Source organism: Pogona vitticeps, chromosome 5, assembly GCF_051106095.1.
Source record: "Pogona vitticeps strain Pit_001003342236 chromosome 5, PviZW2.1, whole genome shotgun sequence".
Lineage (NCBI taxonomy): Eukaryota > Metazoa > Chordata > Lepidosauria > Squamata > Agamidae > Pogona > Pogona vitticeps.
Window position 1 is genome coordinate 3,188,727 of NC_135787.1, and position 102,963 is coordinate 3,291,689.

The following is a 102,963-nucleotide window of genomic DNA, read 5'->3' on the forward strand; positions in this document are numbered from 1 at the left end:
TCCACTCTAGTTCTCCTCCTGGCTCTATCCTCTGGACTCCTGGGATTTGTGTTGTGTTGTGTTGTGTGGTGTGTGTGTGTGTGTGTGTGTGTGTGTGAGAGAGAGAGAGAGAGAGAGCTCTCCAGCAGAGACTTCTAAGCCCCTCCCATGAAACTACACATCACAAGCTTTTTTTGCAATGCAAAGGGGGGGCTGACGGTTAGGACACGGGGGGGGGACTTTTTGACCCTTAGGGATGCCCTTGCCTCTTAAGTGTAGCCATCATCGCCCCAGCAGGAGGAGGTGTGGGACTGGAGATGGGGAAAAGTGCGGGGGGGGGATTGTGTGTCCCCCCCCCTTTTTTAAAAAAAAGTCGTTTTTTCTTCTTTTTTTCCTGGAAAAATTGGGAAAAAATATGAGGAGCATGGAATATGTCCTTTTACAATGAAAAGTACGAGTTCTACGACACAGCATCCAAACTATGCAACAGGAAGACCTAAATGAAAGACTGAGTTCTCTCTAGAGAGGTCCAATTTCTGGACATTTTCATTTTTTTGCAGGGGGGGGAAATCACCCCCCTCGAAAGCGTGCCGTCTCTGTGTCCTGGGATGGATCCCTCCTGAGCGGGGAGCGCGTTGCCTTGACCTGGGGGGGGGCCGTATCCTCCTCCCGCCCTCCAGGGGGCAGCAGAGAGCGAGCGAGCGAGCGAGCGAGAGAAACGGCCGGGATCTTCCCTTTTTCTTTTTCCTCCTTTTGCCCTCACTTAACATGGCGGCAGCTGCTTCTCCCTCCGTCCCTTTGCCTGGGCTGGGCGGTGAGGGCGGAAGTGCCCGGTGAACCAGCAGCCTCCCCCCCCCCAAAAAAAAGAGGCAGGAGGGCGACCAGAAGCCCGTTTTCCCTCGCCAGGATGGACTGCTACACGGCCAACTGGGACCCTCTCGGGGAAGCGGCTTATTATAGGTCAGTGGCCTCTTCTTCCCACCCCCTCCCTCCCTCCCTCCCCATCAGATGCCTTTGGGTAGCTCCCCCCCCGCCAAAAAAAGCCCACCCTCTGCCCTTCCTTGGCCTTTTTTTTGGTGGAAATAAAAATCCCCATTTGCACCAAAGAGGCTGCTGCTCCCCCTAAACCCTCCTTTTCCTACCCCCTGCAAGGTGCTCTGCCCCCCCCACCCCCTTGCATCTGTTCTCAGTTCCTGTGCATTTGCTGTAAAAACAAATATATATATATACAGTATATGCATATTACACCCATGCAATTTGCCCTTTTGGGAAAAAAAATGTATAGGAATATATATATATGTGTTTTTTTCCAAAAGGGCATATTGCAACGGTGGAAGGACCCTCAGGCGCAGTAGCAAAAAATCTTGTGTTTTGGGGGGGGATACATATATAAATCCAATCTTCAATAAAATAAAATAAAAAACAAACAAACAGAAAACCCACAAGATAGAGTCGTGTTTCTAAAAGGGTATATTGCAAGGGTGCAAGGACCCTCAGGCGCAGTATATATAAAGTATAAAAATCTATATATATTTTCCCCCAAAGAACAAGATTTTTTGCTACTGCGCCTGAGGGCCCTTGCACCCTTGCAATATACCCTTTTAGAAACACGACTCTCTCTTGTGGGTTGTTTGTTTGTTTTTTTATTTTATTTTATTGAAGATTGCATTTTCGAGAATCACCCCTTCTAGATTCTGGGAAGTCCTAATTACAGACCGCCCCCCCTGCCCTAGCCCTAGCCCCCTTCCAAAGGGTAACCTTACCAAGCTTTGAGATCACAACACACCCTGTTTTCCCAACAATGGCGGGTCTCAACGTTGGACTGGCAGGTCCGTTCTCCCCGTGGGTACACAGGACGGTTGCTTTGCAGGGCGGAGGGGAGCTTTCAGGGACGGGGCTTGACGGAGGCTGTTGGGTGCCTCGGCTGGAAGAGGCTGCAGCCCATCGAAATGCCCTCCGAGCAAAGCTGGTTAGGGTTCTGGGCACCCCAAGATGCTGTTCGTGTTTTGGTTTTTTGGACAATGGATGTTTAATTTTTTCTGGATTTTCCGGGGTTTCATCCAGACCCCCCGCCCCCAAATCGCACTGGCACTCACCGCCACCTCTGGGGGCACCAGAGAGGATGAGCACTCATTTATTTATTCATATCACTTATATGTCATCTTTCTACACTTAGGGGACCCAGGTCGGCTCACAACAGTTCAAACTGTACTATGATAACAGGCGAAAAAATACCATATAAAACTATATTAAAAGCAATGAAATATGAATCAAGATTTTAATCAATTAAAAAAAAAACCAGCAGAGGTCTTCTGTGGTTCATCGTTCTGCACTGCTCCCTTTCAGTCATGTTTTGGGGGGGAGAAAAGGAAAATGTTTTTCCAGAGAACCTGCTGTTATTTTTCATGTAGAAATCAGCTGGCACCCTTTCTGGGCCAGCAGCCTTGAATTTTGTCCTTCCAAGGTCTCTTGACCTTTTCCCCTGTCTCACTCCTCCTCTCTTCTCCCCCCCCCTTTTCTGCACCTCTTTCAGGAAACTTCACCTCTATAGCATGAGCTGGACCCTGAAGGAGGATCTCGCGGATTGCTTGGTGGCGGCCGCTCCCTATGGCGGACCTATTGGTACGGCGAAGACGACATCAACTGGCCGAGGGAGACGTTGATAGGGTTTCTCTCGACCCTCGTAGCTGGCTTAGGTGACCCAAAGCCAGTGTCATGTAGCCAGCCTTGCTTTGAGTGCATCTACACCACACAGATAAGAAGGATGCCGACCCATTGGAGCAAGTTCAGAGGAGGGAAACAAGATCAGTGGGCTGGAAACCAAGCCCTGGGAGGAAACACAGAAATAACTAGACATGCTTAGCCTTGAGGGGTGATAGGATTTTTGTTGTTTAGTCGTGAAGTCGTGTCCCACTCTTCGTGACCCCACGGACCAGAGCACACCAGGTGATAGGAGAGCACTGTTTAAATCCTTGAAAGGCTGTCCTACAGAGGAGGGGCAGGATCTGTTCTCCATCATCCCAGAATGCAGGACAGGCAACCATGGGCTCAAGTGACAGGAAGCCAGATTTCAGTTGAATATCACACACAAAAAAACTTCCTAACTCTTAGAGCAGTACGACAGTGGAACCCATGACTTCGAGAGGTGTTGAGTGCTCCATCACTGGATGCATTCAAGAGGAGTGTAGACAATCACCTGGCAGATATCCTTTGATCTGGATTCCTGCATAAGCAGGGATCTTGTCCTTCCAGTGAGCACTGGAAGGACAGATCCTGAAGCTGAGGCTCCAATCCTTTGGCCACCTCATGAGAAGAGAAGACTCCCTGGAAAAGACCCTGATGTTGGGAAAAGGTGAAGGCAAGAGGAGAAGGGGACGACAGAGGATGAGAGGGTTGGACAGTGTAATCAAAGTGACCAACATGAATTTGACCCAACTCCGGGAGGCTGTGGAAGACAGGAGGGCCTGGTGTGCTCTGGTCCATGGGGTCACGAAGAGTCGAACACGACTTAACGACTAAACAACAACAACATAAGCAAGGAATTCGACTTGATGGCTTATCGGTCCCCTTCCAACTTCCATTATTCTGTGATTTTAAGTGGTGCGTTATCACTTTATCTGCCATGGCTCCATCCTGTGGAATCATGGGATTTGTAGTTTGGGGAGAGGCTTAGGATTCCCTGATGAAGGGCACACCCTCCTGAACTACAGCACACAACCACATCGAGCAACATCTGTATATCAAAAAGTCTTTTTGCCCTTTTTTTCTGTGTGTTGGGGTAAGGCAAGCTTTCCCTGAGGGACAGTCTGGTTGAGTATTTTACAGTTGTGTTCAAAATTATTCAACCCCCAATGCTGTAAAGGGGTTTAGGGACTATAGTGTACATTTGGAATTGTATTCAGAATGAAATCCTACAAGGACGTTTTAAAGAACCAAATGCAACTAAAATAACATCAATTGTTTATGTAATACAGTAGTAAATGTTTCTTTTGTGGTTTCTTCATTGCCACAATTATTCAACCCCTTAAAGACTACCACTCTGAAGAAGAGAGGTTCATTCAGGTGTTTTCGATCAGGTATTGAAAACGCCTGTGGATGTCACCGAGCACCAATCAAGCATAATAAGCACCAATTAGGCAGCTTTAAAATGACTGTGATACTCAGCTCCTTCTAGACATTTACTGGTGTGGTTACAAACATGGTGAAGTCAAGAGAATGGTCCAGGAAGACAAGAGAAGAGGTGATTTGTCTTCACAGGAAGGGCAATGGCTATAAGAAGATTGCAAAGAAGTTAAACATACCAAGAGACACCATAGGAAGCATCATTCGCAAATTCAAGGCAAAGGGCACTGTTGAAATGCTACCTGGTCGTGGAAGAAAGAAGATGCTGACTTCGACTGCTGTGCGCTACCTAAAGCGTAGAGTGGTGAAAAGTCCCCGTGTGACTGCTGAGGAACTGAAAAAAGATTTGTCAGATGTGGGTATAGAAGTTTCAGCTCAGACAATAAGGCGCACACTGCGTAATGAAGGTCTCCATGCCAGAACCCCCAGGCTGTCTCCCAAGAATAAGAAGAGTCGACTGCAGTATGCCAAAAGTCATGTGGGCAAACCACAAAAGTTGTGGGATAGTGTTCTGTGGACTGATGAAACAAAATTAGAACTGTTTGGGCCCATGGATCAACGCTATGTTTGGAGGAGGAAGAACAAGGCATATGACGAAAAGAACACCTTGCCTACTGTGAAGCATGGCGGAGGGTCAATAATGCTTTGGGGCTGTTTTGCTTCTGCAGGTACAGGGAAGCTTCAGCGTGTACAAGGTACCATGAATTCTCTTCAGTACCAGGAGATATTGGATGAAAATGTGATGCAGTCCGTCACACACCTGAGGCTTGGGAGACGTTGGACCTTTCAACAGGACAATGATCCCAAGCATACCTCCAAGTCCACTAGAGCATGGTTGCAGAGGAAAGGCTGGAACATTTTGGAGTGGCCATCGCAGTCACCAGACTTAAATCTGATTGAGAACCTCTGGTGGGACTTAAAGAAAGCAGTTGCAGTGCGCAAGCCTAAGAATTTGACTGAACTGGAGGCTTTTGCCCATGAAGAATGGGCGAAGATACCCGTAGATCGCTGCAAGACACTTGTGTCAAGCTATGCTTCACGTTTAAAAGCTGTTATAACTGTAAAAGGATGTTGTACTAAGTATTAAGATTGAATGTCACTTGGGGGTTGAATAAAAACTAATAATGATGTGAGCACAGAAAAGACATTTGTGGTTATTTCATTATAAACTTAAGGTTATATTTCTCTGACCTACAAGTGCCTCTTTCATGTAAATGTAAGCAAGATGACTGAATGATCAAAATCAATGTCAAAATGGCCAAAACATTCAATTTCAGTGGGGGTTGAATAATTCTGAACACAACTGTAAATGGTATTTTAAAGAGATTGTTATACTCTATTGCTTTGAATGCATTTTGGTGTTTATTTATTTTATTTATTTAAAGTATTTTTATTCCGCCTTTCTCCTTAAAAGGACCTAAGGCAGCTTACATCATTAAAAAGACCATAAATAAAATCTAAAATCAGTAATGACACAAATGTTAAAAAGAATTAAACAAGCGTTACATTAGAAAAGATAAATAGAATCAATGCTAAAAAGCATGTTTGTTTGCCGTTTTTCAATGTGGTGTTTGTTTGATCCTTTTTAGTATTTATATACGTACTGTTGTTAGTTTTAAACACCGTCTTCTAATGATGTAAGCCACTCTTGGGTGCTTCTTGAGGAGAAAAGCGGGGGGTAGAAATATTTTAAATGCATAAATGAGTACATAGATGATAGAGAATAAGCAGGACAGGAGTTCCGCAGTGTGTATCGTTGTATATAGCAATAAAATGTGGCTGCTTGTAGTTTGGAAAATAAGTAATACTACGCAAAGAGATTTCTCTGTCCCTTCATACAAACCCTGACATTGTTTAGAACAGGGCCATGTCGGTTAAAATGGCCTCAAACTCATATGACTCTCTAATGTAGCTATTCTCGGTCTCTTTCCCCCTCTCTTAGGCTAGCCTTTTTCACAGGGTTGTTTTGAGGATTCAATGTGGGTTGGGAGTTGAGGAAGTCGTGGAAGTGGCCATGAAGCTTCTAGCATATTTTTATTTTGTCTTTATCCTTCTAGCTTTGCTGAAAAACAAGAAAGAGAAATCTCCCAGTTCCCGGCCACCTCTAGAAATCTATACTGCCTCTGGGGTCCTGTTGGCCAGCATTCTGGTGAGTAGGATGGTGCCCTGTGCCAAATGGGTCAGATTTTGGCAGCCAGGACACCTCGTTAACCATTTTCGATTATCTATCCTGATCGGGAGATGCGAGATAAGTCCCCTCCGAAACGAGTCTGCTCTGTGTCTCAAAGAGATTACCGATTCAACAGTGGGGGCAAGAGAGAGAGGCTAGGGAGAGGATCTACTGAGTTTTCAGGAGATTTTGAAAGATGATGATGATGCCAGGTAGTTGTTCCGGGCGAGTGTTCACAAGCGTAGGTGTCAGCAAGAGAGGGGAGTGAGCCTCGTGGTGCAGCAATTAAACTGCAGTTCTTCAATCAAAACTCTGCTCACAACCTAGTTTCAGGAACCGGCTCGAGGGTCACTCAGCCTTCCATCCATCTGAGGTTGGTAAATTGAATAGCTAGCTTGCTGGGGGAGCAGTGCGTAGCCTGCATGATTGAATTGTAAACTGCCCAGAGAGGGCTTTAAGCTCTGTGAGGTGGTATACAAGCAGCACGCTTTGCTTTTAGTTCAAGTTGTCTCTGACTTAAGCAGAGTCTGGAGCTGCTCAGAGTAGTAGAACCGAAGAAGAAACAGTGATGGGCTTGGAGGAACAAAAGTCGCCATTTGGAGCATGTTGAGAAATAATGTCGGAAAAATAGCATGAAGCCGGACAAGGAATTAATGTGAGAGGCTGAAAGGGAATCCAATGGGGAGCACCCCGTTGTATGTATATTTCAGGTGCTTGGGGACCACTCCTAACTTCCTGAACCAGGAATGTGCAGCTGAGTCCCTTTTGTCCTTGTTGGTATTTTCTTACAACTCCCATCAGCCTTAATCAGTGTAGCAAATGATGGGAGTTGTAGTCCAAAAGAACCTACCCACTCTCCGCCCTAATCTAGCTGCTGCCTTTTAAGAAAGAGGCAGGAAAAGTCAGAACAGGTGAAGACTGAGTCCTGTAGGAAATGATTGAAGGAAGGAGAGAAAGCCAACCGCCTTTCCTGACGGACAACCACGGAGCAAGAGCGGAGACCCTTGTTCTCAGCTTTCTTGGAAGCTGGGAGCAAATATCATGGGCTCAAGTTACTAAAGAGTAGAATTCTTTCTTTTTTTCCTTTTTAAATTTTAAATCTTTATTTCAATCCATTCCAAACAGCGTAGCAGAACAATAACTGTTGTGTTGCAATAATAGTCAGTGTCTTGTTCAGAACCTCTTATACCTCCCTAGAGGCACACGGTTGACCTTACCTTTTTATCTGTTCATATAGTCTCTTCCTTGGCTTGTGTTTGCATTTTTACACCTAGTCAATGGCGCTGAGAATGACCAGCAGTCCAACTCTATTGTTTGACTTGGTGCTGATGCGTAGATTTCAGAGGAACATGAGAATTTTAGGCATCCTTCAGTCTTGAGAGAGACTACGGTAACGTGCTCTGTATGGAGGACTCGGAACAGCATCTAGTGGGGCTGAGGAGGCCAATTCGAGAGTGACAGTCCCTTCCACACTGGAGACAAATACAGTCTGTCCCCTGTCCAGCTCCCTGGTTTTGCTGGTTTCGGGTCTGCCTCTTGGCCTCAGCCTGCTGGGCAAGGGTCTCTTCAAATTGGGAGAGGCCATGATGCACCGCCTGCCTCCAGGCTGAATGCTCAGATGTCAGGGTTTCCCATCTGTTGAGGTCCATTCCTAAGGCCTTCAGATCCTGCTTGCAGATGTCTTTGTATCGCAGCTGTGGTCTCCCTCTGGGGCGGCTTCCCTGCACTCATTCTCCATCCAGGAGATCTTTCGGAATCCGTAACTTCTCACAAAGAGCGAGGTTGCCATGGGACGGTGGACCAGCCAGCATCCCCCATAGGCTGAGGTGTTGAGACACGCCCGGAAAGCAAGACCGCATCTCCCTGATGAAAGACGGAATGTGGTGTGACCAAGGCATGTGTCGGTCTTGCTCTCTTATTAACCACAGTGGAAGAACAGCCCGGTGGTCCATCTCGGCTGGACGACCAGCGAGGACCTGCTCTGCGTCCAGGAGGATGGCTCCGTCCTTGTCTACAGCCTCTTCTGTGAGTTCAAGAAGTGCTTCAGCATGGGCAACGTAAGTGTTCCCCAAAAAAGACACACTGTATATCTAACCCCTCTAGTCATATCTGTTGTGAGATCTTTCTGTCACTACAGTAGATAAGACAGGGTGTTTTTTTTCAATATGTGATTTACAAAACTTGCTTCAACATTTGCAAAATGTATGCTACTAATTTCCATCGTTCCGGTGGTTCAGCCATGCATGGTTAATACCGTTCTTTCTAGAGCTTGGAAGAGTTAGGGTTTGGGGAGTACAACTCTCAAAATCCCCCAGGCATGCTGAAAATTGTAGTAAACCCCCCACCCCCCAAAAATCCTAATTTTTCCAAGCATGGGTTCTTCCATCTCCCCATTAACGATGGGTTCTTGGCCGGGTTCTCCCTTTGCCTTTCAGGAGGTGTTGCAGAACCGGGTGCTGGAAGCCAAGGTGTTTCACACAGAGTACGGCACCGGGGTGGCCATCCTCACAGGAGCCCACCGGTTCACCATGGCCACCAACGTGGTTGACCTGAAGCTTCGGCGGCTGCCTGAGGTGCCAGGTAAGCCTGCCCCTTCGCTTCGCGTCATAGGAGGCGCAGGTCGTTACGCTGTGCGTGTGGACTTTGCAGTTAACGGGTAACACTTGCAGAGAGGTGTACGTCTCTCTCGGGGAGTGAGTGGGTGCAACCAGAGTCCCCCCCCCCGCCACCCCCCACCTGGGCATCTCCTGTTGTTGCTCTTGGGAGGCGTGTGAGGTTGATGCCTCTCGATGTGTTGAGCGGGAGGCCTTACACTCCCAAACGGAGTCTCCTTGGGCTGAGGTTTTCAATCCTGCATGGGTCCCTCCGAAGCTGGCTGACCTGCTGGAATCTAGGCACAGCCCTGAGCTTCTTTTGGCAGAGGTTTCTGGCTTTTGATGTCTCTCTTCTATCACCTCCAAAACCTACCAGGTCTTCAGAAACCCCCCTCCTGTTGGACCGTCCTGTGCCAAGACAGAGTGACCATCGTTCTTCTTGCTGTCGGCCAAGACTTGTATCTTCTGGACAACACGACCTGCTCTCCAGTGGTGTGTGATATATCTTGGGGTGGGGTGCGATCCATTAATGCTGATGAGAGACCTCCATCCTACACACAGTGGAGAATTGATCCCGCTCCTCCATAGCTTCAAAAAGTTTGGATTTATTTATTTATTTATTTTTGCATTCCATTTGTTGAGCCCTGAAGCCGGTGGCCATATCAAAGCTTTGAAAGGCTTCCAGCTTCCACGGCTTTGACGCAATGAAATAGATTGCTCCTGAGTTGGAGAAGCCACGGGAGATGAGGGGGAAGTCTTTAATTCCTCCGCTGGTGATGTCATCATCCTTTCACAGGCATAATTTACATGAGGATTCCAGCCAGCATCTAACCCACAAAGGCCAAATGGGTTTTGACTGGCGCTTTTTTAATTAACCAGTTTTGTGCACATGGCTGCCTAGAAGGGTGGTGTGGTTTCCTGTATTGAAGGTTTATAGAGTCCTCCCTGCATTACAAGATCTCAGGGCAGTTTTCAGAACCATATGAAACAATTTTAAAATTTATCAGAGATCCTCTGGTTGTGGATTTGCCTGCTTTGTCAGGGTGTTGGACTCAGTGAACCTTGGGGGGGGGTCCTTTCCAGACCCGCGGTTCTGTCATTCTGTGGTTCAGTTCTGAATGTTCACCAAAATCCTGTTTGGTAGCCTTTGCTGGCAGATTGCCGATCCATCGATTGTCTTTTGAAAATCTCTCTCTCTCTCTCTCTCACACACACACAGACACACAGACACACAGACACACACACACACACACACACACACACACAATATGTGTGTGTGTGCGTGTGTGCGTGTGTGTTATGTTTTTATGTTGTAAGCTGCCTAGAGTGGTCAAAATGACCAGATAGGCGGGGTATAAATTAAATAAATAAATAAACAAACAAATGTGGGAGCACAGAGTTCCAGGTGGGTCATTCGAAGGGCTTCGTCTCTCTCCTGTGCTTGCAGACTTTGCCCGGGCTGAGTCCACAAGCCGGCTCCTACCTGCGGATGGCTGTCTCTTTCAATTACCGCTACCTGGCGCTCTTCACCGATACAGGCTATATCTGGACTGGGAAGTCCCACTTAAAGGTGAGCTGCTGGAACTCAGGCTGAGCCACAGCCAAATTTCCCCGGGAGTGGAGGGATTGGTTAGAATTCATTTTCTGCATGAGACCTGGGGTTCTCGGCCCCCTGAAAGTGAGGAGACATTGCAGAAGTCGTGGCAGGCCTTGTCTGGGAAACTTTGCCCGAATCGCTTTGGGAAAGAGACAGCCAGCTCTTTAGCCTATGGAGTCTGGGAACATCTGGAAGGCGGCAGGTGGCTATGAAAGAAATCCTGCCTGCTGGCAAACCGAACGACAGGGTGAATCTGATGGCAAGCCCCACGGCACCACTTTCTTCCCCTCATTTTTTGAGGGAAGGATGTTCTGCACAAAGGCAGTCCAGGTCCTTGCACTTTCTTTTAATTATATAGAACAAACAGATTTGCTTCTTTTCCCCTCCACTTGCTTCTCGGCTCCCTTCTTCCTTTTGCTAATCAGGAGGCAGAGTAAAAAAATATGCCGAGCACTGATCAACGCCCTCTCCTCCTGCTGCTCCCTCTGCAGTGCTTGAGTAACTTTTGCAACCTTGATGTCTAGAAACTTGTTCTGTTGGTTTTAAGTGGAAGTGGGGAATCTCGTACCCAATAGTGTTTTCCGCCACAGATGCATGGGCGCTGGTAGGAAGGTGGAGGGTCTTGGAGTAGTAGGTAGATCCTTCTTGTAACTTGCCTGGCAGCTCCTTTGCTGCCTTCCACGATTCCTCCTCCCCGTCACCTGACTCCTAGTCATTTAAGTGGACTGCTGGGATTGGGACCCAGTTAAACTTTTGCCATGCAGAGCTGTGGTCCTCTGGGACCGTCTGTGTGCAAAAAGATGCCCCCTTCCTCCTTACGAGGAGCCCCACGGTCAAGGGGCCTCTTGGGGTGACCGTCTGATCTGTCGTCCTCTGCAAACACCCACCCCCACCCCACCCCCCATTCATGGTTGTCGTTCTGCCTCCTTGCAGGAAAAACTGGGCGAGTTCATGAGTGAATTTCGAGCTCCACCCAAGCAGATGGCTTGGTGAGTGTGTGCTTTCCGTGGCTTCCTTCTGTGGGGTTCTCTCCTCTAGGGAGGGGGCCGAGTGCCTTCGTAGGGAACAGGAGGGTGGGTGGTCATTTTAGCAGGCAGGCGGGTTGCATGTCTTGCATTAGGTCGGCCTTGGGTTTCTATTTGCCTTTGGCAGAAAATCTGAAAAGGGTGTGGTTCTGTCGAATGAAGACCAGAGACCTGGAGGCTTTGGGACTGATCAGCTGTTGCAAACAGGAGGTGTGGGGGGGGGAAATGTGTCACTACTGCCCCTGCTCACCCCAGTGTCTGGTGTTAAACATGACATACAGCTATTGGGAGAAAGAGCAGAACTTCAGGATGAATGTTCCCTTCTGCTCCCCACATTTAATCTTTCTATCCATCCATCCATCCATCCATCCATCCATTGACTAACCCATCAATCCATCCATCCATCCATTGACTAATCCATCCATCCATCCATCCATCCATCCATCCATCCATCCATCCATCCATCCATCCATCCATCCATCCATCCATCCATCCATCCATCCATCCATCCATCCATCCATCCATTGACTAACCCATCCGTCCGTCCGTCCGTCCATCCATCCATCCATCCATCCATCCATCCATCCATCCATCCATCCATCCATCCATCCATCCATCCATTGACTAACCCATCCGTCCGTCCATCCATCCATCCATCCATCCATCCATCCATCCATCCATCCATCCATCCATCCATCCATCCATCCATCCATCCATCCATCCATCCATCCATCCATCCATCCATCCATCCATCCATCCATTGACTAACCCATCAATCCATCCATCCATCCATTGACTAATCCATCCATCCATCCATCCATCCATCCATCCATTGACTAACCCATCCGTCCGTCCGTCCGTCCGTCCGTCCGTCCATCCATCCATCCATCCATCCATCCATCCATCCATCCATCCATCCATCCATCGACTAACTCATCCATCCATCCATCCATCCATCCATCCATCCATCCATCCATCCATCCATCCATCCATCCATCCATCCATCCATCCATCCATCCATCCATCCATCCATCCATTCTCTTGAAAGATCCAAGGTAACTTACAGTGTTTTTTAAAAAATAAAAGTTATTTCTTCAAAATAACACCTTATTGCAATTTTTATACCAAGCATGTCCACTGATTACTATTTGCAAGGGAGGACTTGGAAGTTATTTTTTGTCTCCCCCCCAAAAGCACACCTTTTCCAAGTTCTTGTGTGCTGGGGGAGGGGAGACCTGACATCTTAAATCATGGATCAAAATGGAGCTTTGATTCCCCCCTGCCACTGGACTTCCTTCTGTAACCATGCACAGTAGCGATGAGTCTGGGGGAAATGACCTTGCTGCAGAGTTCTGTTGGAGGATAGGTGGTTGGGGGTCACTCTGAACCGACATGTTCGTGTTGTATGGTGCAGAGTAGCCCCCCCCCCTAGCACTAATTGAATTGCAGCATGATGCATGAGCTGGAAGACCATGCACACTGCGTGGATACAGAGAATGGCTGCTGTACGGGGGGCAGGTCCCCATAGGCAAGGGGTGCCAGCTGGCATCTGCTTTGGATGGAGGATACGAGCACCTCTGAATTGCAGGAGTCTCTTGTGTGACAGGTGTACCCGGTCCAGAAGCAAGCAGCGCGCTGTGGTGATGGCGTGGGATCGGCGCCTCCTTGTGGCTGGGAATACCGACCAGTGCATCCAGTATCCTTGAAAGTAATCCTTGAGGGTGAGATGAACTGGTGGAACAAGAGCCATGCGTGTGTCACAGTTTGGAACAGTTCCTCTCTGGACTACAGTGCCCAACATCCCCCAGCCAGCATGGCTACAGAATGCTGATCCAGACAGACCCATCTGTCTGAGCCAGCGAGCCTTCTGCAATATTCTCCTGGGGGGGCGCTGGTTTTGTAGCTCCACCCTGTGTTATTTTGGAGCTCCTTAATGCCAACTGCAGGTACTCTCTGGATGAGGACTCGTACCTGGTGCCAGAGCTTGACGGTGTGAGGATTTTCTCCCGGTCCACCCACGAATTCCTTCATGAGATCCCAGGTGAGTTTGGCTCCCAGGCCACTGAGGACTAGAAACTTGCTTCCTCCCATTTTAAAGCTGGAGGCTTTCTGGAAAACCACCCCAGGCCGGACTCCCTAGTTCTTTTCCTTCCGTTGCAGAGGCCAGCCAGGAGATTTTCAGGATCGCCTCCATGGCCCCAGGGGCGTTGCTGCTGGAGGCACAGAAGGAGTACGAGGTAAGGCGGGCCTCGTCGCTAGAGGGGCCGGGAAGGAAGAACAGCGGGTGGGTGGGGGTCTTCCTCTCTCTGGCATTGGGCTTCGCAACTGTGGAGTGAAACGGGGGGGGGGGGAGTATAGCCAGAATGGGCTGCCGACGGCCCCCTCTCGCTTTTGAAGACAAGGGTTTTTTTTGCAAGTCAACCATTCCTAGGGTTGTGAGAAGAAACGACTCAATGCCACATAAAACAATATGTTTCTCTTTGCTTGTGAACTGCCTGGGGTGGCGTCCCACGAAGGGATATGTGTGTTTCAACAGAAGAAGCACAGTTTCAAGGGGGGGTTAGCCACGAAGGGTGCAAGACCCCACTCCATTTTCTAACCCGCATCCTTAGCTACACCCACACTTTTCTTCCAAATCCTGTGGGAAGGGGGAGCCTTGGGGGTGGCGGCTGCGGCACTTAGAACGCCTTTAGGAGAAGCATGTGTCATGAATGGCCAGCTGATTGTGTGTTAAGGAGGGATGGGCGACTGATTGAGCTGCACAGGGAAAGTTCTGAAGCTCACTTTACACAGTCATCGTTCCAGCTCTGTCGGAAGAGAGCGCCTTAAGCTGCTTTGGCAGGATCGAGAATCTTCAGGGTGCTTCTGGTGATTTTGGGGGGCTTTTGCATTAGACTCTGTTTCATTTCCTCTTGCTTTCTCTCCAGAAAGAGAGCCAGAAAGCCGACGAATACCTGCGGGAGATCAAGGACCAGAAGCTGCTTCCGGAAGCGGTCCAGCAGTGCATCGAAGCAGCCAGCTACGAGCAGGAGCCAGAGATTCAGAAGTCCCTTCTCCGGGTAAGGAACAGAGGCTGGTCTCTGCCCCCTCCCCAACACAGATGTAACAGAAAGGCCACAGTGGTGGAGAGAAGGGGGGGACCTTGTCCCGGGCTGGAGCGACCGAAACAAGGGCTCTCTGAGATAAAGTATGTCATCTGGAGCCATTCTTGCATCCACGTGCAAGGATTGGGTGGTTTGAGGACAGGAAATCACATCACACCTCAAGCAACCCTATTTAGCCTTACTCTCTTTGAAGGGATAACAATAATAAAGCCCCCCTGTGTGTCCCCTCCTGTCTCACCCTTCATGGGGAAAAGAGAAAGGCTTCCATTTTTTAAAAAAATTATCTGTACCTGGCATGGCGCTGTGTTGGCCGGCTGATCCACCCATTCAGTGCTGGACTAGAAGAAAATTAAAATTAAAATCTCATTCTTTTCTCTTCCCAGCCGCCAATCGTGGTTGGGAAGCAGGAGCAACGTTTAAATTTATTGATGAGTGGTTTACGCAAAGTAGATCAACAAATTGCTTGGGAATCGATACCAGCAACCGCACATGCTCAAACCGAACTGAAACGGAGCCGTCTTGCCTGCACTCAAAAAACCCAACAACATAGGGACCGGGGTGGGAAAGGGGGCGAATAGGCAAGGGTTAGCGTCAGGCTCGTTCGCGGTTGCCTGCGTGCCGTGCAGTCACTGGAAAAAGGAACAAAGCAGCTTTTTTCTCAAAGCAAACCAAACGGTGGGACAAAGTCTTGCCTGATCCGACATTTACCCTCCTCCCGAGTCATCTTGCCTGCCCAGAGTCGGGACAAACCCACTGGGGGGCTGGGTTTTCTGCACCTATGGCGCTCCATGTGACCTGGCCTGGCCTCATTGAATGGCTGTCTCTGAAATTCGAAAGACACAGAGGGTGTGGGCTGTGCCTAGTCCTATCGAAAATAAAGAACTGTTGTGAATACCCAGGAACCAGGTGCTGGGAAGGCCCGGTTTCTCTGCGCCAGTCGGTGACCTGGGTGCATCTCCGTCCAGTCCTTGACGCCTGCAGGGAACTCAGAAATATCTGAAGAGTTGGCCTGGTCTTGTTTTCCTGCCGATCTTCCCTTCTTAAGGACGAGATGTATATGGTCGTTAACTCGATCGGTTTGCCTCTCCTCTCCTCTCCCCTGCTGTAGGCTGCCTCTTTTGGAAAATGCTTCATTGACAAGTTCCCACCAGAGAGCTTCGTGCAGGCCTGCCGGGACCTGCGAGTGCTCAACGCCGTTCGGGATTACCAGATTGGGATCCCGCTCAGCTTTGACCAGTATCCTTTTTGTGTGCACACTTAAGACACAGCTGTAGTGCAAAACATAAATAAATAAATTGGCAGGTGAATCCGCCTTACCCCCACCTCCCTCTCGCTCCTCATCTTTAGGCAATTCTCTGAGCATCCACTCATTAATAATTGATAGATGCTTCGTGCTGCGATTTATGGAATCATAGAATAATTGAATTGGAAGGGGTCGATAAAGCCAACTGGTCTAACCTTCTGCTCAAGACAGGAATCCAAATCAAAATGGATTTGACAGAGGGCTGTCCAATTTTCTCCCGAATCCTGGAGCGCTCACCACCTCCCAAAGAAATTGATTCCATTGTCGTACTGCTCTAACAGTTAAGACGTTTTTCCTGATAGTCAGCCTAAATCTGGTTTCCTGTCACTTGAGCCCATTATGACATGTCTTGCACTCTGGGGTGATGGAGGACAGATCCCGCCCCTCCTCTGTAGGACAATCTTTTAAGTATTTGAAAAGTGCTCTCCTGTCTCTCCTCTGTCTTCTTTTCTCAAGGCAAAATAATGCCCAGTTCATTCAGCCTTTCCTCCTCGTGTTTAGTATCCAGTCTGCAGAGCATCCTTGTTCCCTTCTGAACTGTGATTGCACTTACAGTGGTGCCTCGCTTAACGACATTAATTCATTCCAGCGAAATCACTGTAGAACGAAAATGTTGTAAAGTGAAATTAAAAAATCCATTGAAACGCATTAAAACCCGGTTAATGCATTCCAATGGGGTGAAAACTCATCGTCCAGCGAATATTCTCCATAGGGGTGGCCATTTTCGGTGCCTGTAGAGCAAGGAATCCATCCCTAAGCACAGCGGGGAGCCATTTTGAGCAGCTGGCGGCCATTTTGAAAACCCGACGATCAGCTGTTTTGATCATCGGAATGCGAAGAAACGGTTCCCGAAGCAGGGAACCGATCTTCGCAAAGCGAAAAAAAAAACATTTAAAACATCATTTTGTGGTCGCAATTGCAATTGCAAAAACATTGTCGTGAAGCGGATATGTCATACGGGGTAATCGTTAAGCAGGGCACGACTGTACTCCAGTGTAAATCCCCAATAGCATTCTGGCTGTTTTTTCATGGGAAGATGTCTCACACCCTCCACAGAGGGGCAGTTTTGCTACTTTTCAAGCCTCCGATGACCCTGTTTTTACATCAAGGAGGAGCTTTCTGTCAAACCTCCTGGACCCACCAGGGGGTCTGCTTGCTGGGATCCAGGATGTTTCCTTTGGGTCTCTGAGGCCTGCCCTCCCCTCCTGAAGCGCATCTCCTTAACCACCGCTGCAGGTACAGGCAGCTCACCATTGAGGTTCTACTGGACAGGTAAGGAAGGCCTCCTCCTCCACCACCCCTTGACAGCTGAGCTGCATCTCTTGAGCTGCTTTGTGAAGAGACCTGGTGTCAAGAACAAGGAGCGGCTAAAGTGGATCACGGCAGCCCTAAGTTGTTGAGGCCCAACAGACTAAAGTTGGGGAGTTGTTTGTGCGGTTCCAGGCTGCTTAAGATACTGGGAAAGTAAGGCAGAACTATGGAGCTGTGCTTGTAGAGGATGATGTGATGATGATGCGCGAAGGGGTTCCAAGGTGCTGAACCTCTTTCCTCCCAAGGCCCAAACTGAATTCCAAAGAAGTTTTGGAATTCCTGCCAGAGATACGCTGCTCTTCCAGATGGAGCCTCTGTTTGGGGCTGTAGTATTAGTATTAGTTTTATTTATATGCCACATTTCTCCCAACCTAAAGTGGCTCACAACATTAAAAATCACACCATTTAAAACCACAAGTCAGTGAGATGTTAAAAGATGAACGATCTATGTTTTTAAATGCAATTAAAAGATTAAAACATGAAAACAGAGAAAAAGATTAAAATTAAAATTAGGTTAGCTGTCGGTAGGACTGATCTCAACTACAGGTCCAATGTCAGTCATGCTGAGATTTGACTGCTTTTTTGGCTTTTATGCCTCAGACTGGTTCTGCGGAGGCTCTATCCCGTGGCCATCAAGATCTGCGAATATCTGCGTCTCTCCGAATTGCAGGGGATTAGCCGGATCCTGGCTCACTGGGCCTGTTACAAGGTAAGAGTCAACGGCATGCATTCTTTGCTGGCAGAAGTCTTGAATGCTCCTCCTTTCTGCCCAGGCGTGGAGCCCTGTGCAAGCTCTATTTAGCTTCCATTGCTCATTTTATTTACTTTTTATTTAAAAAGAGGCTAAGCTGCATTTGGTCATGCCGTCAGAATTCTCTGAGAAAGATAGGAATACTAGAAACAAATTGGAAGCAGTAGGAGAAGAGGAAGACTGAACATGAGATGGATTGACTCTATTAAAGAAGCCAATGCCTTTAGTTTGCAAGACCCAAGCTGGGCTGTGGCATTCCGGCACTATCGCCCAATACAGTAACTTTTCCAATCTGTGCTCATGGTAACACCGTTCACCCTGTCCGAATTTGTGTAAAACAAATTGGACAGCTAAAAGAATATTTGACAGCAACACCACCGGTTTACCAAAAAAAAAAGTCATTTGAAACATGTAGAGTCACAGAATGTTATAGCTGAAAGGGATCCAAGGGTCATCTAGTCCAACCCCACCATTGTAAAAAAAAATCCCAGGTGTTCTTGAACTGCAACTCCCAGAAGCCCTTGGTAGAACAGCTAGGGGCGAAGGCTTCTGGGAGTTGCAGTCCAAGAATGTCCAGGGGGGACCCAAGTTTGAGAACCACTGAGTTAGAGCATCCCGTCCCCATTCTCTGTTTAAAAACCTCCCACCAGAGAGCCTTCCTCACTTTCCAGGAAATCCTTCGTATTGCAGGACAGATCCTGCCATCGGGAAGCCCTTCCCTCCATTTAGTCATCCACGCCTTCTTAGAACTGGAAGCCACAGGCTCAGATCCTGTGCTCGGAACCTCTTCCCAGTCCTGGAAACCTAGGGCCACGTCTTCCTCAACCGAGCCAGAGTTTCATCCGAGGGAAGGCCACGAGGGAGAAGGCTCTGTCCCTCTTAGCCACCAGCCTTCCTGGTTTCAGCTGTGGGTACTGATGCAGGGGAAGGACTCTGGAGGCAAGATTAACCTATAGGCAGATCTGGCTGATGAAGGTTATTTGGGTAAACGGATCCTAAAGCCTTCAAGGCTTTAGAAGTCGTCCCCTGGAATCCAAGCCCTCAGCGTCGTGGTGCGACTCAGAGGTCACGTGTTCAGGCAAATAGGCAGGCAGCCCTTCTTTGCACTAACTGAACGTTCTCATGAGAGCGGAGGCCACCCGGTGCAGAGTGGCTAAGAAATGGGGGCATGAATTGGGAAGCCCTTACTCAGATTTCAGTTGTGCCAGGGAACCATCAGGTCAGTGGCTGTCTCTCCCCCTTGGCTTTCTTTCTGCCTTACGAAGGTGAGGCTGAGCCGTTGTAACAAAGCAAAGCACAACAAGCATAGTGTGCTGCTTATATACCACCCTTTAGTGCTTAAAACACTCTGGCCGGTTCACAATGTTGCCCTCCTCCCAGCAAGATGGCTACTCAGTTTGCTGACCTTAGAACGATGGATCCTTGACCCAACCCAAACGTTCTTTCAGTATATATATACGTTGTAGAAGGCCAAGCTGCTCGGGAGAGAGAGACTTTGTTTTTGTTAAGCCGTGTCCGACTCTTCGTGACCCCATGGACCGGAGCACGCCAGCCCCTCCTGTCTTCCTCGGCCTCCTGGAGTTGGGTCAAATTCATATTGGTTACTTTGATGACTCTGTCCAACCATCTTGTCCCCTGTTGTCCCCTTCTCTTGCCTTCACAATTTCCCAACATCAGGGTCTTTTCCAAGGAATCTTCTCTTCCCATGAGATGGCCAAAGTATTGGAGCCTCGGCTTCAGGATCTGTCCTTCCAGTGAGCACTCCAGGTTGATTTCCTTCAGAATGGATAGGTTTGTTCTCCTTGCAGTCCAGGGGACTCTCAAGAGCCTCCTCCAGCACCACAATTCAAAGGCATCAATTCTTCGGTGGTCTGCTTTCTTTATGGTCCAGCTCTCACTTCTATACATCGCTACTGGAAAAACCATAGCTTTGACTATGTGGACCTTTGTTGGCAGAGTGATGTCTCTGCTTTTTAAGATGCTGTCGAGGTTTGTCATTGCTTTCCTCCCAAGAAGCAGGTGTCTTTTAATTTTGTGGCTGCTGTCACCCTCTGCAGTGGTCATGGAGCCCAAGAAAGTCAAATCTGTCACTGCATATCTTTCCCTTCTATTTGCCAGGAAGTGATGGGACCAGTGGCTATGATCTTAGTCTTTTTGATGTTGAGGGAGTCTTTAGAGACTGTGAAGTCAGGGCCCGTCAGTTCTGCCATTCACAGCAGAGAGAAGAGTGAGGAAGGCAGAGCTAAGCACCGTCTTTCCAACCTCCTCCTGAATTTGCTTTTCTTGTTCTCTAATACGTTCAGTATTGAGCCCAATTAGCCTATTTCTGCAGTTCTAAGATGATGATAGGCTTTGAATCCTTTCCAGGTGCAACAGAAAGACAAGTCGGATGAAGAAGTGGCGCAAGCCATCAACCAGAAACTGGGCGACACCCCGGGCATCTCGTACTCGGAAATTGCAGCCCGGGCATACGAGTGTGGCCGGACGGAGCTGGCCATTAAGGTAGAAATCAAGCATGGATGGGATTGAGGTGCATCTGTTCTGGATTCTTGCATAAGGTCCCACTTGGATGGATGGGGAACAGAGGAGGGACGGGAGGGAGGGAGGGAGGGAGGGAGGACACTTGCATGCCCTTCCATCCCTGTGAGTGAGAATTGCTCTGGGCCCTTGACAAATTCTTGCTGAGGTAATCAGCCTGCCTCTGACCTCTGCTGCTCCCAAGAAGACGAGAAGAGTCACAGGAATGGATGCTCCTTATTCTTTAAAAAATGTTGCATTTAGAAAACAAGCATGAAAGGGGGAAATCGTCTATCCCTGACAAGCTAGCTTTCGGGGGGGGGGGGCTGGAATTCTTTTCTTTCTTAGAGGTACATTCCATGGACCAATTTGAGCCTGCCTCCTCAGCCCTTCTGGTGTGATGTGGGCCACGCTTGTCTCGAGTGCAGCCGGGTCTTGGAGGTGTGCCTGAAAGTGAAGCGAAGTGCCCTCCCTCCCCAGTTAACCACTCTGGGTGTGGTGACGTGGGCCCCTCCGGAAATCCAGGCCCTGGAACGAGGGCCCTTTGCTCTCCCTTTGTTGTCAGGGTGAAAGCCAGGGCAGTCTGGCGATATGGCCCTCTCAAGGGTATTGCTTTGCCCACCACGAGAAAAGCTGGGCATTTTGCAGTCCTTCTGCCTCGGGAGGGTGGCTGGGGCTCTCCAGTCCAGGGCCGGCGAGCAGCCTTGCCCTTCCCTCCTTGACCATGAGGTCACGCAGGACTGCTTCCCTCATTCTGCCTGAGGGACAGTTCGTAGGGCTGTGCCCCTTCACACGCATCCCCTGGCTCCCTCGTAGCACTCGGCGTGGATGCTGATGGGGCAGCGCTGCAGGTCCTGGAATATGGGGCAGGCCCACTTCTCGTTACTCAGGCGGAAGGAAGCCTCGCGTGGCATCCCCCGCAGGCCGTAAAGGTGGGCAGGAAGGAATGCACTGTTTCAACAAGGGGCGAGCTGCTCGCCCCGTTTTCTGTCCCACTGGAAAAAAACCCCAAGCGACACCCACCCGTGGCTTGAAAAGCAAAGCAAAACAGAAAACAGTGAAATGTAGCTTCATTTTAACTCTCCTTCTCCTTTTTTTCTTTTTCGTTTTTTTTTGGGGGGGGCAGCTTCTGGAGTACGAGCCCCGATCCGGGAAGCAGGTCCCCTTGCTGCTGAAGATGAGGAGGAGCCAGCTGGCGCTCAGCAAAGCCATTGAGAGCGGAGACACCGATTTGGGTAAAGGGGAGACCGGCGCAGGGGCGCGGCTGGGGCTGGCAGAGGGGTAGGGAGGGGGGCGCTGGAGGGGGGCGCTCTTCTGTCTCACCAAGGGGTTTATCTATTCATTTCTTTATTTAAAATACTTCTGCCTCACTTTATTCCTTAAAACAGATCCAAGGTGACTGAACATCATGGAAAACACAGTATTGAAAACTGAAAAGGATTCAAATATTTTAAAAAAACATGAAATTCATATTAATTTCACTTCCACAATTTTAGGTGGAAGCATTATTAAAGCAGATTAAAACAACAGAATAATAATCCTCCTGATTTTAAAGCCCCGTTTAGGCAGCCGGTCCCTTAGCTTGCATTTTCCAGGGTGTATTTCCACTTCGCCCTGAGCGGGAAAGGCCGCGCATGGCTGACCCTCTCTGACGTCTGCCCTTCCTTCCTCCTCCTCCTGTCCAGTGTACACGGTCATCTTGCACCTGAAGAACGAGCTCAACCGTGGGGCCTTCTTCATGACCTTGCAGAACCAGCCAGTGGCTTTGAGCCTTTATCGCCAGGTGAGAATTTGGCCCTCGCAGTGCCATTTCCGCCCCCCCTTGCCTGGGTGTGTGCAGGTGTGCCATATTTGCCTGCGGCCAGTCGCTCAGGGAAAGCCTGCCTGAAGAGAAAGGTATTTTTGCCTGCTTGGGGAAGGACAGCAAAGACAGGGCCAGCCTGGCCTCCAGTGGCAGGGAGTTCCAAAGTCTAAAGGCCCTCCCCTGTGTCCCCCACCAAATACACCTCTGAGGGTGGTGGGACTGAGAGAAAGGCCTCCCCTGATGATCTTAAACATCTTGGCAGGCTCATAAAAGGAGACTCTTGGCAGAACTACAGTTTGGTTTGTTTGGTTTTTTTAAAAAGAAAAATGGAATCCTGGTTTTTAAAAGACAGAAAAATTAAGTATCAATAGAGATTATGACAAGCAGCTGGTCATCCCAGCAACTGATCTGGAGCCCTCATATATCAAAGCAGAGTTGGCTTCCTTCCTGCTCAGCTTCCTTAAACCCTTTGAATGATTTCTCGCTGAGTTTTCTCCTGCCAGCATTGAGAGAGAAAGAGAGAAGCTCCTTTTTCTTTAGCCTGGCCCTCTCCTAACTCTTGGCTCGGCCTTCCTTAGTTCTGCAAGCATCAAGAGCTGGAGACCTTGAAGGACCTCTACAACCAAGACGATGACCACCAGGAGCTTGGCAACTTCCACGTGCGTTCCAGTTACGTCAACGAGAAGGTGGGTGTGCTCGGAGCCCGGCCGGGAAGAGAGGGTGGCCAGCAGGTGGGCCTGCCAACAAAGCTGGTCAGTCTCAGTCTTAAGAGCGAGGGGAGACTCATCAGGGTTGTGTTTCTCCCAGGCTTGCATTGCATTGAAGCTCAGAAAGGAAGAACAACTCAACAAACTAATACATTTTTTTGTTTTGATTTTGAAAACGCCCCCTGTGCAACACATCCACCAAGTTTCTAGTCCTTAGGGCTTCCTGTGAAAAGCAGGACAGTTTGGGCTTGGCGTCTCAGAAACTAGGCAGGCGAGAAAGACGACCCATAGGAACAGCCTGGTTTTTCCAAGGGCGAGATTGAACAGGCGGGATGTTCTGTCTTCCTCAGCGGATCGAAGGGCGAGTGTCCAGCCTACAGAATGCCGTGGACGAATATTACAAGGCCAAGAACGAGTTTGCGGCCAAGGTGAGTGGAAGAAGCACCTCTTCTTTTCTGTGATGCGCCCCTGAGATTTCTGCCCAAATCGACCTGTGAGGGAGAAATGTTGGCCTGCTGAGCGGTCCTTCTCAGGCAAGAGTCCTGGGGAAACCCCATGGAGGGTGTGGGAGATTGAGAGAGAGAGAGAGAGACTCTTCCTTGGAAGGAGATCAGGAACGGAGGTCACGAGATGCACGCAAGATCGCTTGGCCTCCACCTTGGAGTAACTCTTCCCCTGCAACATGCCGGATGTGAGGCAGTGCAGGTCTGTTTTGGGGTCCACTCTAAACTCCTGTGGCGCGACAGGGAAACTCGGCGTATGCTGTCCGTCTCGGGAGAGACACTAAAGAGAACATGGGAGTGACTCAGGGGTTGAGGTCTCTGGGTCCAGAGGACTTCGTGCCAGGCCTGCCTTGTCTGGCGGGATCCCTCTCGGCCTCGTAAACCTGCGCAAGGCATCGTTCCTAGTTAAGAGACCTTCGTGCTTTTTGGGGGACCAGAGTTCGAATGAACCTGGAACGACCTTGTGGCCCTTTCTGATCCGGATAAAGAGAAGGGATTGGGATTGTTCCGCCCTCCCTCGAGCCCTGTTCCTGCCCGTTGGATTCTCCCCACCACCACCAGAACCACCGCGGTGGGTCTCCCGGCACAGCTTTGTTCTGCCCTTCTCAGGAAGGAGGAGGGTTGCAAGGGCTCCAGCAGAAACCCTCCCAGCTCAGCCCCGGGGCCTGGGCCCCCCTCTTCTGCTGCACTTTTCTTGACACCCTCCTGTCCTCCACGTGAGCAACAGAGCTTGGAACGGTTGCTCTTTTTTGGGACTACAGCTCCCAGGATTCCCCAACCCGCACAGCCAGCCTGGTGGCGAGGAAGTCATGGCTCCAAGCTGCAACTTGCAAACATTCAGGATGGGCCGAAAGATGGGCGGAAGGTCCCTTCTCTTCTCCTCCCACCCCCACCCAAAATAAAGGGCCCTCTCTCTGCTTGGGGCCACTGGGTCCCCACCTGCAGTTTTCTCCCTCTTTTTTCCTTGCCAGGCCACGGAAGACCAGATCAAGCTGCTCCGGATCCAGCGCCGCCTGCAGGACGACGTGGACAAGCCCTACCTGGACTGCTGCCTCCACGACACCGTCTACAGCCTCATCCTGGACGGCAACCACAAGCGAGCGGAGCAGCTGTACCGGGACTTCAAAATCCCCGACAAGCGGTGAGAAGGGAGCGCCGGGCGGGCCAGCGGGTTCCCTGCCCCGTGTTCCCTGCCCCGGCCTGGTAGACGGGACCCGGCCGAAAGGGCAGGGCGCCCTATAGGACAGCCCCCCGAGTGCCCACGGGCATACATGGCTTCCCCGGGGTGTGGGGATGTGGGTTTGCAGTTTGCCGGTCCGCGGGGGTGCAGGCGGGCCTTGGGTTCTGCCTGGTTTCGAAGGCATCTTCTCCAGGGAGATCCTTAAAAGCCGAAGTTTGATCACGGCAGGGAAGAAACCAAGCCACCCATGTGATGACAAGAAGGTTTCTTGGTCTTAAAGGGTGCTTGGGAGGGCAGAAGCAGGGAGCACCCCCCAATATGTCATGGTGGGGTTCCTTCCGAGCATCTCATGCCACTCCCAAAGGGGCCCAGTGTGCCCGGGCTGAGTGAAGGCCTTGCCCAGTGGCTCCAGGAGACCGTCTCGAACCCAGGCACAGAAGCAGAAGCAAAGGTGGCGTGGGAGGGTCTCCCCCCCCCCCCGCAGAGGCTCCCACATCTCGGTCCGGCAGGTCCTGCTCTGTGACGCTGCTCCTTTCCTTCTTGGGCAGGTTCTGGTGGCTCAAGATCAACGCCCTGGCGGAGCAAGGAGACTGGGAAGAGATGGAGAAGTTTTCCAAGTCCAAAAAGCCACCCATTGGATACCTGGTGAGAAGGGAGGGGGGCTTCATGGCCTGGCCTGGAACGAGGCAGGCCGGTCTGTTTTATTCCTCTTCCATTGCAAACATGCTCTGTTTTTCTTTTTCTCTCTCTCCCTGTCTCTTTTGCAAAGACCATAGGCATGTGTTTAGATCTGTCTCTCTCTTTCTCATACCTAACTCTCCAAGCTGATCCCATACAGAGGTAAGAGGTATTAAAGAAAATAATAATACAGTGGTGCCTTGCTAGACAGTTACCCCGCATGACAGTTTTTTCGCTAGACATTGACTTTTTGCGATCGCTATAGCAATTCGCAAAACAGTGATTCCTATGGGGGATTTTCGCTAGACAACGATTTTGACAGCTTCCTCCGTGCTCGCAAAACGGGTGTTTTCAGGACCTAAGCTTCACAAGACAGCGATTTAAACAGCTGATCCGCTGTTTGCAAAGCAGCTTTCCTATGGCCGATCTTCGCTAGTCAACGATGATTCTTCCCCATTGGAACGCATTAAACAGGTTTCAATGCATTCCAATGGGGAAATGCTTTTCGCTAGACAATGATTTCGCTAAACAGCGATTTCAGTGGAACAGATTATCATCGTCTAGCGAGGCACCACTGTAATTAAAAAATCAGCAGTAACAGGTGTCTCGGGAGAGATCCGTTCTATCAGGCCAAATCTGGACCAAAATTTGATGTCAGTAGCCTTTCAATCTGTCTTAACTCATACTTAAGTCCTTAAAATTATGACAGAAATTGTGTAAATTGTTGTTGTTTAGTCGTTAAGTCGTGTCCGACTCTTCGTGACCCCATGGACCAGAGCACCCCAGGCCCTCCTGTCTTCCACTGTCTCCTGGAGTTGGGTCAAATTCCTGTTGGTCACTTCAGTGACACTGTCCAGCCATCTCATCCTCTGTCGTCCCCTTCTCCTCTTGCCCTCTCGCTTTCCCAACATCAGAGTCTTTTCCAGGGAGTCTTCTCTTCTCATGAGGTGGCCAAAGTCTTGGAGCCTCAGCTTCAGGATCTGTCCTTCCAGTGAGCACTCGGGGTTGATTTCCTTCAAAATGGTATAAATACCCCTTCAGATTTCTAGAATTAAGGGCTTAAATTGAGGATCTGAGGCACCCACTGGCTTATGTGATAGGATTGCCCAATGGTTAGTTCATTTTTTAGGGTTTCCTAAGTCAAAAGCTCTGATACTTTGAAAAAGGCTGTAGTAAAAGATCCTAAACTATGAGGGTGGGGACTCTGATTTATACACAGACTCTGTTGGATTCCGTCATCCATCAGCTCCTTATGCCTAAAGTTGGAAAAACGGTCATGACTACTCACACTCTGGATGTTATTAAAAGATCTGGTTTACAACCATTATGGAAAAACTGTCTTACAATTCTTAATGGTCAAGGAAAAAGTCAACCTGGATAGATCTTTTTTTCTTTTATTTAAGATGGAATCCAGTTTTATAATAGGTGGATGATTAAAATGAAGACGGTTCCAGAAAATTATAGAGGAGTGGTTGCATTAATAATAAGGAATAATCAGTTTATATGTTCAGGGTATGTTCTGGACTTTATCAGTAAGACAGTAGGAGGATGCAAGTCAGAATTGAGTTCCAATTGAGTATTTATAATAATTATAATAATCCTTGAACTGCAGAGGGCTCTCTGATCATCCAGTCCAGCACCAACGGAGAATCGAACTCCCAACCTCTGGCTTCACAGCCAGAGACCTAAACCACTGAGCTACCCAGCAGTTTAGTTGCATTGTCACCCACCACATCTTGGGTGGCTCCAAGAGGCTTGCTTCCGCGGCTGCCCTTGTGAAGATGTCTCTGTGTGCTGTTCTTCTCTCCTGCAGCCCTTTGTGGAGATCTGCATGAAGCACCACAACCGCCACGAGGCCAAGAAGTTTGCCTCCCGCGTTGCCCCCGAGCAGAGGGTGAAAGCTTTCCTCCTGGTGGGGTACGTTCTCACGCCGGCTGCTTTGCCCTGTTCTGTGGGGTTGGGTTGGCTCTCGCAGGAGCTGGCTTTCACTAACCTATGGAAAGCCAGTGGTTTCGGGTGCTGCTCTTGGGTGTTGCTTTATTTTTATTCTTCTTCCTTCCGGTCCTCCCGTTTTGCCAACAGGGACATGAGCCAAGCCGCGGACGCTGCCATCGAACGCAAGAACGAGGGCGAGATGAATCTGGTCCTCTCCAAATGCACCGAACCCACGCTGGCTGCCAAGATCAACCAGGCCAAGGCTCAGCTTGGGAAGAAGTGAGCCGCCTGCACTGCTCCCTCTCTCTGCTCCTGCCTGCAGGGTGCCCGGGGGTGGGCGCTGAATCCCAGGTTCTGAGGAAGGCCCGTCAGTCCAGCGGAGAAGTGCTGCGAAGGTGGTGGTCTGCGGTGGAAGGAGGAGCGCCCGGTCTCTTTTTTGGCACTGCTGGAATTAACTTTGTCTCCTCAGGACTGCTTCCCCTCCCCTTCATTTGGATCCCTTGTTTGTGGGTTTGCACTGACTATGGGAGGGCAGCTATCCCAAATGAAAGAGGAGTCACCCATTCTCTCTGCGGCTCCTTCCTTCCTTCCTTTGAACGCTAGCCATGCTACATACTGTGTTTCCCCGAAAACAAGACAGGGACTATTAATTTTTGCTCCAAAAAAAATGCATTAAGGCTTATTTTCAGGGGATGTTTTAATTTTTTTTTCATGCACAACCATCTACATTTATTCAAATACAGTCCTGTCCTCTTCTTCTGGTTGCTGCACAAGGGTGGCTGGCGGGGTTTCACTTAACACAGGCTTATTTTTTTGGGTAGGGCTTCTATGACGAGCATCCTGAAAAAACCATACTAGGGCTTATTTTCAGGTGAGATCTTATTTTCAGGAAAACAGGGTCATTTATAGCAGCCTGATGCCCCTTGACCAGCCATTTTATTCTGTTGAATCCTGAGGTTTTTATTTTAGTGAGAGTTCGTGAAATTTGCTGCCAGCAAGCTCTGGCGCCCTTCCCTGGTAGAAGCCATGGGCCAGGAAGTCTCCATGCCTGCCACCGATCCTCGGATCCCAGGATTCACAAGATGGAGCCGGGGAGAATAAAAGTGGGATCAGACCGACAGAAGCGATGTTGTCCAGACGAACCTCTGGCTGCTCCTTCTCTCTTCCTCCCCTCCCGAGACGGAGGACGTTGGACGGATGACCCATGAGACGCCCCTTGGCCCTGTGCTGCATCCCCTCTCCGCCGTCCCCCGGTGCATCGACAGTATTCAGTCTTCTTCTCTTACCCTTTCTGTAGGGTATGTCAATGTCCTCTCCACAATTTCTTTTTGGCCTCGCCCGTCCCCACCCTGTAACCACTAGCAGGGTGGCTTTTCTGGGGTGTGTGTGTGTTTGTCTCTCCACTGGGGGAAGGCAGTTGAACCGTGGTCAGGGGTGGCCGAAAGGATGCTCAGGCGGGGGACGTGGGTTGAGGAGGAAGAAATGGGCTGTCCTCAGTTATAAAAACCGGATGGGTCAGAGGTGCCACCTGCATCTTGAGTCGGACCCTCCTGGCTTTTGGGGTCTGTTTGTCTCTCCTACCTGTCACTTGCCTGTGTAGTTTTTTAAAATGGAAAGTCTTTTGTGAAAGGCAGTTTGAAAACCGCTCGCCTCCTTGCGAACATCATCCAAGTCCTCTTTTCTTGATATTCTGGTCCCTTTTCTTGTTTTGCGTAGTAAGGACTGCCGTTGTTTCATATGGTTCCTTGCTTAGAACGTGGCCAACCCCACTTTCTCTCCAGGTAGTTCGGGGGGAGGGGGGTGTGACAAACCCAGACCTACTGGGACCTGTCACACAGTTACACTAAGCTGCCACCAACCATTCCCTATGATAAGTCACACAGACCAGGGATGGATTTTTAAACAATAAAAAGAATAAGGTTTATTTTAAATACAAACAGGGTAAATAAACAATCAGGTGAATAAAATAAAGTAACGTGGCTTATTCTCACACACACAAGCATACAGTTTGGTTCACCTAGAACCTTTAACTTAAAGCACAGACCCTGAACCCATCAGTTCTGGCTAACCCACAGACACCTGAACCTATCAGGTTGGTACTCTGACACACAGAAGTACCCTGTCTGACACACAGACTCCCACAACAGCTCCTTCTTCCCCAGCTGCTGCTTCGTCCCAACCCAGTGTCTCACAGTCTGTCTCAGCATCTACCTTCACCACACAGGCATCACATATTTATACAGTACAGCCCCTCCTCCTGATGTCCCGCCTTCCACTCCCCATAGGATGGAACTTTCCCTCCAAACCCATGACAGACAGGTAACATCAGTGCTGTTATGTAACACCTCCCCTCTTTATAAGTTGTTTTGTAGGGGGAAAGCTAAGGTGCTTTTTCCCAAAAAAACAACCTGTATAAAACACACAACACCAATTATACCTACCATATTATACTTACTTACATTCTAAGTTAAACATTTCAAATAGGCATTTAAACATTTACCATATACATTACATCAATTTACCTTTATTAATACAAACCAATTTAAAACCAGGTACATTTTAACTTTTTGTTTTCATTATATACATATAGTCCATGTTCTTTCGCCGTCTTCAGTCTTCAGGTCTTCTTGATAAGGCGTCAGCAACACAGTTCACTGACCCTCTGACCACCTTCACTTCAAAGTCATAGTCCTGTAGGTTTAAAGCCCACCTCATAAGTTTGCTATTGTGGGTTTTCATGGTCTTTAACCATTGCAAAGGTGAATGGTCAGTACACAGAATAAAATGTCTTCCCCAGATGTAAGGCTTGGCCTTCTGGATCGCGTAGACTATGGCCAAACACTCCTTCTCCACGGTTGCCAAATGTCTCTCACCTTTTTGAAGTTTCCTACTCAGGTAGGACACTGGATGCTGGTCACCATTCTCATCCTCCTGGCACAGAACTGCTCCTACCCCGCTGTTAGACGCATCGGTGTAGATGATGAACTCCCGGTCGAAGTCTGGAGCACGCAGGACTGGATAGTTGATTAACGCCTCCTTCAACCTCTGGAACGCCGCCTCACAGTCGCTGGTCCACGGGATGCGGTCATCAGCCGTCTTCCTCGTCAGATCGGTCAGCGGAGCCGCAATCTCGCTAAACCTCGGGATGAACTTTCTGTAGTAGCCCACCAACCCAAGAAATGATTTGACTTTTTTCTTGGTGTTGGGTCTAGGCCAATCCCGAACTGCTTCTATTTTGGCCTCCAGGGGTTTTATCATTCCTCCCCCTACCATGTGACCCAAGTATTTTATTTCTGGGCTACCCAGCTGACACTTGCTGGCCTTTACTGTTAGCCCTGCTGCACTTAACCTCTGCAGCACTAACTCCAGGTGTATCAGGTGATCTTCCCAGGTATTACTGAAGATCCCTATGTCATCAATGTAGGCCACTGTAAAGTCACTGAGCCCTGCCAAGGTCTGGTCCATCAGCCTTTGGAATGTGGCTGGTGCATTTCTGAGACCAAAGCTCAGGACTCGAAACTCATAGAGACCAAAAGGGCTGCAAAAGGCAGTCTTTTCTTGATCCCTGGGATCAATTCTTAATTGCCAATATCCCTTTACCAGGTCCAATGATGAGATGAACCGACAACCCCCTATGGTTTCAATCAGGTTGTCTAGCCTGGGCATTGGGTAGGCATCAGGAGTGGTTACACGGTTTAATTTCCTGTAATCGACACAAAACCTAATGCTCCCATCAGGCTTGTCCACAAGGACTATCGGAGAGGACCAAGGACTAGAAGAGGGGACGATTATGTTCTCCCTCAGCATCTCGTCCAGCTCCTTCCGCACCTTGTCCCTATAGGGTCCCGTTACTCGGTATGGGGATACTGCCTGCGGGGGTGCATCCCCGGTGTGGATCCGATGCATCACTCCCTTCACTATCCCCGGCTTGTTGGAAAACACCTGTTGATATTTACTAAGCAGCATTTTTAGTTCTTGCTGCTGGTCTTGGGTGAGTGCAGGACTGATCTTTACCTCCTCTGGGTTGTATTTTACTTCCCCTCTACCCTCCCAGAAGGGTAATTCAGCTTCCTCACTCTCAGCTGCTTTTATCGCGAATAAAACCCTCTGTTCCCCTCTGTAGTAGGGTTTTAGGGCATTCACATGAACCACCCTCCTTGCTTGGTTCTCCTCCTGCTCTATTAGGTAGTTCAGGTCTGACATCTTGGAAATGACCCTATATGGTCCTGCCCATTTGAGCTGCAGTTTATTCTCTCTGCAGGGCCTAAGCCAAAGCACTTCCTCCCCTGGGTCAAAGTGCCTCTCTCTAGCTTTGTGGTCATACCATGTTTTCTGTCTGACCTTCTGAGCTTGCAGGTTTTCTGCTGCCAGCTCTAGATTTCTCCTTAGGTCATTCATCAAGGTGTCTATGTAAGTTACAACGTCTTGTGGGTCATCCTGGGTGATCTGCTCCCAATTTTGTTTGATCAAATCAAGGGGCCCTTTCACCCGTCTCCCAAATAGAAGTTCAAATGGACTAAACCCGGTACTGGCTTGTGGCACTGATCGATAAGCAAACAAAAGGGATTGCAGCTTCTGGTCCCAATTGTTTGGATTCTCTGCCAAGTAAGCCCTAATCATGCGCATTAGAGTCCCATTGAACTTCTCAGTTAACCCATTGCTTTCAGGATGATAAGCAGTGGTTTCCTTGTGCTTAATTCCACAGATCTGCCATAAGCGTTTCATGAGCTTTGATGTGAACGATGCGCCCAAATCTGTGATTATCTCTGAGGCAAATCCCATCCTGGACATATACCCCACCAAAGCATCGGCCACTGTGTTAGTTTCAATGTTAGTCAGGGGTATGGCTTCAGGATACCTTGTGGCATGGTCCACAATTGTTAGGATGAACCTGTTCCCCCTCTTTGTGGCCTTGGGCAAAGGTCCCACAATATCCACCCCTATGCATTTAAACGGAGTGTCAATCACAGGCAAAGGGCACAACTTTGCTTTGGTCCTATCGCGGTTATTCCCCTGCCTTTGACACACATCACATTGTTTACAGAACTCCCTGATCTGCTTCCCTATGTCAGGCCAGTAGAAATTCTGTGTGATTCTCTGCTGTGTCTTGTTGACCCCTAAGTGTGCAGCAAACATGTCAGAGTGCCCCCTTTGTAAGATCATGGGGCGATACTTTTCAGGTACCACCAGCTGACTTCTGATCCCATCTCCCCCTTTTGAGATATTCCTCAGGGTTTCTCTATATAAAATCCCCTTTTTCTCCAGAAATCTCACTGGGGTTTCAGGTGTTAGCTGGGCGTCAGTCACCTGTTCAAAACACTTTTGGAGAGTGGCGTCTGCCTTTTGCTCCTGTCCAAATCTGCTGTCTGTGGTTAAGGTTTCCACCACAGCTTCTGAACTCCCCCCACCTGCTTCCGTCTCTGGCTCATCATTACCCCCCTGAACTGTCCCTGTGGTGGCTTGTGAGCGTGTAATCACTAGCACCCGTTTCACATGTTCAGCCAGGTCATTTCCCACGAGCACGGCTGCTGGCAGAGTCGATGAAATCGCTATCCGCCAATCTCCCCTCCAGCCTTGAAAGTTGACAGGTACCTCTGCTACTGGCAGAGAGATTATCTGCCCCTCAATCCCTGCCACCTTCATGCTCTCATTTGGGATTATAAACTCCCTAGGGATAATATCTGGATGGCACAGGGTTACCTGGGAACAAGTGTCCCGCAGCCCCCTATACTGACGGTCAAGTATTCCTACGTCCACCCCGGCTGTCTCAAACAACTGAGAATCTGTTTTTACCAGCAAGCAGCGCTTTACCTCCCCAAGAGGACCATTTTCCTCAGCCTGATCAGCAGAGGTAGCTGTTCCAGACTGAGTAGTCATGGCAACAGGCTCCCTCTGTGACAATGAGCTTTGCTCTTTCTGGACACAGAACACAGCTTTTGGCTTGGTCCCACTAGAATTCTGAGGCACCATTCCTTTTAGCTGCTTTAATTTCTCACACTCTGAGATTAGATGACCCTTTCCCTGACAGAAATAGCATTTTCTGGTATATTTTGATTCTCTCTCATCTTGTTTTGGTTTTCCCTCCAAAATCTGAGGTCTTGGTTTCATGTCTGAGGGCTTCCCTTCACCATGGGCCCCTCCCCCTTGCTGGCTTTTCCCTGGTCCCTGAGAGTACTTGCTGTAGGTTTCTTTGGGTTTACCTACAGATTTCCCCTCACCCAAGGGCTTTCTTATTTGGGAGATAAAATCTGCGATCTCTGCGGCTGCTGCCACAGATTTCGGTTTCCTTTCCCTCACCTGGAATTTCAATTCCCCCTGCAGGACTGAATAGAACTGTTCCAGGGCTATCAAGTCTTTAAGCTGCTCATAGGTCTCTATTCCCTCCTGCGATAGCCATTTCTCAAGCAGCCTCACCAATTGGGCCCCCACTTGGGTAAAAGTCTGTTCTGGCTTCTTGGTAAGGGACCTGAATCTTTGTCTCAGCTGCTCTGCATTTATCCCATGTCTTGCAAACACCAGTTTTTTAAACTCTGCAAAATCTTTCATCAATTCCTCAGGCATCTCGGCATAAACCTCAGCCAGGCTACCACTGATTAAAGACCGCATGATGGTCATCTTCTCAGTTTCCCTCACTGAGAAGTCCACAAACGCTCTTTCCACTAAGGAAAAGAACACCTCAGGACAATCTCCCTTGTGGTACACAGGGAATTTCTTCAGGTCAGCCTTAGACAGTTGGCCTCCCTCAGAATCCCTATTATTATTATTGTTCTGGTTCATCATTTCCAGTTTTCTTAACTCATACGCCATCCTTTCTTTTTCCAGAGCAATTTTCTCTCTCTCCATTCTTTCTTCCCTCTCCATTCTCTCTCTCTCTCGCTCTAATTCAAATGCCATTTTCTCTCTCTCTAATCTTTCCTCCATTTCCCTCACCCTCAGTTCATGCTGTTGGGCTAGGATCAATTTTCTAAGTTCTGGGTTCTGCTCTCCTGTGCTGTCACCTTGCACTGAGCCAAATTCATCCTCAGAACCTTGGTCAATCTGGGGGTCTTTCACTTCACTCATGTCTGCTACTTGGCTTCGAGTCAAGGGCATACCCCCCCTCAGAACAGGCTGCTTTAAAAAGTCAAGCCTCAAAATAAAACGACCACTTTTTTTTTTCTTCTTGCCTCAGAACCCAGCTCTCCCTAGAGACTGCTGCTGTTCTTCAGCACTACTTGCAACAGTATCGAGTCAGAGCCTACCCCCCTCTGCTGGGCCTCTCAGCTGGCAAGCTAGCTCGCTGTTGCTACGCAGTTTTGCCTCAGCGTTTTCCCGCCAAAACTAGGCTGCCTCAGAGCACCTTAATCTAAGTCTCCCCAGTTGGCACGTTCTTCTACTAGCGCACCTCCCCGTGAGGTACACCTAGAAGATTACCTACGCGCCTCAAACTGTCCCTGACTAGACCCCCCTTGCTCTGGGCACACCTGCCAAGGCTTCGCTGGACCGCTGGACAACTGGACTAGTCGTATCCCACACGCTGGACACCAATCAATGTGACAAACCCAGACCTACTGGGATATGTCACACAGTTACACTAAGCTGCCACCAACCATTCCCTATAATAAGTCACACAGACCAGGGATGGATTTTTAAACAACAAAAAGAATAAAGTTTATTTTAAATACACACAGGGAAAAATAAGCAATCAGGTGAATAAAATAAAGTAACGTGGCTTATTTTCACACACACCAGCATACAGTTTGGTTCACCTAGAACCTTTAACTTAAAGCACAGACCCTGAACCCATCAGTTCTGGCTAACCAACAGACCCCTGAACCTATCAGGGTGGTACTCTGACCCACAGTAGTACCCTGTCAGACACACAGACTCCCACAACAGCTTCTTCTTCCCCAGCTGCTGCTTCGTCCCAACCCAGTGTCTCACAGTCTGTCTCAGCATCTACCTTCACCACACAGGCATCACATATTTATACAGTACAGCCCCTCCTCCTGATGTCCCGCCTTCCACTCCCCATAGGATGGAACTTTCCCTCCAAACCCATGACAGACAGGTAACATCAGTGCTGTTATGTAACAGGGGGTTCTGTTGCTCTCCTCACCACGTTTATCGCACAACAACCCTGTTGGGTAGGTCAGCCTCAGAGAGAGAGAGAAAGAGAGAGAGAGAGAGCACCGGCTCCCAACTCCCAAGATCTCCTCAAGACTCAGGACCAACTTGCCCGCCCCAGGTGGCCGTGGTGGTGGTGGGTAACAATTCCCATGAGCCAGCGCTGCAAGGGGTGATGGGCTATGGGTGTTTTCAGGCCAAAACCATCTGAAGGGTTTTGTCATTGCCCACCCACCCCTGCTCTAACCACCACACTGTGCAGCCCGGAGGGTTTCATAGCAGGAAAACTGGGATGCGGGGAGGACTCGAGACCTAAGATTCCTCGAGGGTGGTTCCTCTGCCTTTTTCTGCAGTCAAATAAAATGAAGATTCCTCCTGTTGTGCTTTTTTCTTTCCCAAAGGGTAGCCAGTATGCTCTGAAGCATGGGAAGATCCCCTGTTTTACACAGGGCGGTTCAAGAGTCAGGCCAAAAGCTGATTTGGGATGCCTCACGATGATGGTGGTGGAGGCGGAACAAGGAGTTGTATGAAGGGGTGTCCCGCACCCTGTTTGGTGCAGCAACTCGGACTTTACTCTTGGTCCAGAACAGAGGCATGGAAATTAAAAAAAGAATAATCTGTTTTTCATTGCAGAGGGCCTCTCTTTCTCTTTTCCAGCATTTTCTTCCCCTTCTGGTGCTGCAGGCATAGAAAATCCCGCAAGCTGCTTCTTGTCTGCCTTGACTGGCCGGGGCTCTTAGGCAGAGAAGTGTTTTCTATCCCTTGCCGTCTTTTCATTGCTAAAGGATCTTTTTTTTAAAATCCCTGAGCCTTGAGAGTCACTGATCTTTCACAGGCACCCCTACACCATTCAACTCCAGGTGCGTGTGCGCACCCACCCACCCACCCACCCCTTTTGATGATTTGCAAATCTTGGCAAGGAAGGATTTCTCGTCCAGTTTGGGAGGGCTGCCACACTGAACCATGGCCACCCTCCCCCTGAAGAGGAATGTGCCCCATGAGTCTTAACGAGTTCACTTCATGCCCACCTGTGCATGCCATGGGTGCAAATTCTATGGGCGGCTTCCTGCACAGAATAAACCCCTTTCCCTTGCTTACATTCCCAGTCAACATGAGGTGGGGGGGGGAGGAACCTCAATCTTCTAGACGTGGCAAAGAAATCAAGACAGGAACTGAAATGAAGCTTTCTGAGTGCAGAATTCCTCGTCAAGCATGCTGGTACAAAATGGGGAAAACATTTTTTTTTAATTGGGCCTGGGACATTGACATGTATGCATGTCTTTTTAACGGCATGGTGGAGCGTGGAATCGCAGTGCAAAGGTGTGTTAAAGTCTCATTTAAGAGCAGCTGGGAGGCACAGTTAGTGCTGTAAAAACAAGGGAGAATCGTGTGGCGCCTGAAGCTAAGACTGGCAAGTCTTAGCTGGCATCCGCTTCCATCCTTTGTGTCCTGACTTTGATTTCAGAGGTGTACAGTTCCCAAGACACAGTTCTATACTGTGCAAAGCAGGGTTGATGGTGTTTCCCTTCACAGACATCCCACCAGCCTGTCAGGTGTGGTGGCCACACAGGTCATCTTTTAGGGTGGACAGTTTGAAAGGTGATCAGGTGCGGTGGTACAGTAACTCTCCTTTAGAAAAAGGACGATTCCTTTTTGAAGGGCTGGGTTTGGTCCAAGCCTGATTTAAAAAGAAAGAACCACAAGAAGGCAGGAGACCAAAGTTGAACAGGCATAGTGTTTGTTCCACTTAGCTGTTGGAACAGTACGACAATGGAACCAGTGACCTTGGAGGGGGGTCCTCCAACGCTGGAGGAAATCAAGGGAAAACTGGACAGCTCTCTGCCAGATGGGCTTTGATTTGGATCCCTGCTTTGAGCAGGGGGGTTGGACTAGATGGCCTTTGAGCCCTCTTCTCTCTCCATCATGCTATCATTCATCTAGTGCGGTGGTCCCCAGCCTTGGGCCTCCAGATGTTTTTGGACTTCAACTCCCAGAAATCCTGGCCAGCAGGTGGTGGTGAAGGCTTCTGGGAGTTGTAGTCCAAGAATACCCAATGTTGGGGACCACGGATCTAGTGCATGGCGTACCCATCATCCCCAATCCGCGGGAAGATGCACAGGCCAGCCTATTCAAGCCAAAGGGGTGTAGAAATTTCCACCGTCCAGCTGCTCCGTCACGACAGCCCCCGCAACCATCTCCTCGGGCTAGGAAAAGTTGCAAACAGGCAGACCCCCTGGATCAGTCAATATCAATGGTGGGGGGGGGGGCGGGCAGGCGTTTTGCAAAGCCCAGCGTTCTCGGGTGCCCGTTCCAGACCCGGCCACTCCGTTCCGCCGGTGCGAGGGTGGCGTCCCCCGCTCGTCGGGCGCAGGAAAGGCGGACTGGCCGGGGGGGGGGGGAGGAGGCGATCCCATTCCGGGCCGTCCAGAAGGGCCCGATCCTTGGCCCCCCTGCAGCGCTCTCCTTGCCACGATGCCGGCGCGCCTCTCCAGCCGGAACGGGCAGCTTCAGCTCCGCAGGGTCCTTTTTGGGGCCCCCTCCCGGCAATAGGCGGATTTATGCAAACGAGTTGGGATGCCTTCCCCGGGCGCCAGGCTGTGCCGGCGAGGCGCCGCCTTGGGTACGAGGGCGCCGGGCGCTCGCCACGAGCCGGGACCGCGCGCTGCGCCGCCTCGCCTCGCCTCGCCCTGCGGGACCCTCCCCGCGCCTCGCCGGCCGGCCAGCCAGTCAAGCCAGCCGGGCGGCGCCTGCCTGCCTGCCTGCCTGCCTGCCTGCCTGCCGGCTCCTCCTCCTTCTCCTCCTCCCTTCTCCGCCTTCTCCGCCTCCTCCTCCTCCTCTCCCGGTGTGGCGGGTCGGGCGAAGATGGCGGCTCCGGCGGGGGACCCGTTCGCCTTCTGCCCGGGCGCGCCCGGCGGTGGCCCCGCGGCCGCCCTGGAGGTGCGCCACATCAGCAGCGCCAAGGTGAGCCCCGGCGGCGGGGACGGGAGGGGGGGGAGGAAAGATCCGGAGCCGGAGGGAGGATCGGGCCCGGCGGGGCCCGGCCCCAGCCGGGGGGGAACGCGCGGAGGGCTCTCCCAGCGCGCCCGATCGCGGGGGGGGGGAATGCTTTCGGGGGGGGCTCCTCCTGGCGCGCCCGCTTTGCGCAAAAGCGCCCGCGGGGAAGGAAAGGGGCTTGGCGAGGCGCGCGCGGGGGGGGGGAGGCATCCTTTCCCGGGGGGTGGGGGGAGGAGGAGGGGGGGAGAGAAGCCTTTTGGGTGGGGCGAGGCTGGCTCATCTCTGCCCCCCTCTCCGTCCCTCCCCCCCAGGCAGGACCCTTTTGGGGAGACCCCCGGGTGGGGCGCGGGGAGCGCGCGTGGGGTGCAGAAGGGGAAGAAGGGAGGGCGGCGATCTTGCCCCTGCCGGTGGGGCTGGGGGCCCGGAGGGGGGGGGGTCGCCTGCTAAAACGACGGTCCTTTTCAAGCGGACAAGGAGGCCACGCCGTGGGGGGGGCGCATGGACCCCCCCCCCGTTTCAATGGAGAGCGGAGAGCGCCTCTCCCTCCCTGCGCTCTCCCGGGATCCCCGGTAGAACTCGCCCCGGGCGATCAGACCGCGCCGCGCTTTCGGATTCCGCCCGACGCGCCGCCGAAAGGGGTTTCTCGACCAGCTGCTCTTCTCTCTCGCCCTTTAAAGGGGAAGGGGCTTTTCGCCACCCGGAAGATCCAGAAAGGGGAGACGATTTTTGTGGAGAAGCCGGTGGTGTCCGCTCAGTTCCTCTGGAACACCCTGTACAAATATAAAGGTGAGGAGACCCGTGTTCCCAAGCAGGCTGGCTTCTTTATGGCCGCCTTCTTCTTTCATTTGTTTTGGCGCTTCTGGGGATCCCCACGTCGGAGTAAACCTGTCCCAGATCCAGCCCACCTGCCTGAAATCCCAAGCCTGGAGCTGAGAAGTGGGGCGGGTGGGTGGGGGGACCCCTCCAGCGAAGGTGGCCTCTCCTGCATTCCGGCCACCAGCTTTGGCCACTGGAAGCGGTGGTCAGAAGAAGTGATGTTTGTGTGGCCACGGATTCGCCCCTTGGATAAAATTAGGTAAACCTCCCAGGCGTCTTCCCGTGGTATGTCAGAACTAATTTATTCACTTTTTTTCTGAGAGGGGTACCTGTGCCAGGCGGTTTCGTCAAAAGCCGAAGCCCAGTGGCCCCTTTAAAAGTAAAACCAAAGAAAACTGGGGACATCTCCTCCATCCGGTTTAAAAAGAGGGGCAAAAGGCAGCCTTGGATTGCAGTCTTCCCGTGCCAGGTGTGGATGATGGGGGTTGTAGTCAGATGTCTCTTGTGGGCACTTTCCTATGTTTCTGGGTAAGACTTATTGGGGGGGGGACAGTCCTCTTGAGGTCACGGTTTCCGTTGTCATACTGCTCTAACAGTTAGGAAGTTTTTCCTTTATATTCAGCTGAAATGTGGCTTCCTGTCACTTGAGCCCATGGTTGCCTGTCCCGCGCTCTGGGATAATCAAGAACAGATCCTGGCCCTCCTCGGTAGGAGAGCCTTTCAAGTCTTTGAAAAGTGCTCTCCTCTCTCCCCTCAGTTTCCTTTTCTCTGGGCTATGCCTGCCCTGTTCTTCCAGTCTTTCCTCCTTGAAGGGCTTGGTCTCCAGCAGCCCCCTGCCCATCCTTGTTTCTTCTTGCCCTGTGTGAGGGCAAGGGGTTTATGTGGTACGCTCAGGACGAGCACGAGAATGGGGTGGTTTGATGCCGATGGAGCAAAAATGTGCTGCCATGGCAGGGGCCCAAATGGTGGGGAAGGGTGGCGGCTTCGTGTCATGGGTTTTTTTAAGGATTAGAAGCCGTGGATGGGTTGCTTGTGTCTTTTAACCAGTCAGCCTGCCTTTTAGGGCCTACGGTGTGCGTGTCCGTTTTATGTACTTTGTTTCTCAAAAGCACCCATTTTGTCAAGAGAGATTGTACACAAATACCTCCCTGTTGGTATTTGGGGTGGGGGAGAGATACCCTTCCTGTCTCACTCTCTTCTGCAGGCGAGGAATCTCGTGTGGCTTGAAAGCGTCCCTGAAGCCGCGCGGCCCATTTTTGCTGGCGGGCCATGGTTTTTTTTCAGGAGGGGGATCCTCCCCAAGATCACCCACACCCCGGTTTAAGCTTTCCTCAGGGTGTCTTTAAAACCAATCTCCCGATTGAACTGGGTGCCCATCGTGGACCTCCTGGCAGGGATCCTGCACTCCAGTTGGGCCATCGTGGGAAGACAGTAGATAGTTGGGGGTGTTTCGTATTCAAAAAAAATAAGGACTGAGGTTTTTTTAAAAAAAGGGCAGACGGCTCCAGCAGAGATGGCTTTCTCTTCTCCTCCAACCTCTTCCAGCCTGTGATCACTGTTTGCGAGCTTTGGAAACGGCCGAAGAGAACGCCCAACGGCTGCTCGGGAGATTTCAGGCCCTGTCTCATCCGGAGCAGTGCAGCATCCGCAAAGACCTCCATCAGCTTTGCCCCGGCTGCCAGGTAAGGCCTCCTCACATCACCCACACAGGCCAGTCCAGGGACAGAGGGAGCTGCCTCAGTATTGCCAACTCTGGCTGGCAGACGCAACTCTCTCCAGGTGTCTCGGGCGAGCTTCCTTTCTCCCTTTCCCCGTCTGGAAACCCCCTCGTGGTTCCTTCTTAGTGGTCTCCCATCCAAAGCCGAACCGAGCCTAGCCCTGCTTCGCTTTCAAAATCATTTGGGTGCCTTGAGGTCATTGTGCTACTCCTGTTCCTCTGAAGGTGCCCATGGCCACAGAGACGGGCGAAACGTTAGGAAGAGCAGCCTTCGGAACACGGCCAAAGAGCCAGAAAAAAACCACAACAATCATTATGAATTCTTGCCTCCCAGAAGGGGAAAGTTTTTATTATTTGTTTGTTGGCTTGCTTGCTTTATTTGACAGGCTGCTTTTCTCCAGATAAAAGGATTTTTTTTTATTGGGCAGTCCTGTCTACTTATTTATTTTCATTTATTCATTTAAATTATTTATAGGCTGCCTTTCTCCTAAAGGACCCCCCCCCCGGGGGGCTTACAGGAATAAAAGACACAAAGTTTTAAAAAAATAATCAGTACATTCTCAGTACATCATTAATTGTGTAACTCATAATAACAGCAAGATGGAAGCCACAATGAAAGACAGAATAAAATGCTCCCTTTAAAAAAAAAATACCTTTGGTCAAACATTTAAAGGAAAAGTGGCCGGAAGAGACGGGTCTACTCTGAAGTCAAGGCTGCCTGGGTTCCCTGAGGCTTCTCACAGGTGCACCTCAGAGTGACATTTTCCTCTTGGAGGACCTGTGTGAATCGGAAGGTGACGTTCAAGGATTCATACAGAGAGAAAGAAAAACATTTGGGACCTTGTTGATTCGCAGCCTTGCTTCCTTCCCGAAACCAACGGCCCTCTAAATGTGCTGAAAGGTCCATGGCAGAATCTGTACGTTGTGGGCAGAGAAGGTGGCAGGTTCAGGCCCCCAGTTCTCCAGCTAGGGCAGGGGAAAAGTTTCCTGCTCTTAAGTTTTGGGGAACCTGCCGCTGGCCATCCACATTGGCCATCTTGGGGTCTAGAGGGGCCAAGGGTCTGACTCACGAGGAGGAGGCCTCCCCTTTACTCCTTTTGCCCTGCCCAGGGTGGTCCTGTAGGCTAGGGAGGGAGTGACAGGGGCTTCTCACCAACATATCTGGGACTGCCACATCGGGGGGGGGGACACACCTCTCTCTTATTTATTTATTCATTCATTCATTCGATTTCTACCCTGCCTCCCTAGACAGCGTCTATTCGGGGCAGCTTGCTGCCGTTACTCCTGCTTCCTAAAACACAGCCTCTGACTGAGTGGCTTAGGAGTCACAGAGGGTCTCTCTTGTTTGGGGTCAGCTGCTGACTCCGAACACATTTTGTATTCCCCTCGGGGCTGAGAATGATCTCTGTGACTTTATCGGTCGTTTTGTAAGGCGCTGCGGCTGCCGGCCGGTCGGGTGATGGAAAGAATACCTGGTGCTACAGGCTGAGTTTGGGAGGGAGGGAGGGAGGGAGCTGTGCGCCCAGGTCCTCCGTGCGGTTTCAGGGTGTTTCAGGGTTTCAGTACGACAGGCTTGTGAGGTGGGATGGGGAGGGAGGAGTAGAGCAGGTGGAGATCCCAAGTCTGCAGGGCAGCCAGCCAGAGCCCAGACTCACACATGTAGGTCACACAGGGGCAGGTCCGGGGTCTGGGCGGTGGTTCTGATTCTTCCCCAGGGCTGGGCAAAATACAGAAAATGGACAGAGAAAAAAAAACGGAAAGTGAGAAGAGAAAGGGAACTCAGAGGTACTTAGATTCCACCTCCACCACCCCAGCTCTCCAGCTGACTTCAGAGATACCTTACCACTGCGGGAGATGTCAGGCGAGGAAGCCCACCTGTCTTTTGATGGAAAGGGCAGGGCACAGAGGAGAGCTGAGCGCTTCGGAACCAGCCTGTGAGACCGTGCATGGCCCTCTGGATGAACCCTCCAGGGTTTTGCCTCCACGGTATCCTGCTAATGAAGTGTTGGCGTTCTCGCTGCGGCTGTTTTCCTTCTCTGAGGAGTCATAGGGCTCCCAGCGTCCCTGCGCATTGAACTCCCCCACTGATGCTCCCCTGTGCTTCGTTGTTTCCGTAGGTGGCTTACTGCAGTCCGGAGTGCCGGCAGGCCGCCTGGGACCAATACCATCAAGTCTTGTGCCTCGGACCTTCCAGGCAGGACCCCAACCATCCCCTCAACAAACTCCAGGAGGCATGGAGGTGAGCGGATCAGGCCGTGGGGCGAAAAAAACAGAGTCTTTCGGCTCTTGGAACCCGGTTGGAAATCGGAGCTGAAGGGTTCAGCCGGCTGGATCAGGGATGGGCGGGTTTCTTCCTTGTGCGGCTTCCAATTTTCACTTACTGGAACTTCGTCAAGGTCCCTGGAACGTCAACCTGCAGCACCCGAGCTGCTCCGAGCTCTGCAGTTCAGAAGCTGTGCAACATCGGTCTTGAACAAGCTGTGCTGGCTTGCAGGGTGTCCCCAAATTCAAGATGCTGGCTTTGATCTGCAAAGCCCTGAGCAGTTTGGAGTCAGGACAGTTGGGGAAAAAAAAGATGCTTTCTTTATGAACCTGCCTGGAATCTGAGATCTGTCGCTGTGTCTGTCTGTTTGCTTGTTTAATTCCGTTTTTTAAATCCAGTGGCCAGGCCATTCCTATGGGCAGGGTACAATAAGAGTATCAACGACATAAACTAAACTACAATAATAAACCAGAAATAAACATTAAACAAGACAGCAGACAAACCCCAACTTGAATAAAATCTGTACTAGGATATGAGATGGCGGCAGACCAAACTATCAGTCATCATAAAAATGTTTACAGACAAAAAGAATTAATTAAATCAGGGGCAGCAGTATGGAAGTCAAGAATCAGGTCTTTCCTTTTTTTTCCCCCGAAGGCAAGGAGGGATGGGACCTGGAGTAGTTCCACAGGAAGAGAGTTCCATGGTGTGGCAGCCACCACGGAGAAAGCCGTGTTCCTATTAGTGGATTTCCAGACCTGCTTTGGAGTGCCCCCCCCATTGCTCAGGAAATATGGGTGTGATGGGGGCTCCGTTCTAGGGAGAGGCACTTGAGTGTCAAGAATAGCAGCTTCTGAAATGCCTTCAAGGGCAGCCCCACGTAGAGAGCATTCCAGTAGTCTATTTTTGAGACAGCCAGCCCGTGAACCAATGTCACGAGGGATTTCCCACTGAGAGGGGCCACAGATTCTCCATAGAGGGGGCCAAGTCCCAGGAGCACCCCAGGACTATAAACCTGATCCGTTCTATGTGTCCCATTGCCCTGAGAGGTTAAAAGCAGTGAGTACACACATCAGGGTGTTCTCTATAGCAGTGTCAGGGCTGTGAAATGGTTTGCTAAGGACGTCAGGGTGGCTTCATCCTTGTTGAGCTCCCGGCAGGCAAAAGAGACTACACTGTTTCCGGGGTCCTTCCCCCGCCCCCCCCCCTTTTGCTCAAAACTGGTTTCAACAATGGCTCTTAAAGAACAGCCAGAATCCTGTTGGGGGGGTTGTGCTGGCATAATAGCATTAGTCACAGCAGCGGCTTGCCATTAATTAACAAGGTGCGGGACACTGCTTTTGCAGCAAACGGTTGTTTGTGTGCAAGAACTTCAAAGAGCTCAGAAGGAAAGTCGGAGGGCGGGGGGTGCAGATCTAGAATTCCAGAAAGAGGAGAGGATTCGTCCCCCACTCCCAGTTTTCCCCCACATTTTCAAAGGCTAATGTGGCCCGCTGTGGAAAATGCCCCCTTGGATGCTCCTAAATCGCCCACCACTGCCTCGTGGTCCAACATGGCACGCTTTTGGGATGGTTCGTCCTTAGAGATGGGCAGGAACCACGGTTTGGCCAGCACAGGTTTTCTGCGCATGCCACGCACTTCCGTCTCCGTGCGATCATCCGCTCAGACAAGGGACCAGGGCCCGTGGCCCTGCCGGGGGACTGGGCCATCACGTGGAGAAGGCAGGCGAGGGAAGCGTTTTGCTGCTTGTGCGTAGGCGGTGGCGTGGAGGAGGCAGGAGAGCAGCTGCTGCGTGGGCGCCGGGTCGAACCAACAAACCGCGGTTCGCCCAGACGACCATTTGGTTTCAATACGGGCCATGTGAGGAAAAACTGCCTGTCCCTCTTTCCTTCCCAGGAATGTCCACTACCCGCCGGAGACGGCCAGCATCATGCTGATGGCCAGGATGGTTGCGACCGTCAAGCAGGTGTGTTGTGCGCATGGGGCTGTACGTGGCCCAGTCTGGGGTGTCTGTGGATGGGAATCGTTCCGTTTTTCAGGGTGGGTGTGCAGGCACACCCCCATGTACAGACACACCTGTTCCTTTCCCGCTCCCCTCAGAGAAATGGAGGGTCTTTTCCCTCCCTTTATGTTCCCCTTTTCGGTCTTTCTTTCAGGCTAAAGACAAGGACTGGTGGATCAAAGTCTTTGCTCAGTTCTGCAGTAAAACCGCAAACGAGGAAGAGGAAATTGTCCACAAGCTGCTGGGAGAGAAATTTAAGGTCAGAGTGGCCCCCGGGAAAGGAGGCTTTTCAGATATTCCCTGGAGCGTTCCTTCCTTCCTTCCTTCCTTCCTTCCTTCCTTCCTTCCTTCCTTCCTTCCTTCCTTCCTTCCTTCCTTCCTTCCTTCCTTCCTTCCTTCCTTCCTTCCTTCCTTCCTTCCTTCATTCATTCATTCATTCATTCATTCATTCATTCACACCCCACCTTTCTCCTTATAAAAAAACCAAGAAAGCCTACACCATTAAATGACAACCTTTAAAGCTAAGAACAGTGCATTTTGAATGAACGGCTGCAGGAGACGTAGTGATGACTTTCCAGCTTTAAAAAGAGGCTGGAAAAATTCACAGGGGATGCTCCTGTCTGTCTTCAGCATTTCCCTCCCTGGGGAGCCCAAACGGGAGGGGTCCATGGCCCTTGTGGGGGGTCCTGCCAGCAGACGTCCACCAGGTCATCGGATGGGTGGCCGCTGGGATGAGAACAGAATGTTGAACTGCTCAAAAAGACCTTCCCCTCTCCTCCCTTTTCTGGGCTCTTGTGTGTCTACCATTCCTTGGAAAGTCTTGAGGAGTTTTCTGATCAGTTTGTGAAATCATTGAGTTTTTCCCCCCCAATACTCTTGTTGACGTCTGTTGTGGCGTCTTCACTGTTGGAAAAGGAGAAGCCGCTGGAGCTGAACCGTTGGCTCCTCTTGGGCGCCCTTTCCCTCTGCCTGAAATCTGAGCAGGGTCTTGGCACGAACCATCGCTCAACAAACTTTTCTCTTTCTTCTCTTTTTGGGCGCTTACCGTGGGTCTTCTCCAGGGCCAGCTAGAAGCCCTGCGTGCGCTCTTCACGGAAGCCCTTTACGACGACCATCTCGCCTGGGTAAGTCCATCGATTCTGGCCGCCTGCCTCTGATCTGAAGAGGAAAGCTGGCCTCCTTTTCCGGGGACAGGAAGAGACGGCATTTTGGCTGCTCCCTGTTCTGCCACCCAGATGGGGCTGTTGTTCTGTCCCCGAAACTTGAGAGATTCCCGGTTCCAGTTTCCCCCTGTGCCCTGCAATTCAGCGGCTCATCTTGAGCCAGTTAATTTCTTTCCCATGTGGTGGGTTTTAAGGGAACGTGGGCGGGAAAGAGACGGACTTGAACCCGCTGAAGGAAAAGGGAAGTATCCATATCAGCAATATTTGATTTTCCCAAAAGGATTTGAAAGCCAGGTTTAGAGCAGAAATAAAAATCTTTAAGTTATCACATTAAAAGACAATGAACCTGTTTGGGAAGTTAAAACACCGTGGCGTTGCAAACGCTTTTAAAGGCACGCTTGTTCAAATAATCCTCAGAAATGCCACAGCCACTTTTAAAAAGCCCCTTCCTCGGTAGCTGGCCCGTCGCCAAACCTCTGCGTAGATTAAAAAAGGAATCTTTGCCTGCCTGAAGAAAGACAGCAGGGAGCGGGTGAGACCAGCCTCACTTGGGAAGGAATTCCGACCCCCGGGAGCTGTCACCGAAAAGGCCCCGTCTTTTGTCCCCACCTCCATCACGCTTCTGAAAGTTGTCGACCCAAGAAGACGGCCTTTTCGCTCCGATGGCAAAGCTGGGCAGAATCCAGGGAAGAATCCAGCCTTTCAGACCGAGCCGCCCAGAATCACCCTTGTCATGTTCTGGGCGCATGGCCGATTCACAGCTTCTTCACAGTTGTGAACTCTTTTTCCCCACAGTGGTTTTCCCCCGAAGGCTTCCGCTCCCTCTTTGCGCTGGTTGGCACCAATGGCCAAGGGATAGGAACTAGGTAAGCCGTGGGCAGCTCTTGGTTTCTGTCTCTCTTAGGAATCGCGTGCTGCCTCTTCTCTGCTTGCTCGCCTGCATGCATGCTCTGTTCACCCGTGGCGACTATGCACAGGCTTAAATACCAGTCTTGTTGTCGTGCCAGGTAGATGCCGTGAGTTGCTGGAGAGGTGATCTGTCGGGTATTTGTTCTCCTTGACCTCCTGTTCCCTCCTGTTTTGCTCTCCCCAGCTCTTTAAGCCAGTGGGTCCACGCATGCGATGCCTTAGAGCTTCCCCCCCGGGAACGAGAGCAGTTAGACGCCTTCATAGACCAGCTCTATAAGGACATTGAGAAAGGTGGGTGAGCCAGCCAAGGGGAATTTTTCAAGGGTGCCAGCTCTCCCTTGGTAGTAGAATCCTTCATCAACAGATCTTTTTGTATTGCAATGGCTGGGAATCCTCTAGCCACCATGCCCATTAAAAAAGAAAGGGGGGGACTTTTTCAAGTTGTGTTTCTGGGTATCTTAGGAGTCTAGAAGGGGGGCTGAGTTTAAGTGGACAAAGCCATCCAAGAAATCCTTGGTCTGCTTCTGGAGTTTGAGAGGAACCGTCCCGGTCATCCAGCAGGACCACCTAGTTGACCATGTCCAGCAAGCTGCTTTAATGCACCATAAGAAGCAAGACTTGAAAGCCCTTCTTCCCCTTTCTGGAATCTGGCATTAACAGAGAACTGGTGCTCCAGCATAAGGAGGTAGCACTCATTTCAGTGGCTGTTATGAGATGCTGAAAACTTTTCCTCTCCTCTCCCTGTGTAAACTGCCGAATCCCTTCCAAACCTGTTTTCGCTGATTGCTCTTTCTCTTGTGGCAAGGAGTCCCATATGTTCAAATACATTGTGCAAATCCTTCCTCCCCCCCCCAGCCTGAATCTCTGGCAATTGTGATAGGGAACCTTTGGCTCCCCATAGTTTTGGTGTTCAACTCCAGGAAATCTACCAGCTAGCAAGGGGATAAGGGGTCCTCCCCCCCGCTGTATACTGTCCTGGAAGGCACTTATTTTGTGCTATTGGAGTGAAAAAAGGTTTTTCCAGAAGGAAAACGGAAATCCCACCCAGTCCCACCTTGGGAGGCACCGTTCGCTTCTAAAATGAGGCACACATACCTCCCTGCCTTGCCTTAGCAGAAAATGGTTGTGTAAAAATAGAAAGTGTTTTTGTATTTATTGTAAAGCCAGAAGTTGACATCAGTTTGAGAGGTTGATGTACAGTGGTGCCCCGCATGACGACGATAATCCATTCTGTCAAAATTGCTGTACAGCGAAATCGTCGTCATGCGAAAAAATATTCCCATTGGAATGCATTGAAAACCGGTTAATGCATTCCAATGGGGAAAATACTTGCTCGTCCAGCGAAGATCCTCCATAGGGTGGCCATTTTGTGAGCGCCGATCAGCTGTTTTTAATGCCTGTCTTCCAAAACAAGGGTTGGAAAACAGCGGGAAGCCATTTTGCGGAACCGACAATCAGCTGGGAAAATCGTCGCCCAGTGAAAAAACGGTTCCCGAAGCAGGGTCCTAATCATCGTTAAGCGAAAAAGCCCCATAGAAACCATCATTTTGCGATAGTTATAGCGATCACAAAAATGTCATCGTCAAACGATTTCATCATCATGCGGGGTCGTTGTAATGCAGGGCACCACTGTATCTACCATTTAGGAGAAGGGGGGGGAAGAAACCCTATTTTTCTCTGACCCTCATACCAAGTCTTGCTTTTAGAGTTTTCTTGTGATTTAAGACACCAGTGTTTCTCCCCCCCTTTTCTCTCTTTCTCTTATTATTTTTGGTTTAGAGACAGGGGAGTTCCTGAATTGCGAGGGATCCGGCCTCTACCTGCTGCAGAGCTGCTGTAAGTAAGGGTGAAGGAATCACCCACTCCACAAGGGACCCCTTTTGCTCCCAGCCGGGGGAATCATCCTCTGGGACTGTGCTCGTGATTTTCCTCAGGTGTGCAACGCCTCTCCTTTCTCATGGCAGGTAACCACAGCTGCATTCCCAACGCCGAGACGTCGTTCCCGGAGAACAACTTCCTCCTCCACTTGACAGCCTTGGGAGACATCAGGCCAGGAGAGGTGGGGGCCGGAGACACACACAAACACAAACACACAACCTTTAAGGGGGCGGGGCGGCTTGTGAGGAGTGCCAGGCTTTGCCAAACATTAAGACAAATTACAAAGTGCTCCCATTCAAAAAAGGGGTAGCTCTGCTCACCGTTTGGGCACCTCTTCTGCATAATGGCACTTGCATTTATAGTGGGGGTGTGTGTGAAATCGCACGGTAGAGCTGATCCAGAGGAAGAAAGCTGAGACGTGGAGCTCCCTTGGGCGAGGGGTTGGGGGACATGGTTTGTTAGTGGCTGATTTCTTTTTAAATTTCTTTTTAATTTTAATTAATTCATTGGACTAAACCGCCCAGAATGTCTCAGGCACTCTAGCTTCTCAGAGGATTCTGGGAAATGTGATTTAGAAACGCCAACTCTGCCCACCTTTACTGGGAGCCATGCCCTGTGAAGAAGGGTCGAGGCCGCTGGGAATGTTTTTACCCTGGAGAAGAAAAATGGGAGAGGTGGGATGATAGCCATCCTTAAGTATGTGAAGGGCTGTTGCACGGAATATGCAATAAGATGCTGGTTTTCTGCTGCTCCTTGGGGGAAGAGCCCAAGCAGTGGGTTCAGAATCAGGGGGATTTTGATACTCCTTGCACTGCATCCCCCCGCTCCTGATTTTCGGGATTTCCCAAAAAATAGCCAAAAAATTCTAAGCCCACAGAAGTGTTTTGTTTTTTTTAAATCACACACTCATGTCGTTCCAACCATGAGTAACCCAGATGTTCTTAGACTCCAACTCCCAGAAATCATGGCCAGCACAGCGGGTGCTGAAGGCTTCTAGGAACTGCAGTCCGAGAACATCTCGATTAGCTAAGGCTGGGGAGCCACTGTTCCAGAGTAACCTTTGGCTCTCAAGAAGGAAGTGGCTAAATTTCAGGGGTGCCACGAAGGGTTATGGGACTGGTCGTCTCTGTGCCCATTGGGCTCTGTAAAGGATCCTCTTAAAACAACAACAACCCTAAAACAAAACAGAAACCCCAACCTTCTTGAAATGTTCTGGGAATCGTTGCCATAGAGAAATGTTTTCAGATCCCAGTAGAGCCCGGACGCGTAGGTTGCACGGGAGAACCTTTGCACGCCGCCTCTTGCTCGCTGCCTTGTTAAGCCTTCCCGTGGGTCAGCTTGAAGCGCGCCGGCGATGCCATCCTGTGTCATTGCTTGTGTCTGAACAGGAGATCTGCATCAGCTACTTAGACTGTTGCCAACGGGAGAGGAGTCGTCACAGCCGACACAAGGTCCTCCGGTAAGCAGATCGGTCCGGTTTTGAATTCTGGGGCGCGAGCCTATGCGCCCGTGCATGCACCTCCATGCTCTCTTGGGCAGTTCCTGGCTCCTGAAATTCCCCATCCAGCTTGCCCATCGCTGGGCTCTTCTGGAAACAGGAATCCAGGAATAGTTACTCTTTTGCCCTCTACTATATACAGTACACACTTATATACACACACACCACTATGTATAGTCTGTACGTTTATATATGTACATCCATACACACACACCCCATTGTGGTAGTAATGGCCCAAATCCTGTTGCATTTGGACACCGGAGTAACTCAGTTGTAAAAAGTCACACAAGGGACTTGACCGCGCTTGACAGCGATGCAAGCCCGCCGCCACGTCTGTGTCTCCTGGTCTCCCACACGGTGGCCGCCACTTTTCTCCCCTTTACCTGCAGGGAGAACTACCTGTTTGTCTGCTCCTGTCCTAAGTGCCTGGCTCAAGCCAACGATCCGGACGTGACGTCGGAAGAGGAGGAGGAAGAGGAAGAGGCCGAAGGAGAACCGGAGGATGCGGAACTGGAGGACGAGATGACGGACGTTTGACTCCGGGGTCCCGAGGGCAGGCGTGTGGCCTTCCCTGGCGTGGCCTCCTCCGAGGGCCGGGCTGGTTGACCAGATGGGTTCTCGGAGTGCCTGCGGCTTGTGTTGGCAGGAGAAAGGAAGGGCTGACACCTCGCAAGAGGGACCGCTGGAAGAACCGGAGGCTGGGGGCCCTTCGAGACGAGCGTGCCCTCCGGAGTCTTCCCCCCGTCCTTGAGATCTGCGCTCTTCACACGAGCGGCGCCCAAGGAAGACGGAGGGCTTTGGGTTTGCCCCCTGGGATTCCTTCCCCAGATGCAACACACCCCAATGGGGAAAGGATGCGCCTTGGCCAACGTTTCCTTATGCACGCGGTACAGTAAAAGATTTGTAATGCAAACGGGTGATGGCGTCTTTCTCGCTGTTTCTGTGTGTTTGTCACCGGGTGGAAAGACCCTTGCTTGCCGTCAGTAACAGAGGAGCTGGGGAAGTCGAGAGATGATGGCTGGGTGGGGCGGGCGGGCAGAGAGAGCGGGCCAAAGGTGGTAAGGAGCACAGGCAAGCGGATCACAAGCTCTGGCTTGATCAGTCCAGAAACGGGAATCCTGCCGTTTCCCGGTTTGTGGGAAGGGAAGAACCCCAGTTCCTTCAGACATGGCTTCCTTCGAATAACGGGAAAAGGCCATCGAGTTGGCATGCTCGGGGCATGGAATTCCAATCAAAGCAGATCGGATAGATAGCTGTCCCGGTTTCTCTTGAAGACCTCCAGCGTTGGCACGCTCTCCACCTCCCCATGGAGGTCATGGTTTCCATCGCCGTACTGCTCTGACAGTTAATACATTTTTCCTGATACTCAGCCTAAATCTGGCTTCCTGTAGCTTGAACCCCTGATGACGTGTCCTGCACTTGGGGATGATTGAGAACAGATTCTGCCCCTCCTCTGTTTGAGAACCTTTCAAGCCTTGAAGAAGTACCTTCCAGCCTTGCATTCTCTTTCTGTGTGTGGGCTGGAAGGTGGCTGGACTAATCTAAAGAGGTCGGCGTAACAAGGAGCCTTTTTGGGCTTCTAGGCTATCACTTTTCATGGTGGCGGAGGTGTTTTTGCTGATTCGAGTCTGCCTGATTTTATGCATTAGGCACGGAGCCTGGAAAAGTCGGAAGACCTCTAAACACTCAGCCGGAGATTCTGGAAATTACCCTTAAAAAGCAAATTTTCCAACCTGCAACCCAGGGTGATTTAGGAGGTGTATAATTTCTTTCTTCTTTTTCCTCTTAGTTGTTCTGCTTCATGCATTTGGTACAGACAAGGTACCTGCTACATCTTATTACAAAGTGCCACAGGTCTCTTGGATTTCACCCTATCCAGAGGGAAACGCACAGAGTCCCTGGTTTTCCACTGGCAACCGTTTTCCCCTCTGATGGTAGGTTGCGTCTACATTCCCGTTTGCTGGAGGCACTATTTTCCCGCTGCTAGTTGGAAGTGGAATTAAAACAGTGGTTCTGTACGGGGCCGGCCCTAACAGGAGGCATAGCAAGGCAGCTATCGGGTAGCAGATGTCGGGGCCAGTGGAACGCAAGAGGACCGCACGTCCTCAGCAAGTTTTCTGTTTTCGGCTGTTTTTTTTTAAAGTGAACCATATACTATACATATTAAATTGCAATTCATCACATTAGAGGGGACAAAAAAAATAAATGAAATTAGGAAGGATAAGGGTTAGAAGCACGCTCCCAAGAACAACGCTTGCTGATTTTTGTTGGAAAACTATCCTCGTTGGTACCTTCTCTTATTTCCTTTTCTCTTATGACTTTCCCCCCCTTTCTCTCCTGCCTGTGAACTTGCTATTGTCTGCCACCTATGGTTATTATATTCTGTATTTAATTTTTCTTCTTCTTAAGAGTTGCTTTTAGCTGGGGCCAGAAGAACAGGGAGGTGTCTCAGACAGCAGAAACAGTTGGGGTGGCCTCAGCCCATCAAGTAGCACTGTGTTAGCGAGTGGCCACCTTTCCTGTCGCCGAGACCCTTGCAGTGGGGTCGACATCCAGGTAACTGCCGCTGAGCAGAAGTTATCTTCGAAAGCAAACCAAGAGCCTCCGTTTTGCAGTGAATTAAGACAAAGCAAGAAGTGAAAAATAAATCTCTTTGTCATAAAGGTGATGCACAACGAAGACAGCAAGCATACCAGGCAAAACCCAAAGGGAAAAAAAATATTTATTTCATTAGGTTTCTACCCTGCCCATCTTCTAGACCGAAGGTCTACTCTGGGCGGCAAAATTAAAATTGAAAGGCAAAAACGTTGTGTTACATTTCATTGTGTGTTTTCGTGGAGAAGTCTACTTTTTCAGACAAATGAGATAAAATAATTAAGAGATTGCACAGGAAAACATTGGCACTACTGAAGATGTGGACATGACCACAAAAAGCTCACATTAAAATATAACAGCCCTAAAGGTGACACAAGTTTTTTGTCTTTAATTTTTTATTATTACTTTTTTTCCTTTGTGTTTTGACTGACAGGTTTGCATGGACTAGCAGGGCAACCTCTTCTAAAAGCAAACTAGGAGGACAGAAGTAACAAAAGGTTGGCCACTTTGCTGAGAGATAAAAAGGAACATTAGGGCATTCAAGGGACCCATTAAAGGCGGTTTGGGATGCATCCTCTAGTCCAGTGGTTCTTAACCTTGGGTCGCCCAGATGTTCTTGGACTGGAACTCCCAGAAAACCCAGCTAGCACCACCAGTGGTGAAGGCTTCTGGGAGCTGTAGTCCATGAACATCTGGGTGACCCAAGGTTGGGAACCACTGCTCCAGTCCTGCCCAACCAGAAGCATTAAGACAAGGTGAATATGCCAGAGCTGTGAAAGGCCTCCATACTTGTGCTTTCGATCGTTCGGGGCAAAATCCGGTTGCCAGTTTCAAGCAGCACAGACCCACTGAATCAATGGGGTTTGTATAAGCATCAACAACCCTAACAAGTCCCATCGCTCTACCACTTCACCCTTAAAAGTTGCTACGAACCAGGTCTGGCAGAACATGCAACAGTGATACAGAAAATGCTGGAATGCAAGGCGCTCAATGCAGAACAGTTTGGTTCATGGTCAAGAAAAGCTGAAGGAAGTTTAGAAGAAGTACAGAACCATTTGTGGCCATTATATTTAGCAATCTTTAACCACAGCCTGGACCAGCCTCCCCCACGAGCACCCGTTTCCCTGTTTTGAAGCCCTTTGCACCCATAAAGTTAATCATGCCTGGCGTCTTCCTCCTTCAGGAGCACAGACCATGGACATATTTGTTTCCTATTTAAAAGCACGTGGGAAGAACCGTCACCTTGTGGGACCATGTCTTTTCCTTTTTTGTTTTTACAAAATGTCCCCCCCCCCAAATTTTTTTAAAGGTTCCCCTTGACATTGAGTCCAGTCGTGTCCGACTCTAGGGGGCAGTGCTCATCCCCATTTCCAAGCCTTAGAGCCAGCGTTTTGTCCGAAGACAGTTTCCGTGGTCACGTAGCCAGCACAACTAGACACGGAGCACTGTTACCTTCTCACCGAGAAAATAGATGGGTGTCAATTAGAGAAATCCAAAATGTGAATGGAGATGGGTGTGGGAAGAACAGAGAGAGAGAGAGAGAGAGAGGAGCACACAGTGTTGGTTGATGAACGGGGAGATGGTGGACAAATAGGTGGGAGGGGAACGGGGTGTTTGAGACCCTCAGGTGACGTGGTGGCCTGGTTTGCTGCTCTCCATTTCAAAGAATTAAAGCAGATCCCCCCATTTGCTTTGTTTTGAGGATGCAGAGATATTTATAGTTGGTGGGATATTCTTAGAATCTTAGAACTGCGGGACTGGAAGGAAGACCCTCTGGAGGATCAAGTCAAGGAAAGGAGGCCCCCGTGGGGGAATCGAACTCCCAACTTCTGGCTCCGCAGCCAGAGACCCAGACCATAGAACTATCCAGCAGTTCTTGGTCAAGGACATCATAACCAGATTAAGGCAGGGTTCCCTTTCAAAATTCACTGACTTTATTTCGACTCTGTTATTTGCCCCAATTCACAGGACATTAACCACACTCGAGTCCCATTGACAGGAATGGGACATAAACACATCTCCACGCTGCTGCCGATTTCTGAGCTTTTCCTGTGCCTTTGATGCCTGAACTGAAAACCAGAGGTGAACTTTACTCTCAGGCTAAAAATTATAGCAACACGTTTGCCCCTCTTTGCTCCCAGCAGACGATGCAGACGTCCCACTGGTTGAATGCGAGATCTCTGTGGCCATGACACTTTCCAGCTCTGAGTTGGATTTATGTTTCCTAGAAAGCTCCTGGCGCTTTCAGACAGACTCTGGAATATTTTGTCCCGTCGGATGCTACCATTTAGGAAGAAGGTCAAGAAGTCGGAAGGTGTCTAAAGAAAGATGACCAAGATGGTGAAGGGTGTGGAAACCAAGCCACAAGGAAGCTGAGCACGCCTCTAGCCTGGAGAAGCAAAGACGGAGAGGCAACATGGTAGACGTCTTCTAATATTGGAAAGGCTATAAGTACGGAAGAGGAGCATGCTTCTTTTCTGTAGCTCCAGGAGGGGTCAGGCCTGAAGTCATGGGTTCAAATTACAAGAAAGGAGATTCCACCAAAACATTAGGAAGATGATACTAAGCCCTGCTCCACAGTGGAATGGACCACCTTAGCAGGTTGGTGATCCTCTTTTATTGGAGGTTTTTTAAACAGTGGCTAGTGGCCAGAGAGGTCAGTGGTTTAGGTCTCTGGCTGTAGAGCTGGCCGTTAGGATCTCAGTTCCGACTGTGCATCTCAGAAGAGCCAGCCTGTGTAGCCTTGGGCAAGCCGGCCAGTCCCAGAGATACCCCAGAGGAAGGGAACAGGGAAACCAGCTCTGAGCCTTCTCTACCTGGAAAACCCTGAAAAGGGTCACCATGAGTCAAGAACGGACTTGACGGCACATCATGATGAAGATGATTAAACGGAAGCTGGATTACCACTTGTCCGGGGCGCTTCAGCTGCGGGTTGCCAGCGCTGGTGGAGGGACAGAGTTGATTGATAGCCCCTGGAGACCCTTCCAGTTCTACACATTCCCTTTCGGGCCTCCAGGTTGACATAAAAACCCAGCTCTGCTTTTCTCACTTCCATTCCTTACGCTTTTCCCGGGAAAGATGTCCGTGACCCTAGGCAGGCGGGGAAGATGAGGAAGATCTGTTGACAGACTGGACTTCCTCTGCGAGGAATTGCACGTGCGAGGAGTACATGTTAGGGGTTTGTTTTTTTTTGAAGGCTCACATTTAATGAGGGAGAATTCTGCAGAAGGAAGAGATACATGAAAGTAAGCACGACAGTGTTCACCTCTCTAGAACTGAAATGCAAAAAAGATACAGGGAGAGATTACTTAATTTTAACCGTATGCAAAAATCTTCTGAGACAGAGTCTAGAGTGATGATGGCCTGTCCAGTTTTGGACAGATGCTGTCATGCAATCCTCCGGCAGTTGTTGGACTAGATGTCCCACCAAACAAAGGCAGTATAGCCAATGGTAAGGAGTTCTGGGAATTGTAGTCCGACCACTTTCTTACCATCCTTCCCCACAGCATCTGAGTTTTCTAATGCTGTAAGGTGTAGAACTATGTTTCCCAACCAGCGGTGTTGGACTACAGCTTCCATTATCCTCCACCAGTATGGCTGTTAATGGGTGGAGGTAATCTTTTTTAACCTTTGGGAGGCACCTGTCTGAGCGGTGGAGCACACACCACAGGAAACAAAGAAAGACGAGGAGTTTTCAAAACTACATTGTTGAATTCCACCTTAATATTAACAGAAGAGTTTCCCATTGGGTGTTATCACGATAGAAATGAAGCCGAATGAATATCCTGAACGCAACCCGTAAGAAATTTTCATGCTCTTGCGCAGTTTCCAGTTTATCCCTAAAGGTTTGTTCAGGAGAACTTCCCTGTGACCCATATGAAACACAACACACCAGGTCTTATTTTCTTGTCTGTGTCTTGTTTGTTCATGGATTTCAAAGCAATTTTTTAAAAACAAAAAACAAAAACAGGTTTAATAAAACTATCGCTGGGAAGGTCCCCTGCTCAGCTCTGGAAAACGCAGGCTTCCACGGACTTGAGAGTGCCGATTCATGAAACTCACAAAAGCTAGGATTTGCATCGCGATGGGGATTCCTGAGTGTCCTCTGCCGACAGCAAGCTTCTAGTCCTCATCGCTTATGGATGGAGAAAAAAAATCATTTGAAAAAAACCTGGGCATCTTCAGTGGCATTTCAGGATCTTACCGGGTGAGTTTCTGTTGCTGGTGGTGGTTGGATGATTGCAGCAACTACACAGGTAGCAGGGAGTCACACTGACACCCCCCCCCCCGTCTTGTTCTTTATAATTTGTGGTTCAAAGGGACAAGAAGAGAAACGGAACCACAGCGGATGAGTGAGAAGGTGGCTTTTGTGGAAGGAGAGCTTCCAGAAGGGACCAGATTCCCTTCTCAAACACTGAACGCCCCCCACCTCTTATTTCTAAGTTTCTGAAGAAATGCTAGCTTGAACCCCAGAAGCTTCAACCTGCTCCCCCTCCAAGCCGGACGGTGGGCGATGCGCTTTGTGGGCTGGAAACCTTTAGTCTGACCACGGCTTTTGTCCATTTCAAGCAGCCAGTTTGGAAACGGCTTCTCCGTGGCATCCTGGGGAGACAGACCGGTTCTGACCTGGGTAGACGACACAGTTCACGGAGCTGCCTGATGGCAGGCGGCTTCTTTAATTTATGGAAGACAACCCTCCAGACCTACAGCCTCTGAAGACTAGTCTGCACCGAGAACAGTTTGTTTTGTGAGCCCCGGAAGGCCACTGAGGTGCTAATGTTATTCTACGCTGTTCCTCCTCTTCCTCATCCACCTCCATCATCGCTCGGATTCTTGGCTACCAAAAGGTCCACGGAGGCTGCATAAGTTCGTAAGTTGGAATACTGGTGACATTAACGGGTATGGAGATTACAGCCCAGGGAAGCCCATGCTGCTCCAAGGATCGCCGGATCATGTACCTAGAAAGAGGGTTGCAAGACGGAAATCAGGAAATGATTTTAAATATATAGATTTCCCCCCCTCCCCCGAGTAAAAAGATATACGAACAAAAAATGTCTAATCTACTGTATATTTAACTATACCAACCAGAACGGACCTTCTATAAGACATCATGCTTAATCAGGTGCCATTCTAGACAGCGGTAGATGTGCATGAATTCTGCTATAAAAATATTAAAACCCAGAATCTTCAGAGTCTATCAAAACATTTTAAATCGCAGGTGGGCAAAGGACACACACACCCTCTTGAAATGCTGCTAGACTAGAACTCACAGAATCTCTCGCCTCCTGGCTAGGTGGCTAAGGCGGAGGGCGGCAGCCGGTCAACTGCCCCGGAAAGCCACACTTTGTCCCTTTCTGTTCCAAATGTACAAAAGGCTATTTGGTTTAATCTCTTTAACGCTTAAGGTCAAGCAAACCTCTCACTGAAATCCCACCCATGTGGACTCAGTCGGAGTCTCTTTATTATTATGTCTGTGGATTACAAAATAATCTCCTGCCAACCAGCAAGAGTTCTTGCCAACAGTGATATTACAGACACGGAATCTGTTTTACATGAAGAATTCCACTCAGGCCCCAGAGGCAGGTCGTTATTTTATAAGATCACAACTTATAAGTGTCTAGTGCAAGTTTAAGCATTCGCAAATGTTCTCCCAACAAACTTAACAACACCCCTAGAAGGTAGGCCTGTATTTCCCCCCTCCCGCAACCTTCACACTGCAGACGGCCTCCATCTCAGCCACGTGACTGCCTGTGCTCTGGACCCGTTACCCGTCTCTCCCGAGAAGAAAGAGGGCAGGGATGTCCGCCGTCCGCCGAGTGCTATCCTGGATCATCTCGACGTAGGAGCTGTCGTTGTCGTACGCGTTGTCGGCGATAATCACGGCGCGGCCCCCGTGCTCCTGGATGATACGGGTTTTGGACAAAAACGAGCAGCCCCTGTTGGAAACGGGTAGAACACCAAGGCTCATGTCAGTGGGACAGTCTGTGCCCATTCAGAGTGTGGACGGCAGGCTCACCGATCCTTGAACCAGGCGGACGGGCCAAGCAGAGCGGGGTCAGGCCTGTTTGTTTCAGCCACGGCTGATCTCTGAACCTGAGCTTGGAAATGTTACTATTTTAAAACTACAACTCCCAGAATCTGGGACTGGGAGGTGCAGACTGCTATGACTCCCAGCACCCATGTGGACCTAGGTGTTGTGGGAACTGTAGTTTTAAAAACCAGCTCTTCAAATGCTGCTTTGAACAGGGGAGGTGGTGCTCTGTCACTCTCCCCAGGAGCATTCTGGACCCCTTATCACCACTTTGATCTAAACACCCGATGAGGAACCCTTTTCTGCTCCAGAGCCAAGTTTACTTTCAGAAATGTTTGTAGAGGGTCACAGGTCAAGGGGTATGACCCTTACGTATTCTACCTTTCTTGCTTAAAGCCCCTACTGACAATAGCTAGATTTCCCAGCTGCAAAGGAGGCAGAACTTTGAATCAAAGTTACTGGTGATTGTTTTTTTTTTTTACAACTTGCAGCCACAGATCTTCTAGACACACAGCAGTCGTTCCATTTTTTTGTAACCTATGAATCTCAGTTCATCGTCCAAGAAGGGAAGTCGGATGCTAAGACACTTACCCGCGCTCCACTAAGGCAATCTGGCCATCAATGAAGACGCCGTTGTTCAAAGCCCCGCAAGCTTCCGGTGGGTCTGCAGGAACCAGATAGATCTGCTCATACCTCGTGTTCTTGGCCAAGTAAAACAGAAACACACACACACACACAAGAGATAAAGACCATATGCTGAAGACTGCGAAGTTGGAGCCATCCTCTTTTCCCTCTTCTTGTTTGGCACACTGGGGGCGGAGAGGGAATACGTGCCTAGAAAACCTTTCTCCAGCCTGGACTATAGTGCCCATCCTCCCCAGCCGATACTGAGCCCAGTCTGCCAAGATTTCAGTGCCAGCTCTGCAATAGGTGTAGGGGAGAAACTGCCCCTGTTTTCAGTAGGATCTACACAGTGGTGTAGTGGATCTCGGGCTTGGAGGGTCAAAATCCCTGGACTTTCTCAGCAGTGGGGATCTATGACCCCCCCCCATCTGTCACACAAACACGCACAACAGTTTCCTTGTCCCTCTGGGGGTTTAACTGCAATCCGTCTCGTAGCTGGAGAGGAATGGATTTTCCCAGTAAAAATACGGAGGCAGGAATACAGCTCAAACCATAGCCTCAGAGACGTCATCGAGAGATCCACAGCAGCCCCCGTAAAAGAGGATGAGTGCTCTGACACAGAGCCTCCCTCTCGGTGAATTGAAAAGCTGAAACCCAGAGGGAGGAAACTCACTTCCTGACTGTGACTCAGCCACTCTCTTCACCACATCCGTGGCACCGTGCCGACGGGCCCAGCGCAGAGCTACCTCATCAGCACGGAGGAGATTGAAGGGACGGTGAAGCTACCACCCAGGTCCTCAATGCTTCAGAGCATTCGATTTGCAAAGATAATTTGCTGAGCGAGAAGAAGAGGACTCGCGAGATCCAAGGTGAATGTCCCCAACCAGTGGGCATTTTGTAGGGACAAAAAGTCTTCATGCCCATAAAAAGGTTCCGGTTAGAACTGGGCTATTTGTATTCGTACCCCTGGGAATATGAATACAGATACAGAACCAGCCAGTCCACTCACTGTTCGCACCCAGCTCTTCCCTGCCTCCCCATGCGGCCGACCACTCATCAGTGGTCGGCTGCACACGGAGGCGGGGAAGAGCCAACCAGCTGCCTTCCACGTCGGGCATGATGATGGCAACAATCACAGAGCTGAGTGTCACACGGTGAATGGTGAGTGGGCTGGCTGGTTCGGTAGTGAGTGGGCTGGGGATACGTGCCCGGGGGTACGAATACGAATAGCCCCCGTTGAATTCTGATATTTCTGTCTTAGCCCAGAAACAAGCAGGCCAACGTATAAATAAGGACATAAAAAGGACTGTGCTGGGTTCAGGCCAGTGGTCTTTCTAACCTGGTGTATGAGGGGAATTTTGTACTTTTTCAGATTACGATCCCCAGGGATCCCAAGCTGAAAAGGCTAACAAGTATTCTGGTAATGGTGATGCTAGAAGCCGGGCCATACTGGCTTATGGTTAGGGTGTATAGCATGTTTTCCCGAAAATAAGACAAGGTCTTCTATTAATTTTTGCTAAAAAAAACAAACCCCACCCCACATTAGGGCTTATTTTCAGGGGATATTTTGTTTTTTTTCCCCCATGTACAACCATCTACATCTATTCAAACATAGTCCTGTCCTCTTCTTCTGGTCAATGCACAAGGGTGGAGGGCAGGGTTTCACTTAACTGGGGCTTATTTTTGGGCTTATATTATGAGCATCCCGAAAAATCACACTAGGGTTTATTTTCAGGTTAGGGCTTATTTTCAAGAAAACAGGGTAGGTCCCTGACAGCATTCTTTGGCATGGGGGGAAAAAAGACCCCACCCATTTAAAGCGTTTCTACTTACAACGACCATCCATCCTTCCCCCTTTAAGGGTTGGCCCATCTCTGTCTGGCACAAGGCTATGGCATGCAGACTTCATCAAGATGAATTTGGGATGATTCTGCCTTCCCAGATGGGTGCCAAGCGTTAGAAGACAAGGGCCTTTTAAACACCAAATTTCACCGTGCCGACAGGCCCTATAAGTTTCCAAGCTCTCGTCCCTTGCAGCCTTCTGGCTATGCGGAAAGTCCAAGGTCAGGGCAAAAGAGCAGTGATACTTGGCTAGGACCCCCATCCTGAAATGTCAAGCCAAACTTGCCTCCATTTGAGACATTCAGATCCCGGGCTCTGTTCTGCTTCTCTTCGCACAAGCTGGCCCTCCAGGCAAATTTGGTTCCAGCTCCAGCCCCCAATCTGGTACATCCAGGTGGAGCGTGTGACGCATATTTCAGGTGCTGCAGATAGCTGCCAACCATCAACCGCCACCCACCTTCCCGTCAAAAACTACAGTCAAGGTGAAATAATTTCCTCCCCTGGACACGACTGACATTGTTGGAGATTTCTAAAAATCCTCACTCCCCCTCTCAGAATGAAGGAAGCCCTTCAAAAGAACTTTTAACTTTAGTCTAGAGAGGAAGCGCTCAGCAGACCAATAGATTTAGCTCTTGCTTTAACTCCGGTTCTCATACTTACAAACACTCCCCCAAAATCCTTGGCCGGGGTGGCAGTAAAGATGTATTGAATGTCCCTGGGACTCAGCACTTGGAAATAGAGATATTCCTGGATGCGTAAACCTGTGAATCAGGGAGGCAAAGAAAGAGCTCATGAATTCTAGTGGTGGGGTGTTCCAACGGCCTTTCACAGAAAACAGGAAAGGGAAATATTGGATTCAGCAGACAGTTGTAGGAGCTGGATTTGTCAGGGAAAGGCTTTGGGAGGGAGTGGGGGTGAAACCGGCGAGCCGGAGGGCCCCCCCACCTCCTCCAGGTGCAGTGCTACAAATAGCCATGAGATGCTTGAATTGATGGGAAGTGGCAGAAATGAGTTAGACATGCAGAAATTCAAAATCCAGGTCTCCGGCTGAAATCATGCCGGATCCATGGGAGAAATTTCTCCGTGGAAGCACCGTCAACTTCCTGTTCATTCCAGTGGCATTTGTGCTGGAAATGTTCCCTGCCGACGAGGCCCTGAAAGTCAGACCCGCAAAAATCTACCGCCCGAGGCTGACCACCTCATTTGGCCTCTTGAGCAGAGCTGAGCCCCTGACGCTGGATCCCATTACCAGAAGAGAAGAGCATGCAAGCTTTTGAGATCTTCATCTTTTCGTGCTCATAAAGAGCACATTGAAAATATTGATGAAATCGTGATCATTCAAGGCATGCCCTGACTTTGTCCCCCCCCAACTTCATCCGAGGACTGACTGACGGATGGATGGACGGATGGCCCCATCCATGCCAAAGCACTGTTCTGGGCAGTTTGCAATCACTCCCAGATTCATTCTTTGGCTCATCATTGCACCAGAGGAAGAGGGTTTGGAAACACTTGGCCAGGATCCATCCCAACATCTGGCCGCTGCCACGCCTGCAGGAACAGCTGATGTAAAAAAGCTCAGGATTATCCACAGACTTGGGGTTGCAACCCCCACGTGCGCTTCTGGATGGAGCAATTTTGGCAGAAGCCGGTGTGACCACGTGGGAAGTTTATTTCAAGAATTTTACTTTTGCACAGAACTGAGCCCTGAGACCCATTTCAGCCTTTTTAGAAGCCACACCAAGAATTTTTTTTTTGGGGGGGGTGAGCTGTGCCTGCATTTGGCATGAATTGCTAGACAGCCCTGTGGTTCAAGCCGTTGGGGGTTCGATTCCCCACAGGGGCCGAACTCAGTGATCCATAGGGCCCCCTTCTAGCTCTGCAGTTCTAATGACCAGGTGTGTGTGTGTGAGTGTGTGGGGGGGGAATCAGCCTGACCTGTTGTTGTTTTGCTTTTATTACTGACATGCACAAATCCGCAAATCACCTTTTGAACACCTTTGTTGAAGGCACAGGGGCAGCTGGTCTCTCTGACCTGCTCTTTACCTCTACCTTCCCTTACCTGCAAGCCCGTCTGTGACACTCATCACAGCACCCTCTGCTGCATCTTGTCCCCCCCCCCATCACACCGCCCCCAGGGTGATTAAAAAGCATTAGCCATGCCTGACTCAAGAACCAACCCGGCCAGGTCTATTTTTAATAAATAAAACCCCAAGTTAGGCTTAGCAGTTATGCAAGCCCGGGAGAAGGCTCAGAGAGAGAAAAGGGTCCTTCTCTATCCCCAAAACACACACACACACACACACACACACACACACACACACACACACACACACACACACACACACACACACACACACACACACACACACACACACACACACACACACACACACACACACACACACACACACACACACCCCTCTCTCTCTCTTTCCGTCGGATGGACCCAAATCCTACATCCAACGGCAAACAAAATCTATATTAGGACCTGTGTCGCCTGGGATAAGAACCAGCGTTGGAGAAGCTGCGCCACCCGAGGGTGCCATCCGAAGACAGGGCTGGCGAACCGTTTCTAGAAAGCCTCCCACCCACCTGAAAGGTGGCCCTAAGTCAGAATCCATCTGAAGGCGTAAAACAGTTAAAAAATGCCATCACCCTATGGAAGCTTTCGGACTCTACCAAACTCTTCAGCAGGATGGCTGGTAAAAAGAAAAAAGAGAGGTAAAGGATTTCTGAAGTCCACCCCGTCTGATGAAGAATTCTGTCGGACACCAAAGCTTGCGTCGCTCAGGGTCTAATTTCAGAATTTAGCTAAGAAAATCCCTGGGGGGGCTGGGAATGCCTTTACCTGTTGGTTCCCTTTCGGTTCCACCTGTCAGCCTCTTCTGCTGGATGACCTGGAGACTCCCATCTCAGGGAACAAGAGACCGGCCGAGAGCCCACCATTTCTCTGTTGCCAGCTGGCACTTCCAAGCGCCAGCTGGAAGGCATGGAAACCCAGACTTTAAAAAAGCAACCCGAGAGACTCACCTTGAGCCAAAGGGGGAAGGCAAAAGCAGAGGAAGGACTACAGCCACCCAGGCCACCCCGTTCGGCCCATGACTGGAGCGCAGCCACCTTCCACCGGCCAGCTCCCTTTGCAGAGAGAGATGGGCAGAGCAGACCTCCAGGTTTTGCACTGACATTAGCAGAGGAAGCCCGCCTCTTGGCTTGCTGTCCCCCCCCAGGCCTGCTGAAAGCTTCAGAGGATGCCATTGGGAGAGGCTGCCGTCCATCATCCGCATCATCTCACAACGAGGCTTTTTGGTCTACCGACAAGCTTCTAATAGAAAGGAAAGCAGAAAAATAAATTCAAGAAATTAAAGGACCACCTGAGAGTTTGTTTGTTTTTTGGGATTTTTTTTTGCACATGTCTCCTTGGAATTGACGTAGGCATCACTGGGGCAAGATCAGACTAACAGTGCAACAGGGAAAAGGGGGGAAAAAAGAGACAAAAATACAGTCACTCCCCAGGACAAACCCAGGGATTCTATTTCAAAAAACAATTAGCTTCTTTGAATTCACCTGTCACATCCGTAGTTTCTCAAAACAAGTTGTTGTTTTCTGTACCCTCGAGTTGGAACTGATTTATAAGACCACCCTAAGATAAGTGAGATATTTAAGGAGTGGTTTTGCCGGTTCCAAACACATCCCAAGTGAGTTTTCATGGCTGAGTGAGGATTCGAATCCAGGCCTCCTGAAACCCAAGTTTTTTTTTCTTTGCCTGCAGCACCACACTGGATATCCTGACAGTTTATATTGAATGTACTTATTAAATACATTATAGTGAATAGAACAACAATTAAGGAATACACGGATCTGTTTTATTTATCCCGTTTTCTTTTTGTTAGGTTTACATCCCCATCGTATGTTCTAAAAGTCTACTTTTTAAAAATGTTTCAAAGAAGGCTTTTCATCCTGATACGTAATCATGGGGACACTGCTTTAAAAAAAAATTATGTGCCAGAAAGTCTTTGCTCTTAACCTCTGTTCTTAAGTGATTATTAATTCCATTGCAAAGGTGAGGGAGGGACTCCGGCTATGCACAGAGGAACACTCCTCTTTAGCTGCTCACGGGGTGACCTTTGGTCCTTGATTCTCCGTTCGCTTGGCCTACCTCACAGGGCTGTTTGCTGTGAGGATAAAATGAGAGAGCCAGGTGGACCCACCCGGGCCGCCCGGAGTTCAAGGAAAGAAAAGAAGGATATCATGCAGTCAGTAAATAATTTAAAAGGTGCTCTGACTCTCAGCCTCCCCGTCCCCAAAAATAAAATAGAATAAAAGAATTGAAAGAGTGACGTCTCAACTGTCAAACTTTGGGCTCTGCTAAGAATCAATGCATGCCCTCAAGCGCATCCCAACTTACGGCAAACTTTTCCCAGGGTTTTCTAGGTACAAGAGTCCTTGGAAGTGGTTTTCCCCTTCCCTTCTTCTGGGACGTTGCCCTGGGACTATGCTGCAGCTAACCCAAAGCCACCCAGGCTGGCTCTACTCGTAGGAGGCCCCGTGGAGGAATTGAACTCCCAACCTCGGGCTCTGCAGCCAAACGCCTAAGCCACTGGGCTAGCCAGCCAGCTAATAATAAGGTCCCGTCAAGCCTGTTCTGACTTTTGGCAATCCTTTTCAGAGTTTTCTAGGTAGCCAATATTCAGAAGTGGTTTACCATTCTTTTTTTTTTTTTTTTTTTTTTTGGTTCCTTCTTCGGGTGAAAACCTGGGGCTTTGCAACTTGCCCAAGGCCACCCAGGCTGGCTCCTCTGAGATGCTTTATTTATTGTACAGATGATAATAACAATCATGTGCCCATCAAGTCAGTTCGGATCTATGGCTACCCTTTTCCAGGGTTTTCCCAGTAGAGAATATTCAGAAGTGATTATTCTTTCGGGGATGTCCTGGGGCTTTGCAGCTGGCCCAAAGCCACCCAGGCTGGCTCTTCTGGAATGCACCGTGGGGGAATCATACTCCCAACTTTTGGCTCCACAGCCAGAGACCTAAACTGATGAGCTATCCAGCCATCGAGTTTTGCATCACACTATTTAATGCATCAGTTTCCAAATGCAATTTAAAGCAGCTCTCTGTGTGTATGTGGAAGAGGGGATTTTGTTCCATAGCACGGCTTGAAAAAAGTTCCTTTATTATTATTATTATTATTATTATTATTATTATTATTATTATTATTATTATTATTATTATTATTATTATTATTATTATTATTATTACAAGAATCATGTGCTGTCAAGTTAATTCTGGCTAATGGCGGCCCTTTTCAGGGTTTCCCAGCAATGGTTTTACTCCAGCCAGCCACGCAATATATTCCAGGGTCCTCAGCCAGACATTGCCACTGAAAAACCGCAGTCCTTGCTTTCAAAGCTGAAGCCCCACAAGTTTCTAGTCCTCTTCTCCGCCCAGCCAATCCATCAAAGCGACGCGCCCCGCCCCTCCAGCCCGGGGTCCTTGCGCGGCCAATCAGCCGTCTCGCCCGGGCAAGCGAACGCCTCTCCCGTTTCCATGGTAACGAGGCAGAGAAGGGGTGGAGCTTAACCGTGCCTTCCGTAAGAGGCGCCTGTTGGACATAGACTTAATAAGTAGAGGGGCGAGATATCTCTAACTTCCGGGATGTCAAACGGTAACAGATTCAGAGCGGCGATGATTCGCGGGGGTCCGTGTGCGCCTGCGCGCGTCCCTCCCTGCTTCTTTTCTGCAAAAATCAAGTGAGATTCAACGTTTTGCAAAAGTTTGGCTTGCAAATCCTTGACAAGCCAGGCTTCCGCCCGGAGTCAAAGACCAGCTTTTGGGTGGCAAGTGCTTGGGATCAGAGCTTGGGAAAAATGGCCATTGTTAGTGGCATATTTATATGTAGGTATCACTGGACTACAGGGAACAACAGCAGCCACTCTTTGTGGCCTTCATAGATCTCACAAAGGCCTTTGACTTGGTTAGCAGGGACGGCCTTTTTAAAATACTTCCCAAGATTGGATGTCCACCTCGTCTCCTTAACATCATCAGGTCCTTTCATGAGGGAATGAAAGGCACTGTAGTTTTTGACGGCTCAACATCAGATCCCTTTGACATCTGAAGCGGAGTGAAACAGGGCTGTGTCCTCATGCAGACCCTATTCGGGATCTTTTTTGCTGTCATGCTGAAGCATGCTTTTGGAACTGCAACAGAAGGTGTCTATCTCCAGAATGCTCTTTAATCTCTCTAGATTGAGAGCGAAGATCAAAGTCCAGCTGAAATGCATGCGGGACTTCCTCTTCGCAGATGATGCAGCCATTGTTGCCCACTCTGCTGAAGACCTCCAACAACTCATGAATTGTTTCAGCAAGGCCTGCCAAGACTTTGGACTAACAATCAGCCTGAAGAAAACACAAGTCATGGGCCAGGGTGTGGACTCACCTCCCTCTATTACCATCTCCATGCAAGAACTGGAGGTTGTTCATGAATTTGTGTACCTTGGCTCAACGATCTCTGACGCTCTCTTTCTAGATGTTGAGCTGGATAAACGCATTGGCAAAGCAGCTACCATGTTCTCTAGACTCACAAGGAGAGTATGGCTTAATAAGAAGCTGATGACACATACGAAGATCCAGGTCTATAGAGCCTGTGTCCTGAACACACTCCTATACTGCAGTGAGTCCTGGACCGTTTGTGCATGGCAGGAAAGGAAGCTGAACACCTTCCCTATGCGTTGCCTCTGACGCATTTTTGGTATCACTTGGCAGGACAAAATTCCAAATAGAGCAGTCCTAGAACGAGCTGGAATTTTCAGCATGTATACATTAATGAAACAGCGCCGTCTACGTTGGCTTGGGCACGTCGTGAGAATGGCTGATGGTCGGATTCCAAAAGATCTCCTGAAGGCTTTAGGAATGGACCTCAACAGACGGGAAACCCTGACATCTGAGGATTCAGCCAGGAGGCAGGTGGTGCATCATGGACTCTCCCAATTTGAAGAGACACTTGTACAGCAGACTGAGGCCAAGAGGAAGTCACTAAAGCAGCAAAACCAGGGAGCCGGACAGGGGAGATTGTATTTGTCTTCAGTGTGGAAGGGATTGTCACTCTTGAATTGGCCTTCTCAGCCACACTAAACACTGTTTTAAGTCCTCCACACAGAGCACGTCACCATAGTCTTTCGAGACTGAAGGATGCCTAACTGTAACTGGACTACAACTCCCACAATCCCAAGGGGAGCCTAATACAGTACAGCTGATTCTCGGAGTCATCGGCTAAGATGGTAAAAAAATAATAATCCAAATTTTAAAAGTACATTTTCCCGCCTATCCAGATTTTTCCAACCCTCCTACTTTTCTCCCAGCATATTTTTTTAGGTGTTAAAAGTAAGAGTTTTTAGGAAGTGTTTATGGATTAATCAAAGGGAAGACTCGTGTGCCGTCAAAAGGACCGGAGCCATCCTGAAAGGGGAAGCGGGCATCATTTTGGATAAAGACCTTTGGGTAGAATGGGCGGCATATAAGTTAAAAATCAATAAAAGGAAATAAATAAAAGGAAATAAATGCAGCCTGGCTTCCAAGGGTCCCGGTGGAAAAGGGGCACTTTTGTGTATGCATGTGCGTATTTAAGTTCTCTATTAGTTAACTCTGCATTTTGTGTGTGCTTTACATTGTTTCTGAAACATATATAGAAATAAATATTTTTCTTTTAAAAAAAATCAACTAACATGAACCCGCGAGTTGGTAAGCGCCTTTCACTAAAACGAGCACGTCTTCTTTTAATAACGAGATCTGGGGAAGACCACGCCCCCTTGGCGCGGCGAGCTCCTCCCTCCTCCCGGCCCCGCCCCCTCAGGCGCCGGAACCTTCTGGGCCGCGGGCGCGGTGCATTGTGGGGGAAGGCAGCGTTTCCACCCCACGGGCGGCCGCCAAGATGATGGTAAGTCAGGGAAGGCCGGGAGGGAGCCGGGCCGGGCCTGCTCCGCGCATCCGCCGCCATCCGTCCGGGCAGCGGGCCCAGCGCTCTGCGGAAGGGGCCTGCCCGTCCCAGAAGGGCCTCCCCGGCGCGAGGGGGGCGGCCGAGATCGGGGGCCGGCGGGAGGGTAGAAGGCCCAACCGGGATCCTCCCGAGACCATCCAGCCGTTCGGGAGCCGGGGGGGGGGAGCGCGCGGGGCATGCTGGGAGGTGTAGTCCGGCCGCCCTGGAGGGGGGGAGGCTTTGCCTTGCTTCCCCTTTTGGGGGGTCCCCTTCCTGGCCTTTCCCGGGGGCCGAGCGAGTCTCCCCCCCACCGGCTCTCCCTTCCTCCGCAGCCCGGGCGCCTTGGCTTCGCCTTGGGCAGAGCTGGGGGGGAACCCCTCATTTCCCCCTGGAGGGGAGGGGGGCTTTATTGGGGGACCCCCCTACCCCCCCTTTTTCTCTCTGGCATGCCACCTCCAGGAGTCCGGGTGCAGAGCCGGGTGGGGCCCCCCTCCTGGGACGTGAGTGGGCGGGGCTTGCCCCTTCGTGGGACTCGGGTTCGAGTCCTGCCAGGCAGTCCCATGGAGTAGGAGGGGGTGGCAACGGGACACACACACATATCGCTTGGACATCAGTTGGACCTCAGCCGCACCCTCTTGAGGGTTGCCCAGAGTCGGACTCCGCTGGATGGCAAAGAACGGGCAGCAAGGTCCCAAATCCCCCCCCCCAATCCTAATCCCCCTGGATAAGACCTAACCTGAAAATAAACCCTAGTATGGTTTTTTCAGGATGCTGGCCTTAAAAGCCCTACCCCCCCCCCCCCAAAAAAATGAGCCCCACTTAAGCGAAACCCTGCCTTCCACCCTTGTGCAGCAACCAGAAGAGAAGGACAGGACCGTATTGGAATAAATGTAGATGGTTGTACATGAAAACAAAATGAAAACATCCCCTGAAAATAAGCCCTAATGGGTTTTTTGGAACAAAAATTAATTTAAGACCCTGTCTTATTTTCGGGAAAACATGGTAGTTGCGTCCCATCAGGTCAGTTCTGATTTATGGTGATTCTTTGAAGCTTGTCTAGGTAGAGAACACTCAGAATTGGTTTCCCCTTCCCTTCTTCTGGGGGATAAATCTTTGGACAGTACAGCCGGCCCAAGGCTACAGAGGGCTGGCTTTTCTCCCGGGAGGCCCAGAGGGGGAATCGAACCCCCAACCTCTGGCTTAAAAAAATCCAGAAGGCTGGCTGTATAATAGGCCTCTTCCAACATCACTATTCTACGATAATAGGTCTGTGGTGTCTTTAGCTGTTCCATCTGTAAACAGGGACAACTTGGCTTATCCTTGAGAAGGTGAGATCTGTTTGAATTCCAGCCTGTGGCTTCCAGTTCATTGTTTCCCTGTCGTCGCACCCATGACTGTCCGTGTGTGCAGAATATTCTCATGGCTGAGGTTTCTTAACCCAAAGAGCATTCACTGTTGCTTTATGCAGAACTGCCTGTTGTGCAACCAAATGCCGGCATCTTTTGTTGGGGCTGACTGTTTCTTCGGATCTTTGTCTGTCTTGCAGCCCACACCTGTCATCCTCCTGAAGGAAGGGACCGACACTTCCCAGGGGATCCCGCAGCTTATTAGTAACATCACAGCATGCCAGATCATTGCAGAAGCCGTCCGGACCACGCTTGGCCCCCGAGGCATGGACAAACTCATCGTCGATGACAGAGGTGAGCTTGTGACCCTCGTCTGTTACGGGGCTGCAGACCTATTGGGGTTCTGTCGTACAGGTAGCTCTGCACCGTCATGCTCTCCTTGCTGCAGTTTCAATCTGTCCGTGGCAGCGATTGGAGAGCCAGGGTTGGCTCAATATTGCCCTACGGCTGTGGTCCCCAACCTTGGGCTCCAGATGTTCTTGGACTTTAATTCCCAGAAATCCTGGCCAGCAGAAGGCCTCTGGGAGTTGTAGTCCAAGAACATCTGGACGCCCACGGCTGGGGACCACTGCCCTACGGGATAATAAATGTCATTCTTTGGGTTGCTATAGCTGGTTGTCTTGTGTTGATTTTCACAACTGAACACTCTCTTGTTATTTGACCGTGAGGTCCCTGCTGAAGTCACTGAGGCATTAATCAACTGGAAACGGCGTATTGAATAAGGGTACCTATGTGAAAGAGTTTGCTTTTGTAACAAGGAAGCACAAAGTGGAAAAATGAAGGGATTTTGGCAGCTGTCCCCCGGTGTACCTTAGCTGACATCTTTTCTTAATTACAAAGGCTGTGGGGAAGTTAATTTTTGTGAACCTGTTGGCTGTTAAATGTCAGGCACACGAGGCTAGGAGGGCTGGGAGGATGACAGGCTGGATTCAGTGGGTTTTCTGTACTGGTGACTCTTATTTACCTTGTATTTCAGTCATTGGGTGAGATCCCAATTGTTTCACTGTAAAGTTTCCAGTTGCATTAAGTGGCTCCAGGTTTTGGGGAGTAGAGGGCTGTAAGGCCAAGTTAGGCACCCAAACGTGAGCCGTCTTTGGACAGCAGGTTTCTTAATGTTTACGGTTAAGAGCTGAAATCCTCTGCGGAGGCTCACACAGAGGTGCGTCATGTATCTTCCAGAGTGATTTGCTTTTTAATTTAATTTGGCTTCCCGGAGCTGTCGTGGAGGTATTTCTCAATCTTTTACAAGACTCGTTGCAGATTTTAGAGTCCGGGGGGACGATGCCGTCTACCCAGCTTCAAAAAAGATTTGGGGAGGACCGTTTGAAAATGGCCGTGCACTTAATGGTGCTTAGTCCCCTAGCGTCTGGCATTCAGTGCTGTGTTCTAGTGCAGTGTTTCCCAACCTGGGGTCACCCAGGCCAGCACAGCTGGTGGTGAAGGCTTCTGGGAGTTGCAGTCCAAGAAAATCCGGGTGACCCAAGGTTGGGAGCCATTGTTCAATCTATTGGAAACAGGTGGTGGATGGGTACTTCCCACTGATTGTACTGGTCTCGGAGGTCCTCTGAAGCTCAGCAGATAAACTTCCCCTTGCAAAGCCGGTTGTGTTGGATGTAGAGCAAAGTCTTACACTAGCTTCCAAGCCAAAAGGTGGTGGTGGAGGAGAAGCTGGCGTAGCCTGCATCATTAAACAGCAAACTGCCCAGAGAGTGCTTTTAAGTGCCACGGCCCGACCTATAAAGCAGCTGTCTTCGCTTTTCTTACTCTGGCTTTAGAGTCCTGTTTGACCCGTTTGAACCTGGCAGACAAAGCTCATTTAGAAGTTTGACCCCAGACTTTGCCGTTCTTCAATTTTTTCCAGGCAAAGCCACGATTTCCAATGATGGGGCCACTATCCTGAAGCTCCTTGACGTGGTCCATCCTGCTGCAAAGACTCTTGTAGACATTGCCAAGTCCCAGGATGCAGAGGTGGGTATAAAAAGGCTGACGTTTCTCAGATAAGGAGCACAAAAAAAGAGAGATCTTTTTGCTTGGTAAAGACAAGTGTTTCCCACCCCCCTCCATGCGTGGCCTACCAGATGGGTCCAAAATGCTTCTCTCTGCAAAGATAGCAAATTAGCTTTCTCTTAGAGGCAGCTGTTCTGTTCAAAGAAAGACCTGGAGGTGCACACGAAGGAGAACGGCCATAGTGTTTGCCACCATCACTGCCTGGCGACTGGCCTTAAGGGGATGCTGCCACCGCTAGCCAAGTGGTTGCTTTTGTGGACACTTCAGGGGTGAGATCTCCTGGGAAGGTGAAGCCCAGGGCTGTTGCTCCTGCGGCCGTCATGCCGTCTCCTTGTAAGGACGGTTGCTGATCTTGTTGACCCTCCAGTGGCGGATCCTTCCGCAGCAGGATCTGACCGTTCCTTGCCAGTTGATGGGGTGCTGGGTGGAGCTGCCTGAGCAAGAGGGAGCAGATAGGCCTAGAGCGTGAGGGGTGCTTTGCACGAAGGGAGATCTTTCTCTGAGCGGCTGTCTCTTTCGGCAGGTTGGCGATGGCACCACGTCTGTTACCCTCCTGGCTGCCGAGTTCTTAAAGCAGATCAAGCCCTACGTGGAGGAAGGGCTGCACCCCCAAATCATCATCCGTGCCTTCCGTACCGCAACCCAGCTGGTAAGGGTGTCCTTGGCATCAGTCTTTGTCGATAGAGGAGAACCAGGCAAAGACATTGATGGAGAGTCATCACTCAGGCTAGACCTGGGGAATTTGAAACCTGTTTAGTGACCTAGAAGCAGCTGGCTTGTTTCTGTCATCCTAGCAGCTGCTAGATGGCACGTGTTTTGGGGTTTCAAAGTCCTCCCCCCCCAAAAGGGATCATAAGATCCTCTTCAACAGTGGAATTACTAGGCATGTATTCAGTCAGAAATCCTGGCTGTTGTCCTTCACATTAACCTTGTTTGTACATATTATGGAACAGGATATGTGCCTTGGAGGTGGATGTCGGTTTATTCCTTACTTCTGTTTATTATTTGTTTATTTAAATTATTTTTACCCTGCCTTTCTCCCTAAAAGAACCCAAGGCAGCAGTATTGGCAAGGGGCACAGGATTTGTGTATTGTTTTAACCTTAAGACACGGTAGGCCGTTTCTTCTTCCGAAACATGGTTCTCCCAAGTGATACGCAGGAGCACGTAAAAACATGGAACGACCATCCATGAAGTTGGGAGGAATGCTTGTTAAATCGAGTGAAAATACCTCTGCTTAAAAATATTCTCACTTGGTCTCAAAACCAGTAGCGACAGGATAGTCCCTGCTCACCTTTGATGGGTAGGGCAGTTTGGGCAGGATCCCAGAGAACGAACACCCTGCCACCGTGAATCCTCGTTGTCACCCACCTTCCAAAACAGGAAGGCAACATGATCTCCCCAAAGCTGTCTGGAATTAGCAGGAGTTAAGTGCAAAGCGTTCATTGTGGTTCTCCTCCTGTTGGCAGGCTGTGAATAAGATCAAGCAAATTGCAGTTACAGTCAAGAAGACAGACCAAGCGTAAGTTTCTTCCTGTCTATGTGCCGGTTAAGATCAAAGCTGCCCCTTTCCTGTTCGGTTGACGTTGCTGGATTTTATTGATTTTTTTTTTAAAAAAATTGACGGCATGTGTCTGCGCGTATGTGTTTATAGAGGAATACCCTGTTTTGGGAGATGGAGAAACACATTACAGCCTTGTTGGGAGGGTGTGTGAGATTCAGCTGGAGATGGTGATAAACCAGCGTTGAGGCTGCGATGCCCCATGATTGATGCTTGCAAATTGCAAAAAATGGTTTTAAGCGGTGGATTCCTCAACCCAGATGTTCTTGTATACTGTTGTTCTTCTGAAAGGATCAGATCATTCCCAACATGCCCACTTAAAAATTGGGTAAACCTTGTCTTCTACTGTTAGGCTTTCATCCCTCAGCCATGCTACGCCCATGCACCCACGCAGGATGCTCAGGGTAAGCAAGGGGGGAGTGGGGAGGAGGAGGAGGCGGTGGCAGCAGCCACGTAAGGCCCCTTCAGCTGCCTCTGAGTGAATAAGTTAGGATACCTTCCCTTCCGTTGCTCCTTGCACCTCCTGCCTTTCCTTTGTCCGTTGTTTGGATCCTTTGTTGGCTGCAAAGCAGCCACCTCTTGTTGCCTCTGTGCTGCCAGACTAGCAGGCTGTGTGTGTGTGTGTGTGCACGCGCTCACGCGCTTTCAGATCCACGGGACCTTCACTAAGAGAAAGGCTTTGGTGAAGCTTCTGTCTTGCTCGTGTGACTTTAAGAGTAGGTATTTGGGTAAATGGCAAATAAGGTTTAACCGGTGGAGCTGCAGTTTGGTCTTCTTTCCTCTGAGCCAGCCTTCTAGTAATAAAGGTTCTTTTGTCTATTTCATTTCACTTACGTTGTTTTGCTGGTGCTTTTAGACGTCAAATGATAAACGGGAGCGTAGAATAGTGCAGTGGTGACATAAAACGCTGCAGTCTAATTATGTTTCAGCAGAGAGCAGAGTGAAACAGCAGGACGGAGATTTTTCAAGATCTGTGTAGCAACTTAGTGATAAACACCTCAGATCCTTTCAGAGTAGCTTGGCAGAAGCAAAATAAGCCTCTTTTTGACACTGCAAGGACCATAAAGAAAATGAGCCTCATGGTGCAGCGTATTACCGTGGGCGTACTAGCGTTTATGGGCACTAAAAGTGGCATATCTAATGCCTGTGGGATAGCATTATTTCATAATTATGTTTATTGTAGCTTCTAATAGAAAGTAGCCATAAGCAAGGAAGCGGCTCTTGCCTTCCCTTTTGTTAGAGCTAGGGACTGACTAGAAGGTCCGGTAAGGTTTGGAGTGGTGCCAGGGATGGGGGCACAACGTTTATCCTCCTAAATGTACGGTGCGTTGCTCTGTGGGTGTCTGTCTTGGTGCCTGTTCTGGCATGGGCGCTTCTTGAGCTGAAGGGTTGGCTAACGATCCAGGGGAGCTGAAAGTGGAATTAACGATGCCTCCTCCTCACCCACTGTAGGGAGCTGAGGAGTCTCCTGGAGAAATGTGCAAGCACAGCCTTGAGCTCCAAGCTGATCGCTCAGCACAAGGGCTTCTTTGCCCAAATGGTGGTGGACGCCGTCATGATGCTCGATGAGCTGCTGCAGATCAAGATGATCGGGATCAAGAAAGTCCAGGGAGGGGCCCTAGAGGTAAGTCGGTGGCCTCCAGATGATCGGGAATCTCTCCCTCTGAACCGCCTCCTAAATCTGAAAGCCAAGAAAGAGGATGGCAAGAAATTACATCTCATGGGAAGGTGGGAGCTATGCTGGGAAAAGACAGTAACACAGTTTGATGGACTAAAATGGTAGCAGACACTTAATCAGCAAGAGGCACGGTTGAAGTTAGAGAACGTGCTTTTGGCAAATGGTCTTTAGGAGCGTTCTGTTTCGGCAATGGAGAGAAGGAAAGGCTTATTGATAGCCTTCCCTGGCAGGACTTTGGCTGAATTCTCATTTGTTGGAGGGCCGGATGCTTCAAAAAAATATTAATTTTGCTCCAAAAATGCAGTAGGGCTGATTTTCAGGGGATGATTCATTTTGTTTTCATGTAAACCATCTACATTTATTCCAATACAGTCCTGTCCTCTTCTTCTGGTTGCTGCACAAGGGTGGAGGGCGGGGTTTCACTTAAGTGGGGCTTATTTTTGGAGTAAGACTTCTATGACAAGCATCCTGAAAAAAATGCTAGGGCTTATTTTCAGGTTAGATCTTATCATCGGGGAAACAGGGTAGAAATAATTTGGGGGGGGGTCATGGAGCAGATCTTCCGTTTATGGCTCCTGGTAAGAAGGACCCTACTCTTACCCTTTTTTCTTGGTGTCTGTTTTTGCTGTGCTACCTTTACTTAATAGGGTGTATGAACTGGAGCAAGCATTAACAGTGTAACAGAATAAGTGCCCATTTGCCCTTCTATGTCACACAACCTTCGGGTTGGGAAACAGACGAATAAAACGTAGTCTATAACAGTAGTAACATTAAACGTTTCCAACTGATAAAACAGGACCAGTTGCCATGGGTTGTTTAAAAAGAAATCAGTAACAGCGATGCGCCTCACCGTTGCTTTTTCTGTCGAATCGAGTTGCCATGTCATAAAAAGGGGAGGATGTGGAAGCCTGAAGTGCAGATACGCCGTAGAGAATACGGATCAGGCAGAATATAAAGGGACCGGTTACAGGCATCCTGGATTTTGCTGCTTTTCACGAGCCAGGAGCTGTTTTGGATGCAGAAGGGGCCCCTGCCAGTCCTGCCACCCTTACAAGAGCCTCTTTGGTCGAAGCAGGGAAAGAGAGGCGTCGTTCGATAGTGCCTTTTTCGGGCCATGAGGGGAGCCGGCCAAGTGGGATAACCAGGAGGCCCAAACTTACCGAGCACTGCCTTTCCTCAGGACTCCCAGCTGGTGGCAGGAGTGGCCTTCAAGAAAACCTTCTCTTACGCCGGGTTTGAGATGCAGCCAAAGAAGTACGAGTCTCCCAAGATCGCCTTGCTCAACATCGAGCTGGAACTCAAAGCGGAGAAGGACAACGCCGAGATCCGAGTCCACAGTGTGGAGGTACTGCGGGGTGGGTGGGGGTCAGTTCTTTGTTTGGAGCATGTGAAGTTCTAGTTTTGGACCGTAGGACAGTAAAGAAGACTAGAGGGAAATGATAATTTGTTTTAAAAATGTGTAAATGTTTTGCAAAGAGAACAGCGCTGAGAATATCTCCCCCAAATCTGCCTTTGCAGGACTATCAGGCCATCGTCGATGCCGAGTGGAGCATCTTGTACGACAAGCTGGACAAGATCCACAAGTCCGGGGCCAAAGTGGTCCTCTCTAAGCTCCCCATCGGGGATGTGGCTACTCAGTATTTTGCTGACCGAGACATGTTCTGTGCTGGCCGAGTCCCAGAAGAAGATCTCAAGAGGACCATGATGGTGAGATTCTGCATTTGACTTCACAGTCCTGAATGGGGGGGGGGGGGCTCCGTGCTGGCCTCGGTACGCGTTGCCCAAGCAGCGGCCAGATTCTGTTCTTATTGCATGGTTCTGCCAGACTGGAGGGTGCTGTGGGTTCAGTTGTGCTTCAGTTGCATGCTTCTCTTAGGATGAGTAGGTGATCCGTTGATGTGGCCCCGGCTTTTGGTCCAAAAGCATTGTGATTGTGCTGTTTCTTTGCCCTTTTATGATGTTCCCTGGAGTATCAGAAGGAAAAGGCCCTTTTGAGTCCATTAAAGGTTTTCCCAAGGACCTCCTTCCTGATTGGCTTGGCTGCTGGTTTGTGTGCTGTGTGGGTCTGGAATAAGGGAACGGGAGACCGTCCAGTACACGAGGCCTTCCTGCTGGGTTTCTCTTACTCTTAAAATATGCTGTAGAACCGCAGGGCTGGCGTTCAACACAAAGTGGCCAACTGGCTGGGGTGGTGACTCTTTTTCTCCCCGTTAGTCCAAAGGAAGAGAGCCAGAGTTCCACAAAGGGACCCAGTGTTAACCAGAGTTCACGCGGGGTTGGGTAGAGAGCTTTTGCTCCCCGTTGTTTACTGGTACCCTTACCCCTTGCATTGTGTCCCGGGTGGTGGTGGTGGAAGAGAACATCCATTTAGTGATTGGATTTACTTGGACGTTCAAGGCCCAGAACATTATTATTTTTTTTAAAGCCAAGTGCCCTGCCTCAAAAGGTAAAATGCTGCTTGAGATGTGTAGTGTTGTATGTAGGGTTACAAGGAATATGCAGGGAATAATAAGGTGGAATCAACAAAGTTGCAGCAACAGAGTGTTTTGAGTGATTTTTTTTAATACAGTGGACCCTTGACTTACAGACGGCTTGACTTACAGACTTTTTGAGTTACAGACTTCTCTGGCCGCAAAATTTAAGTTTGACTTGCAGCCTGAGATTTGACTTAAAGACCATAAAAAAATCAAAATGGAACAAAAACGGCCTGTTATGGGATTAATCGGTTTTCAATGCACTGTAGGTCAGTGGAGACTTGACCTACAGACTTTTTGACTTGAGAACCACCTTCCAATACGGATTAAGTTCTCAAGTCAAGACCCCACTGTATGCAAGAGATGTCTTGTTCATGGTGGTAAGAGGCAAGCACAAACCTCTCTGGGGGAGGACTGAGCTTGGTTTTGAAACAATTTGCTCATGTACAAGGCATACATACCCTGAACGCCTGTTGTGCTTCTTGCAACGTAGGCTTGTGGTGGATCCATTCAGACCAGCGCGAACTCCCTGACTGACGATGTCCTTGGGCGCTGCGAGCTCTTCGAGGAGATGCAGATCGGAGGGGAGAGGTAATGGGAGCCTTGGCAGTGGGGGGGGGGGTGAAAGGAAAGGGCTCCGGAGGTGCCCTGCTGGTTCTGGATGGCCGTCACCCTCGTTTAGCAGCATTAGGATCTTTCTCCTTTCCCATAGCTGGCGTTTCGTTGTGATGCAAGAAGGGCAACGGCAAACTCTTGAGGTGCCTGAGCAACCTAACCAGCCCAGGTCTCCAGCTCTTGGGCTGGCTGCATGCTTGGCAATAGTGCCTCTGAGCATGTCGAGATCAACTTTCACCTGAGCCAGCCCTCACACATCTTAGATAAGAGGATGGCTTCTAGGTGGGACTGGACCCCCCCCCCAGCCTTTGCATCCGGTGGTTAATGTCCTGCCAAGTCACTGCTGCCCTGGGGTCCCTCTGTGAATTAGTAACCCTTCCTTAAGGGCCTGTCATTAACATTTTGCAAAACCGAGGCTGTGGCTCTGGTATTGAGTCCATTCATTTTGTGTTCAGTCTGCCTCGTCTCCTACTACCATCCATTTGTTTCCTGTCATGACTGCCTTTCTCGTGAGCTGTGTCTTTTGGTAGTATGTGCCAAAGATTCTGCTTAGCTTCTAGTGAGAGGGCAGTCTTGCTCGGTCTGGCCTCTCTGAAGCGTGTTGGATCCCGAATCCATGTGGTGTAGTAAAAACAAACGCCAGCAAAGCCCATTGCGTCCGTTTTCTGAGCTGTAACTTCTGCTGTTAGTGCTATCCTGATAACCCCACTTGAAGACCAGTCCTTTGGAATAATTAAGAGGTAGAGGTTTGGAATGGTCTTCAGAGCAGAATCTGGATTCTTTGACACATCGCGGCCTGTTTTGGTATTCACTTTTTCTGCCCGGGACGTTTAAAAGTCTTGGGGGGGGGGGATCCACAAGTGCCTTTTTAAAGATCGATCAAAAGTGCAGATTTGTGTGTGTTAGTCTGTAGCTGGTGAGAGGGAAGAGACGCCTGATCTGTCTCCACCCCTGTGTGCCACTCTGGAAGACGATCATGGTGCTGGATCCCTCACTTTGCTCCTGCTGACACCCCTCTTCCTCTTTCTTTGGCAGATACAACTTCTTCACCGGCTGCCCGAAAGCCAAGACCTGCACAATAATCCTGCGCGGTGGAGCAGAACAGTTCATGGAAGAGACGGAACGCTCCCTTCACGATGCCATCATGATTGTCAGGAGATCCATCAAGGTGTGCCGGTCAAGGGGTTTGGCTTGCGCACGGTGGCTGGCTCAGACGTAGTAGCAGTCCTTGCCTTGTAGACAGGAAAATGACCGAGCCAGGGTCGCATTCTGCCTTTCACATCGGAATGGGCCCAGATTTTGAGGCTAGGAGAAGCACAAATCCCTGCATCAAACTCCATGTTCCAGGAGCAACAAAAAGACACGAAAAACGGTGCACTGAATGAATGGGTTCTGGGATATTTTACAAGAATTAGAATTTATTTGTTGTTAGGATTAGGGATTGAGTTTCATGTACGATTTGTGTAGTTCCTTCGGTCACTGAGGATTCTTACGTCTACCCCACTTCCAAGGCCAGCCTGCTGACAAGCAGAGTACATCCTAATGTTTGCCTCCCTCCCCCCCCCTTTTTTTTTTTTTTTGGTCTCTGCTATAAAACCTTTCAGTTTGGTGCAGATTGGTTCTTTAAAGTATGTTTTTATTTATTGTTGTTTATATTCCACCTTTCTCCCAGAACGTGAATTTAAGGCAGCTTACATTATAATTTTAAGAAATAAGCCCTAATAGAAAGGTTATAAATCTTAAAAAAAAAATGCATTGAAGCCAGTGATCCATTCTTTGCAAGACTGCCAGGTTTCTTTGAGTATAGGTCATGCAGGAATGGTGTCTCTTTCCTCTCTTTGGCCAACAAGCTGGCGCCTTGCTGCTGCCTTGTACAGACGTGGCAGATAAGAGAGCCGCCTGAGTCGGCGCTGGGTGAGTGTCCAGCAGCTTCCTTGTGAACGAAATGAGAGCAGACCGATGTGTGCCGTTGTCTTCACGGGGAAGTGACTAGTTCCGTCTTGTTGTGTCTTTCAGAATGACTCTGTGGTCGCTGGTGGTGGAGCTATAGAGATGGAGATTTCGAAATACCTCCGAGACTATTCCAGGACCATTCCTGGCAAGCAGCAGTTGCTGATCGGGGCTTATGCCAAAGCCCTGGAGATCATTCCGCGTCAGCTCTGCGACAACGCTGGCTTCGATGCCACCAACATCCTTAACAAACTCCGGGCCAAGCACGCACAGGTGAGCTTTTCTTGACAGAAATGTTGGGATCCAGCTGTTCTCTTGTCCGGAGTTTTGTGAACAGCAGCCTCCCTGTGTACACAGTTCCAGCCGTAGGGAGGCGAGTTGTCCGTGTCTCTTCATTACAACTCCACAGGTGGTTGTTCTGCTGAGCGGTTTCACGTTTGGGACTGGGCTTTTAAAAAATCTTGTCGCTGTCCCTGGGGATGAGACGGGGATGAGCGCCACGCCCTAGAGTCGGACACGACTGGACTAAATGTCAAGGGGGACCTTTACCTTCGCTGTCACTGGCAGATACGGAGCCAACCTAAGAAAGGGAGGCCTTAGGAGAGGGACGGGCAAAATGTGGCCCCATCCCCCTGGGCCACCTTAGTGACTTCTGGGCCAAAGAAGAAAAGACGGGGAGGGTCAGGGAGCAGGAGTTCCTCTTTAAAATGGGTTGGAAGGCCTGCTTGTGCCATTCAACCCCCCCCCCCTTCTCCTTTTTTAAAAATGGCAAGTGAACTTCTGGCTGCTTCCACTTTATTCTCCCCCCCCCCTTTTTGGCGTTTAGCAATCCTGGTTGTCCTTGGAAACAGGAAATTTGCCACCATGTCCACCCCGGGGTGGCCCCACTCCTGCCAAAAAGTGTCCCCCAAAAGTGGATGTGAAATCCTTTTCCCAACAGGGCAGAAGTAGCTGACATGCTTCCTGCCTGCGGTTTCAGCACACACCGGCAGAAAGCTCTTTTGCATCCTCATGCACTTCAGTGCACAAAAGAGAAATTTCACAGTGAAGCTGCTGTTTTAATCAGTGACTGCTGAAACTTTCCTAGCACAAGTGTGGGCAACGTGTGTGGCCTTCCAGATGTACCCATTGCTCAGTTAAGGATGGCCCATGGGCAGATTTGCCAGTTTTGAACAGCTTGCTGACCTTGAAAGCTAATAGAGCTTCCATATCCAGGAATGGTGTACCAGTTACTGGAGAGCACTACAGGTGCAGCACTGTTTACAACCAGGTTCTGCTTCTGGTCTGTTTCATTGCCGGATGGTCTTTTTCATCTTGATTCCGCTTGGGCTTGCTTCTTTTTCTCTCTCGCCCTGAATGCATGTATTTTAATGTATTATTTGTTTATTGCATTTATTTATTGGATGTATGTCCTCTCTGCCTTTCAGGGTGGCACGTGGTACGGCGTGGACGTGAACAACGAAGACATCGCCGACAACTTCGCAGCCTGTGTGTGGGAGCCGGCCGTTGTGCGCATCAATGCCCTGACCGCCGCCTCCGAGGCAGCCTGCCTCATTGTCTCTGTGGATGAAACAATCAAGAACCCCCGTTCCACTACAGACGCCCCGCCGCTCGGCCGCGGCAGAGGGCGAGGCAGGCCACACAACCACTGAGATCCAGATGTCGCCACCAGTGTTAGCAGCCAAGGGTGCCCCCCTGTTCTATGAAATGTGGGCACCAGGAGAGCCGCTCTTAGCACCACTTAGGCCCCTTTACCTATTTCGGCTACGGAAGCTCCCCGGGCATATTCACACACCACGATGTGCATTGTAGCATAACAATGTTCCATTTCAAACCTTGCCTTGAGTTTCAAGGGGAAGGTCCCTTAAACCTCAAGGGATGTGTATACCCTCGGATGCCCAAACCCTGGCGCCATAGATGGTGCTGGGCTCCTCTCCCTCCCAGGTTTGTCCTTGGCCCTCCACTGGGAGTGTGTGTGGAAGGACCCCGACTCTTCGCAGTGTTGGCATCCTGTTTGAATATTAAGATGGCTGGTGGTGGTTGGTATTTATTGATTTTTTTTGTACTGGGAATTAAAATCCAGGCATGAACGTTAATAAACAATTCCAAAAGTGCTTTGTGAGTTTCTTTGCCCTCCTGGCTTCGCCTCCTTTTTTTCCACCGTTGTTATTAAATCTTTCCCTAAATGGTCCGATGGGATTTTCCAACTGTAAGTCGGGGAGGATCTTGCAGTTCTACGACCTATTTGCATTTTCCTGCTGTTTCTGTACACAGGGTGGCCTTTTAAATTTCCCATTGTGGGGAACTAAGAATACAACAGCTTTATGGGCCACGAGAAACGCCAACTTGCTTGCTCTGCTGTGGATGTCAGACAGGTTTTGGAGCTCTTTCACCTTGTGAGCCACTACCTAGCTGAGTGAGGTGGCTTGCTCTTTATGTCCAGAGTTGGGTTTTTTTGCACTGTCAAATGATTTTTGCAAATTTGTTTTTAAAAGGCACAGAGCATTTCAAAGATCAGCATCTCCAAAAATAGTTGGGGAAGTGAACTCCTACATTACATTTTTGAACCTTCAGAGCGGATTGTGACACTGCACCATTCAGAAAAATCCCATGGAGAGTCTCCTCCTAACAGCCTGGCTCTCAAACCGTGGGAGTAATGTTAAAGCCATTGGCTCAAGCGGTGCCCTGGCCTTTTTCTATCCCACGCCAACCAATTCTGCACCAAGAAAGCAAAAATCTGCTATCCGTACAATCTGCGTATTTAGCGGATTTTTCACTACCTAAGCAAGTTTATTTGTTCTGTCCTGTCAAAGCACTTCTGAGTTATGACAACTCTAGGAATCCGTGACCTCCCCAAGGTCCTTGTTTTGCAGCCATGCTTGAGTCTTGAAAGATTGAAGGCCGTGGCTTCCCTCTACTGAGTCAATCTGTCTTAACATTTGGTCTTCCTCTTTTGATCATCAGCTTGATGGCTTTTTCCAGGGAGGCCTCTCATTAGGTTACTGAAACCGTGACGTCTATGTTGGCTTGAGCATGTGATGGTCAGATTCCGAAATATCTTCTGTATGGAGAATCAGTGCAGGGAAAGCCTCCCAGAAGGAGATCACAGCTGTGATACAAGGAGATCTGCAAGCGGGACCTGAAGGCCTTAGGAATGGACCTCAACCAATGGGAAACCCCGACATCCGAGTGTTCAGCCTGGAGGCAGGTGGTGCATCATGGCCTCTCCCAATTTGAAGAGACCCTTGTCCAGCAGGCCGAGGCAAAGAGGCAGTCCCGAAACCAGCAAAACCAGGGAGCTGGACAGGGGACAGATTGCCTTTGTCTTCAGTGTGGAAGGGATGGTCACTTGAATTGGCCTTCTCAGCCACACTAGACGCTGTTCCAAGTCTTCCATTCAGAGCATGTGACCCTTGAGACTGAAGGATGCCTAAATCCAATCGCTCATTAGGTGCCCAAAGTACAATAGCCTCGGTTTAATCACTTTAGCTTCTAGTTCAGGCTTTCTCTGATCCAGAATTCACTTGCCTTTCTGGTAGTCTGTGGTTGCTCTTTGCGAGTCATAAGCTTTACTGCTTGGAGTAATGCTGGGTTTACCCCCGCCCCCCAGAAGGAAGGGAAGAAGGATCTGTGCCGAGTCCAGGAAATCCACTGTTAGGGCAGCAAAATTATATCCAGACCCTTCCTTTTTCTCCCTTCTCTCCCAGCTCTTGACGATTTCCTGAGATCTCAGTAGGCATTTCCCATATCCTTTGATCTGTTTTTTTTTTCCAGCCACCGGGACGATGAGCTTTCATGTCTACTCCCATCCTTAAACACCACCTCTGGCTCTTGAGCAGGTGCAAAGCGTCCCTCTTCCCGCTCCAGGCGTTTGGTTCTCTTTAGAAGGCAAATTGCTTGCGCTAATTGCCAATTTGTATGGCATCGTTTGCAGAATCCTCCTTGCGTTTCTTACATGATGCCTGGATTTAGCAGCAGGTCATTAAAACTGTACTCTCCGGCTAATGAAGCTCTACTTAGTTTCTGTTCTTGCTGCGCACGTTCGCTCCGGCTTCCCGGGGCGAGAGTGGTTGGGTGGGAAGCGAGGCAGCCGTAGAAGAACGAAGAAGCATGCCAGGCCTTAAGAATCAGCTTCTCCTGCCAGGGTGGTGGAAAATGGCAAAGGTGGCTCCCATCCTGCTTTTCTGATACGGGCGTCTGATCCAAAGCTGTCTATGGTTTACTCTTTGAGGAGTAATTCTAGCATTCCAGTCTTGAAGCCGAAACCGTCCACCCTGTCATCTGAAACATTGGGGATACCTGCGGGTTTTGTCCTCCAAATTTTTTTTTTTTTTTTGGAGGTGGCTACTCAAGTTTACTGATCTTGGTCAGAGGGAAGGCTGAGCCAACTTTGAGCTGGCTAGAGTAAATTCTTCTCTTGTCCTGACAGAATAATTTACTCTAAAGATGAGGGCGAGAGGAGAGGAGAAAAGGCCTGAACATTCTTCCATGCAAAAACCATTCCCTGCACATAGAAAGCTAGCTTGTCAGGGAGACCTGTATGTGCAGTATATTTTTTATTGCATACCGTGGGTGGCAGGAGGAGAAATCTTTGAGGAGCACTTCGAGAATGCAGCCCTTCTACCCTTTGAGCTCCCCTCTGAAGCGCCACAGCTCAAGAGGAAACTCCACCCTCTCAGTGCACACTAGGCCGAAGTGTGTTGCAGAAATGGGAAAGCTTGCATCCTAGATGATGAATGCTTGTCAGTCTTCATAAAGGTACCACTCCCATGCATTTGCGTGAGTGTTTGTGAAGGACCCCCCGGAAGGAACAGCTGCCTAGTGAATTTTCCTGCGCGTCTACAGACTGGCAGCCATTGGATAAAAGGCACGTTGCAGCTGCCATAGGCACCTGAGGTTTTTTACTGATCCAGAAAGTGGTGGCAGGTTGTTGGGGGGGGGGAAGAGGAGAGGCACCCTTCTTTCAATCAATGCTCAGCCAGGCAAGTGCGGTGTGATGTTCAGCCAAGGGAGCATGTAACCAAGGCAACAGTCCCTCAGCTTCGAAAACTCCATACCTGTCCTAGGCATTTATTTATTTTTTAAGTGAGCCTTGTTTGGTCTGAGAGGTGCCTGATTTTGTGACATTTTTTCTTCTTCCAAAGACCCAATGCAGAAGTGGTGTTTATTTAGCGTGCATTCCAGGATTGTTCTACGAAGGAAAAACCTTCATTACACAACTGGGGAAGGCTTTGCATATGGTACGTGCATCGTACCATGTTTCTGCCTGATTAATGTTTTTGCTTTGATGTACAAGGCATTGCCAGGTTCCCAGTCCATAAGATGTGAATCAAAAGTCCATCTATAAGGCCAGAAGCGATAAAGGAGGACTTCCGTGCATAAATATTTTTCCTGGTGGGTGAAATGTGGGAGTGAAATTCCGTCAACTAAACAACAGATAGAGAGTTGTTAGTTTACATTCCATGTAGGCTTGAATGACTATGGTGAGTGATGGGATAAACGCGTCATACTCTGCTTTCATTTCTTGATTTTTGGTTCGTTTTTAATAAGCGTGAAGCTTTAAAATACTCAAATTGGAATAAGCGCGTTGGGGACAAACCAGAGGTTAGGAGTTTAATTCCCCACAATGCCTCCAGGGAGAAAAGCCAGCCTGTAGAGCCGTGGGCAAGCTACAAAACCCCAGAAGGCCCTTAGATCTAAGGAATAATCAATGTCTTCTAAGTACTTTATGCCTAGGAAATCCTGGAAAAGGTTGCCATCCATCAGAATTAACTTGATGGCATAATTAATGAAGGACTAAAGTATCTTTCCAGTGTGTGGTTTTTGGGGAGAGGCTGTGCCTACCACTCACCTTCTTTGTGAAAATGTTAAAAGAGCAGAGGAAACTCTATTTCAGAAAGTGCCATCGTTAGAAGCTACAACGTTTTAAAAGCAAAAAAGCAAAGTCTGCTGCACCCCTCAAAGCCCTCTCTGGGCAGTTTGCAATTTAATGATGCAGGCTACACATTGCTTCCCCCCCCCCGCCCCCAGCAAGCTGGGTACTCAAGTTTACTGATCTTGGTCAGAGGGAAGGCTGAGCCAACCTTGAGCCGGCTACCTGAGACCATTGGGGATCAAACTCAGGCCGTGAGCAGACTCTCGGCTGCAGGACTGCAGTTTTAGCCCCCGTCCCACAAGGCTGCTTTTAAGGATCTTGGAGTCACTGATTCTGGTGACTACTTCTGAATGAAACCTGAGCCTCTTCCAGTGACCTGTTGCAAAATAATGGCAGCTGATTTGCAAACGATGGAGGTGTGTGTCAAGGGTCTGCGATGATGATTAGACTTTGGCATGTGAGTTCCCATTGCCAATGATGGGTTGCCGGTGATGCGGTGGTTGGCCACACCAACCGTAAGGCAGAGCTTCCTTTCTCTGCCTCAGCGTGTCCGTCCTGGTGTCTTCAGCTACAAAACTCAACTAGAATAGACCCAGCGACTCAAACGGATGTATACAAAACGCTGGTGTATTATTCAGCAATTGATTCCATGGGCGTATCCTGAGACTAGGATTAGCCATAAGACACTGACCGATCCGTCTTTTTTAAAGAACCAATTAAAGTCTTGGCTCTTTAGGCAGCCCTTCCCTCCTGTCAATATTTGACTTTTACTTTCTACTTAATCTTTTGTTTCATATTTTCCATCTTGATTAATACTAATATTGTCAATGTAAACTGTCGTTTTAATTGTTTTTATGAATAATTTTATTGTGAGCCTCCCTGAGTAGACATGTGTCTAGAAGAGCGGGATAAACAAACAAACAAATAAACAAACAAATAAATAAATCTGAGCATCTCCCCCCCTTCAGTCAAAACTGGAGAGGATATTTTTGCAAGCAGTTTCCCAAAGGGCACCCTTTCCAAGTCCTACCCTTTTTCGGGAGGGGCTCCTCTTCCGATATCTGCCGAGCGAGAACCTTTGCATCATGCAAAGGCCTCGGGGGTATTGCGCCAGTCGGACACTCTGTTGATACAGGGCATCGGACAAAATCCCCCGCTCGGCGGTCTGGGTATCTGTCTGTGGTGGCAGAGGCTGCCAGCCAGATTCTCCATGGTCCCTTCTCGACAACGGCCGGGCTCAACACTGCTCTTAGATTATTCTTCTCTGCATGTGAACCACAAAGGCATGCATGTGGTATAGATCTCTGCACTGATGCTGCAAGAGACAGCAGCTGGGGTAGGCAAGCCACCACAAAGCCTGCCCCACTCATGACTGCCCCGAGTGTGGGAGGCCATCCTCCCCATCCCAGGGGTGTCTCTGGATTCCGCACCCAGAACACCCCCTTCCGAGCGGCTTCCCAAGCCTTCCCGCCTTCCCTCCACACTCGGCTGGAAGGCACGGCATGGCAGACGAAGCAGATCCCTTCGGGAAAAGGTCCTTGTGGTCGGTCGGGTTCTGCATTTCAGAGCAGTGGTTGCTCCTGGAAACCGAAAACCGTCTTCCCGCTGACCTACATCTAGATGTCAAAACGGGAGTGTGATTTTCCCTGACGTGGAGGCCAAAGGCCAGCAGGAACGTCACCCCTGCCTCGGGTTAGCAACCTGGTGCTTTACTCCCGACTTTGAGCTCCAGGGAGACCTTGAAGGTGAGGTTGCTCTTTCAGCAAGACACGCTTTTCAGGAAGAATTAAATCCCCCTGCTCTGTCCTCAATCTCTCTCTCTCTCTCTCTCCATCTCTCTGCCTCTTTCTTTCTCACACACGGCCTCGTCTCCTCTCGGGGATTCCTGTTTTTGAAGGCCTCTTCGGTTTGCCCCAGTCTAAGACTGCTATAGCCAAAGAAGGGAGGCCAAGGCCCATCGTCCACAGCGAGAGCAGACTCCACAGCCGGCATGCGGGTCACACGGCCACTGTTTGCTCATTCAGGTCATATAATTGTGGTTAATTTTTAAGAACGGAGTCCAATTTTGCACCTGTCCCTATAAGTGAGCGCACACAGTTTGTTTGTTTGTTTGTTTATTTATTTATGTCCTGCCCATCTGGCCTAAAAGGCCACTCTAGGCGGCTTCCAGTATAATATAAATAATAAAATAATGCAAAAATTACATAAACCATACTATAACATACACAATACAAAAATAGAGTAGAAAATAAATAAAGAGAGAATAAACAGAAAAATCAGGTGTTAGCTGGAGGGAAGGCCTGAATGTATAACCATGCTTTTAATTGACTTTTAAAAGTGCCCAGAGTGGGGGCTGCACGAATCTCAGGAGGGAGATTGTTCCAGAGTCGAGGAGCCACCGCCGAGAAGGTCCAGTTACATGTCTTTTCCTTCCGGGCCTCTCTTAGCGTCAGGCTCCTCAGCCTCACCTCCTGGTTCGCACGAGTGACACGGGTAGATCTTGGTGGAAGCAGGCGTTCCGCCAAGTATCGAGGTCCTAAACCGTTTAGGGCCTTATAGGTAAGCATTAGAACTTTGAAGTCAATGCGGAAACGGATGGGCAGCCAGTGCAGCTTGGCCAGAACAGGAGAAATATGTTGGTGTTTTCTCACTCCAGTAAGGAGTCTGGCCGCTGCATTCTGCACCACCTGAAGTTTCCGCATCAGCCTCAAAGGCAGCCCCACATAGAGCACGTTACAGTAGTCTAATCTTGAGATTATGAGTGCATGCACCAAGGTAGTGAGCGCCCCCATGTCAAGGTAGGTTCGCAGCCGGGCAATCCGCCAAAGATGGAAAAAGGCGGTGCAGACTACCAACGCCACCTGCGTTTCCATGGTGAGCACCGGGTCCAAATGTATGCCCAGGCTGCGGACCCCACTCTTCGCAGCCAGGGTGACCCCCCCAAACGTGAGAGAGTTACTGAAGCCACCAACAGTGGGGGCACCCACCCTCAAGACCTCCGTCTTGTCCGGGTTCAGCCTCAGCCCATTCTCCTGCATCCATTGCAGTACGGTCCCCAGGCAACGCTGAAGGGACAGGACGGCATCACCTGCAGTTGGTGGAAAGGAGATGTAGAGCTGGGTGTCATCAGCATACTGATGACACAAGGCTCTCACACCCCCTGATGACCCCACCTAGCGGCTTCATATAGATGTTAAACAGCATTGGGGAGATGATCGACCCCTGTGGGACACCGCAATTGAGATTCCTCGGGGCCGAGACATTCTCCCCAAGCTGTACTCTCTGAGGACGGTCCCCCAAGAAGGAACAGAGCCAGGCGAGTGCCGAGCCACCAATTCCCAACTCGGAGAGCCTTCCCAGGAGGATACCGTGGTCGACGGTATCGAAGGCCGCCGAGATGTCGAGGAGGACCAACAGACATTTTTCCCCTGTCGGCCTCCCTCAACAGGTCATCATACAGGGCGACCAATGCCGTCTCTGTACCATGGCATGGCCTGAAGCCCGACTGAAATGGATCCAGGGCATCTGTTTCATCCAAGTGGGCCTGAAGCTGGTCGGCCACCACCCTCTCCACCACTTTGCTCAAGAAGGAAACATTGGCGACGGGCCTATAATTGCCAATTTCGTCCGCCGCCAAACTAGGTTTCTTTCTTTTGGGCCTAATGAGCATCTCCTTGAGGGCAGAGGGAAACCTGCCCTCAAGGAAAGACCCATTTATTATTGCAGTGGCCCATTCTGTTGTTATCAGCCTGGCTGCTTTGATTAGCCAGGCCAGGCAAGGGTCCAAGGAGGAGGTGGTGGCTCGACAGCGGTCAAGCACCTTGGCCACAGTATCTGGTGTCACCGACTGAAAAGAATCGAAAGTTACCGGGCAAGACGGAGCGCTGGACATCTCAGCTTGACTCACTGTATTCAAAAAAGGAGAGAGCTCCCGGCGGATGGGCTCCAATTTAGATTTTTAAAAGGCTGCAAATTGGTCCAGTGAGAGACTAGGGGGAGGCCCATCACCCGGACCAATTCCGGATAGGTCGCACATTATGCAGAATAACTCTGCCTGCTGATTTGAAGCTTCGCTTATCCGGTTAGTGAAGTATGTTCGACAGGCAACCTTTACCTTAGACAGGTAAAGGTTAGTAGCGACCCTGACAGCTATCCAATATTAATCTGTCAGTTTTTTTCTCCACCTACGCTCTAGCCTTCTCCTATGTCGCTTCATCGCTCGGAGGTCCTGGTTAAACCAGCGCGCTGGCCGAGCTCTACGCAGGAGAGGGCATTTAGGCACGATCATGTCTACAGCCCTAGCGACAGCAGTGGACCAGCCGTCAACCAGGGCCTCGACAGTAGCGCCAGCTATGTCCGCCATAACCCCTCTCATGACATCCTGGAATCCAACCAGATCCAGTAGTCTTCGAGGGCGGACCATAGAAATAGATCCCTGCTCCCTGCGAGGGGGGAGAGCCACTGAGAGGTTACATTTTATTAGGTGGTGATCTGACCATGACAAGGGGACCGACATGAGGCCAGTCGCCATCAGTCCACTCTCACTCCAGTTTAACGCAAATGGATTCCCCCCACCCTTTTTTTGGAGAGGAGGGATGGTGCATGCTGACTTTTTGGCAATGGTGGCACAGCAGAGAGAAATGCTAGAATCCTGGCTGGGAACATCTCCTGGGATGCGCGAATAGGACATTCCTCCTCAGCCAGTAAATAAAGAGGCAAAGCACAGGGGATGGCGTTCCCACTGGGGCCACTACTTTATGAACTGTGAAAGCCTTCCCCGGAGGTGGGCCAATGGTTCTGGTGCAGGTGGGACCTCCTGGTCGCTCTCCAGACCAGACTGGGCTAGTCTCACGCCCCAGGGCCCCCACCAGACCAAAGCCCACCTCACCCCAGCTGGCTCACTGGGGGGGGGGAACCTCTGAGGGTCCATCCATCCCCAGTTCTCTTGAACCGAGGCTGCTTGTCACCTGAATCTGTCTCCAGAAGGCCATCCCCTGTGTCATCACACCATTCATGGTACCCTCCAGGGCACCCCGTCCCCGTGGGGCTCACCACCATTTTCCTTTTCCCGGGACTGCTGGCCACAGGAGGGGCCAACTCATGCTTCGCTTGTCTCCCCCAGCTGCTAATACAGCTCACCAGCCCTACGCCTCAGGCATCTCCCCCCCCCAAAAAGGAGTCTGCTCCTGCATCAGACCAGGGTCCCCATTCCTCTGCAAAAATGCTCAGGTTCTCTGAGTCACCCTCTCCAAGCGTCCAGGATCCGAGCCTCCAGTTCCTACTGATCCCCTCTATGCCTGGGGACTCCCCCCCATTCCTCTCCAAACATGCCTGACCAATAGGGCTGACCGTGCCACCATTGCGGCCACTAGGGGCCACAACTGCCCAGAGGCCTCCAATAGCACTTAGGATCACCTCGTCATCAAGCATCATGTAGAAGAGCAGGTGCAGTGTAGATTTCTCTCCTCTTGGCTTGCCGTTGGCCCCACAAGCTGGGAATGTAACCTATCCTTGACCCAACGAAGCCAGGGGACCCGACGGATGGAGAACGGCAGAAACAGGCTTGCAAGCCGCCTACTTACTGGACATGACGTGCTTCCCAGAGGATTCGGGCCCAGAGGATCCGCATGAATGGTAGAATCTGAGCCTGCGTTCTGGACTCTAGATCTAGTGAAAAAGAGACTCAGACACACACACAGCTCTTGGGTTAGGTAGGGGCGGTCTGAAAACGTCTGGGCTTTTTAATAACTAAGTCAAGCATCTGTTCAAGGTGGTTTTGATGAAAGTGTAGATCTGCAGTTTTCAGCCTTTTGAGGGACACATTTTTTTTTGCAATACACAACCCCAGCTCTGTCGTTGGGCAGAGTGAGGCAGCCGATTCAGACCGGAAATGATCTGTTACTTAACTTATGGCAATTGTGATTTTTGCTACTAGAAAAGGGGAGAGGTACTTCTGAGATGTTCCTGTTACTGAGGATGATAAGACACAGGCAGTGTGCTAGAGTAGTTAAGGTGCTATGGCATGGCTTCAGGGGTTCAAGTCTCCATTTGGATGAGAAATTCATACCCTCTCAGGCTATCTCGCCTCACAGGGTTGTTGTGACGATGATTTGGGAAGGAGCAGAGACAGGTCTTTGGCTCTGAGCTCCGTAGAGGGAAAATAAGGCATAGATTTCATGAAGAAATCCATCTGGAGGGGGTTCAGGTTCCAGGGAGGCAAGACGAATCCCACTGGTGTGAAAATACCTTGGGAACAACATGGTAACAAGTCTTCTGCAGTTACTTCCTCCTTGTAACCGACCCTACCTTGTTCTGGTGGTGGCCCTGAAAATACAGATTTTGTTCACCGGTTTGACAACAGAAAATCACCACGGAAGACAATCTGTGTGTGAGAGGTGGACACACATCCCTTCCATTTCACCACGAGCCGGGGTGTGTGCGAGTGTGTGCTTTTTTAAAAAACAATGAATTAACTTTGAACAGTGTTTCCCAACCTGGGGGATTGTGAAGTGTTTTCTGGGGGTGGTGGTGGTGGTTCATGGATCACCTTATATGTGTCATAGCCCTTGTCTAACCATTTCTTCCTTGAACTTTCAGACTGAGATATTAAAAGTTTGGGTGTGCACCTGTATGCGGGGGGCGGGGGGGAGGACGCCACTACTTTCTGAGAATTGACAACTTCACCCCATTAAAAATGCCTTTGCATGCAAGCATGGTAGAGCATATGTGGGATGCTTGGCTGGTATAAAAGAGGGCCATGAGTTGAAAATGGTGGGGAGCCACTGACTTAGAATATTGCAACTTGTCCCTTTCCCCCCCAGTTCCAAATGTGATCTTCCCCTTTTCTGGGCTTGCTGAAGCAGAAAAAGTCACAAGCTCGCTTCCTTTTCATAACTTTTATTCAACACGGAATCATAAAATAGCTCTTATTAGAACACATAGTTGGTTTTCTTTTCTTTTTTTCAATTTTAAATACACATTGTTTACATTCGGCAAAGTTTAAAAGCAACGACATCAAAGTGCATTTTACATATGATGGTTCTGTTCCCAAAGGAGTAAAAAATAACAATAACGAAGGTCTCTAAATGGGGGCCCCAAAGCTGACATGTTCTCGGGTCTCTCCCACCGCAGGTGAGCCCCCCATCTTTCCTTCTGCACTGACCGCTCGCTCTGTCCTCCTCATGTCGCCCTTTGCCAGTTCACCCTTTAAGCAAAAGAAAACGCAGCTCGCTCGGCTGCAGTGCAAATGTTTTCCTTCCCTGTTGCACAGGCCATGCGCCTATCTCCTGAATGGCCAATGGTTCTCAAAACACAGATCATTTGCTGAGATTACATGTGAATGAAACAGAGACAGGGGTTTTTTTGCAGGGGGGGGGGAATTACAGGTCACAAACTCTTTTGGCACCCATCTCTGTGTGTGAGTTTTGCACAAATGTAGACCTATTCTTTCTAGCACTGCCGTCGCACAGAGAAAGTGGACTTTAAGCCGGTCCACTCTGGCATATAGTTATGGCAGGTTGTCCCTTAACAACCTGGTTTGGCATGGGGGGGGAAGACCTTGTTCGGTTGTGTTTGTACTTAAAATGATCCATCCTTCCCCTTTAAAAGCTGGCCCGTATCTTTCTGGCATAAGGCTATGGCATGCAATCTTTTTGAGATGATTCACTGAGATGCAAAATAGTGCTTTGGTTTGCCTTCCCAGATGGGTACAGAGAGTTCCTGTAAAGAAAAGGACTTTTTAAGCACTGACCAGACCAAATTTCACAGTGTGGACAGGCCCTAAAATCCAGTGTTAACACCACAAATGTGAAAAATCTCAGGTGGTGCTGCTGGATTAGAATTTTTTTTACAAGGTTTTGTTTTACAAATGTGAAAGTGCTTGGACAACGAAAACTGCACTGGGGTCCCACCCTCGAAAAGTGTTCTGAGAACGATCGGTCCTTGCAGAAGCCCAAGTGCATCATTGTTTACAAAGTTTTGCTAAATCTTTAAAGTACTTTCTTGTGGGGGAGGGGCAAAGGAGCTGCATTGTGAATTAGCGTATTTGTGGTCACTACACCTTTCTGTATCCATTGGAGATGAATACACTAGTTATCCACATTGGCCTTAAGGAAAGTCCCAAGATCTGTTTTAGGGAAAGAACGTCCAGAGGGAACGCCGGCGATAAGGATTAGAAACCAGCATTTCCACTTCCTCGTATCTTCTTTTGCTGCTCTGTGATGTTTTGGTAGGATTTTTTAAAACCATCACAACCTGGTGATGATTCCTTTGAGGGATTGCACTGCCCCAAAACTCTGCTGTAAGGCCAGATACTTAGCCACAAATGGTTAATTTTCCTCCACATGGTTAGAAAAATCTAGTGCGGAGTGCCTCGTCTTCGGATCCCACTGGAATTCCGAAAACGTTGAATCTTCGTGGCAGGGTGAGCCATGCTTCCTGGCATCATGGTCCACCAAAGAACGTCATGGGGCATTTCTGTCCCAATACGTCATGCCGGTTGGGAATTTTAGAAGTGCCATAAAGGTAAAAAGCAATGGGTTTCTTAGGGCCATGATGGTTTTCTGGAGGTTTTTGGTTCTGTGCATGCCCAGTGGCTAAAATGGAGAGGTACTATTTAGAGAGGATAGCCTAGCAGAATGTCAATACCTGTATATCTCAGACTGAGAAAAAATGCTTTTTAAAAAACACCCTGATTCTCCCAGCCAGCATTAAGGCTGTTGTCAAAGTTTACTGCAAAGGCATTTTCCCAAACATGATGTGCAACAGGAAATGGACATGGATGGCTTTGCTTTCAGTAACAGCACAGAGAAATGCCAAGTTTGAAATACAGGTGTGTGGTTTTTTTTGGGGGGGGGAATGAAATCCCGAGCTGTTTTGAAAAATGCAAGGTTCTGTTTTAGCTTCCTTTTCTTAACCCTTTCCCCCACAGAAAAATACACCTTTCCCCCTCTCCAGACAAGGTACAGATATTGCTAACTATGATCATTCCTCCGTCTGATGCTTAAAGCCCACATTTGACTTGACTATAACATAGTCTATTGGCACCATCTCGACAGTCTAAGAGGGTGAAGGCAGGTGATTTGTAAGGCAAGAGCAGAAGCCTGAATCAAGATTGTTCATAGCGCATGTGCAAGAAAGAGCGAATATCCGTGGGTTTGCATGAGGGCCTGATATTTGCTCGCATAGAGCAGGTCACGGGCTCATGAAACCTGCTTCCAACTGGGAGAAGCTATCCAGATTGTCTTGGACATTTGACTTGATTTCTTAACTGCAATTGAGGCAGTTTGGATCTGGCCTCCTTCATGCCAGCCTGATGGCTTCAGGTGTGTTTACCTCTGAAGACCACATCCCTCGTCTAGATGGGTTTGTGAACAAGGCCAGCCTCCCTCACTTTTATGCCGGGCAATTTCACCACTTTTAAAGTCTGCTTTTTTCAGACCCCTTTCCAGCTCTGCCTTTTGTGACACGTCAAATTTGCAATCGGGGGCAAGGGAGGACGGGATTTCAGTGCCAACAAAATAAAGATCAATTCACTGAAGCCAAATGCTGTTGCATTAAAAAGAACAATAATAATCTGACTGCAAACATCTCAGCCTTTCCAGATCTCTGTGTTGGGAGAACCACGGACCCTTCAGTCCGCCGGCCGCAATGAACCCACTGATTGCCATAACATTTCTCCTCCCCCTCTTTCCCAGCTTCCCACTCCCATAAAATCATGTGCTCTCTGTTTTTTTGTTTTTTTTTTTTAAATTTGGGATCATTTTCAAGACACAGGAGTGGAACGTTTTGGTTCTGAGAACAGTGGCACATTTCCGCTAAAGACTAAAATATACATCTATTTATATAATTAAAAAAATAGCTGAAGAGCTGAACTCTTTTCTTTCTTTCTTCTTTCCTTCTTTCCTTCCTTCCTTCCTTTCTGGCACACTAACACATTTTCAGTTATTTATAATGATTGATATGGGTAGGTGGGGAGGGGAACGATAGGTACTGTTTGAGAAATCAGTTGTCTCTTTCTGACTTTTGCAAGCTCAGTCTTTGATTATTTATAAGTTACCGCCCACATCACAAATGACCTCTCGCCCCATCATGGATTGCATTAATTGTGGGGTAAGAATGTTTTGCTTGGAGGGACGAGAGCAGACCAGAAGCGGAAAGCACTCCATTTTTTGATCCATCTCCCAAAGTTCCCCAGCCAGCTCAAACCCCCCCCCCCCAGCTATGCTGGCTGGGGAAGGGAGGGGAAGATTCTGAGAGTTACACTTAAAACTCTCAATAGAAGTAAATTATCTAAGCTCTGGATCCTGCATTAGCTTTATCATCTTCTCTCTCTTCTGATTTAGCCAGATTCAGGACAAAATGGTATGGCAAGGCAACCAGCTACCTCACAGTAGACATGGGCTATTCGTATCCCTGGGGATTGCTGTGTATGTGTGTTGTGCCAATCATGGAAGATGCTGGCTGCCTGGCATGCCTGGGTGCCTCTTCTTTATCTCCCTGTGCAAGCGATCAGTCATTGGCTGAGAGGGGAGACTCCCTGCCTTGCCTCCGTGCCAAAGTGAGCGGCTGCCTGGGGAGGCAGGGAAGAGATGGGCTGAGCACCGTGTGGCAAATCATGAGTGGACTGGCCGGTTCTGGGGGGGGGGCAAGGAATGGGCCTCCGTGGCACTTCTGGTGTTGCGATTCGTATTCGTATCCTCAGGGACACGAATACAAAGAGCCCATGTCTACCTCACTGGGGTGACATCCATGTCCAAGCACCCAGAGAAGTGTGCTTTGAATTCCCACACTGTTTCCAGTGGGAAGGGGAAAAAATTCTAATTTTCCTTTGGCAAATCCTGTCCAGAAGAGCCGAATGGCACACAACACATTGGGGAATAAAGTCAGCCTCTGGAGCCTTCTGGCAACCTTTGTGTCTGTATGGCTCCTCTCGGGAAGAGTCTGCTGAAGACACCAACCGGTAGCACGAGTGAAGTCTTTCTCTTCCACTTCATCCAGGAAGTGGGAAGTCTGGAAATCGCAGGGAGCCCATGGCCTGGGAGGGTGGTCTAGATGGGGGGGGGGTCTTATCCGTTTCTCCCCATCAGGCCACGGGCTAGCCCTGTGTGACATCCTGTCGGTTTAATATACTTTTGCATTTCTGCCAAAGAAGCCTTGCTATTTGGCTCGCAACCCCTGGCCTTTGCTTGTCACTCCCCTTATGCGCCATCTTTTAGCTTCACAACCAAAGCTGCTCTTTGTAGCCTCCAGCTTGGTTCCTCTGATGTTCTTGGACTACAACTCCCAGAAATCCCGGCCGGTACAGCTAGCGGTGACGGCTTCCGGGAGTTTTATTCCAAGAATATAGGGAGACCCCAGGTTGGGAACTGTTGGTCTACTCAAACCGTGGTTTCATGCCAGTGTTGGCTTTCCTCAAAGCATCCTGGGAATTGGGATCTGGTGAAGAAATGGTGGGAGTATTCTGACAAACATTCCCAGCAGACGCGTGGCTGCTCCTTGAGGAGAAAACCATGATGTTTAGAGTGGATGACACTAGCCATATGAATGCGTTTTCAGCCATAACAATTTCATTCCGGGTTAGTGAATGACAGTAGAGATAACAACCACTTCTAGCTTCTGCTAGTGATAAATGAACCTCCACTCCATATCTGGATTGTCCCGTAAGTCCTTGTAGCCATACCCTGGTGTCCCCTTTACTTCCTCATAAATGGAGCAGAATGATGTTCTGTCTCGCTCGGCGGTCTCCCCACCAACAGAGTCTATTCACAGACCTTCAAGTAATCACGCTGATCCTACCACATCTTCAACCCACCACCTTGATGCCTCACCCCCAAAGCACGAGGCAACAGCTAAATCAAAGAACGTTAAGCAAAGAGGGATCTGTAGAACCCTATCTCGCAAAGGCTTGGATTAATCCTGTTCACTATATGAAGTAATGGGAAATGACACACGCTCCACCATTGTATGTTTCACGACATATTAGGGAGACCATAATGACAGGAGGAAGAAAGCAAAATCAAAAGGATGTGGCGTGAGACAGCTGAAGACCATTCAAAGCCCATGGAGTTGAAATGCGTCACGTATGACGAATCTATACTATTTGTCTAACAGCCTGCAGATGAATAAGTTAGTAATGATTTCTTGAATTAAGAAGCAATTTGATTTCTACAGGAAAGGACAGAGGAAAGTCCTGAATCGCATATTGTGAACAATCAAGATGGAAGACCGAAGAATACAATTCTCACACCTTCTACACAGGCTGTAAAACCAGGAGTAATTGCAAATACTGTATCGGACAGGATTCAAATTAAAGACAGTTCGTCCAAAGTACAATGATCATTTTCTCACTATAGGAAGAAGCACATCCCACTCCTCTTTTATCAAGACAGAGCGTGTAGCCATGGGAGGTGTCCTTTGCTCTCTTGTTGGCTTGGCCTCGATTTCCATTTGGCTTGTTTCTGGAAAGTGCCTTCCTTGGGGTTAAAATTCAGGACTGGGCAAAGAGGCGTGGAGGGGCCTGATGTAGAAAGCGCGACATCTGATGAGGAGTTGACATGCCTATACGATTATTTTTTGCAGGACCAAAAGAAAACTGAAGAAAAATTCAGCTTTCTGAGATACCCAATGGATTTTTTCTTCCCTGAATCCATTTCCTGCCCCCTGGCTATTTCTCAGAAATTTCGAGAAACTAGAGAGGTGAATGAACAAGAGGCGACCAGATGTGATTTCCCTACAGCTGGGACTCAAGGGACCTCTGAGAATGTTTTACCCTTCCCACAACTATAAAGAGTAAAATAGATTTGATCAATGGGTAAGAACTGAGGACGTGGTGGCGCTGCGGGTTAAACCGCAGAAGCCTCTGTGCTGCAAGGTCAGAAGACCAGCCGTTGTAAGATCGAATCCACGGGACGGAGGGAGCTCCTGTCGCTTGTCCCAGCTCCCGCCAACCTAGCGGTTCGAAAGCATGCAAATGCAAGTAGATAAATAGGGACCACTTTGGTAGGAAGGTAAACAGCGTTCCGTGTCTAGTCACGCTAGCCACGTGACCACGGAAACTGTCTTCAGACGAACGCTGGCTCTACGGCTTGGAGACGGAGATGAGCACCGCTCCCTAGAGTCGGACACAACTGGACTCAATGTGAAGGGGAACCTTTACCTTTAAGAACCTGGGAATGAATTAGATGGGATAGGTGATTTGCACCTGCTGCTTTCTCTGATGTAGATTGTGGGTTTTGTGAGCACAGGATCTTAACTTCCCAAGCAAAGAGTTCTCAAGGCCCACACCTCTGCTTTCTGCTTACAAAAGATGTTGGCTGGGAAGACTGGCAAACTGCAATTTGAATCCAAGCTGTTCTGAGATATGATCTTCTTTTCATCATCAGTTTTTTCTTTCTGCACCTCTGCTGCAAATTTATCTGACGGTTTTGACAGGTGATTCATCTATTGTTTCAGAACAAAGGGCCTTGGATGCTGGGGGAAGATTTGACAACCCACACCGACTGCTGTTGCTGCTCATGACGTCTCACGTTGCTGTTGTTTCACAAAATCCTCAACCCCAGAATTGCTGCCAACCCCGTGCACTGGTGTTCTCTGGGAAGCATTTGACCCGACTGGACACCTTGTTTCACCTTCAGTTCAAACAGCCTTGTTTCACCTTCAGTTCAAAGGTGTTGTGGGTTTTTTTTCTGGATGACAACTCCCACGATCCCCACGGATGATGCTGGCTGGAAGGCTTCTACAAATCATAGTCCCCAAAAGTAACTTTTCGAAGCTTTGGCTTGGTCCAAAATGCAGCAGCATTCCAAACACCCACACTTCCAGGCATGCTCTGGACAATTTCCCCCAATCCACACCAGAGCACATAGGTGGCGATCGGAGCATCGACTCCTATTTACTTGCCGAGTTTGCCCTTCCTTGAGTGGGGCCCCCGACTTTGGAAAGGCCAACTCAAAACCGTCAGAGCATCTTTTCCCAAGGCCATCCACCTGAATCACCAGGGCCTTCCAGGCCACGATCCTCCAGGTAGCCACTCCAAGGGAGGCCAAGGCATCCTTCACTTGAAGCAGGCCCTTCTTTGCTGTGGCTCCAACGCTTTGGAAGCAACTGCTGGCAGAACGGCGCCTGGCTTCCCTCCCTCCCGACTTTTAAAAGATCCTTGAAAACATGGCTTTATATTGATCTTTTTTTTTGCCAGCTCTGTCTGATATGTTTTTCACTGCGTTATATGTTTATATGCCCTCATATTTCAGCCTCTTGATGTGTTGACTCTCTGTTATTTTGTGTTTTATTTTATTTCCATGTATTGTTTTAGCCAACAAAAGTCCGAATAGTCAAAGCTATGGTTTTTCCTGTCGTGATGTATGGAAGTGAGAGCTGGACCCTAAAGAAGGCTGACCACCTAAGAATGGATGCCTTTGAATTGTGGTGCTGGAGGAGGCTCTTGAGAGTCCTCTGGACTGCAAGGAGAACAAACCTATCAATTCTAAAAGAAATCAACCCTGAGTGCTCACTGGAAGAACAGATCCTGAAGCTGAGGCTCCAGTACTTTGGCCATCTCATGAGAAGAAAAGAGTCCTTGGAAAAAACCCTGATGTTGGGAAAGTGTGAGGGCAAGAGGAGAAGGGGACGACCGAGGATGAGATGGCTGGACAGGGTCATCGAAGCAACCAACATGAACCTGACACAACTCCGGAAGGCAGTAGAAGACAGGAGGGCCTGGCGTGCTCTGGTCCATGGGGTTACGAAGAGTCGGACATGACTAAATGACTAAACGATGACGATTGTTTTAGCTGACTGTAAACCGCCCAGAGAAGTGCACGTGCACCAATGGGGTGGTATACAAATTTAAGAAAGAAAGAAAGAAAGAAAGAAAGAAAGAAAGAAAGAAAGAAAGAAAGAAAGAAAGAAAGAAAGAAAGAAAGAAAGAAAGAACAGAAAAGGCTCTGGCAACATTTCCTGGCCCCTCTAAAAAGACCTGCCCCATGAATGCACACAGTTGCTTCTTCTGTCTGCATAAAAGAATATTTGCTTGTAGCGGTTTATGTATGGAAAGGTGTGTGTGGGGGGAAGACTCTGGGGGGAAAGGCGGCAGGAGGCTGTGTGGGAGGTTGATGAAGGTTTCAAGGGTGTCTCAGAAATCAGGACACAGGCAAATGTGTAGAAGTAGGAATGGATGGCCACGTTTTGTCTTCCTTTAAAACAAGCCTGGCCTTAGAAACAGCTCCAGCCAAAGAAATGGACCTCAACAGATGGGAAACCTTGACCTCTGAGCGTTCAGCCTGGAGGCAGGCGTTGCATCACGGCCTCTCCCAATTGGAAGAGACCCATGTCCAGCAGGCCGAGGCAAAGAGGCAGTCCCAAAAACAGCAAAATCAGGGAGCTAGACGGGGTACAGATTGTATTTGGCCTCAGTGTGGAAGGGATGGTCACTCTCGAATTGGCCTCCTCAGCCACACTAGACGCTGTTCCAAGACCTCTATTCAGAGCACGTTACCATCATCTCTCGAGACTGAAGGTCTTACTAGTTCCACTCTCCTGAGTATATCCATGGCTGAACAAGATTGGAACGCAGACCCCCCCCCAACTCCTAGTCTGTCACTCTGCCCATGACACCAATCGGGGCATCCTCTGTTAAGGCTACTGCTCTCAATCTTCTCAGACAACAAGGCAATGGGCATTGGGGAGGGACAAAGGTCTGACCCTGATGAGCC

The 102,963-nt window shown here is 49.6% G+C and overlaps 4 protein-coding genes across 4 annotated transcripts; 3 read left to right on the forward strand and 1 right to left on the reverse strand.

The window, feature by feature from the left end:
- The first annotated feature begins 787 nt into the window (after window positions 1-787).
- On the forward strand, window positions 788-27,846 carry VPS16 (VPS16 core subunit of CORVET and HOPS complexes). Its single transcript, XM_073002149.2, has 24 exons — window positions 788-939; window positions 2,513-2,601; window positions 6,159-6,250; window positions 8,200-8,328; window positions 8,707-8,851; window positions 9,242-9,357; window positions 10,313-10,435; window positions 11,396-11,451; window positions 13,094-13,183; window positions 13,434-13,528; window positions 13,648-13,724; window positions 14,415-14,546; window positions 15,700-15,827; window positions 17,131-17,166; window positions 17,806-17,914; window positions 20,324-20,458; window positions 21,600-21,708; window positions 22,159-22,256; window positions 22,856-22,963; window positions 23,335-23,412; window positions 24,459-24,628; window positions 25,216-25,312; window positions 27,159-27,262; window positions 27,428-27,846. The coding sequence occupies exons 1-24, from the start codon at window positions 887-889 to the stop codon at window positions 27,561-27,563; spliced, it is 2,505 nt and encodes an 834-aa protein (XP_072858250.2). The 5' UTR covers window positions 788-886; the 3' UTR covers window positions 27,564-27,846.
- Window positions 27,847-37,945: 10,099 nt separating this feature from the next.
- On the forward strand, window positions 37,946-51,539 carry SMYD5 (SMYD family member 5). Its single transcript, XM_073002147.2, has 13 exons — window positions 37,946-38,347; window positions 39,058-39,166; window positions 40,742-40,878; window positions 43,031-43,152; window positions 45,073-45,142; window positions 45,333-45,437; window positions 46,240-46,302; window positions 47,137-47,207; window positions 47,435-47,541; window positions 49,030-49,086; window positions 49,215-49,309; window positions 50,517-50,587; window positions 51,016-51,539. The coding sequence occupies exons 1-13, from the start codon at window positions 37,961-37,963 to the stop codon at window positions 51,161-51,163; spliced, it is 1,542 nt and encodes a 513-aa protein (XP_072858248.2). The 5' UTR covers window positions 37,946-37,960; the 3' UTR covers window positions 51,164-51,539.
- A 5,368-nt stretch (window positions 51,540-56,907) lies between these two features.
- PRADC1 (protease associated domain containing 1) lies at window positions 56,908-65,968 on the reverse strand. Its single transcript, XM_073002148.2, has 6 exons — window positions 65,927-65,968; window positions 64,749-64,785; window positions 62,379-62,479; window positions 59,844-59,953; window positions 58,990-59,157; window positions 56,908-58,179 (listed from the first exon to the last, which is right to left on the reverse strand). The coding sequence occupies exons 1-6, from the start codon at window positions 65,966-65,968 to the stop codon at window positions 58,059-58,061; spliced, it is 579 nt and encodes a 192-aa protein (XP_072858249.2). The 3' UTR covers window positions 56,908-58,058.
- Window positions 65,969-69,518: 3,550 nt separating this feature from the next.
- Window positions 69,519-83,492, forward strand: CCT7 (chaperonin containing TCP1 subunit 7). The gene is made up of 12 exons (XM_020807633.3): window positions 69,519-69,649; window positions 71,235-71,388; window positions 72,956-73,062; window positions 73,625-73,750; window positions 74,570-74,622; window positions 76,114-76,285; window positions 77,520-77,684; window positions 77,858-78,046; window positions 79,307-79,404; window positions 80,464-80,596; window positions 81,445-81,651; window positions 82,806-83,492. Exons 1-12 carry the CDS (start codon window positions 69,644-69,646, stop codon window positions 83,028-83,030), a joined length of 1,635 nt encoding a protein of 544 aa, XP_020663292.2. The 5' UTR covers window positions 69,519-69,643; the 3' UTR covers window positions 83,031-83,492.
- The last annotated feature ends 19,471 nt before the right edge of the window (window positions 83,493-102,963 follow it).

What these genes read in the sequence shown, in the direction of transcription:
- PRADC1 (XM_073002148.2), bottom strand. Translation starts at nt 65,968, where the DNA reads ATGATATCCTTCTTTTCTTTCCTTGAACTCCGGGCGGCCCGG. An exon ending in TTGAACTCCGGGCGGCCCGG is followed by an intron (nt 64,786 to 65,926) that starts GTGGGTCCACCT and finishes GGGTGGCTGTAG; the next exon opens with TCCTTCCTCTGCTTTTGCCT. An exon ending in AGGATTTTGGGGGAGTGTTT is followed by an intron (nt 59,954 to 62,378) that starts GTAAGTATGAGA and finishes TACTTGGCCAAG; the next exon opens with AACACGAGGTATGAGCAGAT.
- SMYD5 (XM_073002147.2), top strand. Translation starts at nt 37,961, where the DNA reads ATGCCTTCCCCGGGCGCCAGGCTGTGCCGGCGAGGCGCCGCCTTGGGT. An exon ending in GCCACATCAGCAGCGCCAAG is followed by an intron (nt 38,348 to 39,057) that starts GTGAGCCCCGGC and finishes CGCCCTTTAAAG; the next exon opens with GGGAAGGGGCTTTTCGCCAC. An exon ending in CACCCTGTACAAATATAAAG is followed by an intron (nt 39,167 to 40,741) that starts GTGAGGAGACCC and finishes AACCTCTTCCAG; the next exon opens with CCTGTGATCACTGTTTGCGA.
- VPS16 (XM_073002149.2), top strand. Translation starts at nt 887, where the DNA reads ATGGACTGCTACACGGCCAACTGGGACCCTCTCGGGGAAGCGGCTTAT. An exon ending in TTCAGAAGTCCCTTCTCCGG is followed by an intron (nt 14,547 to 15,699) that starts GTAAGGAACAGA and finishes CCCCTGCTGTAG; the next exon opens with GCTGCCTCTTTTGGAAAATG. An exon ending in CCAGTTACGTCAACGAGAAG is followed by an intron (nt 22,964 to 23,334) that starts GTGGGTGTGCTC and finishes TGTCTTCCTCAG; the next exon opens with CGGATCGAAGGGCGAGTGTC.
- CCT7 (XM_020807633.3), top strand. An exon ending in ACTCATCGTCGATGACAGAG is followed by an intron (nt 71,389 to 72,955) that starts GTGAGCTTGTGA and finishes AATTTTTTCCAG; the next exon opens with GCAAAGCCACGATTTCCAAT. An exon ending in TTGTCAGGAGATCCATCAAG is followed by an intron (nt 80,597 to 81,444) that starts GTGTGCCGGTCA and finishes TGTGTCTTTCAG; the next exon opens with AATGACTCTGTGGTCGCTGG.